The sequence below is a fragment of the Salmo salar genome, chromosome 26 (assembly GCF_965601325.2).
Source record: "Salmo salar chromosome 26, fSalSal1, whole genome shotgun sequence".
NCBI classification, from domain to species: domain Eukaryota; kingdom Metazoa; phylum Chordata; class Actinopteri; order Salmoniformes; family Salmonidae; genus Salmo; species Salmo salar.
In genome coordinates, this window is record NC_138316.1 from 14,161,368 (window position 1) to 14,305,546 (window position 144,179).

The following is a 144,179-nucleotide window of genomic DNA, read 5'->3' on the forward strand; positions in this document are numbered from 1 at the left end:
GCATTGGTAAGACCTCAAATCCAGAGGAAGCAACCCCAGCTTCCGCAGCCATCGTGAGGAGGATTCAGGAGGAGGATGCTGGTGCCCCATCCGCCCGACCCACAGAACCAACAACTCCAACATCGGAAGTACGTGTGCGTGATGTTGTTGCATGCGTGTGTGTTCTAGGGCATGTTCTAGGGCTGTATGTAAAATTTGTCCTTCCAATTTTTTCAATTCAAAAATATCAGTTGTGATGAAAACGTTTGTTTAATTTATATTTGTTCAAGATAAACATGATTTATTCCACCCACGAATTGATTGATAAAAGTCAACATCTAAGTAAATTGTTATGGCTGTATTTTTTGAAAAACACAATGTTGTGGGTCCATCAGACCCGCAAACATTGGGTGAATAACAAAAACATGAACACCAAACAAGTGTTAATGGTGAACTTCTACAGTATATCCACATTTCTAACTGCCTATGAAGTATATGGGATTCAAATAAACAAATACAGAAATAAACAATATAGAAATGAATACAAGCACAGTCAGTAATCGACAAGATCAAGTTATTTTGTTATTCATGAAGAGTCGTTAAAATATCAGATAAGATTGAACTCTAATCTTTCAGCAGGATTAACCACGAGAGAAGCTGATTCTCAAAATAAATCTCTGTTTAAGAAGACGTGAGTAAAAAAGGGAAAATTGCAATGCCTCTAAGTCTTTCTTTTGTTTGTTAACACAATGAGGGACAGACTATTATTACTATATAACACACAGCTATACAATGGAATTCAATTTAATTAATATAATCAAGGCCTATTCATTCCATGAGAAACATTTTTACATGAGTAGGTAACTTTCCGAGACGGAACGTTGTTGGGTTCACTTTCTTTGAAGAGAAATGAGTGGTGTGAGGGTAAACATAAAGAACATCTGTTCAATCTAATTGAAAAACAGATTTGTTTAACAGACTTCACAATATTTATTTGCAGGTTGACGGGCTTCGGGCAGATATCAAATTGAAGATAATGGTGTAATGGCCTTGCATGTTCACCAAATAGCTTTTTGAGACAGTGATTTTCATTTAAAATAAAAATGAATACATATTCAATTGACCCGAAATGACACATGAAGAGGGGTACTTACTCAAAAGGAAATTAGTCCAGTGACCATGATCTCACAGAGCAGACCTAAACTTTTCCCACCCTCTGTCGCTGATGGTAACAACCTTGCATACCTCCATAGTCCTCTACACATTGTGATGGGACACGAGCCATTTCTTTCATTGTAAATAGTTGTGAACATGTTGTACAGAAATCCATTAGTCGCTTTTCTACATTATGTCCTAGAATTAGAAATGGAATACAATATCTCAAGCCCTTGATCTTTATTATGGACAGTTTCATGTTGTACTGTTGTTCAGAGCTGAGCTACCCAGTCTGAGCATACAAAAGCTGTGAAGTTTTCTTTTGCTTCTGCTGAACAGACAAAGTATAAGTCCCCCCATGTAAGTTTGTCACATTCAATAAACAAGCAATTTAGACAATGTATGTGATTTATAAAGTTAAATCGACTGAATTACATCATATTAAACTGATAGTATTTCTTTAAGACAGTTTAGGTTGAGAACAATCCCAGCATCTTATGTGGATAAAGGCATGTCTTCATCAACACTACTTTTTAAAGAAAAGCTATTTGGAGCAACAAATGATAAGCAGTTGACATTTCCTGTTTTTTCTGAATGCCGTTAACATTTAGGTTCACAGTCAATAATCTTGATTGTAAAATACTTTTTACTTTTCTGGCACAAATGTCAATGTTTTTTTGCTTTCCATGTTAACAGCAAAGACAGAATTCTTGAGGAAATACAGTCAGGCCCAAAATTATTTGCACCCTTAATAAAGATAATCAAAAAAGACTGTATACAATAAATAATACAAATACTGAGCTATATTGTATGCATTTTTGGGGGTTGAATATTTTATAATTTTGTACTTGTACAATTGCTCAGAGAAAGAGATTCTGTATGCACAGCCAAAAAGCTAAATTGTTATGTCATCCAATAAATGTGTAACGATCATCTGAAAGAGGGGACCAAGATGCAGCGTGGTGAGTGTTCATATTGAAGTTTTAATAATACAAAACACTTGAACATAAGAAACAAACGAACACCAACAGTTCTGTCAGGTGCAAACCACACAACAGAAACAACTACCCACAAAACCCCAGAGGAAAACAGGCTGCCTAAGTATGGCTCCCAATCAGCGACAACAATGTACAGCTGTCTCTGATTGAGACCCATACCAGGCCAAAACAAAGAAATACAAAAACAGAAAAAAGGACATAGAATGCCCACCCAAATCACACCCTGACCAAACCTAAATAGAGTCATAAAAAGGCTCTCTCAGGTCAGGGCGTGACAAAATGTAAGCGCCTGGACATTGCTAAAATGCATTGGCGCTTGGATTGGGAACCTGTGCTATGGTTAGATGACATGAAAATAGATATCCTTGGGCACGCACACCAGTGGTGGGTTTGGCATCAGAGGAAAGACCTCTATGAAGAAAATAACCCCATGCCTACTGTATGGTGGTGGATCTTTGATGTTACAGGGCTATTTTAAATCCACTGCTCTTTGGGCCCTTGTTAAGGCCAACGGCATCATGAACTTTACCCAGTACCCAGATATTTTTGCCAAAAACCTGTTTACCTCTCCAGGAGGCAGAAAATTGGCCGCAAGTGAATCTTCCAGCAAGACAATAACACTAAGCACATATCAAAATCCACAAAGAAATGGCTAATTGACCACAAAATCAACATTTTGCAATGGTCATCTCAGTATCCAGATCCAATTAAAAACCTGTGGCTGTCCATTCCATAAGCGTAGACAAAGGAAATCAAGGATCTGGGCAGATTCTGTGTAGAGGAATGTTCTGAGATCCCTCAATCTCATTAAACATGAAAACGCCTCAGTGACATTATCCTCGCAAGGTGATGTATTTAAAGGTAAAACTAAATCTCTTTCCCTGAGCAACTGTATAAAAAAATTTGAGCATACAATATAGCTCAGTATTTCTATTATTTATTTTAAACAATCTTTTTTGCTTATCTACAGAAGCCCTGAAGCAAAATGTATATATTTTTTAATTACTTAGTCATTCAAACAAGATACTAAGTCATTCGAGATACTAAGTCATTCGAGATACTAAGTTCATCCTTCCAAGTGTCGCATGTTCAATCCCAGTGGAAGACACTTGTTTTATATGTTTTCATTTTAACCCTATCCCAACCTTAACTCTTACTTTAACAATTCAGAATGATTGCCATAAACTTAACAGTACAGTTGTTTTGTTTTAACCCTATCCAAAACTTTAAACCTTAACTTTAGCATTTAGAATGAATGAACAATGATGCTGAGCAGGAGGAGCAACTCAGGGTGTCAAAAACACTTAGAAATGTGATGTTTGGAGCAACTTCAAAACGTTTGGAGAAAAGTGGATAAATGTCAGAATCTGAAGTCAAATTGGTAAAAACATGAGATCTTGTTTCCCACTTACAAGCTCTGGCATTCAAAAGCAGCCCTATCAAAGAACTGTTAATGAATAATCATATCAATGGATGAAATCAGTAAATTAATGGCTGCAGCGAAGGTCTGACAAGCACAACTGGCACTGCAACAAACATGACCTGTTTCAGGAAACTAGGCGTGTGTCGCAAGTCACAACTTCATAGGAGTAAGTTATAGCCTAATGTTAGCTGGCTAACATTGAACCTATTTGGTTAACTTTAGCTAGCTATGACAATCGGTTTGTATTGCAGTACTCTATGGATTGGGATTATGGTTCATTAGCATTCATTTCACTAGCTAGCTAGCTAACTACATGTCTAAATAAAAGACACCAAGTTAAAGCTTACTGTTAGTTAGCTAGCTGACGGCCCATCAAGTTAGCCAGGTGTGTCTGACGATAATTTCGGCTATCTATTGTATAATTGTATCTGGACTGAGCAGTTGTCTCGGGGGCACATCCATGGCTTGGGGGGAATCTGCAAGCGTGCTGGTGGGTTTTTCCATGCCAGCGGGCTACAGTGCACAATTACCCACCACGAATCAGCACAAAGATGACTATGGTTGAGTTATTGTAGGATTTGGGGAAACTCCTTATATACTTATGACTATGGCATTTAATGTAGACGAGTTCATTCGCGTTCCATCAGAGGAACTGTTAAAATTATGTACTGAAGAACAGCTGTTGAAGATCGCTGAACACTACCAGGTTTAAATTAATGATAAACGACCCAAAAATACTATGTTAGGTTGATATTGAAGGCCAATCTGATGGAGAGTGGTATATTTAAAGTGACCACTGGGGCAGACTCCACCGAGGACTCGCCACCTCCCCAGCGGTGTCCCCGGTTCGCTACAATGGCTGCTCCGTCGGTTAGCCCTAGTAGTCTTCCTTTTTAACAGCAGAAATAACTACTTCTGTTACAACTAGAGCATGAGCGGGTTCAGGAGTGGGCGTTGGAACAAGCTAAACTGGAGCATTATCATGTTAAGTATGAAAAGGAATTGGAATTTAAACAAGATTTGGACCGTGCTAAAATCAAGCTGCAACAAGAGCAGTTAGATATGGTTAAGGAAGGAAGAGTTTGCTTTGGGAAGGTGACCCCGATTTACGTAGGAGTGGCTCCTCTCTCAGTCATGCCAAGGACACATTTGATATTGTTGGAAACTTATGGCTGTTGCCAAAAAGATTTATGAGACGTTCTTTTCATTGTTTGAGAGTGTTGCTGACGCTAGGAGTTGTCTGATTCTGATCGCACTTTAATGTTGCAGTGTGTTGACTGGTAAAGTCCAATTGACCCAGATTGTTTACCTTTCATTATGGAGGGTTTTGTGTCTCTGTTAGGGAGTAAGGACCTAGTGCCAGTAAGATCCTGAGGGACACAGGTGTCTCTGAGTCATTTGTGTTAGTCTGTCTTACCCTTCTCTGCTAAGACTGATTCGGGGAATAGTGTTTTAATTATGGGAATCGGTTTGAACACTGTCAGTTCCATTGCATAACCTGTTAGGGCTAGGGGGCAGTATTGACACGGCTGGATAAAAAACATACCCGATTTAATCTGGTTACCACTCCTACCCAGTAACTAGAATATGCATATACTTATTACATATGGATAGAAAACACCCTAAAGTTTCTAAAACTGTTTGAATGGTGTCTGTGAGTATAACAGAACTCAAATGGCAGGTCAAAACCTGAGAGATTCCTTTACAGGAAGTGGCCTGTCTGACCATTTCTTGAACTTCTTTTCCATCTCTATCTTTTACTAAGGATCTCTGCTCTAATGTGACACTTCCCACGTCGTCCATAGGCGCTCAGAGCCCGGGAAAAAACAGAATGTCGTCATTCCAGCCCCAGGCTGAAACACATTATCGCCTTTCTCAAGTGGCCGATCAAGGGACTCTGGGCTTATGCGCGTGACCCGACCGCCCCCGCCTTTGTGATTTTTTCCTCTGTTTGCCGAAAAGGAGATTCCCTGTTGGAATATTATCGCTTTTCTACGAGAAAAATTGCGTAAAAATTGATTTTAAACAGCGGTTGACATGCTTCGAAGTACGGTAATGGAATATTTAGAATTTTATTGTCACGAATTGCGCCATGCATTCTTTACCATTTCGGATAGTGTCTGGAACGCATGAACAAAACGCCGCTATTCGGATATAACGATGGATTATTTTGGACCAAACCAACATTTGTTATTGAAGTAGCAGTCCTGGGTGTGCATTCTGACGAAGACAACAAAAGGTAATCAAACTTTTATAATAGTAAATATGATTATGGTGAGTGCTAAACTTGCCGGGTGTCTAAATAGCGAGCCCGTGATGCCTGGGCTATGTACTTAGAATATTGCAAAATGTGCTTTCACCAAAAAGCTATTTTAAAATCGGACATATCGAGTGCATAGAGGAGGTCTGTATCTATAATTCTTAAAATAATTGTTATGCTTTTTGTGAACGTTTATCGTGAGTAATTTAGTAAAATGTTAGCGAATTCCCCAGAAGTTTGCGGGGGGTATGCTAGTTCTGAACGTCACATGCTAATGTAAAAAGCTGTTTTTTGATATAAATATGAACTTGATTGAACAAAACATGCATGTATTGTATAACATAATGTCCTAGGATTGTCATCTGATGAAGATCATCAAAGGTGAGTGCTGCATTTAGCTGTCTTCTGGGTTTTGGTGACATTATATGCTGGCTTGAAAAATGGGTGTCTGATTATTTCTGGCTTGGTACTCTGCTGACATAATCTAATGTTTTGCTTTCGTTGTAAAGCCTTTTTGAAATCGGACAGTGTGGTTAGATTAACGAGAGTCTTGTCTTTAAATAGCTGTAAAATAGTCATATGTTTGAGAAATTGAAGTAATAGGATTTTTAAGGTTTTGAAAATCGCGCCACAGGCTGCAAGTGGCTGTTACGTAGGTGGGACGAATTCGTCCCGCCTAGCCCAGAGAGGATAAACTGATGTTGGATTCTGAACTGGTGAAAGGTGAGGTAGTTGTAGGGATACGTCCTTCGTTGCCTATTGAGGGTATCGACGTGATCCTTGGTAATAACTTGGCTGGTGTGTATGGCCTGTCGTGTCTCCATCTCTAGTGGTATCCGCTAAGCCGTTGTTTGTCGGGATTCCCGATTAGAGCGCGCAGAGTTTCCCATCGGTGTTCTCTGCGTGCACGGTGATGTGTTCCATGAGCCGTGGCGACCTGGTCACTGCGCCAGCTAACGATAATGTTACAAAGAAATGTTACTACTTTTCCTGTGATCCCGTTATCTGTGCCCCACTCCGATCTAATCAAGGAGCAATGGGCTGACCCCACATTAGAAGAGTTGCGTGACCAAATTGTGCCTGTGGAACAGTTGGGAAATGTCACGCATGGCTATTTTCTCCAGGATGATGTCCTGATGAGAAAGTGGGTGCCTCATAGTAGTTGTTTTGTGGGGGAGGCTATTAGTCAGGTTTTTGTACCAGTTAAGTTTTGTGAATTTGTGTTACACTTCCCACGACAATGTTGCTGGACATCTGGGGGTGAGGAACACCTACAATCGCATACTGAGACATTTCTTTTGGCCTAAGTTAAAGAGGGATGTTTCTGCATTCATCAAAACCTGTCAGACCTGTCAATTAACGGGTAAACCTAATCAAGCTATTAAGTCGGTACCGCTGTTTCCTATTCCCGTACTCAGCCAACCTTTTGAGTATCTGATTATTGACTATGTTGGCCCTCTGTCTCGCTCTAAGAATGGTAGTATTTACTTGTTCACTGTGATGTGTCAGACCACTACTCTAGGTTTCCTGCTGCCTATTCTCTCCGGTCTATCACGACTAAGTCTTTGCAAAAAGCTTTGACTCAGTTTCTCGCTGTTTGGAATCCCTAAGGTTATTCAGAGTGCCTAAGGTTAAATTCTAATCTGAGTGACCAATTTCAGTTCTAATCTGTTTGGTCAGGTTTTCCAACAGCTCCATATTAAACACAATTTGGCTAGCGCCTATCACGTGCAGAGTCAAGGAGCGCTGGGACGTTTCCATCAAACACTTAAGTCTTTGTTGAGAGCTTATTGTACGGAGATGGATAAGGATTGGGAGGAGGGGTTGCCTTGGTTACTGTTAGCCTCCAGGGACGTTTCAAAGGAGCTCACAAGTTTCAGTCCAAATGACCTAGTGTTCTGACATAGTGTGCGTGGACTTCTAGCGGTGCTCCAGGATGACTGGAAGTCTCCTGAGCCACCTCAGTTCCTGTTATCTTATGTGTGAGATTTCTGGCAATGCCTGTATGCCGCTGGTGAGATGTCTAAAGAGAAGCTAATATCTTCACAGGGGAGGATGAAAGGAATATTTGATCGGTGAGCTGAGACTCATCACTTTAGTCCAGGTGACCAGGTTCTTGCTCTGCTGCCAATTGTTGGTTCTCCTTTTCAAGCCAAGTTTCAAAGTCCATATGTGGTTATGCGACAGTGGACTGAGCAAAACTATCTAGTTGCCACTCCGGAACGGAGGAAAGTGCACCAACTGTATCATGTACATCTGCTAAAACCCTATTACGCAGGTTCCTCTGGGGCCGAAGTGTGGGAGTCTGCAGAGGTCAGTAAACCTGTCCTTTTGGCCGGTACTGTTACAACGCTGGGTTCTTTTTTATCATCTAGGTCCGTGCATGGTGAGGAGGATGTCCCTGGTCCCAATGATTGCGTACTGCAGGGTAGATTGAACATTTCAGTGACACTGGATGTTTTGGATAGCCTTCTCGGTCATCTACCTGCTGATAGGTGAAACAAGTTGGTCGGTCGGATTCTGAGTTTTCCCGTTTTGTTTTCTGATACACCTACACATGTAAAGTTAATAGAACACATATTGACGTTGGGGATGTTGACCCGAACCGTCAGCGGTTCTATAGAGTTTCTTCAGAGAAACGGCATTGTCTGGATGCTAAGATCAGGTATTTGTTGGAGAGTGATACTGCAGAGCCTTCTTTCTCCAGCTGGGCTTCTCCCTGTATCTTGGTCAGTTAACCGGATAATGTTGTTGATGACGCGTTCTCTCATAAGCCCTGTTTCTGAACGCGTCTGGTCCTATTGATCGGTGGACACGAGTTTTCTCATGAGCGATGTCCCCGCGTGTCGTCCATGTGACTGACCACTGTTTATTTTGTGTTTTCCGGTTGCTCCTATCATCTGTTTCCTGCTGTCCCCATTTTCTTCTTTGTTCTTTGTGCAGGGGTTGCTGAGGTCTGCGGAGGACAAAGTTGGCTTGGGCAGGGGGATAGTGTTAACCAGGGCAGTATTTTGTTTGTGTTTTTGTTTGGACAACCCTCCCACTATGTCTGCCGAATGCTTTCTCTTTGCTCTTATTTTCCTTAATAGGATGTCAGTGGGCGGAGCCGGGAGGGTCGTCAGTGAAATGGGACACACCGGGGCTCAGGTGTGAGGGCACGCAATTCAAATAAATAATCATAATATTATGGAATTTAAACATGTATGTACATAAGTGTTTTATATCAGCTGAAAGCTTAAATTATTGTTAATCTAGCTGCACTGTCCGATTACAGTGAAAACATGCCATGCGATTGTTTGAGAATGGCGCCCCACATCAAAATATTTTTCCACTGGCAGAGGTTTCATAAATTCACATATTTATCATTATATTTACTTACTTTTTGAAAATCTTCTTCTGATTTGTCATCCAAAGGGTCCCAGCTATAACATGTAGTGTCGTTTTGTTAGATAAAATCCTTCTTTAGATCCCAAAAAGTCAGTTTAGTTGGCGCCATTGATTTGAGTAAACCACTCGTTCAACTTGCAGAGAAAGGAATCCAAAAATGTACCCCTACACTTTGTTTCAACAAGTCAAAATATGTTTCTATTAACTCCTCAGATACCCTAAAATGTAATCAAACTATACTATTTCTTACGGAAAGAAGTATGTTCAATAGGAAACCGATTTTAGCAGGTGCATAATGTCTTCATGGCGCGCTCAAACACGAATTTCCAAGACTGTGTCCTTCTGCTAAAACTGATATTTCTTATTCGTTTTTGAAGTTACAAGCCTGAAACCTTGAACATAGATTGCTGACACCCCGTGGAAGCCATAGGAATGGCATCCAGGGAGCTAATTTTCAATATGACCTTACTCTTGCATTTCTAAGAGGATGGCCTCTCAACAAAAGAAAATGGGTTGGTTTTTCTTCGGATTTTCTCCTACATTATTTTAACATTTCTTCAAAGTGTTTTCTTTCCAATGGTACCAATTATATGCATATCCTGGCTTCAGGGCCTGAGCTACAGGCAGTTTACTTTGGGCATGTCATTCAGACAGGAAGTGGAGAAAAAAGCAGCCTAGCCCTAAGAAGTTAATTGTATATAGTTTACTTTATTTAATAAATATATTTTTGTTATTCCTTGATCTCCACGTTGTCTCCCTCTTTGTAACGGGTTACGAGCCAGTTCATGACACAAGGAAAATTATCTAATGCCTCCCATCAAAATGAGCTGGCCCAAGCAAGCACAAGTTACACCTAAAGCATGAGTACCTGCAGCAAGTGGTTAACTTCATCAACAACTATGCAGAGGATAATGAAATAGTATACCAGGTCGCCACCCAGGACACAAACACTTTGGTGGAAAGCTGCTGCCATCCCATGTGACAAAAGCAGCAGTGTGGCGCCTCTTCAAGGAATCGATGACAACACTTGGTATGTAAAGCATAAACAACACATTTTGATTATTTAATTGACCTCCAACATGATTGGCACTACTTTTATTGATGTCACATTATTTCTATATTTTCCAGAGGTATGTGTAGTTGTGCTGTCTTCCTTCAGGAATCTGTGGGGAAAATTGCTGCCCCACATCTCAAGCACTAAGCCCAGGACAGACCTGTGCTTGCAGTGCCAGAGGAACAACTATCAGGTCTTCAGATCTGCCAATCTGCCAGAAGCTGTTAAGTCAGCCAAGCTGAAGAAGCAAGAGCAGCATCTCCTGCTTGTTCAGAGTGAGCGGTCTGTCTACCAGAAGATGGTTGCTGACTGCAAGACAACCTGTGAAGACCTGCAGTTGTCTCTGGGGGCCCCTACTGAACTAGCAAGCAAAGACATCAGGATGCATTATAGCTTTGATTTTGCTCAACAAGTGAGCAACATTTCCTCCTTTATACTGATTAAGGACATATCTTTTTTTGAGTGTATATCTATCACCTATATTGTTATTGTTCTTGTACATACTGTATATTATTTTATTTATATTGACACTATCTATTTCTGATATAGCTACTATGCAAGTAACCATATGGCTGTATTGTTTTCACCTTCTGTAGAGACCCATACACTTAGCAAGATGTGGCTGGGGGTTATAGCATTTATTTCACATGACCCATCAATTTAGACAAGTGTGTCTGGGTAAGTGGCATCTAACATTTAAACAATATTTGTATCTGGACACTTTCTGTTTACCTGGATTTTTTCCTTATTGTAGGCTACTACTTTTACCACTTTTAGTCTTCATCTTTACTACACTACTCACTGTTTAGCACATGATCTTAGATGTGAATCCTTAAAGAGATGGATTGGGCTGGCTTAAGAGGGTGTGAACAATGCTGAACGGGTGAAGACAAATGAGAGCTCTCCAGTAGGTCCAGTACCAAAACATTCAACGGCCATTTTCTGAAAAATTAGTTTACAAGTTTATCAACTTTCAAAGCAGAATTACTTGCCTATTGTTCCTCAAATACAGTGCATGATATACCATTTTGTTGCTCTGAGTCTCTACTTTATCCAATGTAAAAAACACCATTTAAAATTTTGCTACATAAGACCGATTTGAGCCGGTCAGTCACAAATGAGGCCTAATTAGACAATAACAATTTAGTCATTCCAATGAGATACTAACTTGTTTGAACAAGATACCAAGGGCTTCGGGGCTTCTGTACTCATCTTCATCAAGGGTTCCAATAATTTCCCTGATTGTAGGTTTCAAAACCGGCCATTGCATCAACTACCAAATAAATTATTTCTAATTATAAGATATGTGACATGTTGATATATGTACTTACTGATGCACAATGATGGACATAGACAATTCAAGTAGGAACTATGCAAATCTCTCTTATTCCAAACATTTTAGCTGCTAAAGAAAGGCAAACCCATTCAGCAATATTTATAAAAATATATTTCACAAAGTAGGAAACAATACAGGGTATCTTAGATTACATTACAGGGAGTGAATAATTAAACATACACATTTATAAGCATTAAAGCACAGTAGAAAATATGATCTGCATGTAAGACTATTTCATATATATTGTTAAGTCTACTGAGAACTGCCATATACTGTATCAGTACAAATTGAGTATGCACGCAGCTGAAGTGCCATTTTAGATTCTCATGTGCAAGAGCTAACGTGCATAGACAAAACCTACCACCTCAATGAAAGCTACAGATATTATCAGTAACTCTATGTACATGTCTTTTTTGTCTAATAATATACAGTGTAGCACAATATGCAAGAGTCTGTATTTTATTTTTATCTGTTTTGTTACCAGTGGTTCCTAAATGAAATTGAAAATTGAGGGGTCGAATATTCACATCAATTAAATTATCCCAGCTATTGTGCTTAAATGGTCACTGGTAACTCTGTATACAGAATAATGATAAACAGTATACATTAATTGTATGTGTAAAAGTTCCCTTTCCATCCAATCTTTTACTATTCAGTAATTCCTGTTCTCTGTATACTTTATTAACAGCAATATCTAAACAACAAGTTCAGCTGTGATGAAATAGCTTCAGCGGTGGAAAGAACAGTTGAGAAAAGGGATCATTCTAAACTCTCACTCACTTATAACCTGTAGCACAGAAACGAACGCAAATAAGAACAGATATATAAAAACTAGTCATACAACGATAATGAGGAATCAAGACGATCATTTTCAAAAAACATTTGAATACAATTGCATTTAATGCTTGCTTCTGTAAAAAGAAGGCCTCAAAGTTTCTACATTTCTCTTTTTTTGTCTTTCGCTTTAGTCTTTTATAGGCTAATAATATTTGCAAACCACACTTGGAGCGTGTAAATACAAATAGTTGTATAAAGCAAGCTGTCTGGCTCAGACAGTTTATAAATGTGGCCACCTGGTATCAAATGATATCTAAACAAATTCATTTTAAAGCCAATATGGTAGTGGTTCTCATTTTGCTTTTTCAAATCATACATACATTCAACATTGTATTGTAGACCAAATATTGCTTTTTCTTTTAGTTTCCTATTTTATCTCTGATTATCTGGGTGGTGGGTAGAGATCTGAGATGAGGGCCACTCAGTAGTACAATTGTTCTGTGGTTGAATCTCCATGTTGTCCAAGAAGGCTGTAGAACGTCACACAATCCCTCTCTTCTTTCATCAGGCAACTACCAAGAATCCAGGTCTTTATGCTTCTGGCAGTCACAGCGAATGACAAATACCCAAAATACTGCTAGACACTCCACAACGGAATCTAAATTACACTCCACAAGAATCCTAGACCTCCTAATATCGACATTGTTAAGTTTGGCTCAACAATACAAAGCGCTTGACGTGATAGATGATGAACGCTATACTTCACTCTAAGAGTACAAAAGGTGGCCCCCTTTTTTAAACAGCTGTTTCTATAAGCCGGCAAACCCTAGCATAATACACAAGTATGTGGACAAAATCAAAGGGTATCTGCTGATCGAAGGTCAAGTCTCCTTATCACTTTCACCCACTGAGTAGAGCTCCCCAAGTCTTCTGAAACGCGGACCCCACTCTCTGAGGTAGTCATAGTTCTGGTCTGAGTCTGAGGACGCAGTCTCGAGGGAGCTCAGAGACCCAGCAATGGAGCCCCGTCCCTCATAGCCATAGATCTGAATTGAGTCGTAGGGAGGGGCTGTGGGGTCGTTGTCCGCCTCGTGGAGTCTGACATTGATGAACTCATCCACGTCCACACCGTTAGGGCCACCACTCTGCCTTGGCATGAACTGCAGGTCTGGCTTGATATCCTTGCGGGGCAGGTAACCATTGATTCCATCAGGGTTCTGCAGTGTGGCAATGTCGAAGGCCTCAGTGTCTTCTTCTCCACCCCCCTCATCGTCATACCGAATGATGTTCTCCCTCACATCTTCGTCATCTTTGATGATAAGTGGCTTGTTCTTGTGTCTTCTCAGCGTCACAAACAGCACCACTATAACTGCCGAATAAGAGGACATGTCAAAGTCATGTGCTCACAAAGACAATGTTTGTAGATTTTTGTTATATGTCTATTTTTCAGATGTAATCAAATTGCATTAAGTATCAGTATTATCTTACCTAAAAGAAGTATTATGCAGGCCAGAATGGCAATCAAAGCTCCCATGCTGAGGCCAATGGGTAGGACATAGGCCTCTACGTTGCATGACTGGACTATTCCCTCCCTGCTGCATCCACACACCCGGATGGTCAACGTGTTAGTGCTGCTCATTGGAGGATTTCCATTGTCAGTCACAATTATGGGCAGGAAATACATCTCCTGTTTCTGGCGCCGGAAGGTGTCATGCTTGGCTAAAACACTGATGGAGTTGTCTGTGGGGAGAGAAAGTAGTTTTAAAAAATGGAGCAAACTAGCTTCTGCTGAGTAAGAGCATGTTTTTTGTAGAGTGACAAACAAATGTTTTGCAATCCAGTAAAAAAAAAAATAATTCAAATGAGGTTGAGGTGATGACAGCAGTTGCATTGGCTGCCAAGTGGTTTGTGGTCTCACATTTATATTCTGTTGATGGCTTTCAGTCACCTTCCTCCTCAACATATTCCAATAGCAGAACTCTGTAAGAGATTGAACCCTATTTTGTCATACCCTTACTAAGATGTGGAAATGAAGCGACGTCAGTGCGACACTGACTTAGAAGATGGTACAAGGGAACTCTGAGAGATGCCAGGGGCTCTTTGATGACACTTCTGTGAGCTCTGTGTTCATTATCTAGCTAATCATATCCACTCACACACACATTGTCAAACACTTTTATTCCTGTTAGAGTCTACTCAAGCCGGTGTAGTAGAAAATATGTTTCTGATAGTCTCACCCTTACAGAAAAACATGATTTCACATTTGAAATCATGTGAAAACATGTTTTTGAAATACATGTGATTTACATGTGATCACGTTTCAACATGTGTAGTTTCATGTTATCACATGTTGTCACATGTTATCACATTAACTTCACATGAGATCACATGAAAACGTGTTTTTAGAACACTTCACATGGGAAATGAATTGTCTACCCTCTGTCTGAGCATGCGTGGCAGAGAAACGTGAAACATTAGCAATACAGCCCAAAGGAAACATGTTGTCCATCACATTGTAGCATCTTCATACCAAAAGTGTGAAGAAAATAATAATATTGATTCAACATGTGCTGAACCCTATGTGGTTCTGGTCAACAGTAGTCCAGTATATAGTACGTCAGTATACACTGACTGTACAAAACATTAAGAACACCTTCCTAATATTGAGTTGCACACCCTTTTGCCCTCAGAACAGCCTCAATTTGGCGGGGTGTCGAACGCATTCCACGGGGATGCTGGTCCATGTTGACTCCAATGCTTCCCACAGTCGTGTCAAGTTGGCTGGATGTCCTTTGGGTGGTGGACCATTCTTGAAACACACAGGAAACTATTGAGCATGAAAAACCCAGCAGCTTGGCAGTTCTTTACACATACTTGGTATCTACTACCATACCCCATTCAAAGGCACTTCAATCTTTTGTCTTCCCTATTCACCTTCTGAATGGCACACACACACACACACACACACACACACACACACACACACACACTCACACACACATCTCAATTGTCTCAAGGCTTAAAAATCCTTATTAACCTCTCTCTTCCCCATCTACACTGATTGAAGTGGATTTAACAGGTGACGTCAATAAGGGATCACCTGGTCAATCTGTCATGTTTTGTAGACTCAGTGTGCGTCTCTGTTGGTAGAACATGGCACTTACAATGCCAGGGTTGTGGGTTCAATTCCCACAGGAGACCAGTACAAAAAATATATTAATGTTTGCACTCACTACTGTAAGTTGCTTTAGATAAGAGCAGCTGGTGAAATGCTGGTTCCCATTGTGTCAATCTTTAGTGCAATCAATACAGCAGTATTACATTGATCACAATATATACCTGAAAGTTTCTCTGAGGTATTTTAACTTAAGACTATGAGGTTAAAGCCTGAACTGCTTGTGTGCAGTAGGATATCCTAGCTGGCTGAACCTGTTCCCTGGCCCTGGCAAACCCTATCCTCTCCACAGCACATTCACTGCAATTAGAGTCATCATCACAAACAAACCAGCACACAAGTTCATAAGGCCTGCTACTCTTCACTAGAGTGGCTCTGCCTGCAATATGCAGATGGAAATAGTCATACAAGTGCTGTGCTTATTTCTCATGTAGAATACTGACACTTCATAACAGTTAGATGTAGACTTTAACAAGAACAGTGATTTCTTAAACTATCCAATTTTTGCTGGGAAAATGTGAACGTCAAAATGTAAAAACCTGTCTCTACTGTTAGCAATAAGTTTATATTTGTATTAGTTTGTAGCAGTTGAATTAATATCTTAATGATATCTAGATGTGAAAATATTGCTTCAATGTTGCCTATGGTTTCTTCATTACAAATTCCTCTAGATTCAGGAACTTATCCTATTTGTCTCCTAATACACCTGTTTCCATGGTGGCAGGTTTCCATTTAGATAAAGAGGCTGGCGCATTTAATGTCCTGATTCTATATTTTCCTTTTACTAACAACTAGACACAGCAGTTCCTCTTGCCTGCAGCCTTCGCATCAAAACAGACGGACAGAACCAGATGAAGATTCTTCGCCCCAAGCTCTTTGAAAACATTACGCAACAACATCAGGATGAGCGTGGGCTCTTCAGTGAGAGTAATGGAAAAGAGCAGGGGAGGGGGAGAAAGTAGACCAGAAAGCCTGCTAAACCAATCACCGTATTTAGCAAACAAATGTAGTGCCATCTGCCATGCGGCAACAGCTCTCAGGAAGTTACCCTACATTGAGCTGCAAGACTACCCGCAGACTATTTGGATTCAACTAATTTACTTTCTTTCAAAATCCACTGGGGAGTAAAGAGTAGCTGATGACCAGGCTATTGCGCATCTGCTAACTACTGGGTACGGTAATCCAACCAGATTTAATCTTCGATTGGATTTATATGCCGCAGGATAGAAGACATTTTTTGTCATTCTCTCTCACATTCTGTCCTTACCTCCATTGTTTTTTATCGTGAAATTAGGATTGTTTAACATCTCTGGGATGAGGCGGTATTCAAAGTAGTGTCCCTGTATTGGTTCATCCTTGTCGACAGCACTGACCGTCTGTATCACCTGTGGAAACAGACAGAAAGAGAGCAGCCCAATGCCATTAGAGAGAGAGGTCATCCATTACTTTGTTTTTGCCATCACAAAAGCCTGACTGTGACATTGGCTCAGAGAAAATGAAAAATATCCTCCATTCATTCCAGGAATTTGAAATTGTTATCAATGTGGTGCTGTCTCATCTGGCACACTTTTGGTTCCTGGGTTCATCTATTTATCTGCCATCATAGTTCTTATCAAGCTGTATGTCTGTGATTGATTAGAAATGAGAATTCAGCTATCTTGGTCATTGGTCTTTTTTTATTTTATTGTAGTTGTCTGAATGAATAGGATTGATGTGAAGGAGAATGCAAAGCACTTGTGCAGAATTTTGGCAAGAGATCCATTGTGCCATCTGGAGGAGGACATGAAAGACAACTCTGAATTATGATTCACTCTGATCAATGCTGACTGCTCTGATTTTCCCTCAGTCTCTGTGTGTTGTGTCAGGGGAGGAGTCTCAGAGAAAGGCCACACTCCTGCCTCTGTACTTTCCCATTTAAATAAATAGGCTATAATTCACCATGGGTGATCATTACTGAGGAGATGCAGGGGGAGACAACAATGATGAATGCCCCGTACCTGGCCAGGTTTGCCATTTTCACAGAGGAAAGCCTCGTATTCCGTCGCAAACTCTGGGGCGTTGTCATTTATGTCCAGCACTCGGATGGCCACGATAGCCCGTGATATCTGGCTGTGGTTTCCTGATAAACAAAACCCAACATCAGACAATGAATACAATAACATTGGATACTGTACAGTGGGAAATTAAATCCCAGGTAAATTCCATGACCCAGATACATTTTTCTGTTATTTTATTTAATTCCCTAGGCTGATAAAGACAGATGAGAAGCCACATCAATCTGAGTTTTAGCTGATATCAAGAATGCAAAACAGGAGTGGTGAGAAAAAAAAAATCACATTCAAAGTGCTTTTGAAATCCCCTGAACACGCTCATGTTTTATGCATGAGGGTTAAAAAATGCATATTAATGAATCAACGGCAGCAGAAGTCTAAAAAGATAATAAAGGGCAATTTAATTAGATTTGATTTTTATTGGGATTATTCATCGCCTGTAATTGACAGTCCCTTTTGAGATAAATTATTGTATTTAATAAGTGTTGCAACCACTAACTTGTAGCTATTAATTTGGTCCATAGAGCAATAGATGTCGCTCTGGCTGTTGACACCTTTCCTTTGTATCTTTGTGAGACCATACAGATAGCTAACATTCAAAACAATGATGTACATGATGCATATTGTCACATAAGAAACAGAAAATGGTTTTGATATATGGTTGTGAGATACAAGGTTGGGATATAAGCACCCCTTAGCTCACTCACATAACACTGCAGCAAGTGGAGGATTTTACACTTAAGAATGCTTCAGGACAAAATGCCCAGAGGTGAGCATAAGAGAGGAGAAAAAGAGTGGGAAACAGAGAGAAACTAAAATAGACAGTTTGCTAGAAGGTGATAGATGGACAGAGTGGGAAAAAAAGAAGTGTCCACATTTTCCTTGTGCTCTGTTAATGTGACTTTCACTCCACCACAGCAAGCATTGCCATCTGATTAGTCAGATGTCAACTGGTGCAAGCAGCAGAACGCCACACCGTTTGGGTGGCAAATGACAATGGAATTGAACTGGGAACACAATTCTTCCTCTTCACGCCAGAGAGGATTCCTGCTTGCCTCCAATCCACAAAGAATAGTAAACAGCCATATTTATTTTGGTAAATTTCTATTAAGTGTGTTCAGTGATGCTGCTGTCTTGAGTCACAGTCACTTTAGCAAAAGTCATGAAAGGCACAGTGAAATGTAGAACACCAGACTTGACAAAGCTAGCATGAATATCAACAGAGACACATTGCATTCACAATAACATGCCACGAATGTATGCTCTACAGCATATTTTTTTTAAATGTTTGTGGCAATTAGTGTTTCACTTTGATTATGAAAGGTGAGGAAGAGCAAGTTACAAGTATTGTACATTTCTCATTCAATAGCTTCAAGGTGTACATTACATTTGATAGCAACATACAGTCCCCCTGATACAATCTGTTTGCAAATAAAGTTTTACATATGGTTTGAGTTGTTTGTAGTTCTACCTCAAATATGTTGTATAGTCAGTCAGTTTCCTGGATCACAGATGTTCCTGTATCTGTAATGGAAGCTGGCATTGGTGCATACAACGTTGGTGTTTGTGTTTACAACTGTTTATTTGATACTTCTTAATGTACTCGCACTTCCACAAATTGACTACTGAGCTGTTTAATTCAATCAAAATTCTACAGATTAACATATTTTCCACCCCTGTGATTTCAAACGAATTATTTGTACCACACTCTATGGCCATTAACATCAAATAGGTTACAAGTGCGAGACTATTTTATAGAGGATTATGAAAGCCAGTCACTCCTTTGTTGGAGGCAGCAATGAAGTTGTTCAAACTGTGTTCATAAACAGATCTGAATGTTCACAAGCAGCTGTCTTCCCCCTGAGTTTACACTCGTCCTTCAACATTGCATTGATTTGAAAATGAAATTGCATTTAGTTAATTATGTAGTAGACCACAAACAGCGTACAAATTTCTATTGGAAATGTTACTTACTGATTTCAGTGGCTGTTACTGTGATGTTGTGCCACATATCTGTCTCTCGGTCCAGCGGTTTGGCCAATGTTATTTTCCCATCATCTACGTTAATATTGAACTGCCTCTCCAGATCGGTGTGGCGATCAATAAAGTACCTACAAAAATAGAGAAAATCATTTGAAGTTCTACATGCAGCACACAACTAACCATTCTCGACAATCCCTTGGGTGCACTGACTAATGGAGACGTATCCATCAAGAGGTTCCTGTGGATGAATGTATGGGAAAAGCAGTAGGAAGTCAATTATCATCTAAGGATTAATTACAGACCTCAGATTAGCAGGAGAGGACATTAAAGCACAATATAGTTTAGGAGGCTCTTTAAAAATTAAAATGGACATGAGTCTGGTTTGGTCTCCAAACAGTGGCTCCTTAATGTTCCCCTCCCTACAAATAGGTCACCAGTGAAGTCTACAGGGACCAGCAGCATCAGCACCATCATCCTTCTTTACATTCTCTCCTTTCCTTGTGACTTTACCTTGACCTCGTTTGAAAACTTCACAGGGGTCAAACTAAGAAGAGGTGGGAAAGTCACAAGTTAGAAGGGACACAATGTAAAGTTGCATTTAAATTCAAATCCAAATCGACCATCCTCGTTCACTCTGATGTCCCTGTACTGTGGGTTGAAGCAAGACGGAAGTAGCATTTCAAGGGCAACAACCTTATATATTATTCAACAACCTCACCAATAGCAACAACATGATGAAAATTGACCATTAAAAAAAGCCTCAAGTTAATATTTATGTGGATTTCAAAAATCATTGTAACTTTAGAACTGGATTTGTCACAATGCATTGTGTGGTGCCAATTCCTCAAACGCTTTCAGAAAGGACATACGTGCACACTTGGCATGTGAAAAACATGTTATTGATGTGAAAGTGTGTTATTTTTTATGTTTACTTGAATGCATACGTTCAATATTTAAATGCACTCAATGCCACACAACATGTTATCAACAAATATGAATTGCCCTTAATTAAGGCTGCCAGTCAGAAAAATCAAAGTCACCAAGAGCAACAAGGCCTTTAAAAGGTATTTTATATGTGATCTGATTCAGGAAACTAGGTGTATGTCGTAGAAATGCCTTCTCGAATATGTGAACTTTCATGTGCCTTAATAACAAACTTGTATGCCATTTGTAAATACAAATAACATTGTTAAATGATGTGCCTTGTTGGTTAAGCCACAGAAAAAGTCAGCAACCTTCCCGCTAGCCATGATTGGCAGAAATAATGAGTGGACTAGATATACCGAGAGAGATATACCAATTTTGGATTGGTATATCACGGCCAGTACGGCCAGTTCACCTGGCCGTGCTGCTGCTCCAGTTCAGACTTTTCTGCCTGCAGCTATGGAACCCTGACCTGTTCGCCGGACGTGCTACCTGTCCCAGACCTGTTGTCCCAGACCTGCTGGAACCCTGACCTATTCACCGGACGTGCTACCTGTCCCAGACCTGCTGTTTTCAACTCTCTAGAGACAGCAGGAGCGGTAGAGATACTCTCAAAGATCGGCTATGAAAAAGCCAACTGACACTTACTCTTGTGTTACTGACTTGTTGCACCCTCGACAACTACTATGATTATTATTATTTGACAATGCTGGTCATTTATGAACATTTGAACATCTAGGCCATGTGCTGTTATAATCTCCACCCAGCACAGCCAGAAGAGGACTGGCCACCCCTCATAGCCTGGTTCCTCTAGGTTTCTTCCTAGGTTTTGGCCTTTCTAGGGAGTTTTTCCTAGCCACCGTGCTTCTACACCTGCATTGCTTGCTGTTTGGGGTTTTAGGCTGGGTTTCTGTACAGCACTTTGTGATATCAGCTGATGTAAGAAGGGCTATATAAATAAATTTGATTTAATTTGAATTGGTCTGCCATATTGTCTATTTGAGCTGGTCAGTCTGTTGGTAATCCTGTCGAACGCAGCTTTTTTAAAATGTTTTGTGTAGTCGATCTGCATAGCTAAGTGTTGCTCTCAACTCTCTGGAGGATCAAGTTTTGAAATCAGTGGAATTAGACTATGATAGCTAAAGAGATGGAGAAAACACCTGTCTCGGGATTACATCTTCAAACTAAGGGCAACTGTGGAAGGGCATCCATGACAGGGAGACATGTCCATCATGCATGATGATGTATACAGGTAAGATAGTGTAGCGTTAGCTAGCTACATTTTCAGATATTACACATTTCTAATTTTGGCAGAAAGTGGTTTCATTTCAAGCTAAAGTGTACTGTTGGCTAGCTAGCTAATGTTAGCTGGCTGGCTCCCTAGCTGACGCTATTATTTAAATCCCACAGCTGTTTGCTTCGCTAGTTAGAGCCTAATGTTAGCTAGCTAACATTGAACCTGGATGGTTAGCTCCCAGCATATTCATGAAGGGTAGTAATGACATGATTTGGCACTATGTTCATTGTTGTTTAACTAGCTAACGTTAGCTGGCTGGCGCATTAGCTAACGCTACATGACATGTGATCTTACACGTTGTTTACCTAGCTAGCTACAGTTGAAGTCGGAAGTTTACATACACTTAGGTTGGAGTCATTAAAACTTGTTTTTCAACCACTCCACAAATTTCTTGCTAACAAACCATAGTTTTGGCAAGTCGGTTAGGACATCTACTTCGCGCATGACACAACTAATTTTTCCAACAATTGTTTAGACAGATTATTTCACTGTATCACAATTCCAGTGGGTCAGAAGTTTACATAAACTAAGTTGACTGTGCCTATAAACAGCTTGGAAAATACCAGAAAATTATGTAATGGCTTTAGAAACTTCTGATAGGCTAATTGACATCATTTCAGTCATTTGGAGGTGTACCTGTGGATGTATTTCAAGGCCTACCTTCAAACTCAGTGCCTCTTTGCTTGACATCATGGTAAAATCTAAATAAATAAGCCAAGACCTCAGAAAAAAGTGTAGACCTCCACAAGTCTGGTTCATCCTTGGGAGCAATTTCCAAATGCCTGAAGGCACCACGTTCACCTGTACAAACAATTGTACGCAAGTATAAACAACATGGGACCATGCAGCCGTCATACCGCTCAGGAAGGAGACGCGTTCTGTCTCCTAGAGATTAAAGTAGGTGGGTGCGAAAAGTGCAAATCAATCCCAGAACAACAGCAAAGGACCTTGTGAAGATGCTGGAGGAAACAGGTACAAAAGTATCTATATCCACAGTAAAACGAGTCCTATATCGTCATAACCTGAAAGGCTGCTCAGCAAGGAAGAAGCCACTGTTCCAAAACCGCCATAAACAAGCCAGACTACGGTTTGCAACTGCACATGGGGACAAAGATCATACTTTTAGAAAAATGTCTTCTGGTTTGATGAAACAAAAATAGAACTGTTTGGCCATAATGACCATCATTATGTTTGGAGGAAAAAGGGGGAGGCTTGCAAGCCAAAGAACACCATCTCAACCGTGAAGCACGGGGGTGGCAGCATCATGTTGTGCGGGTGCTTTGCTGCAGGACTGGTGCACTTCACAAAATAAATGGCATCATGAGGGAAAATGATGTGGATATATTGAATTAACATCTCAAGACATCAGTCAGGAAGTTAAAGCTTGGTCGCAAATGGGTCTTCCAAATGGACAATGACCCCAAACATACTTCCAAAGTTGTGGCAAAATGGCTAAAGCACAACAAAGTCAAGGTATTGGAGTGGCTAGCACAAAGCCCTGACCTCAATCCCATAGAAAATTTGTGGGCAGAACTGAAAAAGCGTGTGCGAGCAAGGAGGCCTACAAACCGGACTCAGTTACACCAGCTCTCTCAGGAGGAATGGGCCAAAATTCACACAACTTATTGTGGGAAGCTTGTGGAAGGCTACTCGAAACGTTTGACCCAAGTTAAACAATTTAAAGGCAATGCTACCAAATACTAAATGAGTGCATGTAAACTTCTGACCAACTGGGAATGTGATGAAAGAAATAAAAGCTGAAATAAATCATTATCTCTACTATTATTCTGACATTTCACATTCTTAAAATAAAGTGGTGATCCTAACTGACCTAAGACAGGGAATTTTTACTATGATTAAATGTCAGGAATTGTGAAAAACTGAGTTTGAATGTATTTGGCTAATGTAAACTTCTGACTTCAACTGTACATGTCTTAAGTTAACCTGTTGGGTCTAGGGGGCAGCATTTGCACGTCTGGATAAAAAAAATGTACCCGATTTAATCTGGTTACTAATCCTACCCAGTAACTAGAATATGCATATACTTATTATATATGGATAGAAAACACTCTAAAGTTTCCAAAACTGTTTGAATGGTGTCTGTGAGTATAACAGAACTCATTTGGCAGGCAAAACCCTGAGACATTTTCTGACAGGAAGTGGATACCTGATGTGTTGTATTGACTTTAAAGCTATCCCATTGAAAGACACAGGGGTTTAGGAATATTTTGGCACTTCCTATTGCTTCCACTAGATGTCACCAGCCTTTACAAAGTGTTTTGAGTCTTCTGGAGGGAGATCTGACCGAACAAGAGCCATGGAACGGTGATGTCCCATTAGACACCTGGCGCGCTACTTCATGTTGGGTACCCTCGTTCCAATACGTTATAAAAGGCTATGCATTCGTCCACCTTGAATATTATTCATGTTCTGGTTAAAAAAGGCCCTAATGATTTATGCTATACAACGTTTGACATGTTTGAACGAACGGAAATATATTTTTTCCCCTCGTTCATGACGAGAAGTCCGGCTGGCTTACATCATGTGCTAACGAGACGGAGATTTTTGGACATAAATGATGAGCTTTTTTGAACAAAACTACATTCGTTATGGACCTGTGATACCTGGAAGTGACATCTGATGAAGAGAATCAAAGGTAATGGATTATTTACATAGTATTTTCGATTTTAGATCTCCCCAACATGACGTCTAGTCTGTATCGCAACGCGTATTTTTCTGGGCACAGTGCTCAGATTATTGCAAAGTGTGATTTCCCAGTAAGGTTATTTTTAAATCTGGCAAGTTGATTGCGTTCAAAAGATGTAAATCTATAATTCTTTAAATGACAATATAATATTTTAACAATGTTTTCTAATTTTAATTATTTAATTTCTGACGCTGACTTGACTGCCGGTTATTGGAGGGAAACGATTTCCTCAACATCAATGCCATAGTAAAACGCTGTTTTTGTATATAAATATGAACTTGATAGAACTAAAAATGCATGCATTGTCTAACATAATGTCCTAGGAGTGTCATCTGATGGAGATTGTAAAAGGTTAGTGTATCATTTTAGCTGGTTTTATGGTTTTGGTGACCCTGTCTTTGACTTGACAAAACATTACACACAACTCTTGTAAATGTACTGTCCTAACATACTCTAAATTTATGCTTTCGCCGTAAAACCTTTTTGAAATCGTAAAACGTGGTTAGATTAAGGAGATGTTTATCTTTCAAATGGTGTAACATAGTTGTATTTTTGAAAAATTTGAATTTTGACATTTATTTGGATTCAAATTTGCCGCTCTTGAAATGCACCTGCTGTTGATGGAGTGCACCACAGGTGGCACGCTAGCGTCCCACCTAGCCCCAAGAGGCTAAAGTGTACATCACTCGTTGAATATGGCCGGTATCGGTAAAAGTCTGCAAAGAAGTGTAATGAAATTGTTGCCAGCATAGCTGGTTAAGTCGTTTTCATGTTATCCATAGGTAAACGAATCATCGGCCAGAGCGTCAAGTGTGTGCTCTGCACACTCTGAGGGCAAAACAAGGTGGGTGGGGCTAAAGCTTAAGAGGATGTGAACGATGCTGAATGGGTGTAGACAAATCGCTCTTCACTAGATACCAAAACATTCAAAGGCCATTTTCTGAAAAGTGAGTTAACAAGTTTATCAGCTTTCAAAGCAGAATTACTGTCCCATTGTTCCTCAAAAATGCAGTATGATATACCATTCTGTAGCTCTGAGTCTCTACCTTTATCGAATGTAAAAAACACAATTTTAAATGTTGCTATATAAGACATAATCCAGGTGGTGAATCACATATGCATGTGAATGCATGCATTCATTATTTGAATGCACTCAATGACACACAAAACGTATATGTAGCCTCTCTCAAAGCAAGTCAAAAGTTTGGCCAATGCCTTGCTTTTTCACTAATCTAATTCCCCAATGTGCTTTGCAAACCTCCTCCAACCACCCTCCCAACCCCATCTCCCTTTACACACGACCTTGGGTCTCATCCTATTTCACTGTGGAACTGCTCATCCCTATCAGCACAGACCTGTTGACAGACCCATGTATTTTCTGCATGAGAAATAGGGGCGAAAAAAAAACAACAATGACCAAATAATAATGAAAACAACGAGCTAACACGAAATGTTATAAATAAGCCATTGCCCTAGATTCCAACTGTGGGAGACGTATTGAGCCATGACATTTCCATTTTTTGGATGAAATGGTGTAAATCCTCAGACAACGGGCGGGAGGTCCAGCAGGACTCCTCTACAGACGCAGAGCACTTTCAAGGCAGGCAGACAGCCCAAACCACCTGGGAGAAGTCTCCAGGAGAAGGAGTGGATTCCAGGCAGGCTTTGACAGCTTCACATGGAGGGAGACCGACCCTGAAATGTTCTGCCACGTGTCAATCAAACTGACAATGTAATGTGAAAAGAATTAAAGCAAATACAATTATCAGATGTTCCTTGCAAGAGATGGGTGCTGACTGTCAAAGGTGTGAGGATGTGTTTGGGAGCGGACCATTGGATGTGAATAATTCAATGCCGGGAAAGGATGATACAAATTAGCACCTGATACTTTTCACTCCTTCAATACCTGACTCAAATTACATTGGGCAGCCCTCCCCTAACCACATCTTTCTCATTCAATCATATGACATTTATAACTTTTACACACCGTGTTAATGTTATTTTAAGTTTGAACACTTTGTAAGCTACATTTACTAAGCTGTTATCTGGGTCACAAACAGGAATGTTAGAAGTGATAGTTAAAATGTGCTGGTTATAAGCCATAAAGCCAGTAATATGTGTGAGTGTGAGACAGAGAACAAATGTATTCATGACATTTCTGTCTTATATAAGGTCAGAAATTCTATTGGGAGGATCACAGATGTAGAACTAATTTCGCTGTCCTCCGTATGCTAACCAGCTCTTTGTAAGGACACATGTATTCCTGTTTTCCCTGAACGTGTCCTGAACTTGTTCTCGACAAGAAAGTCTAATTGACATTAAATTTACATTCATTTTACATAATCTCTTTTACATGACTCCTTGTATTAACATTTGCAACATGTCAGCTGTCAAGGTAAGTAAATGATGTAGCAGGGAACTGAAGAAAGGCAGACAAGCTTACACAGTCACCTGACAGACCTGGCTCTCATTACCCATAAACTTTTGTAGTCCTATGATCCTCTTCTAAACCCTCACCAGGTTCAGTGCTGTGTGCATGTCCCACTCAGCTCCACCAATGTAAAAATGTTTCTCTACATGGTGTTTTGAGCAACTACCTAGGTTAGCCATAATGTATTATTAAAAGGCATCATCAATACCAGGTACTGCAATGAGACCCTTGATTGGCTCTTACTCTAGCCTTCAAAGCAATAGTGTCCATGTAACGCCCAAGGTCTTGAGCATAATGATCATTCAAGAATAAAATCATATTCACAGATTATGGGAGGACGCTGAAGGAATTGTGTTGCATTTTATGAAGTCCACCTGAAACCTTGGTTGAATGCATAAAATATAGCTTGAGGGCTGAGGTCTAAGTGAGGAACCAGCCCTTGAGTCATCCTGGTCAGACTGAGACTGTGAGTCATTTCGGTGTGAGAGTGTTTACTCACAACCTGGATTCAGGGGTAGACGTAACATAGTAAATGTAAATCTGTCTCCCTCCATTCAGTATGATATGTTACATTTCATATGGTATAAATTTGTGGATGTCCATCATCTATTTCGTATGATAGAATCCAAATTACAATTTGTATGATGTTACGAATCGCAATTCATACAATGTTAATATTTTGCAAAACTTTATGATATGTTACCAATACTAATTTGTTGTGGCTAACATTTGCTTGGTGCCTAGGTTGTTAACGCTAACGTTAGCTTGGAGGATAATGTTTGCAAGGCTAGGGGTTGGGGTTAAGATTAGGGCTTAGGTTAGGAATTAGGTTAAAGGGTTAAGGTTATGATTAGGGGAAGGGGAATGTTTAGCTAACATGCTAAAAAGTAGTAAGTAGTTGCAAAGTTGCTAAAATGCTAAACTTGTCCGTGATGAGATTCAAACTCGCAACCTTCAGGTTGCTAGACGTTTGCATCTACCTGGTTTCGTCTAGTCTATGAGATCAAGCTGTTACACAGCCTGCTAAGGCTAACAATGTTCAGCCTATTACCTCCACAATGGTCACAACACTGCTTATTATCACTCCATAGAGAGGCACTCCATCCAAAAGCATTGTATGTCAAAATAGCATTTGTCTGGGCATCCTCTGCCTGGTGGTACCTTACAATGAGAATGTAACACTTTGTGGCAACCTACAAAGACAATATGCTAATTACAACATGATAAAAACAGGATGAGACTTCCATTGGTTGTCTCTTCATGGGGTCTCTGAGAGACTACATACAGTACTATGATGACACATTAGCACACATTCAAAATTACTCATAAAATAATGTAAATAGATACTTTAAAATTACAGAAATTCAAGGAGATAAAATAGAAGACTTTACAGAATAGAAGTGACATAAAAGCAATTTAATAAATTAAACTGTCAATGGCAATATTGTATGCCATGTTATGTGTGGTGAAAAGCACTTGACATAAAGGTACATTATAGATCTGGCACATCATGAAAACATACAAAATGTCTTGACTTATAGACACAGTGCAGTTCCCACACTATGAGGTCGAAATAAAACAGAAATTGTGAAAATGATAACACCCTTTTAGTGCCCTTGAACAACAACAAAAACCTGCCTACAATTGTATTTGCATATGTATCCTCGTACTTTGTATGTGGGGTAGGCTCTAGAGCAGGGATGGACAATGTTGATGGGGTTGGGGCACTAGTGTAAGAGTTGTTTGAAAAGACCGCCTGAAATTTCAATCTATTTTGGTCGGATTAAGTTTTGACCTGCCTCAGTTAATAGACCAATAAGAAAGAGAATTCCAAACCCCTCTGCCAATAAAAGCTAGTTTTCAGTTTTCCCCTCCCCACTCAGACCACTCCCAGACAGTCCTTGCAAAACTATTTTTTGAGAAATTGCTATTTTTGACCAATTTAATTTAAAACAATCACAGTAAGGTGCTTAATTGTTACTAATAAATACTTTGATATTGAGATCAACTGCTGCATTGGACTTATATAAGACCCTGACTGAATTCCTAAAATGGGGGGCCAGTTCCCCATCCCGGCTCTAGAGTCTAGACTCTAGATCATGGGTCGCCAACAGGTTGATGACGAGCTACCAGTATCTCTCAGACCACCCATGAGTAGCTCGCCAAACAATTTTGAAAGTGCATGTATTTTTTAGGTGTTCCACCGCAAACTGTCATAAACAAATCTCACAAGCATCAGACACCTCAAGCTCCAATTAAATCCACATTATTTACAGTGCCTTCAGAAAGTGGATTAAATAGATTTTTACACACACTACCCCATAATGATAAAGTTAAAACATGTTTTTAGAAATGTCTGCAAACTTATTGAAAATTAAATACAAAAATACCTAATTTACATAACTATTCACACAATGTTAGAATCACCTTTGTCAGTGATTACAGCTGTGAGGTTTCTGGGTAAGTCTCTAAGAGCTTTGCACACCTGGATTGTACATTATTATTTAACCTGTTGGGTCTAGGGGGCAGCATTTGCACGTCTGGATAAAAAAAATGTACCCGATTTAATCTGGTTACTAATCCTACCCAGTAACTAGAATATGCATATACTTATTATATATGGATAGAAAACACTCTAAAGTTTCTAAAACTGTTTGAATGGTGTCTGTGAGTATAACAGAACTCATTTGGCAGGCAAAACCCTGAGACATTTTCTGACAGGAAGTGGATACCTGATGTGTTGTATTGACTTTAAACCTATCCCATTGAAAAACACAGGGGTTTAGGAATATTTTGGCACTTCCTATTGCTTCCACTAGATGTCACCAGCCTTTACAAAGTGTTTTGAGTCTTCTGGAGGGAGATCTGACCGAACAAGAGCCATGGAACGATGATGGCCCATTAGACACCTGGCGCGCGAGTTCATGTAGGGTACCCTCGTTCCAATACGTTATAAAAGAGTATGCATTCGTCCACCTTGAATATTATTCATGTTCTGGTTAAAAAAGGCCCTAATGATTTATGCTATACAACGTTTGACATGTTTGAACGAACGGAAATATATTTTTTCCCCTCGATCATGACGAGAAGTCCGGCTGGCTTACATCATGTGCTAACGAGACGGAGATTTTTGGACATAAATGATGAGCTTTTTTGAACAAAACTACATTCGTTATGGACCTGTGATACCTGGAAGTGACATCTGATGAAGAGAATCAAAGGTAATGGATTATTTACATAGTATTTTCGATTTTAGATCTCCCCAACATGACGTCTAGTCTGTATCGCAACGCGTAATTTTCTGGGCGCAGTGCTCAGATTATTGCAAAGTGTGATTTCCCAGTAAGGTTATTTTTAAATCTGGCAAGTTGATTGCGTTCAAGAGATGTAAATCTATAATTCTTTAAATGACAATATAATATTTTACCAATGTTTTCTAATTTTAATTATTTAATTTGTGGTGCTGACTTGACTGCCGGTTATTGGAGGGAAACGATTTCCTCAACATCAATGCCATAGTAAAACGCTGTTTTTGGATATAAATATGAACTTGATAGAACTAAAAATGCATGCATTGTCTAACATAATGTCCTAGGAGTGTCATCTGATGGAGATTGTAAAAGGTTAGTGCATCATTTTAGCTGGTTTTATGGTTTTGGTGACCCTGTCTTTGACTTGACAAAACATTACACACAACTCTTGTAAATGTACTGTCCTAACATACTCTAAATTTATGCTTTCGCCGTAAAACCTTTTTGAAATCGTAAAACGTGGTTAGATTAAGGAGATGTTTATCTTTCAAATGGTGTAAAATAGTTGTATTTTTGAAAAATTTGAATTTTGACATTTATTTGGATTCAAATTTGCCGCTCTTGAAATGCACCTGCTGTTGATGGAGTGCACCACGGGTGGCACGCTAGCGTCCCACCTAGCCCCAAGAGGTTAAACACATTCTTCAAGGTCTGTCAAGTTGGTTGGTGATCAGGGCTAGAAAGCCATTTTAAACTACTGCCATAGATTTTCAAGCTGATTTCAGTCAAAACTGTAACTAGGCCACTCAAGAACATTCATTGTCGTCCCTAGTTCTTGCCGATGACAAGCATACCCATAACATGATGCAGCCACCACCACGCTTGAAAATATGAAGAGTGGTACTCATAACACTTTGTACTCAAGACAACCATTAACCATTTCTTTTCAATTTGTTTGCAGGTTTACTTTAGTGCAAACAGGATCTATGTTTTGGAATATTTGTATTCTGTACATGCTTCCTTCTTTTCACTCTGTAATTTAGGTTAGTATTGTGGAGTAACTACAAAGTGGTTGATCCATCCTCAGTTATCTCAGCCATTAAACTCTGTAACAGTTTTAAAGTCACCTTAATCTCCGGCAACTGAGTTAGGAAGGGTGCCTGTATCTTTGTAGTGACTGGGTGTATTGAAACACCACCCAAAGTGTTATTAATAACTTTACCATGCTCAAAGGGATATTCAATGTCTGTTTTTTTTACCCATCTACTAATAGGTGCCCTTCTTTGCAAGGCATGTAAACCTCCCTGGTCTTTGTGGTTGAATCTGTGTTTGAAATTCACTGCTCAACTGAGGGACCTTACAGGTAATTGTATGTGTGGGGTACAGTGATGAATACATTTAAAAAAAAAAGACTGCATGGGGCTTTAAAGGTACATTCCATCTTGCTGTGGAGCAAATGATCAGTATTGGGAAACAACACAAGATGGCAGGAACATCTCAAGCTGTGTAAGAGCCATTCCCTTCCTCTCCTTAATAGAATGGCTTTACTGTTGAATGCCTTCATTGACATTGGCAGACATGGGAAGCAATGTGACATTAACCACTTACGTGCAGAAAATCACTACTTTCTTCCGGCTCCAAACTCTTAAAGCCTCTAAGTAGGTTCCGTAAAGCCTCCTCTAAGTCTGATTGCTTGAAAGCTTTCAGACAGCCTTACAAACACTGGCATAATATCCTACAGCCTCAATTCACTTATCGAAATGTGTAATCTTATCCACAAAATAGTAAATACATGAAGTGCTCTTTCATTCAAAACAGAAAACAAGGAATTAGAAATAAACATCAACAAGTATATTTTCAATGAGAAAGTCCTGATTGAAAAATCAACCTAATACATCATTACACAGAAAAACGTGATTCCTAATTGCCAGTCTGAGATGTCAACATAGTACAATATAGTACATTTATGACAATTATTTCAATCGCTTGGACAGACATGTTCACATTAAAATGAAATAGGGCAGTGCTTATCACACATAGATCAGCAGAATAATATATACCACATATCTACACACTACACACATCAGTAAATATGCATGCGCAGCACAGTGATAATGAAACACTTTGTGAAAGTGCAACATAAAAGAACATTGGGGTCACAGAAGAAGAAAAAAAAGAAGGAAAAGAAAAGAGACACTCAAACATGAGAACAGGTTACATTGTTTTGGTATGCCTATTTTTTTTTTAAATTATGAAGATGGAACCAGTTTGAATTCCCCTGCTTTGGCAATAGCCAATAAATGATTCCCAGCTCACACTCTGTTCACCATGAAATTACACAACCTGTTGAGTGTTGTCCGGGGAACGCGGCAAGTCACTGGAGAATTAATGAAATGACGGGGTGGATGGAGAGAAATTGCCTGTATAACCTATACAAGGTGCCCTTGTGAAATGTCTAAGAATAAGTCACACAACTGAAACGCAGCAGGCAAAGTCACCACTAAGAGAAGTCTACCTGTGCTGTGCTTTCAAGTTTACTACATTGTGGTCCTAAGGAAACAAGAGCAGCCATCGGCTCACATTTCACCTCCAAAGGAAGATGCACAGTGGCAAGACTATGTTTTAAAAAATAATATATGATTCCATGGCACACTGCACTCCTTATATGGGTGGGTAAATAATAAAGTAAACAAGTGTTTGGTGAAATGAGGTTGTGAATAACATCTTGTTTCTTACCTGACTAGACTGCCAGTGACATCAGGATCGCGGGCTGTGACTGTTCCTATAACCGTGTTGATGGGGGCATTCTCATCCACCTGCAGGACAAATGTGGGCTTGGAGAAAACAGGGGGTTCATCTGAATCTTCCACTGCAATCTTCACCGTGGCTGTATCCTTGAAGGGGACGCCACTGTTGGGATCAAATCGAATGTTGGCCGCCTCCACCTTCAGTGTATATGACTTTTTAGTCTCGAAGTTCAGGGGCTGTGGAAAATGACAGAAACAAATACCTTTCACTGATGTCCAAAGCAGCAAGAAAAAATGCACCCGATGTGGATGGAGAAGAACTTTCGGAGTTGAAATGTAATAGTGTGATCTCTGATCCTATCAAAAACATTTAAGGAAATAATCCAAGCACAGGGTGGAACAACATTTGTAATTATTAGCAATAACCACAATCTCACCTCAAGTAATCCATGTGTTACCAATTTGTTTTGTGACATCTGCTCTAGGATAGAATAAGGCTGTAAATAAGGTTAATCTAATCTGGTATCACATCAATCTGGTTGAAATGTGTTAGGAAATAATTCAAATAATGTTATTTGTACGTTTGTGCTACCTGAAAATATAATTTTGTGGCTGTGCACTACCATGATGATAACACTGTTACAAAATTATTGCCGGTTTTGAAGGATAGCAATTATTGAGGCATTATCATCACATGAATAGAAGTGGATGTGTATTCAGGAATTCTAACACAATAATGACATTTCCTAGGGGGAATTGCATGCCTATGAGTACTTCAGTGGCAAGAAACATACCCCTGAAATTACAGTTGGTCTCATTCCTATTTCACAAGGACATTGAGAACCAATGTCCACTACTTTTTTACACATCATTGAATATTTGCAACATGTAAAAACATCACAATTTAACTCTCTGGTGTCTCAGCAGCCATCCCAGACTGTCACAATTGTATTTTGAATCACCTCTGGCTACTCTTATAATACTAAAATAATGGGATCAAGTCACTTCCACGCTCCAAAACCAGGATTTATAGGGAAATCAAAACTGGGCCTTGCCGCTTGAGGGGATCTGAGTTGGCTTTGGGAATGAGAGGGGTTAGCAGAGGGATCAAAAAATGTATTCCAGCTTTTCACAAAGAAATAAAAAGAATCCAATGGTCCCCTAGGCTGGGTCGGGCCAGCGCTGGGGCAGTGCCGGCAGCAGGCCCAGCTGTGAGAGAAAAGCAGCTGGGGACGGGGACTGACAGGGGGCTTTGAAGTCCACACGTCTGGCGTCAGGGCACCCGTATGGAGAGGGCCCTGCAGCCCAGTCTTCCGCTGTCTGAGAAGCTATTTGGAGCATTTTCATTATTAACCGCCCTTCCTCTCTCTTCTCTCCCCACCTTCTTCTCCTCCTCCTCTATGTTGAGAGGAGTGAACAGCTGGACCAAGAGCAAACATTGGTTTCAAAGGATTCCAGCCTAATACCAAGTATAAAGGAGCCCAGGGCTAAAAGTGTACAGGGGTCAATTGTCAGAATGATTACATCGCAGTTAAAGAATGGAATACCACAATAGTTAAACTATTCAGCACTATTTCCTGATCACCACTATTCTGTTTTTGTATTCGATTTACAACAACAATTAACAAGTCAGACTCCTTTCTGCATTGCAGTTATATTTGTACTTCTAAAATGTTATGCATAATTGACCATACCTTATAACAAAGCAGTAAGTTCATTTTTTTGTCTCTTAACACTGTATGATTGTTTCAACAAGCGACTCTACCTCGACAGTTTTACCTCAGAATAGAACATTGAAGATAGTATTGCTATTCTCATCCTCTCAAATGATCCTCAATGACATCTGACCTCTCCACTGAGTCAGCCATATTTGAATTGTCCCTCTATGCCACTCTACCATTACTCATTGTTTTGGGGGAGGTCAATTCATGCAGCACTTGACTCTCTGTAATCCGGAGAGCAGCACTTTGGTTTTCATATTGATTGAACATGGTAGTGGAAGTGTTAGACCGGCTTGTGTTGCTACAGTATGTGCATATGAAGATGGGGCAGCATTTTCACTCCATTTTCCCCATGCTTGTCCCTTGTTGATGTCCCCACCTCAGAGCCCTCCTGTGCCATGCATCAAATTCCCATGAGCCTCAGGATAGGATCTGTATACACACAGGCCATTTAGAGACATCAAAGTTCAGTGCTGGCTGGTGGAGGAAGCAGAACTTCCCACTAACATCCCCCGATAGGCCTGAGGGGTGGAAGATAAAAAGCTTAGACCCAAAACAACAAAGCCACTTCCTAGTTTGTGTTTCTGCAGTCGTGTTTAGATCAATATTTTTTAACCTTGCCGCAAAGAATCTTTAATAATTTGCACTTGGTATTTGACAGCAGTTTATTGAGATATGTTTGTTGTTGGGGGTGTGGTGGTGCTATGTGCTCCATTTCATCCTTTGTTCTTCCACATTGGCTAAGAAACTCCACAAACTGGTGCAACAGGGCTCTGAAACCAAGAATATGTTGTTCAGAGTGCGGAACGGAAGCAGAAATACCAATTCTGCTAAAGTAATCTGAACTTCACCATCTGGAGATGTAGAGGTGAGAAGAGAGTAGGCAGTTGATTTCCTGTTTTTCACATGCAATCTCATCCATCATACTATTAGCAATGCAGGCAACAGATTCCAGGCCAAGTATACGAGAATAAAGTGACGAGGCAGAGCCACAGCACTGCTGTCACTGTGAAATACTAGAGGGAAGTATCTCAAAGGTCTTATTGATCATGTCTAGTTTGTTCTCAAGCCGTCTGTTTTGTTTAGTAGAGTATAATCTATTCAAGGCAGATCATCAGAAAAAATATTATTTCATTTCATCCAATAGTTTGTTCATAGTTACAGGAAGACACAGTGGATGTCCTAATGTAATGTCATTTAGAATCCAAACGCAATGACATACTATCGCGCTTCAATGATCTATAGCTCTAACTCTAGACATTAAACTAACCATGAGTCAAGACGTGAGCACACATCCATCACTCATGTATACACTTGAATACTTCAGGCCTGAAGTAGCTCCTTCTATCATTGCAGTTCTACAGAAATATTGTGATACTGTATATTGCTGTGTAACAGTAAACATTTAGATTGCTGGAGGCAAACATGACATATAATTTGTTTTCCCTTTCGTACATTTAATCATCTACCAAATCAACAGTGTAAATTTGGTAGCTGTTGTTGATATACTCTTATAGATCAATTCAATGGCGAAGGTGCATTAATGGGGGCCGCCGTTTTTATGCATCTTCGCCATTGAAACTGCTTTGCATGATATATATGTAGTACAATTTTTTTCCCCATGGTCAATTTAAATTAAATCATTCTAGATATACAGCTCTGACCTGTAGCCTGTGTGAACGACCTTCCTCCTTTGATACCCCGTCTTGCAACCTACTATTTGGGCCTTGTTTAAGTTGAAGCTGTTAAAGATATGAAGTGGTTGTTGGTGGAACCCTAGGGTAAAGCAGTTTGCATCAGGTCCTTACCTTCTTCAGACGAAGGATCCCCTCTTGAGTCTGGGCATCTGTAGTGATCTCAAAGACGTCCTTCTCATCACCGTCAATGATGTTGTACGTTGATTTGGCGTTCTCGCCAATGTCCCTATCATTTGCCTTTACCTTGCCACCAGGTTTACCAATGCCAAGCTCCTCTGGGATCACAAACTCGTACAGACCTGAAGAATAGGACATCATGATTATTTCACCCTAACAGTAGATGTCTCCTTATCTATGCATCTATATAACTAGTACAATTCTGATTGTGGAAATTCATGAAAAAACATAACGCTGCAAAACAACAACAAATACATTCAGATTTGCCAATAATGGGTTCTAACTATAGTGTATGGAGAGAGAATTGGACATTTTGCTTACTTTTTGAGAACTTTGGCGGGTTATCGTTGACATCTGTTAGTGTGACAGTAACTGTTGTCGTCCCTGACAACCCTCCCATATGACCACCCATGTCTTTTGCTTGAATGACGACCAGGTACTCCTCTCGCATCTCTCGATCCATCCCATGTAAAGCAATTTTAATGATCGCTGAAAGCAAAACAATTAACATCAAATATATTGTTATTGCAAAAAAATCTACATACACATAAATGAATAGAATGGTGTATACAAAGGCATTCATAATGTTTGACATGATCACTTCATTGCACCTTTAAGAGTGTTGCAGTATCCTTCATAATAACCTTTAAGCACTTATTTTATTAAACAGTAGTGGAATTTCTGACAGAACACCTGGAGAGAAGCTCTGATCCTGTGAATAGCATTACAAATCAATGTGTTTGATTGTTGAAGTGTTGTACTGCTGTACTGCTGTCTGCAAGTAATTTGTGTTCTGATTGAATGGAAATTACGCTGTCCAGGTGCATAATGCAGCCTGAAAATCTGAAGGGACACCAAGTATGTGAGGATGGCTGGGGGTTGGAGAATTTTGCATTTTTTGAACAGCTGAAACAGTTTTTTTCCTGCAATCTAGAGTCATAATTTGTATACTTAATTTTATGTAAAAAAAATAAAACAAATTCTGCACATCTAAGCATACCTCTTGAGCTGTCTGTATCCTCCTGACTGGAGGTTTAAAAAAAAAAAAAGCTAAATATGATTCTCTGCATCTCTGTAAAAGATTCAGTCTTATTCAGTGCATTTAGTATTTTGCTTGCTTTTCTAAAGTCTACCAACCTTGCCAGCAGGCATGCCAGCTAAGATAGTTAGACAAGCTAGCTGCTCTAACTTTATTGATAGCCTGAAATGTCTTCTTGGTAGCTAGTTATGGGAGATAGGTTCCCAATCTGGCATAGCTAAAGCCAACATTATAAAATTGCTAAGTGGCTAGTTGTATTACAGAGAATAAACAATATACAGTACCAGTCAAACGTTTGGAGACACCTACTCATTCAAGGGTTTTCTTTATTTTTACTATTTTCGACATTGTAGAAAAATAGTGAAGACATCAAAACTATGAAATAACACATATGGAATCACGTAGTAACCAAACAAGTGTTAAACAAATCAAAATGTATTTTAGATTCTTCAAAGTAGCCACCCTTTGCCTTGATGACAGCTTTGCACACTCTTGGCATTCGCTCAACCAGCTTCACCTGGAATGCTTTTCCAACAGTCTTGAAGTAGTTCCCACATCTAATGAACAATTGTTGGCTGCTTTTCCTTCACTCTGCGGTCCAACTCATCCCCAAACCATCTCAATTGGGTTGAGGTCAGGTGATTGTGGAGGCCAAGTCATCTGATGCAGTACTCCATCACTCTCCTTCTTGGGTCAAATAGCCCTTACACAGCCTGGAGATGTGTTTTGGGTCATTGTCCTGTTGAAAAACAAATGATAGTCCCACTAAGCACAAACCAGATGGGATGGCATATTGCTGCAGAATGCTGTGGTAGCCATGCTGGTTAAATGTGCCTTGAATTCTAAATAAGTAACAGAGAGTGTCACCAGCAAAGCACCCCCACACAATCACACCTCCTCCTCCATGCTTCACGGTGGGAACCACATATGCGGAGATCATCCTTTCACCAACTCTGCATCTCACAAAGACAAGGCGGTTGGAACCAAAAATCTCAAATTTGGACTCAACAGACCAAAGGACAGATTTCCACCGGTCTAATGTCCATTGCTCGTGTTTCTTGGCCCAAGTGGTTTCTTTGCAGCAATTCGACCATGCAGGGCTGATTCACTCAGTCTCCTCTGAACAGTTGATGTTGAGATGTGTCTGTTACTTGAACTCTGTGAACCATTTGTTTTGGCTGCAATCTGAGGTGCAGTTCATTCTAATGAACGTATCCTCTGCAGCAGAGGTAACTCTGGGTCTTCCTTTCCTGTGGCGGTCCTCATGACAGCCAGTTTCATCATAGCGCTTGATGGTTTTAGAGACTGCACTTGAAAAAAACGTTCAATGTTCTTGACATTTTCCGCATTGACTGACCTCCATGTCTTAAATGAACGATGGACTGTAACTTCTTTTTGCTTATTTGACTTGGTCTTTTACCAAATAGGGCTATCTTTTGTATACCACCACTACCTTGTCACAACACAACTGATTCTTTGAAGAATCTTAAATATAAAATATATTTTGATTTGCTTAACACTTTTTTGGTTACTACATGATTCCATATGTGTTATTTCAGAGTGATGATGTCTTCACTATTATTCTACAATGTAGAAAACAATTAAGAAAAACCCTGGAAGGAGTAGGTTTGTCTAAACTTTTGACTGGTACTGTATATCAACAACAAAAAATATTTAATGCAGAATGGACCTTATTGACTGCAGTGGCAAAGTGCTCAGGGCAAGCATAATCCGCTCAGAAAACAGAGGCCGGTAGAATAATCGAATAAATAATCAGCACTTAATAAAGGTCTGCTTTAGCCTGACACACTTGGCATATTATGCCTGATGAGGGTGGAAGTGGGGGGGGATTTAGACTATATTATCTGAGTAATAACTTTTATGCAACACTGTCTTGAAAGAAAGTGTTTACACTACGCAAATGACTTTGAAGCAGGTAAGAACAACTCTCCCTAAAAGAAGTGCTCCCACACACACACACACAAACTCACACGTATGCACGCACCACACCCACAGACACACACACACACACTTCAGTTATCCTCTGTTACTCACTCTACTGTCATCGCTGTTGATCATCGTTAGCTATTCAAATTAATTCCTAATCACTGAAAAGGGTGGAAAGACAAACACTCATTTCCATAGATATTTTCTAGGATTTTTTTCTACCGTCCGTTAACCAATTGATGGATTGGGGCATGATGTTTATTTATTTATCAAATGCATTCAATTTCCTTCATGGTGTTGGAAGTGTCAAATGGATTATAATGTTTGTTTTTCCCTTACCTTTTATTTGTCATTAACATTCATTAAAACATCTGGCTCACTTGAATGAGCCATCTGCATGTGCTCAGTAATCATGCAAAGCGTACACGCTGATCCTCAAATTGTCCTTTCATAGATTCACGATACCTTCTCCATTTTATTGTGGTAGAGGTGAGTGATTAAAATGCATAATATTGTTGAGGAGGAAACAGGGTTTCTACATGTAGAAATATGTCTTCATATGTATTATGTACATACAGTTTTGACGTTCTTGGAGCTTGTTTATTGTATGTTGTTTATCCAAATTGTGAGCAGCTGATTTCCATCTCATTGCTTATTAATGTAATTTCACCATTATTTAATCATGTTGCTTACAGACACACTGTTAACAAGTCGGCTGAAAATGCAATTAGGAAAACAACAAAGTCAAGGTTGAAGAATAAGCAGACGGCAGATGGAATTAAAAAAGATAGCACTGTCATTTAAATGTAACAGTCCTTGAATATCTTGCTGAGAGTTATATCCTCAAAAGGCAAATATAATCTGTATGCTGAGTAATTGTCTATGTATGGATAATATGCATTCAATCTGTAAATGTAGCTGAAACAACACTTGTTTTGACTGCCATCGAGTCATGAAAAAAGGAGTGTATCTGTTCAGGGTCAACAACTTTACATGCCATGACCCTGAAAGTGACATTTATTTTGCACTGTTGAGGAAAGAGCTGCAAGTAAGCATTTCACTGTACAGTTTACACATGCTGGGTCCTGTGCATGTGACAAATAAACTTTGATTTGATTTAGTATTCCACCATGGCAATCCACTCACCGGTGTTGGGGTCTATGGAGAAGTAGGGCTGTCCTTCCAGTATGCTGTACACAAGCTTAGCACTGTTTCCATAGACTGGGTCATCTGCGTCTGTTGCCGTCACCCTAGTGACTGATGTACCTGTATATGTGAAAGGGCACATTATTAAAAATAGAGTGGACTTCTGACACCCATAATCACTCCTTACAGCTAGCTTCCCCCCCTGTAATCTTCCTGGTTCCACTATAAAGCCAGAGGTACTTATTGGTAAGGTTAAAGACAACATTATTGCCAGACACATGAATGACACAGCATACTGTGCTACAACATCCCAACAGAGAACACTATCTTACAGTGAAGGCTTTGAAAAATGAACAATAAAGAGCAGGGCTGATGCTGATGCCCAACTCTTCATTAGTCTGTGGCTCAGGTGGGAAGAGAATAAAAGGAGGAAAGCTGTTCGTAGGAAACAACTTGACAGTACAGATGGTATGGTAATTTTTTTTGTAAAATATGTTCTCAGGTGTTCTGACAACATCAGTAAATGTTAATGGTTACAGAAGGCATCAGGCCTAGCCACAGGTATCCAGGCCTGTTGTCTGCAGGAGACAGAATGGGTCATAGTGGGGGACAACACTAGTTAAGGCCACCTCTGTGCCTGTCATTAGGCTGTGCCATTAATCTGGCACAAACAAAGTAATAACACCAGGCCAGTTTAACATGGTGCTTCTCAGTTTTAATATAAGGATGCTAACTTTTTTCTATTCTAGTTGATTTCTCTGCTGATTGTTGTTAGGACCATTGAAAGAAAAGTTGTGGAATACAGGTGGAGATGTTTCCCTCATGCAGCTGCTGGCAAGGAACACACAGTCTGTTGGCCTAAACTCCTCTGTTGTACCTTGTATCACCTGGCTTTGGGGCTTGGCAAATGTTTTTGAGGCTGAGAGCATGAGTTGTGCCTTTGTAGATACAGATTCTGCAGTTCAGAATATGTGCTGCTCATCATCTGTTTTACAGGTACACTGAATAATATTCTCATGAGCCTGTTCATATGACGTTACAGAATAAAGACCCATTCCAGTAGAATTTCAAGACTGTTTCATGAGAGAGGGTCATTAAATATTGCACATGTGGGGAATGCATTTTCTGTTTATACAGCCAAAACATGTCAAGCAATGATTAATAGTAACCCTGTCCTCCCTTTTACAATAGCAAAACAAAGCATATAGATCATCATTGCACTTTGACTCAAAAACCTGCATTGCTATTGCTACCCAATTATTTCACATAGAGAGCCTCAAGTGGCCCTTTGAGACATGTGTTTGTTAGTAATGTATGTGCTGTGATGACCCTTACTGTTGCCAGGGCTTACCTTTACAATTCATACTGCTTATTATTTCTGAGGATGTGTGTGTGTGTGTGTGTGTGTGTGTGCGTGCTGGAGATGAGCTACGTCGTATCAGACCCTTTCATGACATTTTATGCAATATCATTCATATACACTGTTTTCCTTGTGGTCGAAAATCACAGAACAGCTCCAAATACTGTTACAATACCAGAACTGTAGTAAACCTAGATTCATTGAAAGTGTCACAAAGTCTTTGTTTAAGGAATGGGCAGGGAATGTAGGGAACTAATACAAATGAATTACAAATGAAGTACTATTGATGTATTCAACAATAAAAATGTGTCTATTCCTGCAAAGCTGGTTGAGAATAATGTATATTGTATATGCTATAGGTATTTGCCAATTGTCAAATGAAATTAAGACAGGACAGGAAATTGCTCCAATTTTCAGAGATAATAAGTCTTATCTGCCTAAAAGTTAAATTGCTAATACTACAATGGCAGTGGGAAAATGGAGCCATATTTGCATTTAATTATGAAAGCACCTTCATACTTCTGATTGCTTGAAAGGTGTGTCTGCAGCAAATAGCAAATCCAAACTATGTGACAATACATAGGGATTTAAGTGTGGAAGAAAACTGTGGAATTAGTGGGCCATGAAATAGCCCCCTCTACCTTTTTCCTTACAGAGGTGTACATTCTCCACTCCTCTGATCCAAAAAATATGAGGGATTAAAAAAGCTTCTGTTTGGCACGGTTTCAAATCAGTACAGATTAGCTTGTCCTTCCTGGATATTGTACCGAGAATTCGGGGACACTCATGACTGCAGAGTTGGATGCACCTCTGGGCCCTTGGTCGAGGAAACTCAATTGTGGGAATATTGTCTCTGGTTTGATTTGATGCCTGTAGCCCACCGGTGCAATTACAAAGATGTAATACATATCAACTTTAGGAGACAAAAAATAACAATCGCTTATAAAAATGAAATTCCAAAGCTGATTTGGGTCTGTGACAAAACCTCTGCAGGTTTGAGGCCTAAATCGACTGATGTGTGCAGTCACACTATTGACGTTAATTCTCAACCAAATGTCACTTACAGTATGTGGTAGTATCTGAACTACCTTTTGAGATGATTGAATGAATCCATGCTATTCCCCTGTCTAAAGACATGTGTCATGGACTTTGTTTTCTTCCAGTAGCCCACAAACACCCAGAGATGCTACAGGTTGTGTTCTTGTGGTAAACCTAATGTAATCTCATTAATATTAACTAGAGTACTGAGGACTTATTGCTACACAAATTATGAAAACAAATGTTATGCCCGCAGGTTATGAAACTATTAAGCAATTAGGAGTTATGGTCATGGTGTTTATGATGTGAAAGCTAGCGTTTCAAGAGCAAGGGCGGGATAAAGATGTTGGGGTATATCCTTTTGTCTCATCAGATGAAAAACTAAGAGGGCACCTCCCATTTACTGTGTACACGGCTACAGTGATAGAAAATCAATAGGAATCTTCCTTGAAAACTGGAGAGGGGATAAATCCAGAGGCTTAGTGATGTCAGTTGTGGCACGGTGGCAGTGGGAGTGGGAGTGGGAGCTCTTGGTTAGTGCAATGGCTTTTGTTTCCCAGTGTCATAATTGTTCCAGTGTTGCCAGGGACCCATGAGGCTAACAGGATGTCAGACAGGCTATCCTGGTTGGCTCGCCACTGACAGCGAGGGAGAATGGGGCTCTGTGGCCACATGTACATGTATGCAGTCACTGAGACTTAAGGAAAGTAGTATCAAACTCTAAAACATTGGATACACCAGTGCTGTTATCTCACTGTGTCTGCACTGTGGGGTGCACATAGACTACGGTGTCTGTCTCCAAGAACACCATGCTCAGTGGTTAGAATGGCAGAATTATTCATGTCTAGCCTCATCAAAAGTTACCATATTTTCTCTCTGAGATTGCAAATAATATACAAATAAATATTATGAAAGTAATGTCCTTGAAATAATTACTAATTTATATCGTTACATATTTATACTCAAACGTATTGGATCATACAGTATGTGAATTAAGTTTCAATGACTCATCATGTTGATGAATGGATGTTCCCCAGGTCCATCATCTCCTCTGGTTTCTAGGTCAAATCAAATGAGTGCCAGTCCTCAACTGGCTGACCGGTAGTGAATGGTCTATGAATGCACTAGCCTTGTGACAAGAGAATGACCATGTATTGATTACCATCAGATAGATATTGGCGCTGTTATCTTTTCTGGCTATGCCGCGATAAAAAAAAAATAGCTCATGGTCAGACTAAGAGACTCATGTGGATTGGCTAGCTTGCTGTAGTGAATGCTGCTGCTGTATGACCCAGTTGATTGAAATGCATAGACTGGGAAACACATTAAGCACTGTCAGGCCTGTTGTCAAATGAAAATAGCAAGCCAAAGCTCTTGAATATAGAAATAGGATCAACAAGGTTCAGTAAACAACCATCTACTGTAGGTGCAATGCCATACTTGGAACGCTACCAATGTACTTTCAGAGTTGTCAACCAGGTTCTATATGGGTTACATATTAACTTTGAGGCAGATGGATCTGATGGAAATTCTGAAACAAATCAGTATGGAAATGACTTGAAAGTGTCAACTCTGTCATCTGCCATTCAACATGGAAGTCCAATTTCCCACCCAATGTTCAATCCAGTATGATTTACAACTAGCACTGTCATTGAAAATGGTGTTACAGCACATGCCACATTGCTCATAAGGAGACATGAGCATGTGGTAAAAGTCTGACAAGAAATAATAATCAGTCAGTAAAACGTTCTCTCCCTCAACAGATCACTCATCATAACCTGGTCATGCATACTCATGCTTAACATTGTGTGCAAGTAGGGCTACTTTAATGGATATGAGGAAGAAATGAAAGACAGCACGGTCAGGGCAGTCTGAATCTAAGATGATCAAAATCCATGTGTTTACATCAAAGAAGTGTTGCATATCAGAGAGATACTGTGTAGGCTCAGACAGGAAACTAGAGAATATCCACACAAAAAATTACTCCCCTGAGCCAGTGATGTATAGGGTACGTCATGCTTGTGAAGTGTAAGTGATTGTCACACATAACCACTGACATTGTCATTTTTGCAGTACAATTAATGGTATTTTTCTAAGACACAGAGGAAGCCTTCACTGAGAAACTAGAAGGGAATGTGTGTGTGTGTGTGTGCGTGCCTGCGTGTGTGTTGTAGGGGGAGTGACAAGGAAACCTTACATAACAAGCAGGCTGTGGAGTGTGAGCTGTGACAAGCCGTTTACAGGAACCACAGGAACAAAACAATTAAGAGTGTCCTTTGTTCACCGCTGATGGCTGTGACATATGCCGCCATTTTAAAGTGTTGTGTCATTGATTCACTTTAATTAGTTCTTAGGAAATGTGTGCAACATGCAGATAGTTCAGCGAAGAAAGTTAGAGACAGAATGGGACACTTCACATATTTAATTGCTCCCAGGACAGTTATAATGGCTGGGCAATAACAAATGAAAAGTCATGGTATATGTTCTAATGAATATATTCATCCTGAGTAAGTGACCATAATGGTGTTCTTTCCAATACTCTAACAGCAAGGGGTGTAAATATTTTGTACAAATTATGTTTTCGAAAAACAAGTTACAATATGCTGTAGGAACAGTTCTGGAAAGTGATAGTGTGGTTAAGGTTTATTCAATAGACTGAAACTGGCCATGGTCAACAGAGACTTGAAACCAAGAATGACAGTGTTACAATAATGGCCAATGCACTACACCGACACAGACAAATACAGTGTAGCACACTGTTTTTGCATACCTAGATTTGCATTGTAAATTGTTTTTTTGTCTTGTAAAATGTATCCAAATGACCCCTACGTCGCACTACAACGCTGTAGTCAAAGGTCCCATAACCAGGGGGGGCTGCAGCCTGAGGGTGAGCCTAGGACTTTTGAACGGCACATAGGACCAACTACCACAGGTGTAACCTTTGACATGGGTCTGACACCTACTAGAGAACTGTATCAAAACATGCACCTTGTACTCAGAGGCAATGTGAGGGTAAGAGGGAACACTGGAGAACTTAGCTGCACTGCCATCAGAATACAAGATCGTTGAGTCAAAAGGGTTAACATGCTTCCCGGAGGAATCTGAGAGGTAAGACCAAAAGCACTGTACGTGACTTGTGACTCAATGCATCAGTCAGGCATATGGAGTATTTCTACTGCCTCCTGACGAGCAATCCATCATTGGGAACACACAGAAGCTTGTGGGCACTTACACTACGTCCCTATAAAATGTACACACACACACACACACACACACACGCACACACACAAAACAGATGGATCTCACAAAGAAGAGAGCAAATACAATGGAAAGCGCCTCCAAACTCCAAGTCATCTCCTGCTTTGTTTACACTCCGTGAAGTGAGGTGAAATTTTAAAGGGCAGCCAATTACCCAGAAGCCCTGATGTGAGAGAGTCATACCTGTTCACTGACTGGTGCTGGATTGACTACTGTGGACACCAGCCTATGACTGTGGAGAAACCACAGACTGGTTAAGTTGATACTCCGGCGTAAGGAGCAATGCAACTGTCAATATTTTACTAACAGGGAAACTGGAATAAGGCACTGTGCTGCCAAAAAACAAGCCAAATACCAACATGAGCAGGGAGGTGAAGAAAAAAAAACACTCCTCAAAGAATAATCATCATCTACACAACATATAACAGGCTGAGTGCTGTTTAAAGGTTTCCACACACAGGTTAGAGAAGTGGTGGAGAAAGCATGAGCAGAGGCAGTGTAACAGAACATTGGCTTTCGTTAATGGGACAGACATCTGTGAGGATCACAAAGGCTCCACATACAGGAGATTTACCACTTGATCTCACGTTCTTATGTTTCTTTTTCAAATGACCTTGCTGCATGGACTTTTATGCCTTCCCTTTATTCTCTGCTGTGATTGGATGGGCCTCTTTGTTCAAGTCTCTGCCACCTTGATGAATGTGTTTCCCTCCCATTTATGTGTCTGTGTGGAATCCCCGCCACCAGCCATGCAACATGAATCTTCTGCTGGGCCCCTTCAGGAAGTGTTAGCAGAGGAGTGACACTCTCACCCACAAAAAAAACCCTCATACATGTGTGTTTACTGAAGTGATACTCAGAAAGCTCTTTACTTTTGTGTGTGTTCTCCACTAAGGAGATGCATACTTAAGTTACTGTGGGTAGAATCATGGACCTTTTTCTTCTCTAGTAAGTGTTTACTTTGTGTACTGCCTTTAGTAATAAAGCCTTTTAAAATGAATATAAAGATAACTTCTTTTTTTTTCTCCACAGGATGCAATCAGTGCTTTTTAATTTGGGAGAGCACGGTTGGGCGCCTGTGGGGACCAAACAACTATAGTTTGTACCTCTGACAATTAATAATGCAGACAGAGAAAGATGGGAGGGCATAGGATCCTGCACTCACTGCTGAGTACTCTACAATCACCAGGAGCAAGAAGAGCATGAGCATAGACAACTGTTCCCCCAAAGCATTCCTTCAAACACACACACACACACACACATGGGAAAGAGTTTGGGGGTGAAAACAAGTGAAATACAGTGAGAGAGAGATACACAGAGATAGTGGGGAAGAGAGGCAGGGAGTTAAAAGAGGTAGGCTTGCAGAGCAAGAGCGAAAGGGAGAGCTATAGAGAAAAAGCCTCAACGCAACATTACATATCTGCAGCTCTCCTCTTGCATAATTAATGGGTGGAGCAATATTTTTGAACTGAAGAATGTCTGTGAGGAAGCAACCTGGCATCCCAGCAGATATGAATAAGCATTGCCAATGCCGGGGTGCGAATTAGAACACTTTAGCATTCAGCAATCACTCCCCGCCTCACTCCCACCCATCATGCAACCTTTGGGTTTCCCTGTTCACCTCTAGTCAATTCATAATAGGGTTGGGCGGTATACAGATTTTCATACAATTTCTGCATTATACCTGGGTATACGGTTTTACCTAATGTGCACACAAGGGCCGCTATAAAAATAAAACACTAAACAATTTAGGCAACAGGGATCTTGATCCAGTAGGGGATTGAATGTCTCTGCTGTAACCAAGAACTTTGATCTTGACATCTAGCCACTAGCTAGCAAGTTAGCAAACCAAATGCATAGCTGGAGCCCTGAGCTGGATATCCATTATTTGACACATCTTAGATTTCTTATAGTTATACTTAATGTAAAGTTATATTCAGTGGCTTGCTCCCAAAACCGAAAAAATAAAAACATATATATACGGTTTAAAATCATACCATTGATTTCAAAATACCCCGGCCGGTATACGGTACAAACAGTATATCACCCAAGCCTAATTCATAATATGCTTAATAAAACTTTGCTCATGTAAAACTGCATTCTCACATAGTCATCTCTTCCATGCAAATGTCAATAATGTAAATGAACGTCTGCTTCCAACTCACACTCTCAAACACGTAGATCCCCTGAACGCAGCCCACTTTCCAGCTCACACTCTCAAACACATAGATTCCCTGAAAGCAGGTCACTCTTGAGATCTCAATCCCCTGAATTCTGATCACCTGTTCACACACCTGTATGTCATTATCAGGCCCTACACCCAAACAAGGGCACTGCGTTCATCCACCACTGGCCTGCTGGCCCCCCTACCTCTGAGGATGCACAGTTCCCGCTCAGCCCAGTCAAAACTGTTCGCTGCTCTGGCACCCCAATGGTGGAACAAGCTCCCTCATGACGCCAGGACAGCGGAGTCAATCACCACCTTCCGGAGACACCTGAAACACCACCTCTTTAAGGAATACCTAGGATAGGATAAAGTAATCCTTCTAACCCCCCCCCCCCCCCCTTAAAAGATTTAGATGCACTATTGTAAAGTGGTTGTTCCACTGGATATCATAAGGTGAATGCACCATTTTGTAAGTCGCTCTGGATAAGAGCGTCTGCTAAATGACTTAAATGTAAATGTAAATGTAATTATCACACACTATTTAGTTCAGTTCTTTACACCCCATCATTGTGAGGTATTGTTTGTTTAGTGACACACTACTTCCTGTGTCTGATAGTTTCGTTACTAGCCTTTTCCCTGCCTGTACTGTTGCCCTTTTAGACCCCCTGTGTATGACCTTCTGCCTGCCCCTGGACCCAGCTACCTGCCTCCTCCTGTGGTCCTTTACCAATAAACACCTGCTGTGCCCTGCACTTGAAACCAGCTCTCTGTCTCCCATTGTGTTCATTACAACATCAATATATATATATATATATATATATATATATATATATATATATATATATATATATATATATATATATATATATATATATATATATACATATATATATATATATATACATATATATATGTTAGGAAGGTGACATGAGCACCTCACTGTGTTTTTACTTGTGAGAACTGGACTATGCTTGCCAGCTAAATTAAGTATGTAAAAAGCTAGGCAACATAAATGTAATATCAATGTAAATCATATGACAGCAGCTACTGTATACACTGGGCCTTGATTAGGCCTGTAGTATCACATATAGCATGTTCCATTCTCAGCATGCTCTCCATCCTTCTCCATCATGAGAGGGATAATGTCAGTGTCGAGCATCGTACTGATTACCTGGTCAAAGGGGATCAGTCGCATCACTCCAGCCGACACAATGCTGCCCAGACCCATTAGCGCTGGCCATGGGTGTTTATGTACCTTCCTCTCACCACAAGAGCTGCCCGGACAAAAACACACTTCAGCTCATTCATTTCCCTCTCTTTTATCACATGTTGTCTCTTATCTCTTCTTCGTTTTTTGGGGGATTCATGGCCGGGTGACTTTTGAAAAGCGCCAGTCGGGGATTTTGTCCTTCGTTTCATTGAGCTCTTTACCATTCATCCGCAGAGCCAATCTTATGCAGAACATATTGAAGGGCATCATTACCTGGGAGCCTGTAGTTTTTGTTCACTCTCCAAGGAAGACCAAGCTGAGGTATTAGAGAGGGAGAGATCAGGCTCAGCCACACAGGGGAGCAGGCCAAATGACACGCAAACAACAGCAAGTTTGGAACTGCAGGGCACAGTTGTGTTAATGCAGTTGTTGGTATGTTAGGTGTGCCACAGAGTGCATGCTACATAGAAAGCCTACATACCGTATGCTACAAAGAACAAATGCCTTAGGAGGCTTTGAAAGACCAGAGACGCATCATATTACATGCATAATTCAGAGTTACGCTGGATAATAAATAACGTGATGAATAAGTCATGTGTGAGTCAGTGTGTGTGTGTGAGTCAGTGTGTGTGTGTGTGTGTGTGTGTGTGTGTGTGTGTGTGTGTGTGTGTGTGTGTGTGTGTGTGTGTGTGTGTGTGCTCTTTCATTATTTTGGTACAACCCGACAGATGCGTCAGCTAGGTGATTGATTAAATTGAATGATGGCAGAACCAGTCCAGACATGCCTGTTGTCTCTGCATATTCACACTGTTTGTCGGACAAAACAACAAATTCCCAAAACTTGAAATTGTTTTACATCATCCAACAAGCCATATCAAAAGGCTGTTTCAAAAGATGAATATAGATTTGTTTAAAAGCATAGGTAACCAGAGAGAGAGAGAGAGAGAGAGAGCGAGAGAGAGAGAGAGAGAGAGAGAGAGAGAGAGAGAGAGAACACTCCAAACGCAGAATAAGGTGAAATAGAAGGAGCAAGTTATTTACAGCTAGGCCCAGCTTGTCTGTGAAGTCCCCTCTTCCTTGGACTCCTGTCCTATCCCTATTTAGCAGCACCGAATGGGCTGGCTGGGCTGAGAGAGTCACTCCAGGTTCACTGGCCTGACCCCTGCCTCAGCTGAGGCCATGGGCCTTCTACAGCACCATGCCTGGCCTGCACGGCAGATGTGACTCTGCTATGGCCCAGCTGCACACAGTGTCAAAGGCCCACAACCCCCTGCCTCCCTGCCCATCTGCCAGAACCTAGAGTCCTGAATCAGAAAGGCGAGTCACACCAGACAGAAGCCCTCCACCAATGTTCTCCACCAAGTTGTTACAGTTGAAGACCATGGTCTAAAAATGTATGTTTTCAAAGACAAGACTATGACCCTCCAATTAAGCTATAATGTTCCACTGCCACTACTCCAAAGCCACGGTTTTGTTCAGAATTGACACCAAGATCAGCGTCATACTACAAAGATCTGATCATATGTTTGATGACATCAAGGAAGGAAAATGTATAACACATCTGGCCTAAATGGAGCGTGGAATAGTCTCAAAATAGCCCTGCTGTCCTGATATGAATCTGACACCTGTAATGTGTTGAAATATTGTGTGTACGAGCATCTCACAGTTGACTAATATAGCCCATATCTGAGTCTTCACCTATGTCCCTTTGCTTTTTTTCACTTGTGATCGATGCCTCTCCTCACATGCTTTGATATAAAAACATGTTATGTTTCACTCTGTATAGGTTTCATTTAGGAAGTTGTGTTAATATTAAAATGAGGTGTCTAATGTACGTATACTGTATGATAATGTGCCCAATGGAAGTCCGCATGTAGCACTCCTTTCCATACGTCTCTCCTTGATCAAGTCAAAATCAATGATGACAACTCTTTACTTATTTCCCATGCTGCCATCATTGATCAATGCATAATCAGAAATATCATTAGAGCCACAGACCACGCCTGTTAGTCCTGTTACCAATGTTCATAATAACTTTCAAAATGCAAATGAACTCCAGGTAATCTATTAATGTCACTTCAATTTCATGTCTGTGCTCCAATTTAGCAGATCCTGACACGTTTGCACGCCTGGTGCTTCTGTACACAGGCTCATTTTACAGGGGGTTGAGAGCGGCCGCGCTGCGAGGAGAGGAGGGCTGAGGAGCGACATGCCATCTGTCTCTCTACCAGTTTATTAATCGCCTTGATAATGAAGCAGGCACAGGCAAGGCTCCCGAGGCCTCACGTTGGATTTTTAGGTGGCAAAACAACTTTCCAAGTTTATTTCTCTGTGTAGCAATTATTGTCATTCACACCCTTTCTTTGGTAGAGAGGAGGGTCGGACGACCTGATTCTAATTACCTGAATCGTCACTTCAAGCAGACTCCGTAATTTAAACTACATCACAATCCCCTTGTTAGCTCCAGAAGGCAGGGAGCTCTATAATTCCAGCGTATGGTTGGAGGACCTAGTGGGGGAATTTGCTTGCTTGTCTTGGCCTTAAAGTCAAAGACCCCATTAACAAGAAAACAGATCCAATAATCCAATGAGATTTGTCCAATCCGTACAAATGATGCATAATTCCCCTTGTGAGAAGACCTATACCAATAAGTAACAAACTCATTTAGAATTTAAGACAAATTGAAATATATAAATATCATGAATATAGATACAGAATTTTCACACTTCCAGTATCAAAAAAATGAATGGATGAGTATAGTGTATTAAATATTAATGTATAATAATATAAAACCTTTATCAGGATATTTGGTGCCTGTTCAAAAAATGTATTTGCCTACACTCAAAGGCTGATAGGAAGATGTAATAAAAATGAATACGACAGACACCCCAATAACTTCCTGTTTGAGATAATGTTTAAGACATGCAGTCAGGTATAAAAAAATACATAATTTCCCCCCAAAATGTTGTTTTCTAATGTCCTCTTAGAATGAGATCATTAAGTGTTACTATCAGGGAACCAGATCAGTAAAATAAATGTCATGACATGTACTCTGCACTCTTTTGTCTTTCAATGGAGAATGTTAGTACACCAATAACAAAACCAAAACTGTAAATGGTTTTATTTTATTTGTTACTCAATAAATGATATAATATGAAGTGAACAAAGCTACGATTCTTATCCAGCTCACCTTCAGAAAGAACAAGGCATTCTCCTGCATGTTCTATTAACCTTTGTGTTCGCCTGCACACCGGAAACATGAAGACCTTACCAGCACACGTCACATATATTTTCTTCTAGTGGTAACTGCCTGCCAAGGTAGTGATGACACTGGGGCATTGTATAGCCTATATCTGAATGTGTACCATGAGAGGCATGTCAGCCCAAACATTTTAAAAGCTAACCTTTATTTGATAAAGCTCCAAATAACAGCTTACGGTTTTGGAATTGACCTCAAGCTCTTTTTAATACTTTTGAGTTATATGTTTTTGTCAGAAATCCAACAGTCTCTATGTTAATAAAAGTTTATTTTCATCTGTTTCCACAGTAGACTTTATTGGAATTTTAAAGCACAACATGAAAGTAGAGCATCAGTGAGTTCTATATAAAATCTCATTTTAGTGTGATAGAAATTAAACACAAAAGATTGATGAATATGAGACGGGAGATGAAAAAACACTGAATGTTTGTTTGGGTCTTTATGTCCAGAGCTTTTGATTCCTTCCATAATGCCACAACACATAAAAACTTAAAAAGACGGAAACAAGTCGTTTCAAAAAGCCTTTCAAGCTAACAAGAGAACATTGGTGAATGTTTAATTAATCAGCAGTGATAAAAAAAAAAAGAAATAACAAAAGCCACCAACTTCCATTTTTATATTGCATTCCCACTGGCAAATTCCAGTCTCTGCAGTCAACTAGCACTTTGCTTTTCACCCCACTACTAGCAATTCCCCTCACTTCACTGTGAAAACTCATGGATAAATACAATGAGCATTTCAATTGAGAACTGCACACTACAGTTAATACGGAAACCATTCAGACCCCATGACTTTTTTCATATTTTGTTACATTACAGCTTTATTTTAAAAAGTATTAAACATTTTTTTCCATCATCAATCTACACACAATACCCCATAATGACAAAGCCAAAAAAGGTTAAGAATTTTTTGCAAATATATTAAATACAGAAATACCGTATTTACATATGTTTTCAGACCCTTTGCTATGAGACTCGAAATTGAGCTCAGGTAAATCCTGTTTCCATTGATCATCCTTGAGATGTTTCTAGAACTTGATTTGAGTCCACCTGTGGTGAATTCAATTGATTGGACATGATTTGGAAAGGCACACACCTGTCTATATAAGGTTCCACAGTTGACAGTGCATGTCAGAGCATAAACCAAGTCATGAGGTCGATGGAATTGTCCATAGAGCTCCCAGACAGGATTGTGTCAAGGCACAGATCTAAGGAAGGGTATAAAAAAATGGCTGCAGCATTGAAGGTCCCCAAGAACACAGTCACCTCCATCATTCTTCAATGGAATAAGTTTGGAACCACCAAGACTCTTCCTAGAGCTGGCCGCCTGGCCAAATTGAGCAATCGGGGGAGAAGAGCCTTGGTTCGGAATGGTCACTCTGACAGAGCTCCAGAGTTCCTCTGTGGAGATGGGAGAACCTTCCAGAAGGACAACCATCTCTGCAGTACTCCACCAATCAGGCCTTTGTGGTAGAGTGGCCATACGGAAACCACTCCCCAGAAAAAGGCAAATGACAGCCCATTTGGAGTTTGCCAAAAGGCACCTAAAGGATTCTCAGACCACGAGAAACAAGATTCTCTGCTCTGATGAAACCAAGATTGAACTCTTTGACCTGAATGCCAAGCGCCACGTCTGGAGGAAACCTGTGAAGCATGGTGGTGGCAGTATCATGCTGTGGGGATGTTTTTCAGCGGCAGGGACTGGGAGACTAGTCAGGATTGAGGGAAATATTAACCAAGCAAAGTACAGAAAGATCCTTCAGGAAAACCTGCTCCAGAGTGCTCAGGACCTCAGACTGGGGCGAAGGTTCACCTTCCAACAAGACAATGACCAGCCAGTTCAACGCAGGAGTGGCTTCGGGACAAGTCTCTGAATGTCCTTGAGTGGCCCAGCCAGAGCCCGGACTTGAACCCAATCTAACATCTCTGGAGAGACCTGAAAATAGCTGTGCAGCGACACTCCCCATCCAACCTGACAGAGCTTGAGAGGATCTGCAGAGAAGAACGGGAGAAACTCCCCAAATACAGGTGTGCCAAGTGTGTAGCATCATAGCCAAGAAGACTCGAGGCGTTTCCAAAGGAGTTTCCACAAAGTACAGAATAAAGGGTCTGAATACCTATATAAATGTGATATTTCCGGGGGGGTTTTATTTATACATTTGCTAAACTTTATAATAACTTGTTTTTGCTTTGTCATTATGGGTTATTGTGTGTAGATTGACGAGGGGAAAACATCTATTTAATCCAACTTTTGACTGGTACTGTATATGGTATCCCCTTGCAGGAATTGTTACTAATCAACGCTGAGGACCATATTTAATATGACAACATGGAATTCATGATGGTAACACGTAATTGAAAAGTTAGGCAAAAATCTGTTCTATGTTTGTATTATAATGACGTCCAATGTTGTCATCACTATACACCCCCCAAAAATGGGTTATTAAATATCACGATAGTTACCTAAATACCCTACAATTACACATGCATAAAGATTACATTCTCAAATGATGTAGTGATTCGTTTTTATGCCTGCAGAAAGAGAAGTGAAGGCCTTCACTTGACTTACCCACTTGAGACATCTCTGGGACAGAGGCCCGGTAGGGGCCTTCAACGAACTGTGGCGGATTGTCGTTGATATCCTGCACCTTTATGATGAACTCCGAGGGCGGTTCCAGGGGTTGATCGGTGTCTCTGTTAGTGACTTGTGCTGTAAGAGTGTACTCTGCCTTCTCCTCTCTGTCCAGTCTCTTCATGGCATGAATATCTCCCGTAATCTCGTTGATGGCAAAGATGGTACCCGCCCCTTCGCCAGCCAGGACATACTTTATTGGTGTGCTGCCAACATCCAAATCTGTGTGTAGCTGAAAAAAAAGGAATGAATTGGTAAGTTTCACAATGTATTCTTATATCATTGGCATAATCTTTAAGTTAACTGATAAGAGTTTTATGTTGAAAAACAATGTTGGCTCAACTGGCGTAGTCATAAACATTTTTCTTTGTACATATTGATAACTGAGGCCCACTGAGAACAAAACATATGGTCAACTGATACACAATAGAAAGTGGGTCATGTCTGCTTTATTATCTTATCATGAAGCACAGTATACAAATAACAATGCCAGCACACATTAGTGCAAAATTTTTTTGTTCTAACCAACATCAAACACTTTCATTGCCTATATGTACAGTGGTGTAAAGTACTACTTAAGTCATTTTTGGGGGAATCTGTACTTTATATTTTTGACGACTTTTAGTTTTACTCCACTATATTCCTAAAGAAAATATGTACTTTGTACTCCATACATTTTACCTGACACCCAAAAGTACTATTTACATTTTGAATGCCTAGCAGGATAGGGAAATTGTCTAATTCACACACTTATCAAGAGAAAATCTCTGGCCATCCCTACTGCATCTGATCTGGCAGACTCACTAAACACAAACGCTTTGTTTGTAAATTATGTCTGAGTGTTGGAGTGTGCCCCTGGCTATCTGTACATTTAAAAAACAAGAAAATTGTGCATTCTGGTTTGATGTATATTTTAGAAATTACATTTACTTTTGATACTTACGTTTATTTAAAACGTAAGACTTTTACTCAATATTTTACTGGGTGACGTTCACTTTTACTTGAGTCATTTTCTATTAAAGTATCTTTACATTTACTCAAGTATGAGATTTGGGTACTTTTTCCACCACTGCCTATGTATAGAATCACCTGTCAAGGTCTTTGACACTGCCGTCTGGCAAGCGAGCAGACATTGTGTGAACATTAGCGGATTCAAGTACAGACAACCCTTTTCATGTTTCAAACGACTAAAGAGATTCATAAGGAATAAGATGATAACAGAAATGGAGCTCCAAGGTAAGAGACAGTTTTTTTTTCAAATGAGCAGCGAATATGGCTGGTTTTATTCTATCCTTATGTTAGGAACTTGATCCCAAAGGTAAGTGACTAAGGATTGCAGGGGGGATGGGATCATAAAGTAGAACATTTGCAAATTGGACAATGTTCAGCATCGGTCTGAAACATGGCCAGAAGCAGTGCTCTTTCTAATTTGTATTTTTGTAAAGATCTTGCACCAGAACATCCTATTCAGCAACTTCCATTTCATTTTCTGCCCTGAAATTTGCCAGAGGTATTCCTTTGAGACCATGTTTGGGGACAGAGTAACACGGTAAAATGTGTGTACAAAAATCCAGACCTCTATAAAGCCTCCATGATTGTTTTATAAACCCGTTTTATGCATATACTGTCTCAAAGGTGCTGTTCACAGACACTGACAAAGCACATTCACTTAAATTGTCACACCTTGCACTTTTGTTTTCCTAATTGTGCCATCATTTCACATGAAAGATGTGGCTCATTAACACAACAGCTTCACATCATTCCACACACTACAAAACCCCTTAAATGAGCCCAAATGAATGTCTGTCAGTTTACTTGGAGGCTATCTCTATGTGTGTTTGTGTGTTTGTGCGTGCGTGCGTGCGTGCGTGCGTGCAAGTGCAAGTGTGTGAAAAATCATACACGGTATGAAGTCTTCCTTGCATAATTTGATCAATTATTCTATCATGGAACAAAAATAAATATCAGTCGTCGCCCCCCCCCCCCCCAATCATATGAATAAATGTATGTATAGTAAGCAGTGAGAAACCAACTCTCACCAGAATGTTTCTAGATACAGTGCATACTGTCCAGTGTAAATGGTGCCTCTTTCCCTCTTGTAGGACGATCTTTACACCACAATGCACAAGTGATCATCAGAGAGGAGAATTAAAGAAAAGGGGCTGACAAGGCTGTCAATCATTAACCAAGTTAGCAAGGCAACAAAACTGCACCGGCAAACAATGACATTCTGGGAACACTTAACCTTAACCGTTTTGTGTTCATTAAAACTGTTCTGTCCACGTTTGCAATTGCAATGATAACGTTATATGGTACAGACACTCAACCACTCAAACCCTCAAACTGCACTTAAGACCAAGTCTGCACTAAATAAGCATAAGTAGATTAATGAGTGGAAAATAACCCAATAGCAATGTCACAACCGCAGCCTTGCATGATAATGAAAACTGCTCACATATCCGGACTTCCCATCATGCATCTATTTATCTATGTTTATTAGAAACCCCTCTGCATGTAAGAACTCAGACATCACGCTTATTGGCCTGCATTATAGTTCACTGCTTCATTATGAATCTCAATGCACAATGAGGGGAATCATACCCTCTTCCCACTGTACCCCCAATCACTGCCACATGGGGATGCTTTTACTGTCAAGCTCAGGAGAAAATATGTCACTCCATACTCAAGATGAGCTTTTATAGCAATCGGAGGAACAATAGTGCATCCTAAAGAGAAACATCTCATTCCCCTCGGCCTCAGGCTCCACACTTAAGTGTGGCGTTAAGCCCTACATGGGGAATTAATGATTTTGCTCCTTGTCAGGGCAAGTGGTGGAGAGGGCATGTGCTGCTCCTCTATGCAGGGAGAGGGAGTATGAGGGAGAGGGGGCCCTGTCACCCTGTAAGGCTGGGTGTCAGCTGGCGTCTAGCATGTCAGAGCAGTTCCCCATCTGAATCTCATCGCAAGGCTCAATTAGGCAGGGTTTCTTTGTGCTGTTCGCTCTGGAAGCTTAAATCCTTATATGCTGATTTGTGTGGTGAAATTCATCCAAAAATACTTGCTTTTTTTCAAAAAAATGAGGATGTGGGCTATCTGTGTGTGGGTATCCAACTGATACAGTTGAAGGTGGAAGTTTACATACACTTAGGATGGACTCATTAAAATTAGTTTTTCAACCACCACAAATTTCTTGTTAACAAACTATAGTTTTGGCTAGTCGGTTAGGACATCTACTTTGTGCATGACACAAGTAATTTTTCCAACAATTGTTTACAGACAGATTATTTCACTTATAATTCACTGTATCACAATTCCAGTGGGTCAGAAATGTACATACACTAAGTTGACTGTGTCTTTAAACAGCTTGGAAAATTCCAGAAAATTATGACATGGCTTTAGACGCTTCTGATAGGCTAATTTACATTATTTGAGTCAATTGAAGATGTACCTGTGGATGTATTTCATGGCCTACCTTCAAACTCAGTGCCTCTTTGTTTGACATCATGGAAAAACAAAATAAATCAGCCCAGAAAAAAAATTGTAGACCTCCACAAGTCTGGTTCATCCTTGGGAGCAATTTCCAAATGCATGAAGATACCACTTTCATTTGTACAAACAATAGTATGCAAGTATAAACACCATGGGACCACGCAGCCATCATACCGCTCAGGAAGGAGACGCGTTCTGTCTCTTAGAGATCAACGTACTTTGGTGAGAAAAGTGCAAATCAATCCCAGAACAACAGCATAGGACCTTGTGAAGATGCTGGAGGAAACAGATACAAAAGTATCTATATCCACAGTAAAACGAGTCCTATATTGACATAACCTGAAAGGCCGCTCAGCAAGGAAGAAGCCCCTACTCCAAAACCGCGTTAAAAAAGCCAGACTACGTTTTGCAACTGCACACGGGGACAAAGATCGTACTTTTTGGAGAAATGTCCTCTGGTCTGATGAATCAAAAATAGAACTGTTTGGCCATAATGACCATCGCTATGTTTGGAGGAAAAAGGGGGAGGCTTGCAAGCCAAAGAACACCATCCCAACCGTGAAGCACGGGGGTGGCAGCATCATGTTGTGGGGGTGCTTTGCTGCAGGAGGGACTGGTGCACTTCACAAAATAGATGGCATCATGAGGATGGAAAATATGTGGATATATTGAAGCAACATCTCAAGACATCAATCAGAAAGTTAAAGCTTGGTCGCAAATGGGTCTTCCAAATGGACAATGACGCCAAGCATACTTCCAAAGTTGTGTCAAAATGTCTAAAGGACAACAAAGTCAAGGTATTGGAGTGGCCATCACAAAGCCCTGACCAAAATCCTACAGAATATTTGTGGGCAGAACTGAAAAAGTGTGTGCAAGCAAGGAGGCCTACAAACCTGACTCAGTTACACCAGCTCTGTCAGGGGGAATGGGCCAAAATTCACCCAACTTATTGTGGGAAGCTTGTGGAAGGCTACCCGAAATGTTGAACAAAATTAAACATTTTAATGGCAATGCTACCAAATACTAATTGAGTGTATGTAAATGTCTGACCCACTGGGAATGTGATAAAATAAATAAAAGCTGAAATAAATCATTCTCTCTACTATTATTCTGACATTTCACATTCTTAAAATAAAGTGGTTATCCTAACTTACCTAAGACAGGGAATTTTTACTAGGATTAAATGTTAGGGGTTGTGAAAAACTGAGTTTAAATGTATTTGGCTATGTAAACTTGCGACTACAACTGTATGCAACGCAACACGTGAGCAAGTGTGAACAGACTGAAACCTTGTTTACAGCTGGTATGATAATGAGAATGAGTATTTCCTAGTTGAATTACTATTTACGAGTTCTAATATGATCGGATCACAATCAGATAAAGGGTCAGATACGATGTCCATATTGCTCACTGTAATAATTTCTCACTGTATGAGGTCACAGTTACCATCATAGGGGCTGTAGTACTAAAACATGGCATCAAATGTATATAAAGTATATTCCACTTTACCTTAAGGCTACACTAAGGAATTACTTAATGTAGTTGCTTGATTCTGAGCAAAAAGTCTAGCAATTTATATAGACACTTTTTCATTAGGAAGATTGAATTTGTTAATTACACCTACATGAATAATCTGTAATTCTAAATATTGCAATAACATTTGGAATTTAAGGAACAGATGGCTCGATGCATGATATATGATACACTTAGCTATTCTTGGGGACAATTTTCCCTGCAGTCCATCCCATGAAAGTACCATTTTAATCAAATCTGACAAAAATGTCCTCAGTGAGAACCACACTACTCCACCAATGAGAGGTACAATAATTACAGTCAGATCCACTGTCTTGAATGGTGCAACCTCTCAATGCAGAACCCTATGGAGGAAGAGAAGAGGAAGAAATGGCGGCCATTGTGTTATTGTTGAGCCAGACTATTGCTTCACAAGATTAATTCAAAGGCAAAAAGATCACAGAGCAAATGACTCGGCTACCTTTAGTCTAAGAGGCCAATGCAATTAGATGTGCTCATCCATGAAAATATGTTGTGTGTGTGTGTGTGTGTGTGTGTGTGTGTGTGTGTGTGTGTGTGTGTGTGTGTGTGTGTGTGTGTGTGTGTGTGTGTGTGTGTGTGTGTGTGTGTGTGTGTGTGTGTGTGTGTGTGTGTGTGCGTGCGGTGTGTGATGAGGGTGTAATGTGTATGTGTGTGTGTTCGTGCATGTGTGCGCCTGCGTGTGTGTGTGTGTGCGTGAGGAGTTTGTAGTGTGTGTGTGCGTGTGTGTCCGTCCGTGCGTCCATATGTGTGTGTGTGTGTGTGTGAGGAGGGTGTATTTCAGGCTGTCCGCCTGATGAGAGAAAATGATTCTGGAGTACACTTTAAAGGCCTTACATGCTATAGTGAGGGAATAACCTTTGTTATGTAAGAAACTATCCCTATACAGTGAGGGAAAAAAGTATTTGATCCCCTGCTGATTTTGTACGTTTGCCCACTGACAAAGAAATGTTCAGTCTATAATTTTAATGGTAGGTTTATTTGAACAGTGAGAGACAGAATAACAACAAAAAAATCCAGAAAAACGCATGTAAAAAATGTTAGGAATTGATTTGCATTTTAATGAGGGAAATAAGTATTTGACCCCTCTGCAAAGCATGACTTAGTACTTGGTGGCAAAACCCTTGTTGGCAATCACAGAGGTCAGACGTTTCTTGTAGTTGGCCACCAGGTTTGCACACATCTCAGGAGGGATTTTGTCCCACTCCTATTTGCAGATCTTCTCCAAGTCATTAAGGTTTCGAGGCTGACGTTTGGCAACTCGAACGTTCAGCTCCCTCCATAGATTTTCTATGGGATTAAGGTCTGGAGACTAGCTAGGTCACTCCAAGACCTTAATGTGCTTCCTCTTGAGCCACTCCTTTGTTGCCTTGGCCGTGTGTTTTGGGTCATTGTCATGCTGGAATACCCATCCACGACCCATTTTCAATGCCCTGTCTGAGGGAAGGAGGTTCTCACCCAAGATTTGATGGTACATGGCCCCTCTCCATCGTCCCTTTGATGCGGTGAAGTTGTCCTGTCCCCTTAGCAGAAAAACACCCGCAAGGCATAATGTTTCCACCTCCATGTTCGACGGTGGGGATGGTGTTCTTGGGGTCATAGGCAGCATTCCTCCTCCTCCAAACACGGTGAGTTGAGTTGATGCCAAAGAGCTCCATTTTGGTCTCATCTGACCACAACACTTTCACCCAGTTGTCCTCTGAATCATTCAGATGTTCATTGGCAAACTTCAGACGGGCATGTATATGTGCTTTCTTGAGCAGGGGGACCTTGCGGGCGCTGCAGGATTTCAGTCCTTCACAGCGTAGTGTGTTACCAATTGTTTTCTTGGTGACTATGGTCCCAGCTGCCTTGAGATCATTGACAAGATCCTCCCGTGTAGTTCTGGGCTGATTCCTCACCGTTCTCATGATCATTGCAACTCCACGAGGTGAGATCTTGCATGGAGCCCCAGGCCAAGGGAGATTGACAGTTCTTTTGTGTTACTTCCATTTGCGAATAATTGCACCAACTGTTGTCACCTTCTCACCAAGCTGCTTGGCGATGGTCTTGTAGCCCATTCCAGCCTTGTGTAGGTCTACAATCTTGTCCCTGACATCCTTGGAGAGCTCTTTGGTCTTGGCCATGGTGGAGAGTTTGGACTCTCATTGATTGATTGATTGCTTCCGTGTCTTTTATACAGGTAACAAGCTGAGATTAGGAGCATTCCCTTTAAGAGTGTGCTCCTAATTGCAGCTCCTTATCTGTATAAAAGACACCTGCGAGCCAGAAATCTTTCTGATTGAGATGGGGTCAAATACTTATTTCCCTCATTAAAATGCAAATCAATTTATAACATTTTTGACAAGCGTTTTTCTGCATTTTTATGTTGTTATTCTCTCTCTCACTGTTCAAATAAACCTACCATTAAAATTATAGACTGATCATTTCTTTGTCAGTGGGCAAATGTTCAAAATCAGCAGGGGATCAAATACTTTTTCCCCTCACTGTAGAGTCATTCCCACTGTTCATTTAATTTCTTACAATTTCCCACACTGAGCCAATCAATCTGCTACTGACGTCTTCACAAGTGTGCTATAAAAAATATTTAACTATAAAGTAATGTCAAGGCACTTGACACAATAAGTATCTCTATCCATTGTATAGCCTGTTACATATGCATTCTCTGAGAATCTGTGTAAAAAGGTCTAAGCCCAAGCAGGAACCTCTGCATTATGTAGAGTGCAGAGACAAAGAAGCCGTAGCAGTAAAAATTCATTAGGAGATGGATTCCTTGTGGTGTTCTAAACGGGGGTAGGTTTTAGCTTTAACCTCCTCCACAGTATGATTAGCCTACCTATGAGTCTAAATATATACACCAGAAGCCGGGGGAGAAGCCAGAACAAAACAACAATAATCAAGGAGCAAATTGTTTTATTTTTTCACGCAGCTGACCTACTCAAATCAGAATGAGATTGATTTCGCAAGGTACAGATGGAACCTGTAGCAAGTCTAATTTGATGCATAATTTCGTTATGATAGATTGTTATTGCTGTCCAGATGTCGCTGCTTGGGTTTGTAATTCACATTTCAACATTCTTTTGTTTTTTAATTATTGAACAACTGAATGAATTAGCTAGAAGATAGAAGATAGGCATCTCATTCTCCAGTACAACATGCAATGTGATCTTGTAAATGACACCACTACAAGCAACACATTGTTATGTAGTAAGTGCTTATCAGAGTCCAAAAACATACACGCATCTACACACCAGTGTTTTTCAATATTGGACCGTTAACTTTAATACTTTTCAAATTCTTGCCACGTCTCAAGCCATTTCTCCAACCGTCACCACGTCGGTTAGGAATGTTGGGGAGGTGTGTGGTCGGGCTGTGAGTCCAGCGGATGGTGGTTGCAAAGTCAGATGGATATGTCACAATGGACCACCGAGCTATCCGCAGCTTTGGACTCTGAATTGCACTTTAGACATTTCAGCTGCTGTTCTTCATGTTGGACTGTTGAGATGAAACGTAGCTGAGGCCTACTCTAATTTACAGAGAATTATTATACCATCTATCTTCAGAGTTCACACTGTTAGGTGATCTAAACTGGGACATGCTTAACACCCAGGCCATCCTACAATCTAAGCTAGATGCCCTCAATCTCACACAAATGATCAAGGAACCTACCAGGTACAACCATAAAGCCGTAACCATGGGCACCCTCTTAGATATCATCCTGACCAACTTGCCCTCTAAATATACCTCTGCTGTCTTCAACCAGGATCTCAGCGATCACTGCCTCATTGCCTGTGTGTGTAATGGGTCCATGGTCAAATGACCCCCCCTCATCACTGTCAAACGCTCCCTAAAACACTTCAGCGAGCAGGCCTTTCTAATCGACCTGGCCCGGGTATCCTGGAAGGATATTGACCTTATCCCGTCAGCAAAGGATGCCTGGTTGCTCTTCAAAAGTGCTTTCCTCACCATCATAAATAAGCATGCAGAACTAAGAACAGATATAGCCCTTCGTTCACCCCAGACTTGACTGCCCTTGACCTGCACAAAAAAATCCTGTGGCGTTCTACATTAGTAACGAAAAGCCCCCGCGATATACACATTTTCAGGGAAGTAAGGAACCAATATACTGAATCAGATAAGTTAAGGCTAGCTTTTTCAAACAGAAATTTGCTTCCTGTAGCACAAATTTCAAAAAGTGTTGGGACACTGTAAAGTCCCCCTCTCTCTGGACCCTCTCTTTCTAAAATTATCCATAGAAATTGTTGCAACCCCTATTACTAGCCTTTCCAAAGATTGGAAAGCTGCCGCGGCCACCCCCTCTTCAAAGGGGGAGACACTCTAGACCCAAACTGTTATAGACCTATATCTATCCTGCCCTGCCTTTCTAAAATCTTCGAAAGCCAAGTTAAAAATAGATCACCGACCATTTCGAATCCCACCGCACCTTTTCCACTATGCAATCTGGTTTCCGAGCAACCGTCTTCATCGACCTGGCCAAGGCTTTCAACTCTGTCGTGCTTCTACACCTGCATTGCTTGCTGTTTGGGTTTTTAGGCTGGGTTTCTGTACAGCACTTTGAGATATCAGCTGATGTAAGAAGGGCTATATAAATAAATTTGATTTGATTGGATTTGTCAATCACCGCATTCTTATCGGCAGACTCAATAGCCTTGGCTTCTCAAATGACTGCCTCACCTGGTTCACCAACTACTTCTCTGATAGAGTTCAGTGTGTCAAATCGGAGGGCCTGTTGTCTGGACCTCTGGCAGTCTCTATGGGGGTGCCACAGGGTTCAATTCTCGCGCTGACTCCTTTCTCTGTATATATCAATGATGCTGGTGATGTTGGTGATTCTCTGATCAACCTCTACGCAGAAGACACCATTCTGTATACATCTGGCCCTTCTTTGGACACTGTGCTAACAAAGCTCCAAATGAGCTTCAACGCCATACAACTCTCCTTCTGTGGCCTCCAACGGCTTTTAAATGCTAGTAAAACTAAGTGCATGCTCTTCAACCGATTGCTGCCCGCACCCTCCCACCTGACTAGCATCACTACTCTGGACGTTTCTGACCTAGAATATGTGGACAACTACAAATACCTAGGTGTCTGGTTAGACTGTAAACTCTCCTTCCAAGCTCACATCAAGCATCTTCAATCCAAAATGAAATCTAGAATCGGCTTCCTATTTCGCAAAAAAAAGCCTCCTTCACTCATGCTGCCAAACATACCCTTGTAAAACTGACTATCCTACCGATCCTTGACTTCGGCGATGTCATTTAGAAAATAGCCCCCAACACTCTACTCAACAAACTGGACGTAGTCTATCACAGTGCCATCTGTTTTGTCACCAAAGCCCCATATACTACCCACTACTGCGACCGGTAAGCTCTCGATGGCTGGCCCCAACTACATATTCGTCACACCAAACCCACTGGTCATCTATAAGTCTTTGCTAGGTAAAGCCCCGCCTTATCTCAGATCACTGGTCACCATAGCAACACCCATCCATTGCACGTGCTGCAGCAGGTATATTTCACTGATCATCCTCAAAGCCAACACTTCCTTTGGCCACCTTTCCTTCCAGTTCTTTGCTGCCAATGACTGGAACGAATTGCAAAAATCTCTGAAGCTGGAGTCTTATATATCTCTCTCTAACTTTAAGCATCAACTGTCAGAGCAGCTTAGCGATCACTGTACCTTTACACAGCCAATCTGTAAATAGCACACCCAACTACCTCATCTCCATATTATTACTTATCCTCTTGCTCTTTTGCACCCCAGTATCTCTACTTGCACATCATCATCATCTGCACATCTATCCCTCCAGTGTTAATGCTAAATTGTAATTATTTCACCTCTATGGCCTATGTATTGCCTATCTCCCTACTCTTCTACATTTGCACACACTGTACATAGATTTTTCAATTTTTTAACATTGTGTTATTGATTGTACGTTTGTTTATGTGTACCTCTGTGTTGTTGTTTTTGTCACACTGCTTTGCTTTATCTTGGCCAGGTCGCAGTTGTAAATGAGAACTTGTTCTCAACTGGCCTACCGGGTTAAATAAAGGTGAAATAAAAATAAAATAAAATAATATGGGATTTTTTGTAACTTTTTCACAGAACATGGTCAACATTGAAACACACTATTATTAAGTCATATGTCTATTAAACACAAAAACTATGTTTTAAATGCTCTACCAAGATTTTCCAGCACACAGCTTTGACCTACTAAAGTAGCTACATATGTTGGTCTATTGTACTTCAAACAATGTGTAAGCAGGTTGCTTAGGATTCAAACCTTCTCAAACAGCCTATCGAACAGCCTATCAACCAATCAGCTAATGATACATTTATCATAATAATAATTCCAGTAAAATCATTGAATCTTATTCTACGATAAGTTTAACCAGTACACTTCTAGAGGACTAAACCCCCATGTTCTGTACAATGAGTCATGACATACATTATGAAGTGCTAAGAGAGATATGCAATGCAACAACCTTTATTTAGAGCTCCCTCCCACGGAAAAAAGAGTCAGACCATTGCGACTCCAGACGCCCACCTGTGCAACATCTCAATAACAAAAGAATTGACTTTGAGTGCTTGACCAAGCGTCATGGACAACTACATTTAGAGCTTTCTCTGTTGGAATACATTTTAAGTATGTACTACTGAATAATATGCCACAAGTGCACTAAAAACAAGAATCTGTACCCTGTGGCTAGCAGGAATATTAAACTAAGTAGAAAATCCAGCAATAAACACACAGCAACAGCTGTATTTTCTATAGAAACATGGCTTGCATATCTCTCCATTGGGATATTTCATGTATAGGTATCAGAGAGAGATGTATCTGGAGGCATGCAATAAATCTACAAACATTGCTGTTATTGGTCAGATTTACATTTTTCCCACCTTAAGAAGCTTGGCTTTTCGATTGTCATAAGATATGCAAATAACAGCTCCATTTTATGTTCCTAGGTGAACAAAAGAAAAGGATGCATTGCTGTAGCGGAAAACAATTAAGCAGTGCTCTTCACAGCAGCAGCTGGCAGCTCCCTTCAGATAGCTAGTGGAGAGAAAAGGTCCCTCACTTAGGCAGCGCCGTCAACGCAGATAGTCTAGTTGAATGTAGAATTACACAAAGCTGTGTTTGAAGATGTCACATCACCTCCGAGTGGACTGTCTGTGTGAGTCATGCTTGTGTGTATGTGTTTCACACCGCTGAGAACAAGGAACCATTGACTAGGGAAAGAGACATCACCATACCCCCCCACACAGACAGCAGTGATGCTGTTTTTTCTTTCTTTTATAACTCAGCCATCTAAGTGCATTATCATTGTAGCTCTGAGACACAGTTCACAATGCTCTGTCACTTGAGAGAAAATACGCAGGATTACATAACTTTATCCCATGGCAAAACGGCTGACCTTTTACATCACACTGCACCACTCAAAAGAATGTAGCAAAATAACAGACAAGGTCCTGAACGTTCCTATAAAGTGCTCCCATTTTAGTCCAGCACTTCACTCTTGATAATTTCAACTAAATATTGTTATATGCTACAGAAAGAGAGTCATTTATTTCTCCCTACGGTGCCAAAGAACAAGGAAATCGCTTCATGTAGCTCATCCTAGCTACCTCACTTCATTTTAAAGTTATCTATTTTTCTCTCCCCATCAAATCTGGAAATATCTTCGTCTGTTTAAAGGTTACCCAAGAAAAAACAAGAAAACAGGTTAGGTCTTTAGGGTATTGTAAATGTAAGAACAAGCAGGTAAATTAGTTCTTTTTTTTAACTAGTTACTGTCAGGGATGGTATCCTTAGTGCTGCAAATTCAGTTCCATTGTAGAAGAGACAGGAGTCAAAACTGACTTTTTGAATTGTTCATGTGTCTTTTTTTCCCTCTCTGTCTGTTATTGCCTATGGGTAATGTCAACAGAGATTTCACAGCACACTGCTGGTACCGTACATCAGCCAGGCTCAGATTCCCCTTACCTGTGATTTACATCAGAGCTGAGCCACAAAGGGATTTTCCATGCCACTGACAGGGCTACACTCCAGGGCTCCGGAGTTACGCACTCGAACAATGCTGCTCGGCCACACGGCACAGAGATGCTTTTATCTCCAAGAGAGAGACTCTGCATGACTGCATTTAGTCACTTTCCCTACTACAGTATTAAATAACTTAAATATGATATGCTGAAAATACCCGATGAAACAGAGCTTGTCTTGTAGTGTTATCTTGGGATAAAGTACAGTACAGTACATTTCAGAATATACATGCATTACCTTATAACATATTCATTAAAATATAGTACATCACCAAAAGTATGTGAACACCCCTTCAAATGAGTGCATTCGGCTATTTCAGCCACACCCGTTGCTGACAGGTGTATAAAATCGAGCACACAGCCATAGACAAACATTGGCAGTAGAATGGCCCATACTGAAGAGCTCAGTGACTTTCAACGTGGCACCATCATAGGATGCCACCTTTCCAACAAGTCAGTTCGTAAAATGTCTGCCCTGCTAGAGCCGCCCCGGTCAACTGCAAGTGCTGTTATTGTGAAGTGGAAACGTCTAGGAGCAACAACGGCTCAGCCGCAAAGTGGTAGTTCACACAAGCTCACAGAATGTGGCCGTCGAGTGCTGAAGCACGTAGCACGTAAAAATCGTCTTTCCTCGGATGCATCACTCACTACCGAGTTCCAAACTGCCTCTGGAAGCAACGTCAGCACAAGAACTGTTCGTCGGGAGCTTCATGAAATGAGTTTCCATGACCGAGCAGCTGCACACAAGCCTGAGAACACCATGCACAATGCCAAGCGTCGGCTGGAGTGGTGTAAAGCTCGCCGCCATTGGACTCTGGAGCAGTGGAAACGTTCTCTGGAGTGATGAATCACGCTTCATCATCTGGCAGTCCGACGGACGAATCTGGGTTTGGCGGATGCCAGGAGAACGCTATCTGCCCAAATGCATAGTGCCAGCTGTAATGTTTGGTGGAGGAGGAATAATGGTCTGGGGCTGTTTATCATGGTTCGGGCTCGGCCCCTTAGTTCCAGGGAAGGGGAATCTTAATGCCACAGCACACAATGACATTCTAGACAATTCTGTGCTTCCCACTTTGTGGCAACAGTTCGAGGAAGGCCCTTTCCTGTTTCAGCATGACAATGCCCCCGTGCACAAAGCGAGTTCCATACAGAAATGGTTTGTTGAGATTGTTGTGGAAGAATTTGACTGGCTTGCAAAGAGCCCTGACCTAAACCCCATCAATCACCTTTGGGACGGCGACTGCGAGCCAGGCCTAATCGCCCAACATCAGTGCCCGACCTCACTAATGCTCTTGTGGCTGAATGGAAGCAAGTCCCCGCAGCAATGTTCCAACACCTAGTGGAAAGCATTCCCAGAAGAGTGGAAGATGTTTTAGCAGCAACGGGGGACCAACTCCATATTAATGCCCATGATTTTGGAATGAGATGTTCGACGAGGAGATGTTCTCATACTTTTGCCCATGTAGTGTATATTTTACTACACTATGGAATTAGTATAGTTACTTGAAAGCTACAGTCTTGTGCAGAGCAAACGTTGTCAGAAAAATGCCATAAGTTGTCCTGATCATATAAGAGAGCAGACCAATAGCCTACTGGAAGACACTGAAGCAAATAGAGTCCTTCCTGGAATGGTGGCTATAACAGGAAGGGGGAGGGGGTTGTCCCTGTATGAGTGCCCCTCCCTATTACCCCTGACTGGGAGATGGATTCTGGCTGTCACACCTGCCTGACTCTGTTCCTGCCAGATGCGGAAGGGTCACAGGGAAAGCACCCAAACACTCATCAATCTCACCATTGTCCAATGCTCCTCTGGCTTCTATAACACGTTCCAATATCCATTTAGTCGCTCCAGATGCTTACAAAAATGCTTACATACACAGAAATGGGGTGGTGAAATCTATTGACCTGAAATACCTGTGGGGGTAGATAAAAAAACAAATATGGAGTTGTATATAGAGGGAGAGATAAGAAGAGTTAAATGCCATATTTTGTTACATTTAGAGCAAATGAATGGAGATATAGATATCAATTCCAAGTATTTTAGTTCAAAACCTAGCTCTTATTTGGGGTCTGTTGTGGTCATAATAGAGGAAGAACAGTGTTTCCTTGAGCGATGTATAATTTGTCTAACATTGTTCCTGCTGTAAAAAGGCTCTGCAACAATAATGGTGTGAAAATATTGTATTTTTCCCTCTCCCCACCCTTTAGTTCCCTCTCTTCATTTTTAATTCTCTCAACTCCTTGCTCTCCAGGGGTTGAGAATAATGTACACAAGCACCACAGCAGAATTGAGAAGTGCTCGTGTTGTTTGTGCCTGGTGAACGAAATCCTCACCGCATTTCTTTTCTTTCCCCAAACAGACTTAATTGCAGAGAATCAGAAAGTTGGAGAATTCCCCCAGTATGCAGATCCACTTTGATTCTGTCACTCATACTGTGGAGCTTTTGATTAGCCATTGTTCAACATAGCCTTTTCATGAGCATGAACGGTTACCAGGCGCCCGCCATTAAACTAACTTACAGTAACTTCATGCCCTTCTCTAACTGGGGCACCAGCTAGACCTCAAACAGCTTGTTATTGGAGGGATCACAACATAATACAACTTCTATTCAAGGGGACAAGCTGGTAGAAAGAAACTAGCAAACAAACAGGGATAATTCAGTCTCAAATTGGAAACCAATAGGTTTCTGGTACTTACATGAGGCATAGCTATAATACATGATATACAATAGATAAAGTCAATTTAGTTGAAGTCACAATGGGGCAAATCTCATCATAACCTAATCAGATGATCAGAAGTCAATATATCAATTCCCCTGACAACAAATCAACAAATCCACTCACAAAATCGGCAATGATTTGTTGAAAATGGATTGTTATTTTCTGAGCTTGCTGTATATGGCAGATGGTGCTAGACTAACCTCGTCTTCATAGCCACCACTCTATGTACTAGTGTGTGTGTGTGTGTGTGTGTGTGTGTGTGTGTGTGTGTGTGTGTGTGTGTGTGTGTGTGTGTGTGTGTGTGGGAGAGAGCGAGAGTCTGTTTGCGAGAAAAAGAAAGGAAAAGAGAGAGCCCATGAGACTTTCCCGCTAACACCTACTCCTCATGCTGTACAGAGGGAGTCCTTGCCTGAGGACAACTTTTACAGTGTCAGTGTCAGAGCAGACGGATGACTTGTTCTTCAGTGGCTTGCTAGTCCTCTCAGACAGTGAAGTCACACTGCCTGGCATTCCCAGAGCTGCTTGCCAGAGTGCCTGGCCCGACCTAGCTCCCTGATTTACACACATCAGAGGGCTAGGCCAGTTGGGATCGTCACTTTAACTGCCTGCAGAAGCCTTCTCCCAGGCTAAGTGACTAACTCCACAAGATTGGATTCATATGCTAAAGGTCAGGACAGTAGATCATATGGCCTACATGGTCTGAGCTGGAAATGAATCCCAAGGCATCAGTAGCAGGGTAAATTAAGCTATCCCGAAATGTGTTTTCCTCAACACTATTGTTAATTACTACCACAAAACGACAAGTGAATCGAGAAGGAAATAAACAAAAACTATTGACTAATTAATGTGTTTGGGGGATGGAACTTGTTTTTGCTAATTGGCATTCATATTTTAAAGGGACACTTTCTGCTCATGGTGACGAATGGCTCATAACACAATGCTTCCTAAGAGGATACTTTTATTATTTGACATGTTTTATCTTCTATATTCTACCCATCCACAAATGCAGAGGCATTTCCGCTCCAATTAAATATGCAAAGAACTGTAACTGTGCAAAGACACTATAATTAACAATATTGTCATTTCTTTGCTAAAATGCAATATTTGTTTTCAGATATACTTTTCTGGTCATTGAATACGAAGACAAAAACAATGATTTGTCCTGAGGCACTAATTGTATGCCTTGCATAACTTTCACCACTAGTCATTAATACAACAGTTGTAACCACAGCCAGACAATGATGATAAGCAGCCCACTAGTGTTTGTGCATCGTAAGGATTGGGGTATAAACAAGAAAACTAAATCAGACATAAAACAAATTCTGCCCCAAGACAGAATGCAACAAACAGAATATTCTGACAAAATGGATGGGATAAACATATCTTGCCTGGAGAATTCCAGATTTGCCAATATACAACAAGCACTCTATAAATCAAAGTTTTCCTCCAATTTGCACTTGTTCAGATATCTGGGGGGACTGTGTTTGTTTATTTTCCCCTCAGAGTCTGGCAGTTAACCACTTTGAAATTAAGCCTGTGACAAAACATAGAGACGTATTGTATGGGAAAGCAGGCATGTCAGCTTTGGAGAACACGATTTATACTCATACATTATATTCTATTTACAAACCGCATTAACGCCCATGGCAAAATCCCCTCTCCCATAAATCTAGGGTATCCCTTCTTCTCCTAGCATCTGACTGGCCCACAGTTTTCAATTTCTGGAGCAAGAAAAGGACAGAGGTATAAAGCTCTTTCGACTGTTACATCTGTTCTACTTTATTACCAGTCTTTTGGGAAAATAGGAGGACAAGCTTTGCAGCCAGCTATCTGTTTACATTTTCTCTACAACACTATATTGGAATTATAATTGTGTTCTATGGTGCCTTCTTTTGGTGCATAGGTCTGTTTAAAGGTCCTGTGGTGCCAGAGAAATGAAGAAAAATGAAACCATTTTTGAGGGATTCGATTACTTGGTAGAAAGCTCAGCTGCAAAGATTTTTCCTCTCTTTCTTTCCTCATGGCGCCTCTCTCACAGGAAGGATGATATTAAAGGGGGAATAGGGCTGATGCAAACACAATGAAAATATTTAGCAATTAAGGCTGATGCAGACAAAGGAAATATTATTATTGATGGAGGATTATGAATGGGATAATTACAAAGGATCTAATGTTCACAGTCACAATTCTAAGTGCCTGGCCAAAGTGATATTAATTGCTTATTGACTTTCGTGACTCCCAATGTTCAAGGTCACAGGGGGTCATCGTGTTCAAGGTTACATGGTGCATTTGGTTGGTTAGAGTTGCCTTGGAGTCCAGCCATCACCAGATTGGATATGTGAGCCTGGCAAACATGCCTTAGGACATTGGTGAATAAAACACATTATTTTGTGCACATTTTCTTCTCCCACATTTTATTCTCAACTGTTCATAAAGATTGTATGCATGTTAGGAGGTGGAGTATCTTCAGGATAAAAATGTACTTTAGTGAAACAGTGTTACCAACCAACTTTGGCCCACAGCTGAAGGTGGACGGGATGCTAATAATGATGATGAGTCTCAACACGAGGTGAATCTGAAGCAGCACAAAGTTAATTATTCAGTCTTGATTGGCAGTGCTCTCTCTCTCTCAACTCATGTCCACCTATTGATTAAGCAGAGGTTTTCAACTTGGCCCTGTTTCCACCTCATGTTATAATTTCCTCCAAAATATGAGTCTGTCAATAAGTAATTACTTGCTTGGCAATTTGCTATGCAAAATGTTCATCTGAGAGTGGAAGATCCATATCAATTGTTAATTTACATATGCAAATGAATCTAGCAGGAGGAAAACCAACACCAGTGCCATCAACATTTGAATGCGAGTGCTAAAAATCCCAAAATTGGAGAAATGTCAAAAGCCTGAAACGTATGTTAGGGTGTAATTTCAGTGGGGAACAAATGTGTCCAGATTCTATCACTCTTGTAAGCAGTTCCGTATGTGTGGCGTACATTAGTGGGAGATGGACTCTTAGCTGCTCCATTAGTCTTCCCCAGATAATGCAACACATTTTAGCCCCCGTTTACTTAACATGCAGGATCCGGCCCCTCTATTTGCTCTAATCAACTGATAAGACGAAAGCCCTTTCTCCAACCCCTGGAGGGTGAAAACTGAACTCCTAATGGTCATTAGTAGTAATTATGTTCCGTAACTGGCACATCCAGCCCCTTTACTGTGTTGATCCCAGTCGGGCACAGGGGACCCAGATAGCTGATCCAAGGCACTTCTGGGCATGCCGTTATCTGCCAGGCCGACAGCAGCTCGTAAGATAAAAGTCAAGTTAACTTTCCGGTGTGATGAGACATGCTGTGTTGGTTGGGCCAACGCGATTTGAGCAACACTGTTTCTTTCGTTTGGAAAAGTGTGCTGAGGTGTGTGGCGTTGTATGTGGACAGAGCAAGAGGAAAGATCTAGCACTGTATCACCATTGTATGAGCTAATTGTTGACAAAGGTATCCTGAGGACACAATAAGCTAGGCTAAGTCCAGGGCTGGGCATGTAACAATACCCTCAATCAGCTGACACAGCCTTTTTAAAAATGGTTTCAGTGGAGTTGTGATTTTATGCAATCCGTTTCCCTCTCCTTTCTCAGATCAAACGCCTCTGCCCTAATCCCAAGAGCCGAACCTGCGGAGCGTGATCCTTATCGACAAGTGCAAAGCTAGTGCAGGCAGAGTGGGATTCAATTACATATGCACAGACCTTTTCGGAATGCAGCATCCTTGCTACTAGTGATGCAACAAAGGATGGAATCTCCCTTCTCTTGCATTGTAAATGTTTGATAATCCAATCCAAAAGACTCATCCCGATTCTTCAAAGGTCCGACCTTTCAGATGTGATGAGATGAACCTGTTCAGTCCGTTGATGAGCAGGCTACCTTGAAATTAGTACCTCTCACTAAGTACATTGTTGAAAAGGTTATTGAATTCATCTTTTAATGTCTGAACATCATTGCCATGATTAAATGAAAAGAACAGAAATGAACATGAATAATACAACAGCCATTGTCAGCTAGTCATAATCTCAGCGTTAATTGGCTTTGCTTTTATCCTACTTGATATAAATCAGATGTAGTGATAGAGCTGTATTATTGCAACGCCCACATGTTCCATTTTGCCCTTATTAATGAAATAAGACGAAGATATGTAACTTAACAGCCTTAAAGTGAACCTAAATCTAGGCTGAATATGTTCCACTGAAGATGCATCTTTAACGCAATAGCTTAATCAAAAGCAAGAGAAAATGTGTGAAGAGAGGACGGCATACGGGGAATCATCTTTGTATATACAAGACAACAGGAGTGAGTTTCCTACCCGCCGGCTGTGACGAGGCAGGCCATTGTCAGAAAACTAATAAAGAGGCTCCATGTGTTGTAGTGCAGTAATTACACAGCCTGGGATATCAGTACGCTCTTTATGAAAACATCGTGCATCAACAAAAAGAAAAGGTCATCAACATGGATACTCCACTAGCATTAGCATTTCCACAGCCCACACTGTGTACCTCTATAAATGGGAGATAAGAAAACATCACGTTCTTTTTTTTTTTTTTGCGTGCAAGAAAACATTGATAAACATGGCACATTTTAGCAGTGGGGATACAGGCTACTGGGATTCAGCAGACATCACCAGGTAGGGGAATATACAAATAGTGACAAATACGGTGCTGTGTGGCAGCATCCAGAGGTTGCACTCGGTTTGCTAGGTCATCCCCTATAAGTGAGTGTGGTACATTTTAAGATCAATGAAGATATGAAGTGATGTAAATATAGGTACTGCTTCCCCAGGTACCTGTTCCTCATAGGTCAATGACCAATAAACATCATACATCTACAATGTGAGTAGTTCCCAAAATATGTATCTGTAATTGACATTGGTTGTGCTATTTAAATGATCATGCACATGGGGTAGTACCATTTCTCACTATGTGGTGGAGCAGGTGAACTCCTTGATGTTTATTCTCAGTTCCAGGGTAGCCAGATGAGCTCGGGATATGGGGCTCAAGTTAAACGTCAGTCCACATGGACAGTGATGTAGAGTAATGTCACAAGACATTACATTTTTTTTTTTACATTTGATCATTTGACCCTCTACTATTGATAACAAAACAAAAATATGCACATAGTAGTTGTCCATTGTACGATAGAACGGTAGAGAGTGAGGAAAAATTGAACCGATTTTCAGACTTATCTTGTGAATCACTATGAACACTATCATACATGTCCTTTTCAGTTGCATAACCAAACTGATGATATACCATTATAGCTACGCCCCAAGAATAATGCATTTCACTGTACTGCAAGTCATAGCTTTTCACACAATTGTTGGCTTACTTGTATTCCTCCCATCCCTCTTGCTTACTATCAGCCAAGGGCACATGTCTGAACAACACAATATAGCGAAGAGATGCTGTATAACGGCATGTGTGTGTCTAAAACAGAAGCCCATTACCAACACAATTGGCGGCTAACAAAGAAAGCCATCCCTCTTCGAGCACTATTCCAAAACCCTACATGTTCGGTCCTGATTTCCATTAAGGATTCATGACTGATCTGGATTTTATATTACAACGTTCTGAATTTTTCATGCACGCACCAACCCCCCACCCCGTCATCCAAAAGAAAAGCGAGAAAGAACGGAAAAATTGGCAAATATTGTATATCCATAGGTTTCACACATTTCACTGCATTGCCGCTACTACCTGCCAGTAGATCCTTTCTATATGTTGGACTTTAAATCTTTATTTGTGAGGCTTTGCTGTTGAATCATGGACACAATGGAGATGCAAATACAGCCAAAGACATTTTCAGAGGATATGAGTTTGTACGAGCACTGGGTTGTTGAGAAAGTCTGCTAGGTTGCCCTTTTAAGGTGTTTTATTTTTTCAGCAATTATTTCAGCTATTTCTTTCTTTTTGCAAAAAGGATCATTAAACAGAAATAATTCATTTGTGATAAAGGTCAGAGGCACAGTCTGTTGGCTGAGGCAGTGTCACTGAGAAACGCCTGGGCCATTGATTCTCCATGGATACTTTCTTTTACAATTTTTCCTGCTCAACTCACCATAATAGCTACAAAACAGTGACTAAGGTTAGCACCTTTTTTTCCTTTCACTCTGCTATGATTATCATCATCTTCGCTAGTGGAGATTGCTAAAGAAATGAGTCTTCAAGCAAATGTCAGCGCCATTGTTGATTTCAGCTTTGTTGTTATTTTGGTTCACGAGGGTGAGGTGCGAGGGGGAAGGGGGGTGGATTCTGTCATCTTAGAAAATTCCAGAAATAGGCTTTCCTCCCACCCCTTCCCATTGTTTTCTTCCGGCAGCCCACATGTGCTCCTAGCTAACCATGAAGCCAAATGCACAATAACAACATCCATTCTTAACAAGATTACTTTGTAGTCCCAGTTTTGCTCCTGGGCTGTGTATTGGAGTAGAGGCACAGGGATAAGCTGTGCTGCCTGCAGCTACTCATGCTGAGGATGCCATCCATAGGAGAGAGATGGAGAGCTGAGCCAAACATCTACTGGCTCAAAGGGTATCTTAGCTGCCCACGATCACTGCAAGAGGCCAATTAGTAGCTTTTAGATCATTATAATCGTAGATTTGAATAATCAGATTTGAATCATTTGTAACCTCAATTATGGCAAATTGATCCTGTCTGCCCAATGTTTAGTGCATGTCTTGAATGAATATAGGCCTACATTACATTCACCCATAGAGGGTGACGTAAAGGTCACATCCCAACATGTCTCCATAATGAGCTCTCTATAGTGGTACACATACGGTGCATGTATAATATCCCCAGAATAATTGGGGTTAGTTAACTGGCATATCTAGAAGACAATGAATGATGGAATGTCAATAAAAGACTGTGAGACTGAAAGCATTAAGCCTGTTAGGATTAAACAAATGGCTTTTTGGGGCTGGGGAAAAGCGAGCAACCCCCAAAAAAGAGATGATTTAGCCAAAGCAATGCACAAGCAAAGCATTAGAGGTGAACTGCTTAATTCCAATTATTAGTCTGAGCAGAGTTCACGGCACTTTGCCAGCCGACTCCGTTCAGCCGCTCAATGCACCAATACCACATCTACAGATCGAGCGGAGGCCAGGATGCAGGAAGCAGAGCCGCCAGTCGCTAGAGGAGAGGTTAATACCACATATCAGCTCGCTAACACTGACATGGGAGCGCTAATCACTGCAAGCCTTTCCAAGATTATATCACAAAACACCCATTTATTATGAATCTGCACTAAACCCTGAAAATACCCATAAGTAGCTGTATGAATCTCACTAACCCAGCACCTTGGTGTGAACAATGGCTACCTTGTCATATAGTCAGGGTTTCTGTGGCAACAGACTTGGACACTGTATGCATGTACTGTAATATTTGATGCATGTATAGGGAACAATTGTCTCACTCTATATAATGTATGACCTTAAGAGTATCTATCACTGCGTCTGAGGGATTGTGGCATCTCCTGCTTCCTACATCTTGCCTGACGATATACGCATGCTGTTCATTGTGCAATCTCACAGTCAGCCAAAAGGTAACAACGAGAGAGGAAATAGAGTATGTGTGTGTATGTGCACGTACTGTATGTGATTTATGCAGGCACCATCTCAGTGTTATTGCCATAAGACAAGGCGTAGGTGTGCATGATGGTGTATCTGAGAGAGAGACAGAGAGAAAGAGAGAGAAAGAGAGAAAGAAAGAAAGAAAGAAAGAAAGAAAGAAAGAAGAGAAAGAAGAGAAAGAAAGAAAGAAAGAAAGAAAGAAAGAGAGAGCGAGTGAGAAACAGACAGACAGACAGACAGACAGAGAGAGAGAGAAAGAGAGAGAGAGACAGAGAGAGAGAGAGAGAGAGAGAGAGAGAGAGAGAATGACCAAGAGAGACCAAGAGAAAGAGCATGAAGAGAAATAGAACGCCGCCATTTATTTAAATCCTGCATTGTATGCATTTTTAATGATACAACACCTGGTCAAAAGCAATTGCAATGGGACTTTTGCAATTGCACTCATATCATGACCGTGGTGTTTTAGATTATACTTCCTACTCATTTTTGGTTTTGTCCCTGTGCCCTTCCACACCACACACATACACCTTGTTAATGGGGAGCAAAACGACAACACAGAGCAATAGACAACCTGTCAGCCTCTTCCAAGGAAGCAATAATGTGATCCCACAGCTCAATCAGACTCAATGCTGGGGCCTGGTGTTTTATTACAGTCACTGTAGAAATGGAATGGGGGACTGGGCTCATGTTCCAATGATATAAAGGCCTCCATGATATACACTAGCAGTAACAGAGTAAGATAACCCACAGTAGAGAGACATACAAGGAGAAAATATTCATTATAAATGTTATAGTTGATTCTGTAGCCAATACCTATCATTTCGGTCTCCACATTAGCGTTCATTAATGAGGAGTAATACTCGGGTTAACTCCCACTCCGAAGCCTTCAATCAAGGGCGAACTTTGGCAGGGCTAAATTTGATCTACTAAAAAACCCTCGTCAGGAAGCTCCGTGGAGGAAGTTGTCTGTAGCAGCACCAACACCCAGAGAGAGCTTGTTGCCACGCATTATTGAAGTCGAATACAACGAAACTTGAAAACTGTCACCCCCCCCCACTCCATCGCCCCCGAGGACAAGCTTTCCAGGACTCAAGAGTCCCTCTCACTTTACAAACCCTATCATACAGAAGTAGAGAGCCAACTGACAGGTGAATAGGAGTATAACTTGGTACTCTTATGGAATAAACAAACACCTGGGACTTGACTGGATACCTGATTAGTGTCTTTTCACCTGTGAGGAGCAGTGCACTAAGAGTTGTTGCCACTTAGTGAAATATTCTATGACAATATTTCAAAATTATAGTGATGGTGAGAAGATGTTGATAAAACAGTTAGCATCGATATATGGGTGATATTAATCAAATCAGTCGCTAACCAAAGAACAGGTAGCAGGGATGTGAGATACGGGATCTATATCCAAGCCCACACTTTTGCAGGCCTTGCATGCTATCCATCTTATGGTTTCAGATATCTTGTTTTGAACAGCAAAAGGAAACATTTTCTTCCCCCCCAAAAATATAAAATGTTATTTTCTGCATTAATAATGAAAGCCAATCTCTTTATTACTGTCAGTCCTCACAATCTTGTAGTTCAGTATGAATTGTTGAATATTAATGGCTTATTATCAGTTCTCTTTGTGCAAAACATACAATTGTATCAGAGATAAAAGCATCGGACAATAAGAAACAGGATCAGTCAGGATTTGTTTCATTTGGATACATCTGCACCACAATGGAAAAAATGGAGTCCATTCTTATCACTTCTTAAAAACATTAAAATACATGAGATCAAAAGAAAAGGAAAATGAAAGTGGCATCAGTGCTATGTGAGATAGAGCACACTGTAACACAGACTATAATCAATTTGACACTTTACAAACAGAATCAAATTTTGCTTTGGTTGGGAAAAATTAGGATTTGCTGAATATGTATCTCTCCTTTCAGTGTAATGTTTGGTTTTGTGGATGAAAATGACTGTGCACTTTGTAACATTAAATGATTAAACTCACAGAGAGTTAAACTCACAGAGAGTTAAATCTAAGGATGAAAAGTAGAAAAAGTCATCATGAAAACGTACTATCTTGGCTTAGACTAGGATTTGTGAGAAGTTCAGACAGTAGTCTGAGGAAGATTTAGGAAAAAAAATCAAATAATAATAAAACGTCATGCCAGAATATACACTTTATGGCGTTAATATGACATTCTACAAATCAAATCTCCCACCTGCACTCACATTGCTCTTAATGAGTCGTTATTTTGGAGACATTGCTCAGTCAGGGTTAATCTTAAAATCCCCCGCACACCACTTCTACATTGGAGCAACAAGCTTTTACAGCTGTCTCGTCAGCTTCAGTTTTACAGGTACTGCATTCCCTTCAAATGGGAGTGACACAGGGTAATGCAGATCCAGCTCAGTGAATCACAATGTCAGAATGGCGGTGCTGTAAAGAACAGCAAGGATGACGCCGTCACGCATTGTGACCATCTCACACTCCCACACCGTTCACTTTTACATTTATGCTAACGGTCTCCTTCCAATGCCAGCAGGAACTCAAGGGGATCTTGGTCGCTGAAAAGACAGGAGATCTATGTATAATTAAACATCAGAGTGCCGCACAATAAAATGTAAAGGATGGAATGAGTCTAATCTTGGCCTGAGGTTCCTCAATAATCAACCCACAACCACAGGCTGCGCTGAAAAACTGAGATCTGAATCACACCTCCCACTTCCAGTTGATTCATTTTTTAATTAAGCATGAGAAAGAGAGAGCCAGAGTAAGAGTGAGAGAGAGAGAGAGAGAGAGAGGAGAGAAAGAGAGACATCATACAGGTGTAGGATCTTAATTTGACCAGTTTCTCACAGCAGGAAAATAATCCTGTGGCAAAAGGTTTTAATGTGTGGATTAAAATGAATGGACATTTTTGTTGAGATTGATACATTTTTCGTAAGAAATACAAAACATGTTAGAAGCCTTTTTAAACCTTGAATGCACGACAAGTTAGCATTTCCTGCTATGCAGGACATTTCCTGCAACAACAGGGTGATCAAATTAAGATCCTACACCAGTATCTTACTGCAACATTGAACTTATCTTTGCTCTGCCAGCCATGCTCATGTGTACTTAACCTTGTGAATAATAATGCAACTCATCAACACTGTCTCTCAAATGCGAGACAAATCCATCCTCGACCAAACTAACTCCTACAATCCTTGGAATGTCCTTCAACCTACACATGCTAATTATTTTGAGTGAGAACGGCTAAATATGCTTAAAACAATCCCGACTAAGAACAGAGGCTTCATGCACACCTAAAACCAAACAGATTTGAGTGCTATCCTTATTTGCCATGAACCCTCCTGGCAATTCTCTCCAGCAGTGTGACCAACTCTATATGCATGCCAAAAGCTGCATTCATCTAATTCACAGATCCACCTTGGAGATCATTACAGGGATACGAAGAGCCATTAGAGGATCCGACAGAGGCTGTTTAATTGAAACTCGTGAAATATAAATGCTGCACTTATCTATATTTTTGTGTCTGTATGGGATTTGGAAAGCACAGGTGTAAACACCGCCTTTGAGCATGTGATTTATTGATATACCCATGTGACAATAATCCCCCAAAGATATCAAGTTAGAGTGCTAAATTAGGTGACATCCTGCCAAACTATAGGCTTTCAGACAGTACTGTAGGGTTTCATTTTCCACCTCATGAACATTTAGAGACTTCTACCTAACCATGAAGCCCTTGCTTTATAGTACCAATTGTGCTATTAATTATGATCAGCATGAATTCCTTCTTTATCGCTGTTATGTTTGGCAATGATTGAACATAAAACGATGTGTTTTTTCATATTGCAATGGTGGGATAGGGATTGAGATATAGGTGCAGCAATCATTCAAACAATATAACAACTGCCTTGTCATTTCAGCTTGCCCCCAACTATTGGTAGTAAATGTCTTGACAGCATTAAGGTACAAAATATACAGCAAGAAATAACCTCATCAATAAATCGTTAAACAGCTGTAGTACGGTATGTGTAAATCATGCTACTGTGGGGTCAAATATTATCCTTGATGGCATATTCTGTTGCATGTGCCAGAGTGGTTGGGTAATGGTCAGAGGTAGTAGCTGCCAGGTTGAGACTCCCCAGGTGCGTTCTTGCAATGAGCTGTGAACAAGCTGCTTTGGCCTGCCTCGTCAACAACCCTCACTGGGCCCTGGGCCCTGAGCCTTGGCCCTGCCACATCTACACAGGCCAGGTACCAGGTGTCCCTCATCCTTTGGACTATAGGGCTCTTTCAAATGCTCAACAATGAAATGTAGCAAAAATGACCCCTTTTTATCCCTGTGTTCCTGTGACAAGTACTTCAAAGGAAAACCACACCCAACACCCTGGCCAACAAAAGAACGAAAACAGAAAATAGAAAAGAAAAAAATTGAATAAAACAATGAGTAGATATTTCTACTGTATATATGGCTGTACTGTAGGTCATTCAACTGCAATGTAACGCATCATTAGTTATTCATTTTCACTCTGTTATTCCATATTTCAGGGACACTACACAAAACGCCTCAGTGCAGAATTTGGTAGCTGTGGATTTATTCGTTCTCTCCAAAACCCTGCATGAGATCAGGCCAGTGTCTGTCTCTCTCTCCAGCACTAAAACTAGCCCACAAAAATGTAAAAAAAAAAAAAATTGGGGAGCATTTAAATGGCTGAATTAATGTTTCTACATGATAAGCAAGCTTAATATACAGCTGACAATTACAGTACTCACCCTGCCAACTAGAATTGGATCTGGTCCAGAGAACTCCTCCAACACAAACATTTGATTCCAAACCCATCCTCTCTTGGCTCGACTAAGTATTCTTTGTCCTTCGACGAGGCCACGTAGGAGCGCAGTGGAACCAGTTTGTAAACTTTTGGACTGGCTGATGATGGGGGTCATGGATGTATAAGGAACACACGTAATCCACACAAGCAACAAGGAAGTCCACACGTCTGTCAGCATCTCCTCGGACCGTTTGGGCATTGTTATGACACTTATTTTCCCAAGATCAACAGCTCTCCCTTAGATGGTAAACAAAGGTTACTTCTTCCTTCTTTGAGCGTCAGAGCTTGTATTCATTGTGCGATAAAGGTCACTCACATGGCTTCATTTGCCTCCATTGCAAATGGTGAGGGGATGTACTACTCAATACACCATCCATTTGGTGTTCCAGCAGTGTGAACGATCTAAAAGGGAGAAAACAGAGGTGATCTGTTTTAATCGTATAAATTACAAGGCAACTCCAGCATTCAAAGAAGGAACCTGAGAGAGCAAATCAAGGTCCTCACTTTAGATCAGTGGTACCTGACTTTGAAAGCAATATTTAATATTTAACTCATACAATCAATCACTAGAGTTAGTTTATGTTAATCGATGGACGATAACAATGATATCAACCATTTATTAATCAAAGAAAATGAATATATTGATGTCTGTCATCTCTATGTGATTTTGACAGGAGCAGGAAGAGCTGAAGAGTCAGTCCTCTTCATTACAAATGGTATAAAGCAGCAGCGAGCATTACCCTGTGTGATCCTGTGCTCATATCAGACTGCTACAATGTAGGGTAAATTACTGTCTCTGGTCTTATACATCTGGTCTAGTCTGATACATGAGATTGCCTATCTTTAATCTGATGTTCTGGAGATTATCCTTGAAAGATTTTGAGCAATTACATGTTAGTTATGATAATTGTTTTCATATTACTTTGGATAAAATGTATTTACTAATATGCTTTTCATCAAATACCTTAGCCATCTGAATTAAATGTCCCACATATAACTGTAATTGAGGCTTGAAAAGATTAGACCAGGTATTCTATTTCAGTAAGTTCTTATATCCCTGATGAGATCATGCCTGGAGTAATATGATATAATCTTGCTTATCAACTCATCTACTACTTCTATACAAACAGTGATTGAATGAAAATCAACTATTATTTTGACTGTAAGGAGAGAAATCAGTGTAAACATTGTGGTACATAAACTGTTTTACAAATATATCATTCATGGTACTTAAATCTAATATACAAGAAATGTCTACAGAACCTGATGTTAATTTACTAGAAAAAGTAAAAGTGGCATGTTGCAATGTGCATACAGAAGCCAATTTTCGTCCTGCAATCATAGAATTCATTGGATTTTAAATAGCCTATACAGACCAATGAGGGAATCTTCCACATTATGTCAATTGAAATTAAACAATATGAAATGGGAAAAGACCAATCATTCTCCTCATTAATAAAATAATTTAAAAAATCCCATGGGCAAATGCACACACTCAAAAACGGTCTCTCCATTTATCAAAGTTGTTCAAGAAAAAAGACAGCAGTGACAGCATTGAAGTTCATAAGGATTTCTTGATAAAGGCCTGTGTACGACATAGCTATTAGATATTACTAAAATAAACTGTGATAAACAAGTCAGGCACAAAAGCAATTCTGAGGCAAATACCGAATTTTCACAGACAGTAGACAGACATAATCCCTCTATGAACTGGATGGATTTGAAATACCTACTGTTAGTGCCAAGCAAAACATGACAACATACTCTGTGCCAAATAATAATTGAAAACAGTCAACCGTGGTGATTACAGTTGAATGTATATATATATATATATATATATATATATATATATATCCATAGCATGTTTCAATGTGGACGACATGGCAAGTTTACATTGAAACATGCTATGGCTATGACTGCTGCCTAATCACGTTCACTTGCTGTTATTGGAATAAAGGAATAGAAGCATCATAAACATCCAAACATTGAAATGATGCTTAATGATGACTGAAACCCTCATTGAATTACATGGAGACCGGTGCCGTATTAGCTGGTTGCCGGCTTGTTTCAGCACCACTCCGAGTGGATAGCGCCACATGAGGTAACGTTGGGCTACAACTACCATACTAGCCTACACGTAGCCTGCATCGTCGAGAAACAAAATAGACTACAACACGTAGGCAATAAGTCATTCTGAATAAATGTCCCGTGACAACATAACGCCTGGTCAACAATGTATGATTTTCTCATTCATTTGAAATGGTTGGCAACCACAAAAAAACGAAGACAAGTTGCTAAGTTAAACTACTTACATACTATGGCTTCACTGCAAATGGACAGCACGTCGTCTCAACTGCACTGCCTGGAAGTTAAGCATTCAACAAATGTAGTTTATTTTTCTATCCATCGAAGAGAGAGAAAAATACACGGAGCTGAAAATAGACTACGACATTGGAAAGCTGCACTTCTTAAATAGTTTTCACATAGATAGCCGGTCATTTGCCAACCTTTCTTTCGACTCATTGTGCTGTCCTCATCCACAAGCTAATCTCTGAGTGGTTTTGATATGCAGAACGATATGCAAACATGCAATAGAAGATCAAACAAAAGCCTCGTTTTCTCCCAAACATTTTCATGCACCTGTTAATATATTTTCCTTGTTACTTACTACAGTATCTCGCATCCTTGTGCTTGCACCATTTTACCTTTTCAAAAATGGATTAAAAGCATTGCAATTGCGTTTCTCTTTTCATTCGAGGAGAGACGTTTACAAATGAAAAAATATAACAAAAAGTGTGAAGACGTGGTGGAAATCCTTACAGTTCAGTAACCCCGCTGTGGCACTACTTATTGTAGCTCCGACAGGCTTGCTTGCTGACTAGAAAAGTGAGGAGATGGAGGAGAAATGTTCGGTGTGAAGAGCCTCCCCTTTTGCCGCGCTCATTGGACTGATGAAGAGGCAGGTCAACAGCCTCGGAAATTAATGCACGCGCTCAGACACTACACAACGTTTATGGTCGGGCCGGTGGTAGAGTATTGTTTCAAAGATACACTACATGACCAAAAGTATGTGGACACCTGCTCGTCGAAAATCTCATTCCAAAATCATAGACATTAATATGGAGTTGGACCCCCCCTTTGCTGCTATAACAGCCTCCACTTTTCTGGGAAGGCTGTCCACTAGAAGTTGAAACATCGCTTTCTGGACTTGCTTCAAAAGCATTAGTGAGGTGGGGCACTGATGTTGGGCGATTAGGCCTGGTTGGAAGCACCGAATATCTAGAATGTCATTGTATGCTGTAGCGTTAAGATTTTCCTTCACTGGAATTAAGGGGCCTGGCTCGAACTCTGAAAAACAGCCCCAGACCATTAGTCCTCCTTCACCAAACTTTACAGTTGGCACTAAGCATTGGGGCAGGTAGCGTTCTCCTGGCATCTGCCAAACCTAGATTCGTCCATCGGACTGCCAGATGGTAAAGCTTGATTCATCACTCCAGAGAACGCGTTTCCACTGCTCCAGAGTCCAATGAATGTCGGCGAGCTTTACATCACTCCAGCCGACGCTTGGCATTGTGCATGGTGACCTAAGGCTTGTGTGCGGCTGCTCAGCCATTCTACTGCCAGTTTGTCTATGGAGATTGCATGGTTGTGTGCTCGTTTTTATCCACCTGTCAGCAACGGGTATGGTGGAAATAAGCAAATCCACTAATTTGAAGGGGTGTCCACTTACTTGTGTGTATATAGTGTATCCGTATCATACACTGTCTTCAGTTTAACAAAGCAATAGAAACAAATGGACTTCAATGAGTTGCTTCAATCCAGTTATATGAGCTCACAAAGCATTTGTTGTTGGGTTTTCCTCCCCCCATCCATTACAATAGTGACATTAAATATATCAATTAACCCGCTACTCATTTAGGCAGGCCTGCACGGTTACCTGATACCCAAACAGGTAAGTCGCGAGAAGCTGTGAGAAATGTACTTTGTAAACTTGCAGCATGTATGGTGGAAATGAATTTAGCCAAATACTTATACTTTTTATTTGAATGGAAACCATGTCCAGGGACACGTTTGTATTTTCCATAATGTGGGCTTACTGCCGTGTTTTGCCTCAGTTATAGCTGATTATGTAGAAATGTGTTTAAACAGACATTTTCCTTAAAATGCTTATTCATGTCTAAGCAACACTTTCCGTTGACTAAAAACACTGTTTGCTTCAGAAGAAAGGTTACTTACTCTCAATTATTTGCAGCCAGAGGTGCTGAAATGATGGAGAGAAAACAAGATTTCTTGTATTGTGTTGCTTGAAGTCCTTCATCAAAATAACATAAACAATTATTATCAAAAGAAAAATTGTCTTTGAAAAACCTAGATGTAGGTAATATGAGCAGGCTATAACAAAAGGTGTATGCATCATTATATTGTCATAGAGTATGTTTTCAATGAAAGGGCACTCCATTTGCTTGACTAAGGATGAAATAGTTGCTGTACTCATACAATGCAACACACAAGGGATAGTATTGCATTCTTGCTTCATGCAAAGCTATTGTCGCATGGAAACAGTAGTTGAAGGGTAAAACAACAGATAAACTACTACCACTGCTAACTTAACCACAACTTCCATTGTTACTGGTAGTGGTAACGCTGTAGATTATGATATACGAACGCTCCATGTTTAATGTGAGATATAGGCCTGTGCACTAGCAGAATAGGTCTGCAGTGGCGTGTCTCAGTGAAACAGAGTAACAGTGAGAGCCCTCTAGTGTTCAGCAGCCTATTAAGCTGCAGCCTTGACAGAGAGAGACACAGACTGGTCAGTCCTTCAGGCCTTCAGGGAATGGGCTTTATTAGTCAGAGTGGATGGTCAGGTTCAATAAACACTCAGGGACACGTCTGTGTTTTTCAATTGTGAGACCTCCTTATTAAACATCTGTGCTGCACATAATGCATGAATGCTTATAGGCCCTACTGTTCCTCTGATATTCGTGTCAGGACTGGGATTACATTGACACTATTTCCCAGTATAATTCATTATCAATTATCGATATTATTGGTTCATACTTAATAGTAATAGTAGTTGTAATAGTAGCAGTAATAGTGGTAGAAGTCAATCTATCTTTTACCAGACATTCATTTCCGGGAAACTCAAAATGTTTTACACTACATAATTTCTCTTTATCCACAATCTTTTTTCCCCCTGACTCACTACTTAGGGCCTTTGACCGAGATGCCATAGATCCCAATTAGCAAAGATATCAACTCCACTATTATTTTTTATGAGCCATTTAATTTCCCGCCCACTCACACTTTGATGTTGCAGCATATTTCAGATGGGAATTCAAAAATGATATTTTTAAGAGCCTCTGCTATGTAGGAATGTTTTCCCTATTTTATGCTCAAGCCATTTGCATTTGCCTATGCTACAGTAGGTCATTTAACATTGGAGTGTCTATTTAAAATTAAGAGTAACACATCTTTATGCTTATGTTATGCTTTATGGAATCTCATCTTTATTATCTTACTTAGCAGAACTTTAGACTTATGTAACTTGCTTGGGACCAGTGAGAGGATGAAGTTTTCGTGTTTCCACTCCGTCTTCTTAAATAATCTTGATAAGGATTTTTTGTGCATATACCAGTGGTGGGAAAAGTACCCAATTGTCATACTTGAGTAAAAGTAAAGATACCTTAATAGAAAATGACTACAGTAAAAGTGAAAGTCACCAGTAAAATTCTACTTGAGTAAATGTCTAAAACCTTTTGGTTTTAAATATACTTTCAAAAGTATAAATAATAAAACAAATCCTTACAATAAGCAAACCAGACGGCACTATTTTCTTGTTTTTTATTTTATTTACGGATAACCAGGGGCACATTCCAACACTCAGACATCATTTTACAAATGAAGCATGTGTCTTTAGTGAGTCTGCCAGATCAGAGACAGTAGGGATGACCAGGGATGTTCAAATCAAATCAAATTGTATTTGTCACATGCGCCGAATACACCTTACAGTGAAATGCTTACTTACAAGAACCTTAACCAAAAATGCAGTTTTAAGAAAATACCCCCCAAAAAGTAAGAGATAAGAATAACAAATGATTAAAGAGCAGCAGTAAATAACAATGGTGGAGCTATATACATGGGGGTACCGGTATACTAAATTCCATGGGGGGGGCAATGCAAATAGTCAGGGTAGCCATTTGATTAGCTGTTCAGGAGTCTTATGGCCTGGGGGTAGAATCTATTTAGGAGCCTCTTGGACCTAGACTTGGTGCTCCTGTACCGCTTGCCGTGCGGTAGCAGAGAGAACTGTCTATGACTAGGGTGGCTGGAGCTCTGACAATTTTTAGGGCCTTCCTCTGATGTTCTCTTGATCAGCGCGTGAATCGGACCATTTTCCTGTCCTGCTAAGCATTTAAAATGTAACTAATAATTTTGGGTGTTGGGGTACATGTATGGAGTAAAAAGTACATTATTTTCTTTAGGAATGTAGTGAAGTAAAAGTAAAAGTAGTAAAAATATAAATAGTAAAGTAAAGTGCAGGTACTCTAAAAAACGACTTAAGTAGTATTTCAAAGTGTTTTTACTTAAATACTTTACACCACTGGCATGTAAACCAATATTTTTCTCCACACTGAGTGAAGGTCATGTTGGTTTTAAATAAGATTAACATCCTACACTTTTTTCTGGATAAAATTCAAAAAAATGAAATAAGTGAACATCATCTTAGAAATCCCTAAAACGCTGTATACTATCTAAATGAGGACAGGCTAATGCTTAGCTTTAAATATGTGATTAATTGTACTGACATGGCCCTAACTGGTGATCAAAATATCAGATGACTTTGAAAAAGGCAAAGTAAGTGAAGGGGAAATGGTCTTTAGGGCCTGGGCATCTTCAATCAATCATTAGTTACTGCTTTGTCAGAGGAATTAATCACAGAGCCATTGCTGTGTGTACAACTGGCATCCTAGACTGGGACTTCAGCATGTCACCACTGCAGGCCTAAATTAGGAGCTCCATTAGCACACAGGAAACAAATCATTCTTTGATTATCAAATCAATTTTTATTTTTCACATGCTTTGTAAACAACAGGTGTAGACTAATAGTGAAATGCTTCCCAACAATGCAGAGAGAAAGAAATAGAGAAATAATAGACAGATAAAACATATAATAATAAAAGTAATAATAAATACACAATTAGTAATAATAACTTGCCTATATACACGTGACAGAAGTACCAAGTCCATGTGCAGGGGTACGAGGTTATTGATGTAGATATGTACAGTTGAAATCGGAAATTTACATACACCTTAGCCAAATACATTTAAACTCAGTTTTCCACAATTCCTGACATTTAATCCAAGTAAAAATGCCCTGTTTTATGTCAGTTAGGATCACCACTTTATTTTAAGAATGTGACATGTCAGAATAATAGTAGAGAGAATTATTTATTTCAGCTTTTATTTCTTTCATGACATTCCCAGTGGGTCAGAAGTTTACATACACTCAATTAGTATTTGGTAGCATTGCCTTTAAATTGTTTAACTTGGGTCAAACGTTTCAGGTAGCCTTCCACAAGTTTCCCACAATAAGTTGTGTGAATTTTGGCCCATTCCTCCTGACAGAGCTGGTATAACTGAGTCAGGTTTGTAGGCCTCCTTGCTTGCACACGCTTTTTCAGTTCTGCCCACACATTTTCTATCGGATTGAGGTCAGGGCTTTGTGATGCCCACACCAATACATTGACTTTGTTGTCCTTAAGCCATTTTGCCACAACTTTGGAAGTATATTTGTGGTCATTGTCCATTTGGAAGACCCATTTGCGACCAAGCTTTAACTTCCTGACTGATGTCTTGAGATGTTGCTTCAATACATCCACATAATTTCACTCCTTCATGATGCCATCTATTTTGTGAATTGCACCAGTCCCTCCTGCAGCAAAGCACCCCCACAACATGATGCTGCCACCCCAGTGCTTCACGATTGGGATGGTGTTCTTCGGCTTGCAAGCCTCACCCTTCTTCCTCCAAACATTACGATGGTCATTATGGCCAAACAGTTCTATTTTTGTTTCATCAGACCAGAGGACATTTCTCCAAAAAGTACAATCTTTGTCCCCATGTGCAGTTGCAAACCGTAGTCTGGCTTATTTAAGGCGGTTTTGGAGCAGTGGCTTCTTCCTTGCTGAACGGCCTTTCAGGTTATGTCGATATAGGACTCGTTTTTACTGTGGATAAAGACACTTTTGTACCTGTTTCCTCCAGCATATTCACAAGGTCCTATGCTGTTGTTCTGGGATTGATTTGCACTTTTCGCACCAAAGTATGTTCATCTCTAGCGGTATGACGGCTGCATGGTCCCATGGTGTTTATACTTGCCTACTATTGTTTGTACAGATTAACGTAGTACCTTCAGGCATTTGGAAATTGCTCCCAAGGATGAACCAGACTTGTGGAGGTCTCCAATTTTTTTTCTGAGGTCTTGGCTGATTTATTTAGATTTTCCCATGATGTCAAGCCAAGAGGCACTGAGTTTGAAGGTAGGCCTTGAAATACATCCACAGGTACACCTCCAATTGACTCAAATTATGTAAATTAGCCTATCAGAAGCTTCTAAAGCGTGACGTAATTTTATTACATTTTAGTCATTTAGCAGACGCTCTTATCCAGAGCGACTTACAGTAGTGAATGCATACATTTCATACATTTTTTTTTCTCCGTACTGGTCCCCCGTGGGAATCGAACTCACAACCCTGGCATTGCAAACACCATGCTCTACCAACTGAATTATCCAAGCTGTTTAAAGGCACAGTCAACTTAGTGTATGTAAACTTCTGACCCACCGGAATTGTGATACAGTGAATTCTAAGTGAAATTATCTGTCCGTAAACAATTGTTGGAAAAATGACTTGTGTCATGCACAAAGTAGATGTCCTAACCAACTTGCCAAAACTATAGTTTGTTAACAAGAAATGTTTGAAGTGGTTGAAAAACGAGTTTTAAGGTCTCCAACCTAAGTGTATGTAAACTTCTGACTTCACCTGTACATATAGTGTAACTAGGAATAGAGTGACTAGGCAACAGGTTAGATAATAAACAGAAGCAGCAGCGCATGTGATGAGTCAAAAAAGTTTGTGCAAAAAGAGTCAATACTGATAGTCCAGGTAGCTATTTTGTTAACTACAGTATTTAACAAACTATTTAGCAATCTTATGGCTTGGGGTAGAAGGTGTTTAGGTCTCTGTTGGTTCCAGACTTGGTGCATTGGTACCGCTTGCCATGTGGTAGCAGAGAGAACTGTCTATGGGTGGCTGGAGTCTTTTAACCATTTTTAGGACTTTCCTATGACCACCAGGTATAGAGGTTATGGATGGCAGGGAGCTGGGCCCCAGAGATGTACTGGGCCATATGCACTACCCTCTATAGCGTCTTGAGGTCATATGCCATGCAGTTGCCATACCAAGTGGTGACGCAGCCAGCCAAGATGCTCTCAATGTTGTAATTGTAGATCTTTTTTAGGATATGAGGGCCCATGCCAAATCTTTTCAGGTTGTAGCGGGATTTCTTATGAACATCTGGATTAGTGTCCTGCTCAGTGCAAAAGTTGACTGTAATCAATTGGCTTCTGGTTGAGAGATGTGCATACGGTCAATATAGGGAAGACAACATCAATACACTTACAATATTAATGAAGCCAGTGACTGATGTGGTAAACTCCTCAATGCCATCGGATGAATCCCAGAACATATTCCAGGCTGTACTAGTGAAACAGTCCTGTAGCTTAGCATCTGCTTCATTTTACCACTTCCGTATTGAGTGTGTAAGCAGGAATCAGGAGGAGTTAGGGGTTAGGGTCTGATTTGCGAAATGGAGGGCAAGTGAGAGCTTTGTATGTGTTTCTCTGTGTGGAGTAAAGGTGATCTAGAGTTTTGTCTCCTCTAGTTGAACAGGTGACATGATGGTAGAAGTTCGGTAAGACGGATTTCAGTTTCCCAGCATTAAAATCATTGGCCACTAGGAGAAAAGCTTACCTATTCGATACTGCCATTCAATCCTGCTGTTGCATAGAAAAACCAGCTAGATGTACAGTATATTACTCATGTCCTTGTTCAGCCTCAACTCCGAAAAACATATATTACAGTCCTTCAGGTCCCGTTGATAGGATAGGCTTGAAAGGGGCTCGTCCAATTTGTTCTCCAGTGATTGTACATTCGCCAATAGAACAGAGGGTAGAGGCAGATTATTTATTAGCCAACATAATTTTGTCAGGGTGCCCGCATGTCGGCCTTTCTTACTCCATCTTACTCCAACCTAGTTGTACCTGATCGAATACATTCTCCATAAAGCATACTTGCCAGAAGTCCACTGGCACGCTCCTAGAATAAAATGATGTGCACAGCAAGCAAGTACAGCTCTGGACAGTTCGCTCACAGTGGTAAGACGCCAACTTCCTGACATCTATTGCCTCTTACGGTGTTCAAATCCCCCATCGGGAGCCCAAACAATCTTTGAAATGTGGACTCATATTTATTGAGGTATCGTGTTGGGAAGAAAAGTTAAATCATCACCTTAAAACTGAAGATTAGGGGCTCAATTCAATGCAACCCGCATTGCAGAATTTACGCAGTATCTCTTTTTCCAATCATCAAATTAACTCACAGATTGGACTTTGTCTATGAAAACCTACAACGACTACCAGGGTGACCCCTATCACAGGTATGTTTTCACTTTTCAGAATTAGAAGTGTGTGGGTGAATATTGTAAATAAAGGAATTGAAGAAAAATAACACATCCGCACCCATTTGGGATTAGAATTCGCAACCATTGAACTTTGAGCCAACTGTTTAAGTGGACAGCGTCAATAGTGTGCAACGGCAAATCAAATCAAATCCTATTTTGTCGTCACATCCGCCGAATACAACAGGTGTAGACCTTACCGTGAAATGCTTACTTACAAGCCTTTAACCAACAATGCAGTTTTAAGAAAAATAAGACTTAAGAAAATATTTATTAAATTAACTAAAGTAAAAAATGTAAAAAAAAAGAGTAACAATAAAATAACAAGAACGAGGCTATATACAGGGGGTACTGGTACCGAGCCAATGTACGGGGGTATAGGTAAGTCGAGGTCTTTGAGGTAATATGTACATGTACAGTGAGGGAAAAATGTATTTGATCCCCTGCTGATTTTGTACGTTTGCCCACTGACAAAGAAATGATCAGTCTATAATTTTAATGGTAGGTTTATTTGAACAGTGAGAGAGAGAATAAAAAAAGAAAATCCAGAAAAACGCATATAAAAAATGTTATAAAATTATTTGCATTTTAATGAGGGAAATAAGTATTTGACCCCTCTGCAAAACATGACTTAGTTCTTGGTGGCAAAACCCTTGTTGGCAATCACAGAGGTCAGACGTTTCTTGAAGTTGGCCACCAGGTTTGCACACATCTCAGGAGGGATTTTGTCCCACTCCTCTTTGCAGATCTTCTCCAAGTCATTAAGATTTCGAGGCTAACGTTTGGCAACTCTAACCTTCAGCTCCCTCCACAGATTTTCTATGGGATTAAGGTCTGGAGACTGGCTAGGCCACTCCAGGACCTTAATATGCTTCTTCTTGAGCCACTCCTTTATTGCCTTGGCCGTGTGTTTTGGGTCATTGTCATGCTGGAATACCCATCCACGACAAATTTTCAATGCCCTGGTTGAGGGAAGGAGGTTCTCACCCAAGATTTGATGGTACATGGCCCCGTCCATCGTCCCTTTGATGAGGTGAAGTTGTCCTGTCCCCTTAGCAGAAAAACACCCCCAAAGCATAATGTTTCCACCTCCATGTTTGATGGTGGGGATGGTGTTCTTGGGGTCATAGGCAGGATTCCTCCTCCTCCAAACACGGCGAGTTGAGTTGATGCCAAAGAGCTCCATTTTGGTCTCATCTGACCACAAGACTTTCACCCAGTTGTCCTCTGAATCATTCAGATGTTCACTGGCAAACTTCAGACGAGCATGTATATGCATGTATGTGCTTTCTTGAGCAGGGGGACCTTGCGGGCGCTGCAGGATTTTAATCCTTCACGGCGTAGTGTGTTACCAATTGTTTTCTTGGTGACTATGGTCCCAGCTGCCTTGAGATCATTGACAAGATCCTCCCGTGTAGTTCTGGGCTGATTCCTCACCGTTCTCATGATCATTGCAACTCCACAAGGTGAGATCTTGCATGGAGCCCCAGGCCGAGGGAAATTGACAGTTATTTTGTGTTTCTTCCATTTGCGAATAATTGCACCAACTGTTGTCACCTTCTCACCAAGTTGCTTGGCGATGGTCTTGTAGCCCATTCCAGCCTTGTGTAGGTCTACAATCTTGTCCCTGACATCCTTGGAGAGCTCTTTGGTCTTGGCCATGATGGAGAGTTTGGAATCTGATTGATTGATTGCTTCTGTGGACAGGTGTCTTTTGTACAGGTAACAAACTGAGATTAGGAGCACTCCCTTTAAGAGTGTGCTCCTAATCTCAGCTTGTTACCTGTTTAAAAGACACCTGGGAGCCAGAAATCTTTCTGATTGAGAGGGGGTCAAATACTTATTTCCCTCATTAAAATGCAAATCAATTTATAACATTTTTAACATGCGTTTTTCTGGATTTTTTTGTTGTTATTCTGTCTCTCACTGTTCAAATAAACCTACCATTAAAATTATAGACTGATCATTTCTTTGTCAGTAGGCAAACGTACAAAGTCAGCAGGGGATCAAATACTCTTTTCCCTCACTGTAGGTAGGGGAAAAGTGACTTTGCATACTGTAGATAATAAACAGTGTGTAGCAGCAGCGTTAAAAAGGGGATGGGGGGTCAACGTAAATTGTCCGGGTAGCCATTCGATTAGCTGTTCGGCAGTCTTATGGCTTGGGGGTAGAAGCTGTTAAGAAGCCTTTTGGTCCTAGATATGGTGCTCTGGTACCGCTTGCCTGCAATTCGAGGCGTTCCTGCATGTGGGCATTCCTGCATCTGCAAGAACGACCCCCCTCGTGCATCCCATTGGTTCCTTCATGAACACCCCCCTCAATCATCCCATTTGTTCCTGCATGAATGCCCCCCCTCGAGCACCCCATTGGTTCCTGCATGAACGCACAACATCTTCATGCTTGTTTGAATATGGGTCATAAGGGAAATAAATTATTATGAGTTTTTTTGACCCCCGCACTTCCCAGAGTCCTCCTTGCTAGCTAGCGGGAGCGACACCGGTAGACAGTGTCATTCACTCCCGCCTGGGAGAGCACCTGCTCTCACCGTCGTTAACAGAACTGCAGGAAAACAGTGCCCAACAGGGGGGGAGAAGGACATTGTCTACCGGTCATCCCAGCAGGTGGGAGGCTGTGGCGACAACCTGTGCCAGCTAACTAGCTAGCTTGTTAGTGACACCATGTGCTAGCTTGCTAGTTAGCTAGCACCTGGTGTCACTCCGGCCTGCTGTGAACCAAAGAAAACCGTGGCCGACAGGCGGGTGCGAAGGACACTGTCTTCCGGTCGCCCCCACCTCCAGCTAGCACAGCAGGTAGGAGGCGGGGGCGACACTGTGTGTTAGCTAACTAGCTAGCTTGCTAGTTAGGGACACTATGTGCTAGCTATCTAGCATGCTAGTTAGCTAGCACACAGTGTCCCCCCCGCCTCCTGCCGGCTGTGTACCAGACTAGCTGGTTAAGCTAGCACACAGTGTCCTTCGCTCCAGCCTTTCGAAAACCTTCCCTCTCCATTTTTAACATAACTGTGGGAAAACAGTGCCTAACAGACAGGGACGAAGGACACTGTCTACCGGTGTATGGGTAGCTAGCTACCGCTGTCGCCCTCGCCCCTTCTTCTGCGGGGTTCATCGGCGGCTGGCATCAAACGTTATTGTGCATTAAAGCCACCTACTGTACTGGAGCGTCCCCGCCTCCTAGCTTAACAATGGACCAATTGAAGTATAAAGAGGGGTTCCTGTAGATGCAGGAATGCCCACATACAGCAATGCCCCAAATTGCAGGTCGCAATTGCACCCTTCTCGACTCCGCTATCAAGGATTCATAGCGGTTAGGGAAAAAATACTTAGTTTACATGACCACCATTGTCATTGATTTCTTGTTATGATAGATGTAGCTACAGATATGAGCAAATAATCCTCATACTGTACATGTTTTTCTTCGTGCCGGGTTGCGCCTGACAAGGAGCGCACCGAGTCAGCGGATGCCGCTTTTGAATTTTGTATAATGTTAGTAATCAAGGAAGCGTCATGCAAAATATATTGGTACACTCCACTTACCAAGACCATTGCCAAATAAGGCGTGCTGTCACCTGCTTTTGTAGTAAGCCTTGAGGTGGTACCACCCAGCACATATGACTGTATGTCATACCGAACCCCTCCCTTGAGACGACATAGAGGTGCCTCTACATCACGATTTCAATGGTAGAGTTGAACCACTAGGGCCAAAAAGAGATTTACTACTGAAATACACTGAGTGTACAGATCATTAGGAACTGCTGCTCTTTCCATGACATAGACTGACCAGGCGAATCTTGGTGAAAGCTATAATCCCTAATTGATGTCACTTGTTAAATCCACTTAAATCAGTTTAAATGAAGGGAAGGAGACAGGTGAAAGAAGGATTTTTAAGCCTTGAGACAATTGAGACATGGATTGTGTATGTGTCCCAGTCACAGGGTGAATATTTTTGTGCATTTGAAAGGGGTATGGTAGTAGGTGCCAGGTGCACCTGTTTGAGTGGGTCAAGAACTGTAACACTGCTGAGTTTTTCACACTCAACAGTTTTCTGTGTGCATAAAGAATGGTCCACCCCCCAGGATATCCAGCCAACTTGACACAACTGTGGGAAGCATTGTCAACATGGGCCAGCATTCCTTTGGAACACTTTTGACACCTTGTAGAATCCATGCCCCAGTGAATTGAGGCTGTTCTGAGGGCAAAAGGGGGGTGGGGGTTGTTCATAAAATTAGGAAGGTTTTGTACACTCAGTGTATATCACTTTTGCAACAAACTGTCAAAATTAACAACAGAATTTACGTGTTTCACTTTTACTAAACCTAAAACATCTGGTTTTCAATAATAAAAAAAAGCTTCATGAAAGTTACTCTGCAAGTATCTAAATTCAAAGTAAAAGTATAAATTATTTCAAATTCCACTCCAACATTCAGACATAATTTACAAACAAAGCATGTGTGTTTAGTGAGTCCACCAGATAAGAGGCAGTAGGAATGACCAGGGATGTTCTCTTGATAAGTGAATGAATGTGACCATTTTCCTGTCCTGCTAAGCAATGAGTACGTTTGGGTGTCAGGGAAAATGTATGGAGCAAAAAGTACATTATTTTCTTTAGGAATGTAGTGAAGTTAAAGTTGTCAAAAAATATAAATAGTAAAGTGCAGATACCACAGAAAACGACTTAAGTGGTACTTTAAAGTATTTTTACTTAAGCACTTTGCATCACTGGAAACATGATAAAAAAAACGTTAAGATCAGCGTGTAAAAAGGAGCCAGTAAAATGGCAGCTATCCATTGCAGTGCCAGCCTGTCACCATGCATTGCTAACTAATGTGACACTCCAACATGTTGCTTGCAGGTTGTTGATAAACCGTGTATGTTTCCTACCTACCTAACCCTGGTTCCTAAGATATTTTCGACTTAGTTGTCAACATACTTTTCAGTGCCCAGCACTGCAACTTCGAATATTGAGTGTGAAACCGCTCTTGAAACTCTTATTAGTTAACATGTCACAACGTGTTCAACAAGTCCCACTAAAATCACTCACATCATTTTACCCATCAACCCTCCAGTGCATAGTGCCAAATGTACTTTATATTCCACCTGACCCATAACAAGATACAAAAAACACACAATAGAGATAGGGAAGACTGCATAAGAGTGATATTTATGCTAGTTGAAGCACCTCCCTCTTACACGCATATCTGCATACTCACAGGAGGACTTTGGGCGACATATGTGTTTAAAAAAAGCTGCATTGGAATCGCATAATTCCTGGCATATTAACATTCTTAAAAATCACATTTTAATTGATAGCAAATTAAAGTTAATTGCTTTAGCGTTGATGGTTGTAAAGCCCCACAGATAATTAAGTGCGGTGTTGAGATTTTTGATAAGTTGACATTTTCAGAATGAACTACCTGTAACGTAAGTGAACAACATAACTAACATCTTAATCATGCAAATTGAAAAACACAGCAGGTTTAATTATCATGCGTTTTAGATTGGTCCCCGTATTAATTATATGTCCCTTATTTATTCATATCCACATATCTATTCACTTATTTCCCAATTATGTGGTCAACATTGACTTTCCTCTCTGTCTCATCAGTGAGTGTACGTTATTGTGGCAATGAAGTGACATGTGTATCCACTGTCATAACATTAACAAATTCGTGACAGACAGATGAACAAATTTAATAATTAATGTCCACCACACGATTTTGAATGACAGATGAAGGCAGTAGGTTACTTAAGACAGAAAGGACAGGAGGGAGGTTGGTCGGGGAGGATGGGTGGGTGTATAACGTGAAGGTGTAGCAATTAAAACATTATGTATTTTAATCATATGATGGACAACTTAAGCATTTCAGCTAATTAGCAACTACTTACTACTTTTTAACTAGCATGTTACCTAGCCCTAGCCCTACCCCTACCCCTAACCCCCCTAACCCTAACCTCTACCCCTAACCCTCATACCTAACCTTAACCCCAAACCTTAACTTTAACCCCTAACTCTAACCTTAACCTTTAGCCTAGCTAATGTTAGCCACTTAGCTAACATAGCTAACATTAGCCACAACAAGAAAATTGTGTCCTGGACACAAATTCATTCAGAAGAAGATTGTGTGGTAGACACGAAAAATTATTTACTGGACACAAATGCGATATGAAGAAAATCGTATGGTGGACACGAAACAATTTACTTTTTTGTGTCTATATATTTCATGATAATCTGTGATAGTGTGTTGCACTAATATGTAGTTGCATACTATTATGCATGCAAACTGTTAACCGTCAAAGGGTTTCTATCTAGGTACAATGTACGAGCTGTGTTAGACCACACCTAAAACCGAAACACACTGTGCTTTGGTTTGAATCAGATAAAACACTAGTTAAAGTGAGCCTTAGAGGTACATATCCACATGAAATTTGGTATTTTTATGAATATGACAGCCTGCTGTACAGCCTACAGTTACAGAAGTCAGTTTAAGGATTTAGGAAGTAATTGGACATTCATATATGGTAATGGAGTTTTATGTGACACTGAGTGTTGAGATCTGTTCTAAAAGTAGACATTGATGGTCGTAATAAATAGAAGAGGTACTGTAATAATGGCTTGCGTTACCTTTAATAGCACTCATTAAGAGAGACAGTCACTCGGTTATGGAGGATGGGACGTGCCATCTATCTTCAGGCAAAATGAGAGATTATTGTCAATTTATTTTGTGGACAAAAGATGAAAATGAAAGGTGTGGAAAACGGTGAAGCTTTTTTCCCCCCAAAGCAATATGAACAGTGACAAAATATGACACAGATGTTAACAAAAAAGCCTCAAATGTATAATATCCAATTTGGTTGAAATTCTGTAACATTGAAATTATTTACAAACTGAACTAAACTAGCTAGCAGCCTACTAGCTCACATAAACATATGGACTTGGTAGACAACATCCAAGTCTATGACACTGTATAAGTGCATGCTTGATCTCCAATCAAAATGTAGTTGAAGACAAGTTCAAAGATAGGTCAAGGTTGCACTCAACAACACACTAATACTTATAATGTATTAAACTGCTAAATGTTTGTATGGCGATCTCATGGTGGTGCTTAAACCAAATCCTGCATTTGAAGATTAGACTTAATTTTGCTTGGTACCTGGAGGATTGCATATTTTACATTCTTACCAAGAAGTAATCCCAATGGGATTCCACCACTCTAATTAATAATTGGTGTATGTGGCTGACACCCCATCAGATTATTTGAAAAGTCATTAGAAAATACCCACTCCATCTCATATACAGATAGTATGAAGGAGCCCAAGGGTCCAGGGGGATTGCACCACCGCACCAAAAGTGTTTTGTTCTGAAAATGTAATTGCACCATCCACAAACTTGTTCCTGTGAGTATTACAATATAATGATTCTGTTCTAACATGAAATTAAAAGGAAAAAGCTTTTATTTGAGTTGAGATAATATTAATGGAACAACATTATAAAGCTCATAGTCGTGCTTTACTTTGAGTCTTACATAAATTGTTTGATGATTAAAAAAAAACACTGGTCTTGACTTTCACTCAAATGCCATCAGTACCTCATTTTTGCTTTCTGCGAGTGCTCACTTTTGAAATGCTATTTATCCTTGCCTGCATCTAAACTTGCATTGTAGTTTCCAGTAGCAAGAATCATAGACACAAACATTTCCAAGAGGAACCATGCAGCCAAAATTTATGAAATAATTTAGGCATAAAATGAATAAATGTCTGTACACAGTACACATACTTATAATGAAATTCCTTGAGGAACGCATGTAACTTATGCTTAATAAACGATAACTGTTTAACTAACCATGTTTTCATCCCATCGCTATACATGTTGGACATGAAATCCCAGTGTGTCCATGTAAAATATTCCTTCATAAACAAATGGAAATAATCACTCTAGCGATAATCTCTACTGTGGCCATTATATCACATCTAGGCCTGTGCAATGTTTGATACATAAACCAAAAATTATAGCTACAGACAGATGGGAAGAGATAGGAGTTTACTATGTGAAGACATTCATATAGCTTGAGAAGAATAGAAAACGCTAACTCAAACAAATCCTAGATATTGATTTATTGGGGAGTATAGTCTCAGTGACGGGTGCAAGATTGATCAAATGGAAGGTTATCCTTACTCACAGAGGCAAGCTGTTTGCCAATATCCATCACTGAAAATTCTAAATGGTTAGAATAGCCCTTGACAATCCACCACACTAATGAACAAGTAGTGGGCATATAAAGAGGTGGGAACCTGATGGCCTCAACTACAGGCACAGGCAGATTTACACCCATAGGCTGTAACCAACACAATATTGTATCTTTCATAGGAGCAAGATTGAGTTATGCCAAGGACAGCCTTGTGTGCCTCTGATAGTGTACTGCTTTATCACAAAACAAGTTTTATTATAAAAGAGAAACATGCACTCAAAACTATATGATTTTGTGATTCAACACATCAATAACTTCACATACATGTGTACATCATATCTGCTGAGATAGAGGCACATATAGTTGTCTTTTGTATATTCTATCTTTGTTGTGTTTTCGCCTCTTGGCGAAGTTGTCATTGCAAATAAGAATTAGTTCTCTAGTGACCTCTCTGCCTGTTCTCTCTAACAAAGTAAAGGTTAAATAATACAAACAGCCTGATATTTACCAAATTATATTATGCTAGGAAGTATGAATAATATGAATATACAGTACATGCTAATGTATATTTACATTAATTCCGAATGCAAATTTACATGCTAGCTGTGGTAGCTACATCTCCTCAGAAAACTCCTTTATAAACAGTAGACCACGCATAAGGCATCGGGGGCATGTATTGCTTTGGGGCAGTGTCAGACAACTAGCATCTATGTATGCATACACACTGACACACTGTCACCACAATGTGAAGGAAAACACAATGAATATCTCAGAGCTAAAATAGACCAGATTCTGACCATCTCCTTCCTCCACCCAAGTCCAGAGACATCGTCGCCGTGGAGATTGCTTGTTGAAGGTCTATTCATTTCCCTCTGTATGTGTTGACAAAAATTGCCACCAGGTTTACGGCTGTAAATATCTCATCTGTTAGGGGGAGCAGGAAAATGAGACATAATTAATCCCTGTGAACCAAAATCTACTTCATCCATTAATCTTTTATTGTAATGGCATAAAGTAATTGAGGCAGCGGCAGGTTTTCAGGGGAAGTGTGATACTAAGGGGATGCACTCGAGAGGCCTTTCACTGATTGAGCATAACATATCTAACAAACATAAATTATCCTTCATAATTTTCTTACATTTTCTATCATTCTTAACTCCAAGGGATTTAACTGCAGTGCCAGTGGCATTTCAGAGTATTGCTCAAAAAGAAGAATGGACGCTAGGTAGATGACAAGTTAATGTGTTGAATCTTGACAAAATATTTAGTAGTGTTTTTTAGTGATCCTTTATCTTGATCCATGTATGTATTGCCTTGTATGTATAGCAGTTATCATTGGTTACATCAGTACTATTCATGGTGTCGCACCTGATTCAACTAATCATCAAACCCTTTGATGTTACTACTTCTACTATTAACACCTGGTTGCTAAGGAGTTTTGAAGAACACGTGTTTCAAAGTTGTATGTCAGAATTGTCAAAAACTCATAACTGATCATGTACAGTACAGTGAGACTATACCCCTCCTATATCTATATTATTCTAAGGTGAGTTGTTTACATTTTAATTGAGCCCTTTATTAAATTGTGAGGTAGAGTGTAAGATAAGCAAAAATAGTAGTTTTATAAAGAAAGAGGAGGAGAATGACATGGGCATTGTGATGTGGGCCTTTATTCATTGGATTCTTTACATGACATGTTATCTGGGTGTCAAGGCCATATCAGATCCAATAATAACACAGCTCATATTGCAGGCAACACTGTCATACTGATCATCCTTGACAGCTGATAAACTGTTACTCAATCTGGTCATTTGAGAGTAAATGGTGCAATTATTGTTGACCAACGTACCGACTATAATGCACAATTGTCACTTAGCTATCTATATTCAATAATCTTGTTAATCCTTTGGGACATTAGAACAGGGCTATTGAAATTCAAATGTTTGCTTCAAATAGTCAGTACAGCAAGGGGTTCAATTTATGAAGAAAAAATTCCATCACCTGACGAATGGAGACCACAAACAGTAGTAATAATTTTGTAGAATTTAAATTACTGTACAAACAACCATGAGAAATACATTTGTGGCCAGTTCAACTACCCACATAATCCCAATTTAACCTGTTGGGGGTAGGGGGCAGTATTGACACGGCCGGATAAAAAACGTACCCGATTTAATCTGGTTACTACTCCTGCCCAGTAACTAGAATATGCATATAATTATTGGCTTTGGATAGAAAACACCCTAAAGTTTCTAAAACTGTTTGAATGGTGTCTGTGAGTATAACAGAACTCATATGGCAGGCAAAAACCTGAGAAGATTCCTTACAGGAAGTGCCCTCTCTGACAAGATCTTGTTCTTCTTGTCTCTGTTTATTGAAGACTGAGGATCTTTGCTGTAACGTGACACTTCCTACGGCTCCCATAGGCTCTCAGAGCCCGGGAAAAAGCTGAATGATATCGAGGCAGCCCCAGGCTGAAACACATTTGCGCGTTTGGCAAGTGGCCGATCAGAGGACAATGGGCTTAGGCGCGTGCACGAGTCGACCCCGTGCTTTATTTTCTTTAGTCTTTTTACCTAAACGCAGATTCCCGATCGGGATATTATCGCTTTTTTACGAGAAAAATGGCATAAAAATTTATTTTAAACAGCGGTTGACATGCTTCGAAGTACGGTAATGGAATATTTAGACATTTTTTGTCACGAAATGCGTCGTGCTCGTCACCCTTCTTTACCCTTTCGGATAGTGTCTTGAACGCACGAACAAAACGCCGCTGTTTGGATATAACTATGGATTATTTGGGACCAAACCAACATTTGTTATTGAAGTAGAAGTCCTGGGAGTGCATTCTGACGAAGAACACCAAAGGTAATAACATTTTTCTTATAGTAAATCTGACTTTGGTGAGTGCTAAACTTGCTGGGTGTCTAAATAGCTAGCCCTGTGATGCCGGGCTATCTACTTAGAATATTGCAAAATGTGCTTTCACCGAAAAGCTATTTTAAAATCGGACATATCGAGTGCATAGAGGAGTTCTGTATCTATAATTCTTAAAATAATTGTTATGCATTTTGTGAACGTTTATCGTGAGTAATTTAGTAAATTTTTTGTAAATTCACCGGAAGTATGCTAGTTCTGAACGTCACATGCTAATGTAAAAAGCTGGTTTTTGATATAAATATGAACTTGATTGAACACAACATGCATGTATTGTATAACATAATGTCCTAGGTGTGTCATCTGATGAAGATCATCAAAGGTTAGTGCTGCATTTAGCTGTCTTCTGGGTTTTTGTGACATTATATGCTAGCTTGAAAAATGGGTGTCTGATTATTTCTGGCTGGGTACTCTGCTGACATAATCTAATGTTTTGCTTTCGTTGTAAAGCCTTTTTGAAATCGGACAGTGTGGTTAGATTAACGAGAGTCTTGTCTTTAAAATGCTGTAAAATAGTCATATGTTTGAGAAATTGAAGTAATAGCATTTCTAAGGTATTTGAATAACGCGCCACAAGATTCCACTGGCTGTTACGTAGGTGGGACGATTTCGTCCCGCCGACCCTAGAGAGGTTAACCACGGTGTCACGCCCTGACCATAGAGAGCCCTTGGTTCTCTATGGTGTTTAGGTCAGAGCGTGACTAGGGGGGTGTTCTAGTCATTGTATTTCTATGTTGGTGGTTTGTATGGTTCCCAATTAGAGGCAGCTGGTAATCGTTGCCTCTAATTGGGGATCATATTTAGGAAGCCCTTTCTCCCACCTGCTTTCTCCCACATTTGTTGGATGTTTCACTGTGAATTAAAATGATGTGGAACTCAACTCACGCTGCGCCTTGGTCCGTTCTGTACGACAATCGTGACAAAATATCCCACCAAACAAGGACCAAGCAGCGTGCAACGGAGGGAAAAGTGAGTTGGACCTGGGAAGAGATCATAGGAGGATGCGAGACCCTTCCTTGGCAAGAGTCGCCAGGGAATCAGGAAGGACAGCGACGACGCCAGGGTACGCGGCCACAGAAACCCCAAGATTGTTTTTGGGGGGGGGGCACGAGGGGTGGTCGGCCGAGCCAAGGAGAGAGCCAGAGCCCGCCTGGGAGTCGATGGAGCAGTGTGAGGAAGGATATCGGAGAATGACTTTGGCGAGGAGTATGCTGCAGCGCAGGCGTGCTGAAGAGCGTGACACCAGTCCGGTGCCATCTGTTCCAGCTCCCCACACTCGCCCTGAAAAGCCAGAGACTGTCAGGGAGGCGATGGAGAAGTTGGGGGAGAGAGAGTGAAGAGAGATGTTGGTCAAGTGTGTTCTGCTCAACATTCGACCTGAAGTGCGTGTCACCAGCCTGGTGGCACCTGTGCCGGCTCCACGCACCAGGCCTCCAGTGCGCCTCTCCAGTCCGGTACATCCTGTGCCAGTTCTCCGCACTCGCCCTGAAGTGCGTGTCACCAGTCCAGTGCCACCTGTGCCGGCTCCATGCACCAGGCCTCCAGTGCACCTGTCCAGTCCAGTACGTCCTGTGCCAGCTCCCTGCACTCGCCCTGAAGTGCGTGTCACCAGTCCGGTGCCACCTGTGCTGGCTCCACACACCAGGCCTCCAGTGCGCCTCCCCAGTCCGGTACGTCCTGTGCCGGCTCCATGCACTTGACCTGAGGAGCGTGTCATCAGTCCAGTGCAACCTGCGCCGATGCCCAGTGCAGGCATGGTGTCCTGTCCCGCTCCCTGGCAGGAGCTTTCCTCTGCGCCGGTGCCCAGTCCAGGCATGGTGGCCAACCCAGCTCCATGGCCGGAGCCCTCCTCTGCGCCGGTGCCCAGTCCAGGCACGGCGTCCAACCCAGCTCCATGGCCGAAGCCCTCCTATGCGCCGGTGCCCAGTCCAGGCACGGCATCCAATACCACTCCAAGGCTGGAGCCTTCCTCTGCGCCGGTGCCCATTCCGGGCGCGGCGCCCAGCCCAACTCCATGGCCGGATTCGTGGTCTGGGCGGGGGCTACAACCCGCACCGGAGCCGCCACCGACACTAGTCACCCCCCCACCCTCCCCATTTGGTTTCAGGTTTTGCGGCCGGAGTCCGCACCTTTGGGGGGGGTACTGTCACGCCCTGACCAAAGAGTGCCCTTGGTTCTCTATGGTGTTTAGGTCAGAGCGTGACTAGTGGGTGTTCTAGTCATTGTATTTCTATGTTGGTGGTTTGTATGGTTCCCAATTAGCGGCAGCTGGTAATTGTTGCCTCTAATTGGGGATCATATTTAGGAAGCCCTTTCTCCCACCTGCTTTGTGGGATATTGTTTCAGTTAGTGCCTATGTGCGCGCTGTATTTCACGTTCGTTGGATGTTTTGTTGTTTTTTGTTTCACTGTGAATTAAAATTATGTGGAACTCAACTCACGCTGCGCCTTGGTCCGCTCTGTACGACGATCGTGACACACGGAATAGCTACTTATTGATGAAGTTGTTTTACTTGCTATGACTGTGATGTGCGGTTGTCTCTTAGCTACCTTAAGATAAAGCATCAATTACAGTAGTAAGTCGCTCTGGATAAGAGCATCTACTAAATTATTAAAATGTAAATGTAAAAATGTGCCACAGGGTACTGTTTTCAAGGAATCAGTTATACTACCATCCCAATGTATGTTTCTTTAGATTTCTTGTGACAATGATTGAAGTAAATGCTTGTTTGGGATATAGAGGATGGACATTGAGATCATAAGAGGCTTTGGGGTAAAATCCACTCTCCCTTATTCCTTCACACTTTACTGCAAACCTGTCCATTTCTGAGGTTTATAAAGAGTGGAAAGTCTGGACTTGGCTCTTGACTATTTGTCCAAGTTTATGCTCAGTTTGAGTGGCGGTTGTCACAGACAATTTATATCATACTTTTATTAAAATAAAACATATATAAAATACTTTGAGGGGACAATGCTTTTGTTGGAGGAACATTTAGAATAGCAACTGTAATCCATATGTACAGAATGTATAATTCATAATTCCTCCTGCCACACCAAGTTAATGTTGTAAAATCCTGTTTTATATATTCCTCATGCTTCCTTGCTTCTGCATTAATTTAAAGGGATTTAAAGTTTCATGACTGTGCGACAGCCTGCGATACCCACATACAACATTTAACCTAGTATACAACCAAAACTAACATATGTGACTCGTTTCAGGAAACTAGGCGTATGTCGCGCATCACAATTTCACAAGAGAGGCATTTTAACTTAAACATAATTTTTTTTACATCAAAATGCGTTTTCGGGCAGAAATGCCTTCTGGAACATGTGAACTTTCATGTGCCTTAATAACAAACCTGTATGCTAGCTCTAAATACAAATACAATTACGAGCCTAGTTGGTTTAGCCACGGAAAAAGTCAGGGACCTCGCCGCTAGCCGTGACTGGCTGAGATAATGGCTGGACTGGACATGCTGTGAGATGAGTTCGGATTGGTCTGCCATGTACTCTATCATGGTTCTGTCTATAACATGAGCTGCTCAATATGTGTAGGTAATTCTTTCTAACACATTTTCTTTTAAAGATATCACTAACAACTGCAAAAGTGTTGCTAATGCTCTCCACTTTCTGGAGGATCGAGTTTTGAAATCAGTGGAATGCCTGGTGGAAGCAGAGTATGATAGCTAAGGAGATGGAGTAAATTCTGGCCTTTGCAAATATGCGGAGGGAGTCGAAAAGTGAACACACATAACGCTGTTGAATAAAACACCTGTCATCCGAAATTACATCTTCCAACTAAGGGCAACCATGACATCCATGACAGAGCGGGAGAAGCGTTCATCCATGTATACAGGTAAGAGAGTCTAGCTAGCTACATTTTCAGTTATTATACATATCTAATTTTGGCAACTTTAGAAAAGCCTGCTTTGTGTCAGGAAATATTGCATGGAATTATCTCTTGCTCATGCAACATTTTTACCCATAGGTGTATGTACTGTATGCCTTAAGATAGACTGTTTTCACCCCTTAAACCATCTGTTTCCATCTCCCAACATGTTCTCAACTTAGTTATATGGTCTCCTTTTTACAGATGTGTTGATTGTGGAAATTAATAAAAATGTAATAATAATTTACCTCTCATGTTGATGAGATGCCATTATCTGACTGTTTCCGGCTGTCTATTTAATTTCTGATCATGATTTATTTATTTGATGAATTTATTTACGAGCGCCTATAAACTGAAAAGACAAACAACTAACTGGCATTTAGATTTGGCATCTAGAGGAAAAGGTAGGCCAAACACACAGAAATATTTTCTTCCTCCTCATCCCTTCTTCTTCACTCATCTAAGTTTAACCAAAACCTAGAGACACATATAAGATCTCCATATACTGTATTCTGTCCTGAATGCCAACTATATCTTCATAGTTATTCATTCAATAGTACAATGAAATAAAAAGGAGTGAACCTGGTTCTCGCCACAATAAGATCACGTCTATGTTCATATTGACCGCTAATCCTCCTCTCTGACTGTGATTGTTACTTCTCCTCACCTACTAAGTTACATCAACCCTTCAGTCACCCCTCACACTCAATGAGAAGAGTGGGGTCTTTGTTGTTCATTATAACAGAGACAACACTTATTATCCATCTAACATACCACCCTATCTGTTACTCTTTAGTTTTTATGTACAGAATAATACGAAATGCTCTGAGACCAGGTTGGAAATATACACCTTAACCTCTCCCTGTCTGACCTTCTACGTTTGGACTACTTGCTCCATGTTAAAAGGAATAAGCAGTGGAGTGTGCTGGGGTGATGATGCCTTAATGAAGATGAATATTCAGGTGCTTTAGAAAGGTTCCTGGAACACTTCCCAGCCTGCACTTGGTGTCTCAGTCAAATTGGCAGCAGGATGAGGAGAGGGTTAGAATCGGGAAATAAAGGTAGCAGACATGCTTGCATGCACATCAACACACACACCTCTCTCACAAACCAACGAAAGCTCTGTGCTTGATGAGAGATCAGCCCAAGTACCACACCTTTTATTCAAATTAAGTTAGATGGGTGATGTGTCATTGGAGTTGCGAGAGAGTGGAGAGAAGGGAAACTATGAAAATTAAATAAAAAGGGGAGATAATCCAAAAATCTGTGTTCAGAGATTAATGTCCTTCCATGTGCTGTTAGTGTCCAGAACGACACATTGTCCATGACTGTGAGCCATTGATGCCAGGTGGGGAGAAAGGGGAAAGCTTGTGCTAATTAGAAGTGTAGAGTTTAGATGTGAGTAGAGTGGCAACGAGCAGCATATTTTTCCACACTGTTGGATAGGACAGCTTGTGTGTGAAGTAGAGACCGAATGTTGACGTTCAAGTCCTGCACTTGGATGACCAGGATAGCTCATTGATTAACTACATTTTGTTCCTGACAGACAACCACACTTGTTAGTTTGGCTGCTCCCAAAGCAGGAAAGCAATCCATAAATCGAGTTGTACTGGAAACAACTCCAATGCTCTTAACAAGAGAGTTGTTCATATTGTATGGTTGACATGGAAAGGATGCAGCATATGCAATATTGTCACACAGTGATGGACCTCCCATGGTTCTACCTGCTACACAATTATATAAAATTAATGACCTCTGTTCTACCATAACCACTCAACTGAAGGATGCTATAGACTATGGGTCATAGTTAATTAATCATATGAATGATACCACCCTATTGGTTTTACATTTTTAGAGAAAAAGTATTACATAGTGAAACATTAAGAGAGGCACACATCCCAATGCAAGCAGTCACTCCTCGCGTGCTACCTCTTAAACTTCTCATCTTCCTCTCCAACAGTTTTACTGTTAACTGCTGATCCAGCTCTTGGGGATGAGAGGTTGGGAGACTTAGCTTTTTTTGTTGGTTCCGCATTTCTGTGTAGGGAAGTGGCAGATTATTTGGTCAACCTCGATCAGTTCCACCACAGTTTATAAGTATACATGCTCTCTGATAAATAAAGTCCATCAAAGTCAGAGGGCTTGTCCCCTATGAAACTCATGTTCCATTAAGCACTAGCAAGCCAAAACGATCACATCCAAACAGACAGATTCAGTCTACAATAAATTCAGCTGTTTCCATATGTCAAACATAACAAATAACTACTAAAGCTCTAATGAAATGCAATTTTTTCTCCAATTTACCATTGCCAAAATAAGAATGTGACGAAGAGGGGGGTTATTTTACTGCATGGACCCCATATTGCTTAGAATGAAACACATTCCTGCTAACCCCCTTGCAATTGTGTCAATTGCAAAGGGATATGTGTCCAGTGAAAAATCTGAAAACTCAAAACATATAAAATGTATCACTCTCACCTAAGAAACTAACATCCCCTTACATTTGCTAATAGTCAATAATAATTAACCCCAGGGTTGCCTCAGGTAAAGCAATTATTCTTCCTTATTTTGAGATCAATGTTTTATGTTAAAGTTCAAAGTAGAAGACATTCATTAAACATGTCATGGAGTCTAAATTAGTGATGTTTGTAAAGCGTTCTAAGCAGCTGTGGTTATGGGAGCCGATGGTCTAGCACTCTACATTTCAGCTCTGTTCCCTTTTGAGGTTGTACATATCCAATGCATGAGCATTTCTGCATTCCTGCATTAGGAGAAAAAAGGAATCTTGTTCTGATAAACAATACAATATATGCCAGCTGCCAAGCAAAACGCTACCTCTCATTGGAATCTGGCTCCGAGAAGCATTCCTCTGAGACAATGCCATACCCCAAACTATTTAATAAAATTCCATATTGCATTCTGTCATTCAGTTAAAATTAATTTTAAGCCTGTACTCGATTGAGCTATACTTTGATATCATGGATGGTCAGTCATTGCATCCATAGCTTTGTCTATGAATTTGAGAGTGGTTACATTTCTCTCAGCTTTTTTTACACCCACACACCCACTTACCACTTATGCTGATGCTTTATTGATTATAATGGATTATTATACCATAATTATTTATCCTGCTACCCCTCACCTTTTCCCCTGTTTACATGTACAAATCTACTTCAATTACTCCAGTACCCCTGCACATTGTAATTGTGGTACTGGCACTGACCCTGTATATAACTTGTTTTTGCATGCTTTTTTTCTTCATATTTTCATGTTTTCTTACTTTATATTATTACTTCATATTATTTTGTTTATATTTTTCCTCTCACCTTGATATTGAATACTGCATTGCAGAGAAAGAGCTGCAAGCAAGCGTTTCACTATACTGTTTTACACCTGCTTTATCCTGTGCAATTGACAAATAAACATTGAAACTTAAAAGTTTACCAAAACAGGGGCGGAGAGTATGCTTTGTTATTGTTTCAACTGTAGATCGCCCTTTTAAAGTCTTTGAGAAAGTTTAAACTTGTATGGAATGAGAACTAGGTTTTTCAACTATAAACAATTTCCTAGTTACCATACATTTCTGACCAAAACATGCAGTAAAGGTTGCTTCTCTCTTCCTGACAAACCTACAGCATTCCCTATTTCACTGACCAGGAAGTGCACTAAAGATGTGGCCAGGGAGTGACTGGGGCAAAGCCAACAGGTCAAGGAACCATAGAACCTTAATTACAGCTGTGTTTAAAAAAGTGCAAGAGCGACACACACACAAGTGCACCGACAGGCACAAGCACACACACACATCACATGCACATGCACACACGTACACACACACCCACACACACACAGGTACAAAGGTACACACAAACACAGTTCTGTGGTCTTTTATTGAGGCCACAGAAAGCAGTTATTCAGCACAGGTCCCAAGAGCTGTCTATCTGCTCATGAGTTAATGACAACCATTTGCAGCCTGGTCTCATAGACCAGACATAATGTAGTAAATCTAAATCCGGGAAATACAAATTTGTATGATATGTTACGTTTGGTATGTTTACATAAGACAGAAGGTTATTTAAACAACCTCTTAAGGATCGGACCCTTTTTTTCAATTTTCGGCTAAAATGACATACACAAATCTAAGGGAAAAACTAAAGTGGGATGGTTGGTCAGGGTGGATGGGGGGGGGGGGGTTACCTCAAATTTCTAGCAAACCGAAGGTTTAACCTCTTAGCTAATTAGCAGCTTTTCAACTACTTACACATTTCTTGTTACTTTGCAACTTTGCAACTACTTTGCAACTTCCCCTAACCCTTTGAGCTAACCCTTCCCTAACCCTAACCTTAACCCTTTAACCTAACTCCTAACCTTAACCCTAACTTAAACAATAACAACGTTATCAACAACAAATATGAATTCGGAACATATCATACATTTAGAAAATGTGTAACTTATTGTACATTTTGCATATTTATAATAATTAATACGAATTGTAATTCGTAACATATCGTACAAAATGAATGATGGAATCCACAAATTATACATACCATATGAAACGTAACATATCATACTAAATGGAGAGTCTCGGATATACGTGTAGAATAATACGTGATGCTCTGAAACCAGGTTGCCATTGGGGGGGGGTAACCATCGATTTCGTCTGGCACTAATTAAGATTACTCTCATTTGCAATATGTCCTGTATTACTCTTCAGGTTGTTTTCTTCCTCTTCACTTTGATCATTGTTTATCTTGCTTTCCTCTCCATGTTGAGTTGTCTCATGCTCTCTGATCACAGTGAACATCAAGGACACTGTTGTTCAACCACCCATGGTTAAACTGTTGAGGTCCAAAGCTGATCTCGCATTGTATCACCCACGATTGCTGATAGTATCTACCCTAACATTACACTATAAATGGGTTACAATCACTGGCGGTCAGTTCCGCTTCAGATGAGGGAGGACGCAATTTTATTTTATGACCATGGCCTTATTATCTATTACAGCATATTGGATGACTGTCATTCATATTCCATTCACCCAGCTCAATGTAACATCGATAGGTATAGGCTACTACATGATTCTCAAATTTTCCCTATACCCATCATGAGGTTGCTACAACCTAGTCTATGAATGAATTTACAACGTATGTGCACAGGTCGAGTGGCATTTGAGTAATCAAGGTGACAGACATTGACACATTCAATACTGCCTTGCAAACTCTAGCCTGCATCTAACTGATCTAGGGTGTAATCGTTAGTCCAAAGTTGCAAATGAGAGTTTATATTGGACAAATTCAGGTATGTTTATCCCCGTTTCGTTCCGTTTGCTTCCGTTTAAGATTTTTTTTCAACAGAATCGGCAGAATGAATATACCCCTGATCAAACACAGTTCACTTTCATAGCAGCCACATGATCCCTTTGTTTGTTGTATTACTTCTCGAATCTACGCGCTCTGCTCTCACCTTTTTACTTCGTTTGTGGACTTCAGTGCGCAACACATCAGCTTTTTGTGACCAGGCAAATAAAAAATGTTCTAGGCCAAACCTTCATATCATAACCACTACACACAGCCTACTTAGTGGTCACCATATTAACATCATACTCAGCATAGCTACTACTAATGTGTTAGTAAACCCCTACAATCATGCAGTACAATGTACAGTCAGCAGCAAGCTGTTTAGCAGTTACACCGGCAGGCCCCAGTGGCAATAAATTAATAAAATCAACAGCATACCTTGACTTGGAAGAGTTCCTGTGTCGGATAGCCTGAGCCAGCTAGCTAACATAGCATCCCTCTCTGTTTGAACCAGGTGTTTGAATAGGCTAAACTAGCTAGCTGCATTCAAGCTAGCTAAGTAAGTGAAAGTGAAAATAAATAAAAAATCTCTCTCTCCCTCTCTTGCTTCTCCTTCATGTTTTAAGAAATAAAACAAAAATGTTTGTTCAAAACTGTTCAACTATTGTCCTTCTCTCTCTGAGTCAACTACTCACAATATTTTATGCACTGCAGTGCTAGCTAGCTGTAGCTTATGCTTTCAGTACTAGATGAATTTTCTGATCCTTTGATTGGGTGGACAGCATGTCAGTTCATGCTGCAAGAGCTCTGATAGTTTGGAGGGTGTCCTCCGGAAGTTGTCATAATTACTGTATACGTCTATGGAAGGGAGTGAGAACCACAAGCCTCCTAGGTTTTGTATTGAAGTCAGTGTACCCAGAGGAAGACGGAAACTAGCTGTCCTCCGGCTACACAATGATGCTAACCTACAGAGTGCTTTTGAGGCTACTGCAGACCTTTATTGCAAAACAGTGTGTTTTAATACATTATTTGGTGACATGTGAATATATATATAGTATAGTTTTATCTAAAACGGATAACTTTTTAATTCTTTCACTGTTTTTATTTTTATGAAATTCAGTGAGGATGATGGTCCTCCCCTTCCTCCTCTGAGGAGCCTCAACTGGTTACAATATGGGTGGCATTTTGCAATATGTGTGGTATTTTGACAGGACAAAACAATGTCAAAGATTTTACTGAGTTACAGTTCATTTTAAGGAAATCAGTCAATTGAAAAAAATTCATTAGACCCTAATCTATGGATTTCACATGACTGGGAATATAGATATGCATCTGTTGGTCACGGATACCGTAAAAAAAAGTTGGGGCGTGGATCAGAAAACCAGTTAGTATCTGGTGTGACCACCATTTGCCACATGCAGCATGACACATCTCCTTCGCATAGAGTTGATCAGGCTGTTGATTGTGGTCTGTGGAACGTTATCCCACTCGTCCTCAATGGCTGTGCAAGTTGCTGGATATTGGCGGGAACTGGAACAAGCTGTTGTACACGTCGATCCAGAGCAACCCAATCGTGCTCAATGGGTGAAATGTCTGGTATGTAGGCCATGGATGAACTGGGACATTTTCAGCTTCCAGGAATTGTGTGCAGATCCTTGCAACATGGGGCTGTGCATTATCATGCTGAAACATGAGGTGTAGGTGGCGGATGTATGGCACGACAATGGGCCTCAGTATCTCATCAAGGTATTTCTGTACATTCAAATTGCCATCGATAAAATACAATTGTGTTCGTTGTCCGTAGCTTATGCCTGCCCATACCATAATCCCACCGCCACCATGGGGCATTCTGTTCACAATGTTGACATCACCAAACCGCTCACCACACAACGCATTACACGCTGGCTGCCAGTTGAAACCAGGATTCATACGAAAGAGCACATTTCTCCAGCGTGTGCACAAAAATAAGATTTTAGTTTGTATGGAACATTTCTCTGATCTTTTATTTCAGCTCATGAAACATGGGACAAAACGTTAAATCTTGCATTTACATTTTTGTTCAGTGTTTTTTTTCGGGTTCAGAATAAACAGTTCAACAACAGCAGTGGTACATTATCCTGGTTTGTTTTTCAACTCTGTAATGACACTCTGTAAGGACATTTAGTGCAAAAAAGTCTTAAGGATGTATTGTATTTTTATCAGCAAGGTAAAGATAAACAAATAATGAGCTTTACAAAAAGCCCTTAATTTGCAATAAGAAGAGTTTTCATCAACAGAGTAAACTGTAGATAAACAGACCAATTTTCTCTGTATTGCATAGTTTGCTCCCAAGGCTTAGTGGTGGGATTTAATATGAATGACATAATGAGAGACTCTTGCCCCAATCTCAGCCAAACTGACTATCACTGAAAGGGATTGGAGCAGAAGCATCTCACATCCATTTAGGAATGCAATCTGTATTATACCCACTTCTTCTTACCCGCCTTATTGATCCAGCCAACTGTCGGCATCCTCACTCTGTTTGTTCCTGGTGCCAGGCTAAATATATGTTACTGGTTGATGGTGCTGGTTGGTATAGAAATCTAGGTTAGTGGTTACCACTTACAGGGTGGCTGGATTGTTTTTTAAATTTGAATACACAATTTGTATATCACTAATTCCTCAGATATGCTTCGTCATTTACTGTACATCGTAATTACAGAAGTAATTTTCTCTAACATCGCAAGTTGATCTCCCTCTCTCTCTCTTTCTGACACAAATGTACACCACGACACAAACTGTACACAATGACACAAACATATTTTGAGGTCAGTTGCTGTAGGTAAGTAGACATGCACATCTCAGGACTGCCGATTTCACCATCCAGAGTTGAGTGGTATGTGCTTGTCACCATAGCCAGCTCTGACTGTGTTCAGCCATCGGCATCACATGAAGATGAGTTGAACGCACAGCCCGCAACAAGAGGAACTCGTAACAGTGAACAGTGAACTCAACAAAAAGTTAATGAAGCACCACAAAGCTTGTGGGGTGTACCAGGCGAGCACAGTTGCATCAAAGCCCTCCATCGGAAGCTGCCGCATGCTTAAGTGAACAAACTACATCCTGAGGGTGAAAATAGACAAAATCCATTGCTATGAATTTGAGTCAGTGTAGAAATAACAAAAAATAAGTAAAGAAAACAAGATTCCATAAAATACATACACCATCCAAGTAGTGATACATGATCTGTTCAGAAACATCTCTAATTGGAGCCAAACTTCTCCAAGATTTATTTGTATGCTTAATCTGTATCATTTTATAATAAACAGTGTTTGTGACTCTCTCTTTAACTGACGGTAAATACGAGTGGAAAGCTTCAGCTGTATTAATTATAATCTATTCCTTTCCAAAGAAGTCTACCTTTGTTCTGTGAACGTCTGCTATTCCCCTCATCGCAAATTTGGTCCTGTTACCCATGCAGGTGTTGGACTTACATTTTGAATGGCACATGAATGCTAATATGGCGTTGTAATAAGGTTTTTGAAGTATGCAACACACTGTTACAGAATCATAATGTGAAAATCGCCTTTGAATCTGACACAAGAAGCATCAACACAACTATTCTCTCCCCTTACTCACCCCTTTCCTGTCTTTTTCATTGCACAGCGACTATTTCTTCCACTTTCTCACCTGCGTATGTCTTTTTAATATTAATATCTTGCTGGAAGACTCGACTTGCTCTGATAGGTCTTATATGAAGAAAAAGGTTTCCAAATACCAACATGTGGGATGTACTGATCCGTGGGAAAGAGGGGGAAGTGAACCCAGTAGGAAAGGGCAGGATTATTGGTTTAGGGGGAAAAAGGGGCTTCCCGTGGGGAGTAGAATTTTGGTTGGATACGCAAACCTACAAATGTCTGTGGGCTTCATCACTTACAGGGAAGGATTCTCAACTATGATAACAGTTGAGAATGTTCACTTTTGACTTTATTCTAAAGAATGTTTATAAAATGAACCACAACACTAGTATTTTACATTAGGTACAACTCTCTCTCTCTCTCTCTCTCTCTCTCTCTCTCTCTCCTTCTCTCTCCCTCCCTGCTAAATGCTTCAAATTTGCTTTCCATCACTGTTCTTACGAACTGGTGAGTGATGTTGTGCTTTTGTTTGCAACAACATCATTGGACTTGACCCCTTGATAAATGCCTGACAGCGATGTGCTGATGATAGACCCACATTGACTGATGTGCACTGATATAGATGTCATGAGGCCAAGTCGTTAATGGCTGACCTTTACCACAGCACTGCTCTGCCAGCCTCTATTGGAGAATTTTGCTATAGGACCTCTGGTTCTCATTATCAGTCTCTCTCATTGGACCAGGTGATCACCTACTGTGCTCATCAACCATGAATGAACTATTTCACCCACGACTGATGACATTGAGATGGGTGCTGGCTTGTGGGTGACAGCATGTTCTGCGAGGAAATATTAGCAGCACTCTCAGACTAAAATGCTACGCGCCACTCTTCCTCTCCACCCTGATGACACTGTGCACATTTCATTGTATTTCTTAAATGCTAGTGTCAGTCATGAATAGGTCACAACAAGAAACACTTAAATAAAGCTTTGCCACTGATTAATGGGGGTTGGAGGATAGAGGGAGGGGGTTCTGACTACCTTCCACTAAAAAACAATAAATGTTTTGTAAGCAGCCATGGGTGCTCTTCGCCCAGGGAGAACCATCATGTCTGGAAAGTGACAGCTACTCCAGGGGAGTGTGGAAACACATGTTCCCATATACACAGGGAATCCAATCTGATCACACAGAGTTGATAGATTTTCTCCACTGCCAGCACAGAGCCTTTTACCAATATTGTTTTAATGGTATTAACAGGTTGGATCCCAGCCAAGAAGAGGAGCGCATGCTGATGTTATTGACTAGCTATCCATAAAAACTCATACCTCTCTCTGTATTATTCTCAAGGATGGCACAAATTGAAAAATTTGACCAGATTAAAGCCACTTACAGGATATTTCCATATTTATCTTCAGTGTAATTAAACCACACAAATCAAATGAAAAATGGACTGTAAATGGTTGCACCAAGATTGCAGAATAAATACATAAATTGGTTAGTTTAGCTCTCTATCATCCAAATTTTATTATCTATGTTTGACTATGTGGTTAACGTGAGGATTGTTTGAGACATGATTCAATACTTTAACAGAGAAAAATAGAGAAACATTTACTCTCACTGAGCTGTTTGATCTTTAGAAACCTGGCTCCACCGCACAGCACGGATGATTCAGATTTTCATGCATGTAAATTGTTCAATGTAATTAACTTGTGGAAATGATTTATCCTTGAATGGTTGTCAGATCAATTTCTCATCTGAGGTCTTTGTAAAATGTTGTAGCCCTCGAAGGTTGACAGATCACAGACTTGGGAGTATATTAAGTCACACATGAGCGGTTTTAGGGCACGGCTTTACAGAGATCAATCAACTGTAGCTTCAAAACAATAACTGCAGTTGTCAACAGACTGGATCGGACCTCAGCAGTCATTCAGATTTTGAAATGTATTGCTCAGTTTACTGTCTTATAATGTGGTATTTCCATGCACATCTGGGCAACATTTGTGTTTTCACCATGCAAATCTTCAGAAAGTGTGACGGTAATTGGTAAATCATTTTAAGGTATTGTACAGCAACAGATCCTAAGGTAATGCCAAACCCTGAGTTTTGGACCAACCATCAACTAAATTGACTTTTTTTAAACATATCCATCGCCCTCAAACAAATCTGATTTAAATCCCTTTTCCAAAAAGCTTTGGGCTTGACAGATTTATTTATTAGTAAGTGTGAATATTTTCATGTGTGAGTGAGAATGGCCATGAGCTTGTATAAACCTGATCTCCTTTCATCCTACGTGTGTGTGTGTGTGTGTGTGTGTGTGTGTGTGTGTGTGTGTGTGTGTGTGTGTGTGTGTGTGTGTGTGTGTGTGTGTGTGTGTGTGTGTGTGTGTGTGTGTGTGTGTGTGTGTGTGTGTGTGTGTGTGTGTGTGTCTCAGTCACCAGATCTCAACCTAACATTTATGGGAGATTCTGGAGCGGCGCCTGAGACAGCATTTTCCACCCCTAAAAGTAAAAAAAACAAATTATAGAATTTCTCATGGAAGAATGGTGTTGCATCTCTCCGATAGAGTTCCAGATACTTTCTGAATCTATGCCAAGTCACATTGAAGCTGTTCTGGCGGCTCGTGGTGGCCCAACGCCCTATTAAGGCAAAATCTAAAGTAGAGTGGTTGGTAGGGGTGGATGGGTGAGTGTATAACACGAATGTCTAGCAACCCAAAAGTTGTGAGTTTGAATCTCATCTCACTGTAGCATTTTAGATAATTAGCAACTTTTCAACTACTTACTAATTGTTAGCTACTTTGCAACTATTTAGCATGTTAGCTAACCCTTCCCTTAACCCTATTCCTAAACTTAACCCTAACCCCTAGCCTAGCTAACGTTAGCCAGATAACTAACTTTAACAACCTAGCCACCTCGCTAGACCTGATAATGGCGCCAGAGGGGATGGATGCTGTTTTACAGGCTCCCAACTAATTGTGCTGTTTTGTGTGTTTATTTCACATTGTTTGTAACTTATGCATGCTTCAGTGTTGCTTGCCTCGAAGCGAGCATAAAAGGCATTTAGCCTGTCTGGTAGGCTCGCGTCACTCAAACGGAGCTCATCCAGTTTATTCTCCAGTGATTGCTCGTTGGCCAATAGGATGGATGGCAGAGGCGGATTACCCACTCGCCGACTAATTCTCATAAGAGACAGTAGCAGAAACATTATGTACAAAATCAAGCAACACTGAAGCATGCATGAGATCACCAGCTGTTCCGGACGACTGTGTGATAACGCTCTCGGTAGCCGATGTGAGCAAGACCTTAAAATAGGTCAGAAATCACTAGGCCGCACGGCCTAAAGGATTACCAAGACGTGTACTCAGAGCATGCAGAGACCAACTGGCAAGTGTCTTCACTGACATTTTCAACCTCTCCCTGACCGAGTCTGTAATACCTACATGTTTCAAGCAGACCACTATAGTCCCTGTGCCCAAGAATGCCAAGGTAACCTGGCTAAATGACTACCACCCCAAAGCACTCACGTCTGTAGCCATGAAGTGCTTTGAAAGGCTGGTCATGGCTCACATCAATATCATCATCCCGGAAACCCTAGACTCACTCCAATTCGCATACCGCCCCAACAGATCCATAGATGACTCAATCTCAATTGCTCTCCACACTGCCTTCTCCCACCTGGACAAAAGGAATACTTTTGTGAGAATGCTGTTCATTGACTACAGCTCAGCGTTCAACACCATAGAGCCCACAAAGCTCATCAATAAGCTAAGGACCCTGGGACTAAACACCTCCTTTTGCAACTGGATCCTGGACTTCCTGACGGGCTACACCCAGGTGGTAAGGGTTGGTAACAACACATCTGCCACGCTGATCCTCAACACGAGTGCCCCTCAAGGGTGTGTACTTAGTCCCCTCTTGTACTCCCTGTTCACCCACGACTACGTGGCCAAGCACAACTCCAACACCATCATTTGCTAAAAAGTTTGCTAACAACAAGTTTGCTAACAACACAACGGTGGTAGGCTTGATCACAGACAGCCTAAAGGGAGGAGGTCAGAGATCTGACCATGTGCTGCCAGGACAACAACCCCTCCCTCAATGTGAGCAAGTCAAAGGAGCTGATCGTGGACTACAGGAAAAGGAGGGCCGAACAGGCCCCCATTCACATCGACGGGTCTATAGTGGAGCAACAAGCTATCATGGTCCAAACACACCAAGACAGTCATGAAGAGGGCACAACAATGCCTATTCCCCTTCAAGAGACTGAAAATATTTGGCATGAGTCCCCAGATCCTCAAAAAGATCTACAGCTGCACAATGGAGAGCATCCTAACTGGCTGCATCACCACCTGGTATGGCAACTGCTTGGCAGCCCAGTACATTTCTGGGGCCAAGCTTCCTGCCATCCAGGACCTCTGTCCTAGGCGGTGCCAGAGAAAGTCCCAAACATTTGCCAAAGACTCCAGCCACCCAAGTCATTGTGAGGACAGACACTGGGAGACAAGAAGCAAGTATATGGAGTGAAGATTTAATGGATAAACGGACATATAACAAAACACGAACAGCGTCTGGACGGAGGGACCAAAACAACAATAATGCAGACACGGGGAAGAAACTGAGGAAGTGACAGATATATGGGAGGCAATAAATAAAGTAATGGAGTCCAGGTGAGTCCCATGAAGAGCTGAGGTAACGATGGTGACAGGTGTGCGTAATGATGGGCCGCCTGGCGCCGTTAGGCGCCACAGAGGAGGAGCAGGTTCAGGCGTGACAGTACCCCCCCCCCTCCAGCATCTCATCTAAGCCCAATGAGCCGGCTGAAATGTGGAAGACCAACGAGCCGTCTGAGGCGTGGAAGCCCGACGAGCCGGCTGAGTTATGGGAGCCTGACGAGCTGGCTGAGGTATGACGTGGGATGGGAGCCTGATGAGCATGCTGAGGCGTGGGAGCCCGACGAGCTGGCAGAGGCATGACGGGGGATGGGATGGAGCATGATGAGCCGGCTGAGGCGTGGGAGTCTAACGAGCCGGCTGAAGCATGACGCGGGATGGGAGCCTGATGAGCTGGCTGAGGCATGGGAGTCCGAGTAGCCGGCTGAGGCATGATGTGGGATGGGAGCCTGCCGAGCCAACCGAGGCAAGAAAACCTCTCGAGCCAGCTAAGGCATGGAAGCCGGACGAGCCAGCTGATTCACCCCCGGTTCCTTCGGCAGCGGCACCCGGAACCGACGTCATCAACCCCATAAGGAAACAAAAAAACTCCCTGATGATTCCAATATTGATGTCTGCATTCTGTGCGGAAAAATCAAATAAAACTTTATTTGTCACATGCGCCGAATACAACATGTGTAAACCTTGTGTGAAAATGCTTACTTACAAAGTGAAATGCTTACTTACAAGCCCTTAACCAACACTGCAGTGCAAGAAGAGTTAAGAAAATATTTACCAAATAGACTACATTAAAAAATAATAAGAAAAAGTTCAACACAATAAGAAAAACAGTAACGAGGCAATATACAGGGGATACCGTTACCGAGTCATGGTGTAGGAGCACAGGTTAGTTGAGGTAATTTGTACATGTTGGTAGGGGTGAAGTGACTATGCATAGATAATAAGTAGCAGCAGTGTACAAAAGAGGAGGGTCAATGTAAATAGTCGGGTGGCAATTTTATTAATTGTTCAGCAGTCTTATGGCTAGAAGCTGTTGATGAGCCTTTTGGTCCTAGACTTGGCGTTCCGGTACCGCTTGCCGTGCGGTAGCAGGGAAAACAGTCTATAACTTGGGTGACTGGAGTCTCTGACAATTTTATGGGCCTTCCTCTGACACCGCCTATTATATAGGTCCTGGATGGCAGGAAGCTTGGCCCCAGTGATGTACTGGGCCGTACGCACTACCCTCTGTAGCGCCTTATGGTCAGATGCTGAGCAGTTGCCATACCAAGTGGTGATGCAACCGGTCAGGATTATTTTTTATTTTTTTATTTCACCTTTATTTAACCAGGTAGGCTAGTTGAGAACAAGTTCTCATTTACAACTCCGACCTGGCCAAGATAAAGCAAAGCAGCGCGACACAAACAACAACACAGAGTTACACATGGAATAAACACGCATACAGTCAATAACACAACAGAAAAAAATAAAGTCTATATACAGTGTGTGCAAATGGCGTGAGGAGGTAAGCAATAAATAGGCCATAGTAGCGAAGTAAATACAATTTAGCAGATTAACCCTGGAGTGATATATGAGCAGATAATGATGTGCAAGTAGAGATACTGGAGTGCAAAAGAGCAGAAAAGTAAATAAAAATAATATGGGGATGAGGTAGGTAGATTTGGTGGGCTATTTACAGATGGACTATGTACAGCTGCAGCGATCGGTTAGCTGCTCAGAAAGCTGATGTTTAAAGTTAATGAGGGAAATATAAGTCTCCAGCTTCAGCGATTTTTGCAATTCATTCCAGTCACTGGCAGCAGAGAACTGGAAGGAAAGGCGGCCAATGGAGTTGTTGGCTTTGGGGATGACCAGTGAGATATACCTGCTGGAGCGCATGCTACGGGTGTGTGTTGTTATCGTGACCAGTGAGCTGAGATAGGGCGGAGCTTTACCTAGCATAGACTTATAGATGACCTGGAGCCAGTGGGTTTGGCGACGAATTTGTAGCCAGCCAACTAGAGCATACAGGTCGCAGTGGTGGTATGAGAGGCTTTGGTAACAAAATGGATGGCACTGTGATAGACCGCATCCAGTTTGCTGAGTCGAGTATTGGAAGCTATTTTGTAGATGACATCGCTGAAGTAGAGGATCGGTAGGATAGTCAGTTTTACTAGGGTAAGTTTGGCGACGTGAGTGAAGGAGGCTTTGTTGCGAAATAGAAAGCCGATTATATATTTGATTTTGGATTGGAGATGTTTAATATGAGTCTGGAAGGAGAGTTTACAGTCTAGCCAGACACCTAGGTATTTGTAGTTGTCCACATATTCTAGGTCAGAACCGTCCAGGGTAGTGATGCTAGTCGGGCGGGCGGGTGCGGGCAGCGAACGGTTGAAAAGCATGCATTTGGTTTAACTAGCGTTTAAGAGCAGTTGGAGGTCACGGAAGGAGTGTTGTATGGCATTGAAGCTCGTTTGGAGGTTTGTTAACACAGTGTCCAAAGAAGGGCCAGATGTATACAGAATGGTGTCGTCTACGTAGAGGTGGATCAGGGAATCACCCGCAGCAAGAGCGACATCATTGATATATACAGAGAAAAGAGTCGGTCCGAGAATTGAACCCTGTGCTACCCCCATAGAGACTGCCAGAGGTCCAGACAACAGGCCCTCCGATTTGACACACTTAACTCTATCAGCGAAGTAGTTGGTGAACCAGGCGAGGCAGTCATTTGAGAGACCAAGGCTATTGAGTCTGCCGATAAGAATGCGGTGATTTACAGAGTCGAAAGCCTTGGCCAGGTCGATGACGACGGCTGCACGGTACTGTCTTTTATCGATGGCGGTTATGATGTCGTTTAGTACCTTGAGCGTGGCTGAGGTGCACCCGTGACCAGCTTGTAAACCGGATTGCACAGCGGAGAAGGTGCGGTGGGATTCAAAATGGTCAGTGATCTGTTTGTTAACTAGGCTTTTGAAGACTTTAGAGAGGCAGGGCAGGATGGATATAGGTCTATAAAAGTTTGGGTCTAGAGTGTCACCCCCTTTGAAGAGGGGGATGACCGCAGCAGCTTTCCAATATTTAGGGATCTCAGACAATACGAAAGAGAGGTTGAACAGACTGGTAATAGGGGTTGCAACAATGGCGGTGGATAGTTTTAGAAAGAGAGGGTCAAGATTGTCTAGCCCAGCTGATTTGAACGGGTCCAGGATTTGCAGCTCTTTCAGAACATCTGCAATCTGGATTTGGGTGAAAGAGAAGTTGGGGAGGCTCGGCAAGTAGCTGTGGGGGGTGGGGTGGGGTGGGGGGGGGTGGAGCTGTTGGCCGGGGCTGGGGTAGCCAGGAGGAAAGCATGGCCAGCCGTAGAGAAATGCTTATTGAAATTTTTGATTGTCATGGATTTATCAGTGGTGACCGTGTTACCTAGTCTCAGTGCAGTGGGCAGCTGGGAGGAGGTGCTCTTGTTCTCCATGGACTTTACAGTGTCCCAAAACGTTTTGGAGTTAGAGCTACAGGATGCAAATTTCAGTTTGAAAAAGCTAGCCTTTGCTTTCCTGACTGACTGTGTGTTATGGTTCCTGACTTCCCTGAACAGTTGCATATCGCGGGGACTATACCATGCTATTGAAGTCCGCCACAGGGTGTTTTTGTGATGGTCAAGGGCAGTCAGGTCTGGAGTGAACCAAGGGCTATATCTGTTCTTAGTTCTACATTTTTTGAAAGGGGCATGCTTATTTAAGATGGTGAAGAAATTACTTTTAAAGAACGACCAGGCATCCTCGACTGACGGGATGAGGTCAATACCCTTCCAGGATTCCCGGGCCAGGTCGATTAGAAAGAATGCTCTCGATGGTGCAGCTGTGGAACCTTTTGAGGATCTGGGGACCCATGTCAAATCTTTTCAGTCTACTGAGGGGGAAAATATTTTGTTGTGCCCTCTTCGTGACTGTCTTGATGTGTTTGAACCATGATAGTCCGTTGGTGATGTGGACACCAAGGAACTTGAAACTCTCAACCCACTCCGCTACAGCCCCGTCGATGTTAATGGGGGCCTGTTCAGCCCGCCTTTCCCTGTGTTCCACGATCAGCTCTTTTGTCTTGCTCACATTGAGGGAGTGGTGGTTGTTCTGGTACCACACTGCCAGTTCTCTGACCTCCTCCTTATTGGCCATCTCATCGTTGTCAGTGATCAGGCCTACCCTGTTGGTCGTCAGCAAACTTAATGATGGTGTTGAAGTCATTTTTGGCCACGCAGTCGTGGGTGAACAGGGAGTACAAGAGGGGACTAAGTACACACCCCTGAGGGGCCCCAGTGTTGAGGATCAGCGTGGCAGACTGGATGTTGCCTACTCTTACCACCTGGGGGCGGCCCGTCAGGAAGTCCAGGATCCAGTTGCAGATGGAGGTGTTTAGTCCCAGAGTCCTTAGTTTAGGGATGAGTTTCATGGGCGCTATGGTGTTGAACGCTGAGCTATAGTCAATTAATAGCATTCTCAAATAGGTATTCCTTTTGTCCAGGTGGGAAAGGGCAGTGTGGAGTGCGATTGAGATTGTGTCATCTGTGGGTCTGTTGGGACAGTATGCGAATTGGAGTGAGTCTAGGGTTTCCGGGATGATGGTGTTGTTGTGAGCCATGACCAGCCTTTCAAAGCACTTCATGGCTACAGACGTCATTTAGGCAGTTTACCTTCGCTTACTTGGGCACAGGGACTATAGTGGTCTGCTTGAAACATGCAGGTATTACAGACTCGGTCAGGGAGAGATTGAAAATGTTAGTGAAAACACTTGCCAGTTGGTCCGTGCATGCTCTGAGTACACGTCTTGGTAATCCTTCTGGCCGTGCGGCCTAGTGAATGTTGACCTATTTTAAGGTCTTGCTCACATCGGCTACCGAGAGCGTTATCACAGAGTCATCCAGAACAGCTGGTGCTCTCATGCATGCTTCAGTGTTGCTTGCATCAAAGCGAGCATAAAAGTAATTTAGCTCGTCTGTTAAGCTTGCGTCACTAGGCAGCTCGCATCTGGGTTTTCCTTTGTAGTCCATAATAGTTTTCAAGCCCTGCCACATCCGACGAGCGTCAGAGCCGGTGTTGTGGGATTCAGTCTTAATCCTGTATTGACGCTTTGCTTGTTTGGTTCCTCTGAGGTCATAGTGGGATTTCATAAAAGCATCCAGATTAGTCTCCTGCTCCTTGAATGCAGCAGCTCTAGCCTTTAGTTCGATGCGGATGTTGCCTGTAATCCATGGCTTCTGGTTGGGATATGTATGTACAGTCACTGTGGGGACGATGTCATCGATGCACTTATTGATGAACCCGATAACTGAGGTGGTGTACTCCTCAATGCCATTGGATGAATTCCGGAACCTATTCCAGTCTGTGCTAGCAAAACAGTCCTGTAGTGTAGCATCCGCATCATCTGACCACTTCCGTATTAAGCGAGTCACTGGTACTTCCTGCTTTAGTTTCTGCTTGTAAGCAGGAATCAGGAGGATAGAATTATGGTCAGATTTCCCAAATTGAGGGTGGGGATAGCTTTGCATGCATCTCTGTGTGTGGAATAAAGGTGGTAAAACTGATTTAAGTTTCCTGCATTAAAGTCCCCGTCCACTAGGAGTGCCGATTCTGGGTGAGCATTTTCTTCTTTGCTTATGGCCTTATAGAGTTGTTTGAGAGCGGTCTTAGTGCCAGCTTCGTTCTGTGGTGTTAAATAGACGGCTACAAATAATATAGATGGGAACTCTCTTCGTAGATAGTGTGGTCTACAGATTATCACAAAGTATTCTACCTCAGGCTAGCAATACCTAGAAACTTCTTTAATATTAGACATCGCGCACCAGCAGTTATTGACAAATAGACACACACCCCCACCCCTCGTCTCACCAGACATAGCTTCTCTGTTCTGCCAGTGCATGGAAAATCCCGGCAGCTCTATATTATCCGCATCGTCGTTCAGCCACGTCTCATTGAAATATAAGATATTACAGTTTTTAATGTCTCGTTGGTAGCATAATCTTAATCGTAGGTCATCAATTTTATTTTCCAATGATTGCACGTTAGCAAGTTAAACGGTTTGAAGTGGGAGTTTACTCGCTCGCCTACGGATTCTCAGAAGGCAGCCCGAACTGCAGCCCCTTTTTCTGCGTCTTTTCTTCAAGAAAATGACGGGGATCTAGGCCTGTTCCAATGAAAGCAATATATCCTTCTCGTCGGACTCGTTAAAGGAAAAAGTTTATTCCAGTCTGCGGTGAGTAATCGCTCTTCTGATGTCCAGAAGTTATTTTCGGTCATAAGAGAAGGTAACCGCAACATTATGTACAAAATAAGCACAAAAATAAGTTACACAAAACGCTAAAACAATAACATAAAAGCACAATTGGTTGGGAGAATGTGAAACTTCAGCCATGTTATTTGGCACCATCTTTAAACAGATGCAGGAAAATGAGAAGAAAGTACAGGGAGCGAAGATTTAATGAATAAACTGACATATAACAAAACAAGAACAGCGTCTGAATGGGGGGAACAAAATGACATTAATGCAGACGTGGGGAAGAAACTGAGGAAGTGACAGATATAGGGGAGGCAATCAATAAAGTAATAGAGTCCAGGTGAGTCTCATGAAGCGTTGATGCACTTAACGATGGTGACAGGTGTGCGTAATGATGGGCTGCTAGGCGCTCTCAAGCGCCAGAGGGGGAGCGAGAGTAGGCGTGACAGTTGTAGACTTTTCTCTCTGCTCCGCATGGCAAGTGGTACAGGAGCGCCAAGTCTAGGTCAACAAGGGGGTCAAAACGGCTCTGAGACTACGTTAGGTAAACAACAACCAGTGGTTGCATTTCAAATGTCTCTCCTTTTCTCTCTTACATGGTAAGGAAACCAATATGTCATTTTGTAACTGCCATCTCATGGACAACATAAACATAAAGATCTTGATGTATATTCAGCTGCAAATATTGTGAGTAATACAGTATTGTTTTGCAAATATTATGTTTCTTAGCAGACAGAAAATGTAGCCCTGTTTTGGTGTTTTTTGCACTTTGCAAATCCATATTATAAGATTACATTTACATGATTTGAAACTCCCTCAAAAAGAATTCCCAGCAAAAATAGGCAGTAATGAAAATGACAGGGACCTTCCCCCACTGTTCAGACCCATGATTGAAAATTAATAAATAAAGAGATTAAGAGGGATGCATTCCATCCTGTTTTGACCCCCATATCCAGGCTGAAACACATAAGGAAAGGAGGCTAAGTGGCACTCAACTGTTATCATAGAGTTTATGACTATCATCATGGGTATGCTAATGTACACAGATATGTTGTGTTAGGGCAGAGTTACTGTACACCCTCTGCAGGACAGGAGACATTAATTATTGACACCCAACGCTTACTGTAAGCCCAGGTGTGTTGCAGAAAATAACCACTGACCCAATTACGAAACACATACAGCTTCCTTTGGTTAATTTCTGTAAAATCCGTGATTGCTCGTAGCTTTATAATTCATGAACACCAGGGTACAGACCTGGCAGAACACCAGCATCTATTACTCAAACACCCACCTCGTGTACCCCGCACACACTCACAAGCACACACACACACACCCCTTACACAAGAACATTGGGGTACTCTACATAATCACAGAGCTAAAATGTAGAATTCCAAAATAAGTATCTGTATTTCTTGCAATGTCAGCTTACACATTTATTTGTGGGAATATATGCCTACACATATACACACAATCTAGCATGGAATATTTTTGGAACGATCCCAAGTTCAGACTTACATGCAACTAGGATTTCTGGCAAATCCCTCATTGACACCAATACATAATTTCACATGAAACTAAGGGGAGATCCTGAATTAGTATTCGGCCCATATAAACAATTTTCCCCTGCATTTTGATACTGGCTCTGTCATATCAGAGAAATGTGAGATCACTTGCGGGTGCAGGGGTCTGTATTTAACAGGTGACGAGGTGTCCAACAATAGCTTCTAGCTAGCAGACAGAGAGGGATGGGGATGGAGTTTTGTACCAATGTTGAGGGGTGAGATCAGTGTTGACATTTCTAATTACCCTAGGTTAAGGAGAACAAAGGCTGATTGTATATCACTCTTTCCTTCTCAGCCTCATTTGGTATCCGACTTGAGGAGATTCCTCCCTCTCCCTCCTCCTAGTTGGGTAAAATGATGGAGGGAGGAGTGAGAGAAGAGAGAAAATGTATAATAAAGTTAAAGACTCATTTGTCTGGTTCCTTAATGAGAGGAAGCGGAACAAAGACCCCGGCTAATATTCCGAGGGGCCTAATTAAAATTAGGTGTGATCTGACGGAAGAAAGCGCCACAGAGGTGATTTTAGTCACAGCCCAAAAGAGAAGACCTAATTAAGGAGAGTGATGGCCTTTACTTGGAATCCACCAGAGACATGTGGGGCTGAACATTGTCCTGGTCCCACTGGCCTGGCATAGGGATTACTGCCATTCTGTTTCTCCAAGCAGCCTGAAAACAGGACAGGATGAAAGGGACAATGGCCGCCCTACAGACTATAGAGGAGTTTGGGGATATTTTCATGTGAAGAGGATTGGTTGGTCAATCTAAATAACTGATGCTGATTCATGTCATGGCACTATTTTTGTTACATTTATTTTCTGCAATCATATGTGAGCTCTGTCACTCAATATGATCAAGCCCAGGGTTGGTTAGGTTATTTTCTAAATGTAATCCGTTACAGTTACTAGTTACCTGTCCAAAATTGTAATCAATAAGGTAACTTTTAGATTACCCAAACTCGGTAATGTAATCTGATTACATTCAGTTACTTTTAGATTACTTTCCCCTTAACTCTTAAGGATCCGCCCCTTTTTTCCAATTTTCGCCTAAAATGACATACCCAAATCTTACTGCCTGTAGCTCAGGCCCTGAAACAAGGATATTCATATTCTTGATACTATTTAAAAGGAAACGCTTTGAAGTGTGTGGAAATGGGAAAGGAATGTAGGAGAATCTAACACAATAGATCTGGTTAAAGATAATACAAAGAAAAAAACAACAGTTCTTTTGAATTTTTGTGTCATCATCTTTGAAATGCAAGAGAAATGCCATAATGTATTATTCCAGCCCAGGGGCAATTTCGATTTCGGCCACTAGATGGCAACAGTGTATGTGAAATGTTTTGGACTGATCGAATGAACCATTGTATTTCTGTTCAACATTTTGTATCAAGACTGCCCAAATGTGCCTAATTTGTTTATTAATAACTGTTCATGTTCAAAATTGTGCACTCTCCTCAAACAATAGCATAGTATTCTTTCACTGTAACAGCTACTGTAAATTGGACAGTGCAGTTAGATTAACAAGAGTGCATTTTTCACTGGCTGTCCACTGGTTTCAAAAACAGTGATTGATAGGCATCTTAAACTTCTTCAATTCAATTATTATTGGGTTCAAGTACACATTTAGATTTGTGAACAGCCATCCACATCTATAAGGGGAAAATACCTAAATGAGAGAGCAGCAGTGTGATTCACATCAATGCTCGATGTAGATATCAATAATAACTGATATTCGTATCGCCGTAGACTGCATGACTGCTGTCATCCTTCCTTCCAAGCATTTATTAAAGTTGAATAATCTTTGGATGCTGACAGAAGTCGCACCGTTGGAAGACATAGCTTGTACTGTAGCCTACAAAAGCCTATTTGTGTGTCTCATAGTGGTTTCTGATTTGTGATCAGACTCGCTCAGGTGGAACAAATTTAAACTTGTGTCTTTTTTCAATGCTGATTTGAATGTCATTGAGAAAACAGAGAGGTGTCAAAGATTTTTTTCCAATCATCCTTTCTGAATTTAAAAGTAATCCTCAAAGTAAATATCTAGTTTTTCAAAAGTATCTGCAATCTGATCAATTATTTTGGAGTGTAATGTAACCAGTTACAGTTAAAAAAAAAATGTAATCCCTTACATGTAACAGATTACATGTAATCCGTTACTCCCCAAACCTGATCAAGCCACAGTGGAGTAGAGAGCTGTTTATCACTGCAATGGACTATGTATATGAGCTGTTTGGTTTGTTTGATTTTCGAAAATGACTGTTCATCTTACCTTTGACATTGAAGGAGCACCATCATCTTGTTCTTTATGACACTGTGATAGCACTTGCCCTAATCTTAATTGACGGCGCTGTGACTCATCAGCTAAAAGCCACCTATATTTATCCACTAGCACTATATATGCGCACTAATAGCAATTGCTTTCTGTCGCTGTCCGTCCTTGGGAGAATTCCGGGAATACTGTGAAAGTGCAGGAAGTATCAACTTAATGCCTCAACGCCATACTATATCACTCCAGTCATAACAAACACGCAGGAAAGCAGTCAGACACACACACACATATACAGTGAGGGACAAAATAATTTGATCCCCTGCTGATTTTGTACATTTGCCCAGTGACAAAGAAATGATCAGTCTATAATTTTAATGGTAGGTTTATTTGAACAGTGAGAGACAGAATAACAACAAAGAAATCCAGAAAAACACATGTCAAAAATGTTATAAATTGATTTGCATTTTAATGAGGGAAATAAGTATTTGACCCCCTCTTAATCAGATAGATTTCTGGCTCCCAGGTGTCTTTTATACAGGTAACGAGCTGAGATTAGGAGCACACTCTTAAAGGGAGTGCTCCTAATCTCAGTTTGTTACCTGTATAAAAGACACCTGTCCACAGAAGCAATCAATCAATCAGATTCCAAACTCTCCACCATGGCCAAGACCAAAGAGCTCTCCAAGGACTTCAGGGACAAGATTGTAGACCTACACAAGGCTGGAATGGGCTACAAGACCATCGCCAAGCAGCTTGGTGAGAAGGTGACAACAGTTGGTGCGATTATTCGCAAATGGAAGAAACACAAAAGAACTGTCAATCTCCCTCGGCCTGGGGCTCCATGCAAGATCTCACCTCGTGGAGTTGCAATGATCATGATCCTCCCAAACGGGAGGATCTTGTCAATGATCTCAATGCAGCTGGGACCATAGTCACCAAGAAAACAATTGGTAACACATTACGCCGTGAAGGACTGAAATCCTGCAGCGCCCGCAAGGTCCCCCTGCTCAAGAAAGCACATATACATGCCCATCTGAAGTTTGCCAATGAACATCTGAATGATTCAGAGGACAACTGGGTGAAAGTGTTGTGGTCAGATGAGACCAAAATGGAGCTCTTTGGTATCAACTCAACTCGCCGTGTTTGGAGGAGGAGGAATGCTGCCTATGACCCCAAGAACACCATGCCCACCATCAAACATGGAGGTGGAAACATTATGCTTTGGGGGTGTTTTTCTGCTAAGGGGGACAGAACAACTTCACCGCATCATAGGGACGATGGACGGGGCCATGTACTGTCAAATCTTGGGTGAGAACCTCCTTCCCTCAGCCAGGGCATTGAAAATGGGTCGTGGATGGGTATTCCAGCATGACAATGACCCAAAACACACGGCCAAGGCAACAAAGGAGTGGCTCAAGAAGAAGCACATTAAGGTCCTGGAGTGGCCTAGCCAGTCTCCAGACCTTAATCCCATAGAAAATCTGTGGAGGGAGCTGAAGGTTCGAGTTGCCAAACATCAGCCTCGAAACCTTAATGACTTGGAGAAGATCTGCAAAGAGGAGTGGGACAAAATCCCTCCTGAGATGTGTGCAAACCTGGTGGCCAACTACAAGAAACGTCTGACCTCTGTGATTGCCAACAAGGGTTTTGCCACCAAGTACTAAGTAATGTTTTGCAGAGGGGTCAAATACTTATTTCCCTCATTAAAATGCAAATCAATTTATATAATAATATATAATTCAAATAAACCTACCATTAAAATTATTGACTGATCATTTCTTTGTCAGTGGGCAAACGTACAAAATCAGCAGGGGATCAAATACTTTTTTCCCTCACTGTATACACACACACAGTCTTGTACAACTAACCTTGTGGAGACACACAATTCAGTCCCATTAAAAATCCTATTTTCCCTATCCCCTCACCCTAAACCTAACCCTAACCCTAACCTTAAATCTAACGTTAACCTGAAAACTTTACCTTAACCTTAACCCTAACCCAACCTGCACCCTTACCCTAACCTTTACCCTAACCCTAAACCTAAACCTAACCCTAGCTCCTAACCCTAAAACTAACCCTAGCTCCTAACCCTAAACCTAATTCTAAGCCTAACACTGATTCTGGTCCCCACAAGTATAGTTAAACATGTCCACACACACACACATGCACACAGAGCTTTGTTTTTGTAAAATGTCTGGACATTTTGGAGTGTAAAACCCTTAACCCTAAACATAGCCTAAGCATGATGGGATGTTTATTGCTTAATTAACTCAGGAACCACACCTGTATGGAAGCACCTGCTTTCAATATACTTTGTATCCCTCATTTACTCAAGTATAGTTGTTTGAGTAAATTATGGCAGTTACCTGTATAACTCACCGTGGATTGCAAGAATAATACAGTTTGTAGGTAAGCACATATCCCTGTAGAGAGGTAGCCCATTTTGTTATTTCTAGACCACTTAAGGGTCCTGGGTGTGAGGTAAAGAGCTTTTCTTCCAGTCCATCTATTGCTCGGTATGCCCACGAGTTTGAAACCACATGGATGGAGTGTGGTTTTTGTAAGAAAATGAAACAAACAAGTTTCCTCTCCAAGAGCAAACTTTTAAAAGCTTTCATTCCTGTGTAGACCAAAAAAAAATCTCACAAAATTATAGCTGCAATACAACTTTTAAAAGGTATTGTGAATAAAAGAATGCAAGATGAAGATAAATATGCTTTAAATCCTATAAAAAAAAATGACAAAAAGGGCGCTGGTTGTCAGCTTGCTACATTGTACGGACCAGATAGGGAGGACGTCACTATTGCATTTCTGTCTGACTGGAGCAAGTTGTGCTGAAGTGCATTCTGACAGGCTTTTATCTCCATTTCCATTTGATGTGGAGAAAGGAAGGCGGACGGTAGGCTCTTGAGTCCTTATTTTCCCTGATCAGCATGGGGTCCATGGGATATGGGTTAAAGACTGCATAAACCACGATTGAAAGCACTTTGAAATATATGGGAATGTATTTCTTAAGGTTCACATATTGTTCAAGGTTCCAGTGTATGCTGCAAAGCACCCAATGTTGTTTGTCTGCATTATCCACCAAATGTCCTTTATTCCTTTACCTTCTCTTTCCACTGAAATTACAAAGGAAAACACCATACGTCAAGATGGGAAAGGACTCATGTCTATTGTCATATAAAAAAATACAAAATTAAAGATCTCCAAAAATGCCATGCATAATTTGACCATAATGTTATGGGCTGAGGCAATATACTAATGTCTGTGTAAACACACGGCAACACTTCTGAACAACTGACATATTTACCTTCACAAAGTGCCCTCCAACATGAAATGCCTGGATGTCTTAGATTTGTGGCTTGTGAATACTTCTGCTAGAGTATGTGTGGAAGTAATTGAAGCTCCCTATATGCAGACATCTTAGCAAGTTTTGTACTGAAGAATAGGTCTTTGTCCCTCCACCTCCACCCGGCATTGTTTCACTTCATGTGTTTTGAGAAAAAAACCTTGAGCAGTCCATCTGTTTCTATGGTGATGTTGAACTTCGATAGCTCTATCCATGTTAGTATGTTGATATCAGGTGGGTTGAAACACCTAGGGTACTATTTGATCAAAACCGCTATTCAGGTTTCCAGAATAAGAATACATGTATATATTTTGATTAAACTGGTCAATTCGCAACATGCAAGAACAACAATATGAGAGGGCCCCATTTTTTGTCAAAAAGGGATTCAAAATCAAGAGATGATAAACCAGCACTCAGGAGCTGACTAAATTACAGTTACAACTGACGTCAATGCAGGTCCAATGAATTTTGGGGTCTTGCTTGAAGAAAAATAAGAAAGGGCATATCTGACTGTTTGGGCTGAAGAAGCCTACTCGATACCCTCAAAGGATAATGGGATCTCTAGTACATCACAGCCCTCCTCTGCTTCTGGGATAAGCAGTAAAGTCATTCACACCAATCTGGCTGCATCGTCCTCTAGCAGTACAGTACTCCATGAATACATCCCAACTCAAGATAATACCACCTGAGTGCAGCAATCTCTAGGGGCGAGAAAACCCCTCCAGAATGAATCAATACACTTCGACTTGTATGAGACAAAAGGCAAGGCCTTGCCAACCCGAGGGACACAGCCAGGGACACACAGTCATGTCATTACAGCTGTGGAGGGTATAGTGCTACAACTCCTTACCTCATAGACTGATTGATGTTCAAGCATGTTAATATATTGCCGATATTTTGCACAGGTCTGGTATTTTTTTTCATCAGAAATGGATCATCTGCATTCTGTGCATTTACATCTCCACAGACGTCAGCGTTGACATTTGGGTGCAGCTGTCCTTTAACAAGTAATGTGCATTAATTATTCATTGAAGTACCATACATTTGAGATGCCCTAAAATATAACCTACTGTATAAGAGGTCAACTAGTGGAATCAAACATTCTCAGTTACAAGAGGAACATTGAAAAAGTAGAAAAGTAACAGTCCAAAACCTCTTTCCAGTGAGGCTTTGAAACAGCCTTGCTACCCCTGGGGACAGTGATTGATGAGGACCACTAATCATAAAGTAGAGAGGGAGAACTCCTGTCCTGGCTCTTTAGCACAACTCTAAGTGAAATACATTTCATATCCACCACTGTAATGATTCCAGACAAGTAAATGCATGATTTAGCTATCCAGAAATATTAAGCTTATTAAGGATTATTTAAATGTATCTAAATAGCTACTATTTAAAATAAAAATCGAGAAGTGTGACAAGAAACATAAACGTTATACAAGCCCATTTCCATGTGTGACACTATGTCAATTGTCTGGAAATGGGCACTGGAATCTCACAGTAGTACAGTTGTGTTTGTCATTTGCATTTATATTATCAGAAAACACATTGCAGAAAACTTGAAAAGGGCTCAGTTCAACCCCCCTCAAAAAATGATGCTATATAGCAATATTGTTGAGCTTTTGGTTAAAGGCAGTAGCAGTCAAAAAGAAAAGTGGAGAAAGAGAGGGCAAATCCAGAGTGTGCTGATGAGTTTGTTTGGACACCAGCTGTGTGTTTGCTGGTGACTCCTGAAATCCATTAGAAATCAGCTGGAGGTCAGGGTTCCACTTCAACCAGAATGGGTCTGTGATACAGAGTGGTCCACCTCAACCTCATTTTCTCCCCTGCGAGGAGCTGCAAGGCAATCAAACACCACATGTCTGATGCCTGGAGATCCCAGAAGAATCAAACACATACTCCAACTATCCCCTGGGATTCCCAGCAACCAGTTTGAAAAAGAGGGCTGTGGTTGCTTTGGTCTGAAACCATTTGATGCCCTTTCATCATGTTGAACTATAGGGTGTTCCTTGTGGTGAGATTGCTTTATTATTGCTTTTCCTTTTAGTCATCTGTGTATGTCTCAGACATCTAAGCATACTGCCAGACAAGGGAATGACACTAGGAATACATCAGATAACATTAGGGAAGACTCACTACAATCACCAGCATAATTATCCTCAAAATCAGAACTCAATGGTCAGGGATAAGTGGCAATCCAGCTTTTCCTTTGTTCATAATCTCTTGCTTATTGGTAGTCATTGTAGCTAATGCTGAGTTTCCTTGGTCAGTCCTTGAGCACTCTGAGAGACAACTGACAAGTGAAGGATGTGTCGGGGAGCAATCAGTGCCTCCTGCTGTGCTCAAAAAGCAGTGAACATATCTGCAGGGTGATTTTTTTTAGAAAGAAAGAAAGCCTATGAAGGAGCCGTCACACCTGTGCAGAGAGCCCAGAAAATGACCAGTGCATGACAAGACTTCAGTTCACCGGTCACAAGATATGTCAAACTAATGACAGGGAGTTTGTGCCGCACATTTAGCTTGAGGGGCTCTTTTAATGCTAAGTGTCTTGCAGTCTGGATACACATCATACAGTACATACAGATAACAGAGGGCACATGGTTCGCATGACAATAGAAATTAACTGCAGGTACAGAAACTGCTATACCTGTACCTATAAGCTCAGTTTTATCGTGTTGTTTTATCGTTGGAGCAATTGTCAACTAGCATATAGCAGTTTGAACATGTGAGCATGACACCACTCAAATTAGAGTGGTTATCTGCTATATTATTTATCAAAATGCACATAATTGTCACACTAACACAAGCCGGCTCAACAATACCAAAACTGATGCAGCATGATGGTAATGGAAGATAAATTGAATACTGTCTTCCATGTTTTGACATTTTTTTCTATTGTGTTCAAGTGAATCAATTTTTATCCAGGGAGAGGAGATAGGAAATTATTTCTCTCTCATTTACACCCCTTTCAAAGGTGACTTCATCATTGGTGCCTGAAAGACATCCTGCCCCTCAGTAACAAATGATTACCGCTAAATGAATCCCAGAGGTTGCACTGCTAATGCAGAACAAAAGGGGAGAGAATGGGGAGGCAGTGCTGCTTCAAGATCTATTTTTTATACCCGCATCATTTTTTGCTTCACTGATCTATCACTAAACAACAGCTGCTGTGCAGGAGCCAGAGCGCCGCACTGCAGGGAAGATGAGAAAAAAATAAGAAACGAATACATTGAGGAGAGAAAAAAAATGGGAGACAGAGGAGTTTTAAGTGGTGAGGTCACATGTGATCGCCTGAAACTCTTAAACGGAGTCTCATACTGAGAGAGAAGTGAGATGAGGAACTCTCCTGGCTGGTCTGTGTATCACATCACGTGACTGATAACAAGTCACCTGTAATGGCTTCCTAGACAGCTGCATTAGACAGACAATTTGCAATCATCTCCACGGATTCCATTTCTCTCTCTCTCTCTCTCTCTCTCTCTCTCTCTGCTCCTCAGACCTTATAGGAGCTTGAGTGGCAGGGAATTACCAAACAGATCATATGAATGTGAAAGGGGAGAGGGGACACTACAATTCAGCCCACAAACAACAAATAACCCTTCAAACCTATTCCAGCTCCACTTACATATTCTGCCTATCAGTATTGGCCACACTCAACATCTCATGTCCAGCGTAACTCATCACACCTTATGCAATGATTGACATTGAGAGTACTATTAATAGTGACATGTTTATATAATATATGACCTTCATTGCCCTTGAAATAAGCAATAAACAATACAGTTTATTAGTTTAAAACCAACTATCCCACCACCCATCTGTTTTCTGCTTATCAGAGACTGGAATGGTGGTAACGACAATTCACACAAATGGGAAAAAAAGTTACGAAACTGTAAAATGTGAAAAGCATGCCCACTCGAGCAACAGCATCAGGTCTGCTAATATCTCAACGCTTCGGCCTCCTGTTCTTTCCTGCTGCTACCTCCCCAAACCCGTCATCACTGTCTCTGCTAATTCATAGAGAATAGCTGATAAAAGCTCTAGGCTCAGAATTAACACGTAATTAACACAGCCTTAGCGCCTAACCCGCGGTTGCAACAGCCAAGGTGGGAATGTAATTGGGCCAAGACTAGCCGTTTTTCACAACTCCCTTTTTCACAAGGGCTGGTTTTCCTCTTGTTCTCTACATGTTCTATTTCCCCTGTGCTGTAAGTCATGCAGAGAAGTGAAAAAGAACCGTCTGACTCACTGACCCACTTACCAAACATTTAAAGCACTTAAGTATTTGCAGATTAACAACAGCAGCAGCAAAATTGTCCATGCAGATAACTGTACCAACGTCTATTTGTGGTTTCCTGTTGGAAAAGGGCTAGCTGCTGTCACCTGCACTATCAATTATCACCCACCTGTGAATGGCAATGTGACCACTCTCTTTTTTTGTTGTTGATGTAACATTCCTGCCAATCCGAGCTTCGAGGAATGCTATCCCGCCCCATTCCATTGCATTCCATTACTCTCAGTCATTCCAGTCCATTGTAAAACATAGAGGCATGTCCACTTTAGTTTAAATAAAAAGCCTTGGGGGTGGTACAAACCATTTAATATGATATTTTACATTGAAAAGCATGAGTGCACATAGTAGCATGGTGAGTACATGGTAGCATGGTGAGTACATGGTAGCATGGTGAGTACATGGTAGCATGGTGAGCATGGAGCGACTGTAAATCCACCTCTTTCTTTATTTGAATGTATTAACAGAGGCCAAGACTTTAATTATGGCACCCCCAGGCACTCTCTCATAAAGCCCACAGGCCATGGCTCCAGATGCCATAATAGCAGGTGGAGTTACTAACATACTCTTGAAAACATATCCTACCACATACTGTATATCAAAGTGTAGGGCACAAATATAGAGGGGCGTAAAAAAAAAAAACGGAAATAATGTTAAAGATTGCAATAGATTATGCATTCTAGAAATATTATGCTTGACATAGTCCAATTTACATGTTACAGTATTATGTCTTATTTGGAAACCACCTGCACAAGACCCAGCAGGAGGAGCTTTTCCTTCCTTGAATGCCAAACAGCTGGCAGTTAGTGATGCTTCCGCCAGGCGTTGAGCCACCTTTGAAGGACTTAGAACCACACTGCATAATGCTTTTAAAGCCACCTTAATGAAAGAAGACGGTGGTTTATTACGCTGCATTATTCTGCAGCGTTTATTTAATAACATTTCCCTGTGTTCTAATTCCCTCTGATCTTGGCTGTTGGATCTCTCTCTCTCTCTCTCTCTCTCTCTCTCCTCTCTCTCTCTCTCTCTCTCTCTCTCTCTCTCTCTCTCTCTCTCTCTCTCTCTCTCTCTCTCTCTCTCTCTCTCTCTCTCTCTCTCTCTCTCTCTCTCTCTCTCTCTCTCTCTCTCTTCCATTACTGCAAGCCACATTGACAAACCTTTTCAGCCTGATCTCTTTGGGAAAAGCTTTTGATATATGAGGCCAAGATGTTAATGCAAGGGTGAGACGTGAAGCAGTGGGGTGACACCCGACTGATGCAAGGGTGAGGAATAAGGCAGAAGGAGGGTCACTTGAACTGTGCAGAGTTGAGACATGAGTTTTTGTTGAGGCTGGAGGGTTCAATAACATGGTCTATTGTTCAGTATGAAAGATAGAAAGAGAGACATGGTGGGTATTTTTTGCACAATACAAGGGGATTGCCGTGTTTTTATTTAACACTTATTTTAAGTTGACTGAGAACAGATTCTCATTTACAGCAACAACCTGTGGAATAGTTACAGGGGAGTGAATTTGCCAATTGGAAGCTGGGGAAGATTAGGCGGCCATGATGGTATGAGGGCCAGATTGGAAATTTGGCCAGAACACCATGGTTAACACCCCTACACAATACGTGCCATGAGATATTTGGTGACAACAGAGTCAAGACCAACCCTGCTTAGCTTCAGAGGCAAGTCAGCAGTGGGATGCTGGGTGGTATGCTGATGGCCGATGTGATAGTGAAGTAAGAATTTGATATACTGTATGTAAATAGAAAATTAGCTCCAGACAGGATCATATGCCATGTTACAATTTTAAGTAGCCCCAAGTACGGTATTAACCACACTGTAATAGCTGCCATACAATATTCTGCCCAACGCTAGTCTTTTGTATGTGTGTGAGAGAGAGAGAGAGAGAGAGAGAGAGAGAGAGAGAGAGAGAGAGAGAGAGAGAGAGAGAGAGAGGGCGAGAGAGAGAGAGAGAGAGAGAGAGAGAGAGAGAGAGAGAGAGAGAGAGAGAGAGAGAGAGAGAGAGAGAGAGAGAGAGAGAGAGAGAGAGAGAGAGAGAGAGAGAGAGAGAGAGAGAGAGAGAGAGAGAGAGAGAGAGAGAGAGAGAGAGAGAGAGAGAGAGAGAGAGAGAGAGAGAGAGAGAGAGCTGAAGCTGCCTGATCTCAAGCGGCAAATTAGAGCTCTCTGAAATCGATAAGAGGGGAGCCATGCACAGATTTCATTAGTTGGCAAACGTGTGCGGTTAAAGGGATGCAAACAGATATTGATGTTTGAGATTGATCGATTACTCTTTTCTTAAAAATGTGTGCGTTGAGTTGTGAATTTTTTGGTTTCCTTGTCTTTTTGGCACAGTTTCACTTTTCACAGGTGTTTTTATGGGCCTATGCTTAACAAAACTAATATTTAAGGGATAATTGAAGATGTCAGTCTGCAAATTGTTTAAAATTGTACTTAATTTGATGCTATTGTAGTGCCATAATATTGATCATATATAGATTTTGTATATACTGTACCTCACATGGGACCTGTAATAAGTATATGCAATTGATATGATCAAAGTATATTAAACTGAATATCTGACTCTATGAATCTAGCAATATTTTTACATTTATGTAATTTAGCAGACGCTCTTATCCACAGTGGTGTAAAGCACTTAAGTAAAAAATACTTTAAAATACTACTTAAGTCGGTTTTTGGGGTATTTACTATTTACATTTTTGACAACTTTGACTTTACTCCACTACATTCCTAAAGAAAATAATGTACTTTTTACTCCATACATTTTCCGTGACACCCAAAAGTACTTGTAACATTTTGAATGCTTAGCAGGAAAGGAAAATGGACCAATTCACACACTTATCATGAGAACATCCCTGGTCATCCCTACTGCCTCTGATCTGGCAGACTCACTAAACACAAATGTGTAATTTGTAAATTATGTCTGAGTGGTGGAGTCTGCCCCTGGCTATCCGCAAATAAAAAAATAAAAAATAGAAAATCGTGCCCTGTGGTTTGTTTAATATAAGGAATAATAAACTTTACTTAGATATTTAAGTATATTCTAGCAATTACATTTACTTTTGATACTTAAGTATATTTAAAACAAAGTACTGTTACTAAAGTAGTATTTTACTGGTTGGTTTTCACTTTACTTGAGTCAGTTTCTATTAAGGTATCTTTACTTTTACTCAAGTACTTAGTCCACCACTGCTTATCCAGAGTGACTTACAATTAGGATTAAGTGCATTGCTCAAGGGCACATCAACAGATTCTTTA

The 144,179-nt window shown here is 41.0% G+C and overlaps 1 protein-coding gene across 3 annotated transcripts; it reads right to left on the reverse strand.

Annotated features, from left to right (window-relative positions):
• Positions 1-11,688: 11,688 nt before the first annotated feature.
• Positions 11,689-86,784, reverse strand: LOC106587289 (cadherin-8). Of its 3 annotated transcripts, XM_014175533.3 has the most exons (13): positions 86,529-86,783; positions 86,173-86,222; positions 83,805-84,262; positions 55,523-55,817; positions 40,663-40,782; positions 36,852-37,019; positions 36,465-36,652; positions 32,925-33,172; positions 19,570-19,706; positions 17,542-17,663; positions 16,812-16,929; positions 13,858-14,109; positions 11,689-13,738 (listed from the first exon to the last, which is right to left on the reverse strand). In XM_014175533.3, exons 3-13 carry the CDS (start codon positions 84,057-84,059, stop codon positions 13,251-13,253), a joined length of 2,391 nt encoding a protein of 796 aa, XP_014031008.2. In that variant the 5' UTR covers positions 84,060-84,262; positions 86,173-86,222; positions 86,529-86,783; the 3' UTR covers positions 11,689-13,250. The 3 variants fall into 3 exon arrangements, with proteins under 3 accessions (XP_014031008.2, XP_082825546.1, XP_014031009.2); XM_082969420.1 differs by lacking the exon at positions 86,173-86,222 and having other exon boundaries at positions 11,689-13,732; positions 86,529-86,784; XM_014175534.3 differs by lacking the exon at positions 86,173-86,222.
• Between the last annotated feature and the right edge of the window lie 57,395 nt (positions 86,785-144,179).

What these genes read in the sequence shown, in the direction of transcription:
- LOC106587289 (XM_014175534.3), bottom strand. Translation starts at nt 84,059, where the DNA reads ATGCCCAAACGGTCCGAGGAGATGCTGACAGACGTGTGGACTTCCTTG. An exon ending in CCCGCCAAAGTTCTCAAAAA is followed by an intron (nt 36,653 to 36,851) that starts GTAAGCAAAATG and finishes CCTATTCTTCAG; the next exon opens with GTCTGTACGAGTTTGTGATC. An exon ending in GTCACTGGCAGTCTAGTCAG is followed by an intron (nt 19,707 to 32,924) that starts GTAAGAAACAAG and finishes CTATTTTTGTAG; the next exon opens with GTACTTTATTGATCGCCACA.